This window comes from Corvus moneduloides, chromosome Z (assembly GCF_009650955.1).
Source record: "Corvus moneduloides isolate bCorMon1 chromosome Z, bCorMon1.pri, whole genome shotgun sequence".
Taxonomy (NCBI): Eukaryota; Metazoa; Chordata; class Aves; order Passeriformes; family Corvidae; genus Corvus; species Corvus moneduloides.
The window spans coordinates 66,175,008-66,319,186 of record NC_045511.1 but is presented as its reverse complement, the minus strand read 5'-3'; the positions used below and the strand labels follow the sequence as shown (position 1 = coordinate 66,319,186).

Genomic DNA, 144,179 nt, shown 5'->3' with positions numbered 1-144,179 from the left:
CTGTAACCACAAACTGGTTCACATCTGTGTGCAAGGCATGCACATGCTCCTGTGGTCCCTCCCCATTTGTGGCAGGAGGGATCAAGGAAAAAGCTGTAAAGAAGAAAGCCTTTACAACATTCACCACCAGCTTTTCAAAGTAACAGTTTGGACCTGATTCCTGTCTCACCACCATAAGCAAGTAAGATGGGAGCACTGGGAAATGGTAGCCCTCCATTTTTAAGCTCAAAAGCATTGAGAGGAGTACGGCACTGAAATTAAAAATAATATGTGATTTCTGCCCCCAGGAGATGCATACTTTCCTACCAGGGAGATCAGATTTGAACAGGCTCAAAGAAACATTTACTAACAACAAAGTGTGCTGCTTCTTACAAGACTGTAAGAAACAGCATACTGTGAAAGGGATCTGTAGGTCAGAGCTGAAGTGGCATTGATTATTCTGGTGATAACAATACTCAAGCAAATAAACCACAGGGCTTTGAGAGCACATCCGAGTTACGAGATACACATTACTGCTTAAAGCATTTAGATGAGATGAGAAATGAGCGTGCTGGAGCTATTCCACATCTGAACAAGATGCAAAGTAGTGGAGTTTGCAAGACGCTTGTGTGCACAGTGCTAACAAACACAATCAGGAAGCAGGAGGCTCAATTACGTGTTTTCACAATACATGTCATACATATTGCTCTCTATCATGATGTGATAACTGTTTGTATCCACAGATTCACACACTGTAAAACAAACAGCAAAGGACTGCATTGCAAAGCGGTTTGTCACTGCTGATTCTCTAAGCTTTCAGTGACCTCTGTTTTGACCATATTGTTGGTGTTTGTCCTTCTAAAAAACATGTAGCAATAACACAAGCATCAGAACAGGAAGAAAGAAACATCGCTAAAGCAGAAGTTTAGCTGTGTCAATCCTTGCTCAAAGCAGAGCAAGTATTAGGCATCTGCAGCCTGGACATTGAAGCACTGCACCTTTCCCCTTCCTCTCTTAACATCATGCAACTCGCAGTGTTACAGAGTGGCCTTGCACTCTTCTGCAGCCTAAGATCCCTTGTTGTGTCTCTGATTGTTTAAAGCAAACAGAATATATGTAGAGTTTCTCTGAGCCTATTCCTATAATTAAAAAATACCAGGTCACAAGTCAATTTTATTTTGCCTTTTATCCAAATTTCACTCAACTTCGCAGACAATTGTTAAACCTCACAAACCTCATACAAGAAAATGTGTCTGTGCATTTTGTCAAGATGAAAACACAAGAACACAGAGGTTAAATGACCAAATGAAAAACATACCCGACAATTAGTGGCAGCACCAAGAGTTAAACAAAAATAAAGAAGTCCTTTCTCAGCAGCCATCTTGTACCAGCCATGGTACTATAGAGTCTTCATTGTCCTTAAATGCAGTGCATAGAAGCGTATAACTACTTCCAGTGGTGCTCTACCATTAATAATATTTTTCCATGCAGATGGGAATACAATTTTTCAATGTAGATTATTCCCTGTCTGTAACAACTGTCTCTAAAATCCTTAAGTGATTCTCCAGTGTTTTGTGCTTTGAAAGCACATCTTCGACAAATTTTACTTTTTGATCAGCAATAATTTAGGTTTTTCTTTTTCAAGTAAGATATTGGGATAACCAGAAAAGATGACCCTCTTCTTTAGGGAAGTCTAGTAAGGACAATAATTTTCTTAAATTACTTCCATGCAAGTTGAACACTAGGGGTCATATTTAGATAACCACTGACATACTGCAGAGCACATCCAGGAGAAAGACAGCCACTCACTCACCAATGACCCATGAATGTTAAACAGTTTGCTGAGGAACAGCAATTATTTTCGTGGTATACATTGCTGGTTTGCTGTAAGTGCTAGGTTGACTCCTATATTTCTGTGTTTTTGACAGGAGCTGGGAAACAAAATGAGAAGGCTTACAACATGCTCACAGCAACAGACAAGCTCTATCTTTCTCTTGATGGGGACTGCCCCCATCCAGTTATTTCAGTCTTGTCCTTTTGTATTTTCAGAACCACAATAGTTACAGTTTAGGAAAAGGGGGGAAAAAATTTCTATTGTTGAAACAAAGTGCTCTGGAGAAAGCTGAAAAGTTCATTTAGGAGTCAGAATCAGAGGCAGCAGTTTTCATCAGTTCTACTAAGCTTTTGTACACTTACACATTTCCTGTTAACTTTCACCACCTATAATCCCCACAGAGAATAGAACTGTCTCCAAGCAAAGTACCTTGACCTTACGTTTCCACCATTCCTACAGTAGTAGGTAGAGACAGCAAGGAGATACACACATTTATGGAAGTGAAGCTCTACCAGTGTTGAGACATAGAGGTGTTCCCCTCCATCAAGCAAGAAACGTGAGGAGTGGCCTGGTGGGTGTCTTTGCATTCCCAATGTCCCCAGCTGTGCTATGGTTCCCTGATGGCTTCAGAAGGCTTGTGTGCTCACGCTGTTATGGGTTGTCATAATTCTGGGTAGACTTCAGCTTGCAGCATGGCCCTGCTGCAGTTCCATGCAATGAAATGCAGATGTAGAGTACAAGAGTTAGCTCAGGCATAACACCTTTCTGCCCACATGGCTTGCTTGCTTCCTGTGTTATAATTTCCACTACATAGTTGTCCAGTCACCTTAAAAGTCCTAAATACTGGAGTTTCCAGCTTTTCCTTTAGAAGACTATTCCATAACTTGAAATGTCTTGCTGTCACAGAGGTTTTCCTTCCTAAAATTTCCTTCTCTTAATTTCATCTCACTATTCGTAATTAAACACCCAGGTAAAAAATTCCTTCCCTCAACTAGAGCCATATTATGGCTGATTTTTCAAGCTCATGCAAGCTGAAGAAGAATCAGAGAAACTGGATTTCCCTTTGCCTGTGAGGTAAATGCAAAAATAGCATCAAGATAGTCTCTAAAGGATATTCTTCCAAATTTGAAGTGATGAGGGTGTTAATATATACAGTTAGTTTGAACTCAGATGCTGAGGAAAGTGTCAAACAGAACTGAAAATAAAGAAGCAGTTCAAGACAAATAGAAGGTCTAAAGGTTCTTTAAAAGCCTTTATCACTCTTTCATATTAAACATATTGTGTCACAAATATGTCTTTCAATCTCGTCTTCGAAAATGTATTGCCACACTTAAATATCCCCACTGTTTTGTGGATCTTCTTGTGAAACTCCCTGACCAGTGCAACAACTTTCCGAAGTGGTTAACAAGTTATTCCAAAATCTTATTGCTGATAACTTAGTAGTAACAGATTATTGGTTGAAGCAAGGATTTGTGCTCAGGCAAGGTGATAAGAAATCCTGGATTCATAACTTTGACTAAAACTCATCAGCACTTTGCGCAATAATAAGAGAATGCTCCGTGTTGGCTTTGTTAAATTGATTTACCTCTATTGTGTTTACCTTCAATTTTCCTGTAGTTTCAAATTGAAAGGGCTGTTTTTTAATACCCTTTGGTTTGTTTATATGTATCACAGACACTGAGCCTTGACACTGAACCTCAACACTGTGTGAAAAAACTGATGAGATACTTCAACCTCTAAACAGGAAATCAAAAAATTCTATTCATATAGAAATTTAGCAGTATAGACACTTCTCGTTAAAACACAAAGTTCACAAAATTTGCTCATCAGAAACCCATATTATTCCATTTATCTCAGGTTTGATTGCAGAAAAGTCAGAACAGTGTCAACTGAGACTCAAAAGGACTAAACTAACATTTCACAGTCAAAACCCTACAGAATGAAAAAGAACCTTTAAAAAATGCTGCAATTGCAAACATTCAAAACAGCCTTGTTTTCTTTAAGATCTCTGGGGAGAGATCATCCTTAAAAAACTGATTGATTTTTAAAAGCACACCAAATACCGCCTGTTGAGTCTTAGGTCTATTAACTGGGATACAAAAAAATTACGTTATTTTTGTTATTTTTTGCTGCTTGGGACAGAGAAGCTCCACAAAACTAATTGCTGAAACATGATTTTTCCTATGTCATGCATGGCTGAATTTGTGGATTTGTTTCCAACCCTAAGGCATGCCAAAGAGTGTTGGGTAACTGTCCCACCCCCCAGTTCATCTTGACAGGGTAGATTTTATCTGGGGACAGTCAGTAACACGATGCTGACCCTGATTTCAGGGTGGATGAGGAGAACACATGTCTGGATCACGGCCACTAGGGATGGGCACTCCTGTGGATTTCAGGTGGAAAGCCTGCTCTCTGCTCTGCCAATTGGAAAGGGCCTTGTCTGGAGAAAAGCCAAGCAGGCAGTCAAATGGAAAAAAATCTGTTTTCTTAGATGCCCACAGACAGTTTGTGTGCAAAACAGGTGTAGTAATAGCATAATTATGTATTAGTATAATTTTTCTTCCTTGGGTATGATGTGACAAGGGAAGCATGTAAGGCTGAGGCTGGTAGCTGAAATGGTCTTCTTGTGAGTTATCACAAAGCTTAACTGGTAGTATTTTCATGCTGATAGGTTTTAAACAATTTGTTGCAATCTATCATTGTGACCCATTTCAAATCACAAGGAGTTCCCTATTAATTCTGGAAAACGTCATTTCAAAAAGGGGAAGGTTTTACAGACTGTTGTAAGCTCTGTGTTTTTAGCTACATCTCAAAACTTTAAACAGTAGGATCCCCACCCCATATATACATACATATGTATACATACATAGAAAATCATTTTATTGAGCATTTATGTTTACTTTATCATAATCGATTCCTATAATCAGATTAAAACTAGAAGAGGAGGATAAATATTAAAGTAGCAAGTTTCTATTCAACAGCAATAGAGCACTATTTTTATCAAATGACTTTTGGACAAAATAAACACCTGGTGTACAAAAGTAAGGCAGACGGCGCAATTCATCTACGGCGGGTCAGAGGCTGGAAGAATTAGCGCAGGACTCTAATACAGATCACCTCTACTTGATATGTTTTTGAATTCCAATAGGAAACCACATAAACAAAACCTGTACACTTAAATATTGAAGTTAGCATTTCAAATCACAAGTTGGACACCTTTTAAAAGCTAGTGAGAAGACTTATCATGGGAACAGATTATGCAAAACACTGAAGCATGGACATTTGCTGTGACAATGAAGAGAATGACTCATCTTTGGAGTACTAGCTTCGCTATTTGACTCTTCAAATCACAGTTTCCCTGCTTGGGAATAGAAGAGGCCCGTACAAGGCACGGGGCTGAACATCCTCACTTCTTCTTTTTAATGAGGATCGGTGAATTCAGCACCTTGCAAGAACTGGATTATGTTTGAGGAACTAAGTGCTGTGTTTTGTTGTAATTTGCTGCAAATCTGAGAAAATGTTCCCTCAGTAAATTTGTGGTTGGAGAATTATTTTCACCCTGAAAGTCAAATTTTCGATACTGTAAGAACCAGGATTATATGCTGCAATCTACTTATCTGGGGTTTTATCCAAAACACATAAATAAAATCAACTGATTCAATAGGGAATACCCCATAAGTACATCTAGACCAAATATTATTGTTCTGCTGTAGCAAAAAAGGATATAAAAATAGGAAGTCTATTTCTATGGGCTGTCCCAAGACGCACAGCAGCAAACCAGCAGCAGCAAACAGCAGCAAACCAGCAGCAAACAGCTCAAGAATGCGAGAACTAAAGACCACTTGACTCTAGCCTTCCCTAAGGGAAACAGAGGGTGGGAGTCCCTGGCTGTCCCAGGAGCTCTCTTTGCTGCAGATGCGGAGTTGTTGATCCAAGAGCTCTGTGGAACTCCCAGGTCGCCTTGGGATGAGGGGCTAAAACATCACCTCTGCCCTTTCTTTCCATACACCTTTCAGAAGGTGGCTGATTGATGAATCTGTGGGTTCATGACATGACATTTTGGTGACAGAACCTGCTCAAGACGTTGGAGCCCTGATTTCTCCACCCTATATGCATCCTGTGTGGTAGTGCTGCAGTTTCTAAGAGACCTGGCAAACAGAGACTATTCCTTTACTTCGGGATGGATGAATCATTGTACCAGGTGTGACTTTTAACCACGAAGTCTCTGCACCTCAGCACTTTCTGCCCAAAGCATTGCAGGTCTGTCTTAACTTTTCATTTCCTCTGTCACCAGTAGCTCATTCCTGCCCCACTGCAGCCCAGCTGGAAGAAAAATGACTGCCAGCACTGGGGAGCCTGCTAGGGAAGTCACAGCCATACAGCAGGTTCTCTCATGCTCTTCCTTGTATTCCAAGGGGTCCCAGGGCATAGAGACATTTTAGGGCCAGATGGAGAGGGAAGTGAGACAGCCATGAGACAAGTGAGGGTTTTTGCAGATTCAGTTTCTCCTTTGAGCTGTGATCATCTCCTAGGATGCTTCATAGGACAAGTAGAGCTTATCTAAGGCAACATAAGCTCCCTAGAGGTGTGTTCACACTGTCAAATTTTAGACATCTAATGTGTGTGCTCTGACTAGTTTTCTGAACAGCCCTGTCTCTCTCTCCATTAACTCTGTGGGAGCTCAGGCATCCAGGGTCTCTCCAAGTTCTTCTGCACTGTCTCCTGCAGTTGTAAGTCCAAAGTGGTCTAAAATATTGAGGCCATACATTTGCAGAAGCTCCACTCTCTTGAACTCCAGCAGCAGGAGCTGCTAGCTGGTGCAGGAAGAAAAACTCCCGCAGCATTTCTTCTCCTGATGGACCACCCCTGCTGGGGGTGGCATCTGGGGCATGAGGTGGTCTCCCTGTCAGCAAGCACTGCTGTGTGTTTGCACCCACAAGTTCCTTGTGGTACTCATCTGAAGAGACCCCTTTGACATGAACAACCATGCTTGAGCTTCCTCTGTCTTCCAAGGGAATGGCAAAGGGACCCATGAGGCTAGGATTGTTATATCAAAGATACATAGGATGAAATAAAAAGCCTACAAAATGAATATTTTTTTGTCTTTTCCAAGAACAGCTGATACTTTTATGAAGTGTTTATCTCCCACTTTATTCCCGCATAGGTTGTGATCTGTTTTGTAATTGCAAAGTGCTTCAAATCTTACATTCAGTGACATTGTGTTGATGTGAGAATGTGACGCACCAGAGACTGAAGACTGTTTTCTTAGTAGGTTATAGAAGCAAATTGTTATTGATAACACACAGCTGATCTCTGTGTGATTATCTCTCCATGTATCTGGTTCAGTGACAGCTGTTGCCAAGGAAGATAAAAAGGGGATCTATATTTCAAGCAGACATGGGAGAATTAGAAGGAAAGGAAGGAAAAAAATCTTCATAATCTATGAGGTGTTTTTTTTTTTTTTTTTTTTTAATCATTGCATTAAAGAAGTTTTAGGACAAAGACAGCTTCTTCAGAAATATTCGGGAACCCTGCAACACTGTTGCAGGAGTGATAACTTCCCAGAAGGGGTATTCTGTCAGTATGCTGATACAGAATGATCACCAGCAGAGTTGTATCAGAGTATGCTTATGGTGTATCAATCAAAGCAAGCAGCTCTGAATAACCAAAAGTGAGTGTAGAGCTGAAGAAATTCTAGTGACAAGAATTCTAGTGTAGTCAGAGTTTTTTACTGTGTGTTTTTCCCCTGTGCTTTAAATCATAACTAAATGCTTTTCTGCAAAACAATAGCAGTCTTAGCAAAAGTGTTCTGTTAAAATAAAGAGTAAGGTCTGAAAACAAAACCCATTTAAACTTTTGGAAGAAGAGAGGAAATCTAACAAACCTAAGAGGTCTGCTTTTCTTTTCCCCTAATTATTCTTGTTTACATATATTAACACTCACTTTCTATTTATTAATAACAGCTTTGAAGTACTGTAAGCTCATGTGTCAATCCATATGCCCTGTCACTTACAGTCAATCAGTTTGCATTGTGACTACTGGCTGTAGTTTTTAGTACATGTATGGGGCCTAACACAATTATCTCCAGTTATGGGGAAGTCTTGCAGCAGTCAATAGGAGCATCAAATGAATGAGGACTTCAGGAGTGTTTGCTCTGCCTAATATTCTGAGGAAAAAAACAAACCTCAAGAGAGTCCAACCCCAAACCCAAAATAAGGAAACAAACAACCCCAAACTCCAACTAGAAGTTCCTTCCTTCTGTCCTTCCTTCCTTCTTCCTTTCTTCCGCCCGAATTCCTTCCAGATTCCTACCTTCCTTCCAAATTCCTTCCAGATTCCTACCTTCCTTCCAAATTCCTTCCTTCTGAATTTCTTTCAAATTCCTACCTTCTTTTGGTTCTCCCATTCTCTCTCTCCTTCTCTCACCCTCCCACACTCATGCTACAAAAAAGCTGTAGGGACACAATCTATCAGCATTCACGCTGGTATGGCGTACATTATTTCCCAAGAGTTTTTCTTTCTCTACAGTCTAGCAGCTATAAATCAGTGGTGCACCACTAGGTAGCACTTCATTCTTTTCCTCTCAGAAAGGACCTTTGTACAGTGCCCACAGGATTTCAGCTGTAGCACAATCACTGGATACTTTGAAAAAGTATCAGAAACTAAAGCTCAAAAAGCAGTACTGCCATTCATTTCATATAAGACAGAGTCTACATTAGCTAAGAGACTAAAATATTTAAAATGAAAATGACAGCAGCTGGAGACTGATTGAAAAAAGAGATAAATTCATACTCTTTTCAAATTAATTTTGAGATAGAATATCAGGCTTCTAGAACAAGTAGTTATATTATCAGACCTAACAAGGTAAGAAGCATCACTATACAGGGAAGAATACGCAGACAAGCCTTTTCTTCATATTTTGTGAAGCCTTACACACTTTACAACATTAGATGCCCAGCCTTCACCCATAAACATATTAAGTAATTTCAGGTGCTACAGTATGTTAATTGGACATCAGAGTCCATGAGCATACTTAATTGAGCAACATAACCAAGAAAGACAGGAACAAATGCTGGATTTATTTTCCAGTCTAAGTAGAGGTAAAACTGCAGGTAAAACTGCTGTCAAATGGCTGGTTTGAGAAACCACCAAAAGACTTGGTGGATACTTTGTCAACTTTCCACATGTTACAGATCTTCAAAGTGACACCAAATTCAAACATACTGACCAAAGCCAAGTTCATGTCCACCTCTGACCTGAATAAGGCTCACAATCCTGCTCTCATAACTTCATGCATGTTAAAAGATGAAAACACATCCTCTTAATCAGACCATCATATTTTAAAATAGCTTTTGATCGTATTGTTTTAGTAAAGGTAGTTGTGATGATTGCATACAGAGTACAGGAAAAGCATGTCTTTAAAAGACTGCAGCCAATGTCATTTACCAGAAATGAGCTTGGCCCAGGATAAGTTGTAAAGGCCACTTTAAATTATAATAAAGTGTTTATTGTCAGGAACACTACTCTCTTTGGTACAAATTTCCACATTTCTCTCCCCAAAACAATTGACGTATGTGGTTGGTCCAAAAGTTATAGTCTGCAAATGTTAATTGTTCTTTAAAGTGGCGATTAGGCATTACCTGTCTCAAAAGTAAGAAATACATTGATAAAACAGTAGTAAATTTGGCTGTACAAACACGTACTCATGAGAATACTCTGGTCATACTATAGTCATGAAACCACAGGCAGTAGAGTAAAACCTTTGGAATATCTCCTAGCCTTTTAATATTTTATAAGCTGAGAAACTAAATGAAACACAGAGTATGCAGGCTTATTGTGTCACAATATAATAAATTGCAAAACATAACCTCATATTGGTAACTAGAGCTATATCCTCCACATGCTGCAGCACAGGAGTTCTCTAGATTCAGCCTGTACCTGTCTCTGGTCCCATTAGCCTTCTGCCAGCTTGTTCCTGAACAATCTATGTTAAATATGCAACGCAGAAAAGAGATCAGGAAAGCACAGAAGAGAGCGATTTATGCAAAACTGTTAGGTCTTTCAGTTTTTTTGTCTCTGAATGTGAACTGTATCATTTTTACTCAGCTAAAATGCCACAGGTGTGCTGTAGACCTGGAGGAAGTTATTAATCTTATTTTTTGACAGGCAGTTCAGATATATACGATTATAAAGCAATGAAGAAAACCAATAAATGTTCCTGGGTTTCGCCTCTGGTTTCATTTTCTCAGGATGAAATGGGATACTATTGCTGGTGCAGTTACCTCTGTGTTGTCTTCTATTGTGCTGGGTAGAGGCTGAGCTTGTTTATTCCATTCTTATTTTGAACATATAGGAAAGTATCCCTGCTTTCATTGGAAGGAGACTGTGAAACAAAATTTATTCCTCAATGAAGCAAAAAAGAAAAAATAAATAAGGGTCTTAATTTAATATATCCTAATCTAATTAAAGCTCTAGTCTAAACATGTGTTAGAGGAATTTTCTTGGTCTTCAGAACTTACCTTGACCGTGAACACAATAATGGCTTTTTCATGACCTGTCCATACAGAACATTATGTACTGAACGCAGGAACTACTTACACTTAATGTTGTTCCTCTAACTGCATTGAAGCAGACACTGAATCTCTCTGAATTTGTATCAGTGCCTTCATTTTGGTAACAGTAGAGTGAGAAAAGGTAAAAAAAGAAACAACAGAAAACCAGGCAAACACTTCTTCCAGAAATGTTCTGAAAAACACATCAACTTGTCCCTTCAAACTTGGGTAAATGTCATAGTATCATGCCTTGTTACTTGGTTTGCACGACTCTAGATACCAAAGATTTTGTACATGCTTTTTTTTTTCTCCACGGTCATTAATTGCACATTGACTTGACATGCAAAAGACATGCATTGCAAAAGACATGACCTTGCAAGGTATTTTTCTGGCACGAAAATCACAGTTTTAGTGCCTTGTTCTCATTGGGTTGTGATTTTCTGTCAGCAGTTGGGAGAAATCAGCAAAAGTAAGAACAGGTCAAGTACTTCAGTGGCTGCATCCTAGGAAGCAAGATTACTCTACCTGGACTTGTCTGGGGCAACTAAGTCCTGACCTCTTGGGTGGTAGAAAGGCTGCTGACAGTGGAACCTGAGGTAGGATTAAGTGAAGGAAGACCTCCCATCTCCTGCTGTCCTTGCTGAAGTAGGGCCTCTCACAGTCCCCTTCAATCAGGATAGAAAAGTCTTACAACCTATTGAAGGCATTTCATAGATATTTGTGTCCAGCTCCTTAGCTTTGCCGTCCTCAAGGAAAGAGAAGAACAAGTATAGGACTGTGACAATTAAGTCCTTCACAGAGGACTATGCAGACTATCACATACCCTCAGAGAGTTACTTAAGAATGATCCTAACTTAATCAGCATAGGTTTTCAAATATGCTTCTGTATTGGGTTCCCAGTGGAGAGAAACAAAACCCTGCATAATGGCAGCCTACAGGGTCTCATTAGCCTGTTGTGCCTGGCAAATAAATAAATTAAACTGTCTGGAGTGGCCTGGAAGTTTCTACTATCTTCAAGATCATGAAAAACAATTTTGAAACAAAATTAATGGTTTTGTGCTATTAGGCTGACCCTGCAGGACAATACATTACTTCAGTGGCCTTCCATACCTCTTTCCTTCCCTTGTGCTCAGTATGCACAGGAGATATATTTGATTAGGACCTCCATTCCCAAGGGAGAATTAAGGACTTCATTTGCAGTATATAATCTAAGTGCATTGTATTCTTTTGCTTTTAAAATTCACCCTCCTGTTATGGTTTTGTCCATTGCAGAAAATCCTGGAGATGTTGTAAGGCCAGAGATCACTCACAGCACCTGCACCACTCTGTCAAATACTGATGTCCCTTATCAAAGATTTCAGTTTCTAAATATTAAGATAGAAGCCTTTCCAACAAAATAATTGCTAGATATCTTCAGGAAATAGCACCAGGAATCGCATAAAGAAACACAGGTGCTAAAGAGCTACTTCCTATGTTGGTTTAGAGCCTATCTATTCTTATTATTGTACAATAAATGAAATAGTAATCTTTATGGGATAACATACCAACTTGTCCTTCCATTAAAACTGGATTTACAGCAGTAATACAATTATTTCAGCAGCATTGATCTAGATATTGCTTCCAGAGCAACTTCTGGATGCAGAGGGTGTAGGAGAAGGCCTCTTGAAAAGGCTTTTTAAAAAGTCTTTCACAGAAATCAACCTGAATTGCTTGTTGAGAAGCAGCTCCAAATTCACTCCTGCATTACCAGACAAACTAAAAACATAGCTCCCGTGACAGTGTGAAGGTGTTTACTGGCAAGTATGTTAGGATGAAAAAAATTTATGGGGAAAGAAAGGGAGCATCTAATCACTATAAATGACCTTCAGATGATAGATAAAGTTAGGGGAAAAGATACAAGCAAACAAAAACACAGTGGAGCACAATGGGCTAAACTTATCCCAAGTATAACTTCAGCCAGCTGGCCAGTATCTGGTTGTGAAAATATGTTTGATGGGGAAAGAAAGAAAGAAACGAATAAAGTATAAAATCTGTTCTAGAACATAGCACATTGGTTTTGTTTGGATAAATCAGTATGCCTTCTATGCTGCCATTCTTTGAAATTAATTATTCGTTATTGCACTGCCAGTATCAGGCTAGGATCCTTGCCACTTTTCTGACCCCTTTTATCCCCCTTTTTTTCCCCCACAGTGTTCTATAAATAGCCAATGTGCTATTTTCCTGTGATCAGAGTAAAGAGGGGGTTTAGGCGTTTTTTTACCTATATCACCATGGAAACAAGATCCGTGTATACATCTATGATTAGTCTTTCTCTAGAGTAAAAGCCTTCATTATCTATGCAAGCTTACGGCTAATTGTTCTGCGTAAGATATGGGTGTCTTATTCCTACCCACTACTTAGGAAATTCATTTCATGTAGTTGCACATAACAAGCTGTAAAGAAGGTTTTATGAAGCCATTAATGCAGATATAATACTTGAGGAATTCCTTTTGGATTGGATATATTTATTTTTCCAAACATTTTGTTTGAGAGAAAACGAGATTGCTATCTGCTGTTTCCTTATTTTTTTGCAGGAAAGCAAAGGGTTGTTGACTTCCTCTCCCCTCCCTTCCTTCCTTCTTTCTGAAGGTACTGTACTCATCTGAAAAAAAAAAAGAGAACGAAATGACTGTTCCTGTTCTCCTTCTTAAGTCATTTGAAACATTGTCCCTGCTAGTTTTCTAAGTTTACTGCAATCTCTGCACGGGGGGGAGGGAGACAGCGGGAGAGAGAGACAGATATTACAAACATGAGAGCAGGTAGAGTTTAGGGCAAGACTCCTTCCAGCTTCAACAACTGGTAAGTTAAGTAAAATGCTTTTATGGTTAACTCTTTAGAACTGCAATATATATATCTGCTTTTGTATTAAGAAAAGGTGTTAATCAGATACACATTTAACTGATAAAAGAATAATAACCATATGCATTAACAAGAAGTCTATTTACGCTAGAGATACCTGCAGTCTGGTTTTTAGATACTGGTGCTATTACCATATGGTTTAACCTATGCAGATAGGAAAGTATTTTCCAACAAGGATGATAATAGTCATAATATAACCTGCTGTGAATTTTGCATATGTAAGTTCTGCTACCAGAATCTTCTTACAGGCTTCACTAACTTTATCCCAACAGTTTCAGCAAGATTCAATGGGCCATTTGTAAAATATAGAGAGGAGCTGTCATAGAGAAATCAATGTATTTCATTTATCATCTGCCAGTACTGAAGTCTGCTCCAACATGCCAACCTGTGCTATACTGGGAGAAGAATTACTGGGGCTGTTTTTGTTCCCTTCAAACTGCATTGTGTTTAGGATTACACATGTTTATCTCTACTCATCTGTGTATATGATTAGTCTAGGAACAGTGACATTTAAGAGGTGGTAAGATAGTTCCTGGCTCTCACTTGAAATACAACAAAACAAAAGAAAAAGTTCATGTTGCGTAGTACATAACAACACTGAGGCTGATCATCCACATCAGTAGTAGGATGGACTCAATTTTGTATCTCTTGTTTGCATTTTTGTAGACATCAATAATGTTTTTCACGCTGTTCATAAGTGCATCAGAATGATCAGAATTGCCATGTAAAATGAGTGATTGAATGCAAGCGTATGTTTCAAATATGGCATGAGAAAAATCCCCCCCTGCACACTTTTATAGAAGCAGAATGCAGAAGTGGGGCACATATAGGGCAGGTGTCCATTTCTTTGCAGAAGGAGAACTTGTTCACCTTATGATTCAGTATTTCTTCAAGCTGCTGCTCTCTGAAGTGCAGGGTCCTCTGCAGGATGCCCAGAGCCCAGACAGAGAGGCTACAAGTGGTGGGCAGATATTGCAGAGGGCTGGCAGGCAGGTCCAGCTGCCCTGCTCCAGCTCCTGTTCCCGCCAGGGTACCTGGGCTGCGCTTCCGCCCTGGGACAGCCTTCTGCTCCCACTCCTCACTGAAACAACTAGTGGAAAGGACTTTTTGCCTCCCTCTATCCGGTGTCTTTCTGCAAGTTTTTCCCCTAAGAAGGCATGATCTACCACAAGTTCAGCCCAGTTTCTGGGTAAGTTGTAAATTCCTTTTGCTTTGGGAGCAGCCAGAGGGGGTTCTGCCAAAGGAGATGGAATAACTTGTTTCTTGAACTCCTTAGCTTAATGTTGCTGCTCAGTCTAGTTTGCTACCAGTCAATAGTTTATTTGGTTTCTACACAACCCACAAACAATTTGTTATCTGCTAATAACAAACGTATGCCACTTCTTGCCATGAAAACCATTTGCCACATCTTCCACTCGGGATATCTGGGTTTATTTTTATGTGACTAAATACTGATTCAAATTAAAGAGATGATTTGGACAGCTATTTTGACAGTTACATGTCAAACACCTGGAATACCAGTTTTTACATCAAGTGAGACGTATAGGAGTCTTCCAAACACACACAAAAAATTACACAAGCTCTGTGTTTTTAGTGGTATTTTGTTCAAACTGCAGGGTATTAGTCTGGATTGCACTCACTTGTAAGTTTTGGTCTGGTTAGCTCAGAAGTTTAGTTTATCATGTAGGTAAGAGCAAGCTGCAGCCTTTAGGTACAGATTTTGTTTCTGAACATGATAAACATTTGTGTATTCTTGATTTAGATCATGTAAACAATAAATTCTTTCTCTGAGACACTGTCTGAAATACATAAATAAGAACAAGTTTGTTCAAATCCTGCTAGGTGAAAAAAACTAGTATATACTGTTTTCAAACCCAGTTCCCAATAATGAGCACAGAGAAAGAGGTTTTTTAAAGGAACACTTAGTAATTTGACAGCTAAAAACAGACCTTGAAGTTTGAACGTCATTTGTAGATTTTACCTATTAGGTTTACTTTCCTTCAAAAAATACATCTTTGCAATCTTCTGGAGTTTATTTGTTTTCGCCTCTATAATTTATTGCCAGAACTATTGTAAGATGATTTAATACAACAGGAGCCTGTAACAGAACTAATATCTTTCTTGAGGTGTCAGGATGATGATTTTTGTTTTGCTGACATGTTTTTCCTACATCACTGAGATATTTACAAGCAGAGAAAGCTATAGTCTGATTTTGGATTGGGTACAGATTTACTACTGCAGTTCACAGCACAAATTAAATGTTTGTGAAATGAATTTTCAGTTATTCACCCCAATATTTGTGAGAAACTGGACTGTTAATAGTTAATGACTCAAATCTTAAAATGATAACAATTATTCACACAACAAACCAAGAATAAAAAGAGACAGGTTGTGTTTATTTTGCTTGAAGTCTTACTGCTTCTACTGCTTATAGCCACAGTTATGTATATAACATAAATAAGTAAATGGTCAGTCAGTGTATATATTTCCTCAGAGAATTATTTAAAACCATTATTTCCATTTGATTTGTTCTCAATTATAATGAAATAAAATATAGAAGAATATTGCTTTTGTTTGGAAATAGAAAAACAAAACTATACCAGGAATGGCAGAGAAGTTACAGAAAGAATTTGTAGCCCGTGGAAATCCCAAGTTAATAGATCTGGTTCAAAAAGCATAGAAATTAAGAGAAGTTATTCTGTAAATGTCAATTACCTTTTTATATTTAGGACCAGCCTCTTTAATGGTGTAAACTATTGACACTTTTCAGATACAGAATAGTAGCACTGAGTTACACTCCTACTAACATTTTGGCATGTCTAAAGTATATTTTTGACCAGGAGATAATTTGAATATTTGAATCTCAAGGAGGTTTTTTTCACTTGTTTTTCAGTCTTACAAACAAGCTTATCAACCAGAGCCTGTTTTAGGACTATCTGGGTGCAGAGCAGTGGTAGTCTGAAAGACATGATGTGCATTTCATGGATAAATGTAGAGTCGTATCTTTAAGTGCTGTTCCTAGTAGTGCCAGAGAGATATACACAATTTAGAGTAGGATACACATGAGGGGATGCAAATCATGGAAGCAACCCAAGACAAGCCCCATATACTGAGACAGAAGAGTATGGATCTCAGACAGCACTTATGTTGTTTCCAGTCTTTGAAACTGCAGACTCAATGGTGCAGAAAGATTTCTGAGTGGACTGCTCCACTCTTCTGTATGTGTCAGCAGAATGGCACCATAATAATCAAAAGCAGTAAAGGCTGCAGAAGGTAATGGGTTTTCCTGTGGCTGTGGTTAAAGGACACAAATCAACAGTGTGTAAGGCAACATCTTACTTACTAGTTGATAAAAAATGATCCATAGTTTCTGAGCATCAACGCACGTTCTTCAGTAGCAACTGATCCAATCAAACTACTCCTTCAAACAGACCTTATAAATGCTGTGAGACTGCTACAGATTGTTGTCAAATTACTCATTTGTTTGATGAACTACTTTTATAACCCAACCAATTTTTAAAAATAAACCACCTATGAAAACCAAATAGTTACTTTCTTCTTAAGTGCAGTAGTTTTCCATGACCTAGTTTACGATCTCAGAAGACCACTGAAAAGGAAGGAATGTCATCTTGGAGGTGAAAGAATTACAGAGACACAAATAATGCAAAGCCTTTAAAAAGAAAGAAACAAATCTGGTGTTGGGGGTGGGGAAAGAGACAAAAGTTTAGTTGGGAATATTCTTTTTTTCTGAAAATCTGATATTCTGAAATTGGGACTGCAGCTTTCCATTGCTGTAAAAATGCAGGGTCACTTTATAAATGATATTGAGATTTTTATCCAATGAAGAGGCCTAAGTTAATCCTCAGCAGTTACTTAAAACACACATAGAGTTGCATGCTGGATGTGTATATTTTGTTTATATCTATCTGGCAGGGACTACTCCTTCTTGCTTGACTTCTAAAATACTAATGATCCAGTGAAAAATATTACTTAATGTTTGGTTAATTCCTTCCAAACTTTAAAACTTTTTGACTTGCTTCTGTAAAGCGAATGATTTTATACATGTTACTCTGCTCTTGATAAGCAAAACACAGCATTTTCTTTCTCAACCAACAATTCTTAATGTACTGTAAAAACTTGTAATGTCACTGGTAGTAATTAAGCTAAGTAATCGTGTAGTAAAAGAAAATATTTTTGTGCTCTGGGGGTTATGGGAAGAAATTATGTGAATAATTGCCTTTTTTAAACTTTCATTTTTTATTTCCTGCTTTTTATGTTAGAAAAAACCCATTATTAATTATTTAAATGTAGGATGAAAATACCACCCTGTTTTTAATTTCTCTTCCCTTCCTCCCTCTTCTACCATGACAGCTAAAACACTAACACATTTTCCTTCTACTTTGCGGATATGCAGGAATTAATTTGATTTAAAGGAAAAATCTTAGGGTAAAGAGCATGTTTCCTGAAAACCTATTTTTCCCTTGTGAATCTTCGAAAAAGCAAACCTGGAAACATGCAATTTTTCATCTGCATATGCTCATTAGAAGTACTAGAATTCAGAGAACACTGAAAAATACAAAATTGAAGAATGGTTTAATTGCTAAAAGCTACAAGGTAAAGTGAGCTTCCTACACTGATAACATCTTTACCAATTTGAGATTGAAATCAAGGCCATGAGAAGCAGCATACATTTTTAGCTTAGTTTTTCTTGGATGATGTTGTAGTAGAAGGGATACTAGTGCACAACAAGTAGGCACCACCCACGCAGTCCTCTGATGAAGGCCTGACGAAGAATAGACACCACCTAATTTCCCTACACGGAAGAATCTTAAAGCTTGGTCTTCCCACAGTGGAGGACCAGATGTGGTGGGTCTGGGAGAGAAGCATGTGGCTTCGCTCCTTCTTGTTCTGACACCAGCCACTCTGATAAGCCGCAAGTGTGTTGCCTGGGAAGGACAAGATCTCTTCAAGTCTTCTTTTCATTCAATTGCTGCTATTCCTGGCTCCGAAAGAGCCACTTCAGTCTTCTGTGTTCAGGGTTGCAATGTAACTATTAGACTCTTTTTGCAGTGATGAAAGACCTTCTGTTTTATGGTGGGCTCTAAGCTGGACCTGCCACTAAAGTCTTTTAAATTGGAAGGAGTATGTGCTCTTACCAGCATGCAGTACACTGGATTTAAACCAAACTTGTACTTTAAAGTTGTCCAGGATGGATGTATCAGAAAGTAGTGACTCTTTCTGGTTTAGTTGTTTCTCTGAGTTGCTTTTTAAGCCATGTAGTATTTCAGCTTGGTGCTTCAGCTCCAGGTAAAAATTATTAGAGAGCATTACTTGAAAATGGAGTGTCTATTATACAATACTTCCAGTTAGCATAATATTTTTCTACTAGTCTGCTTTTTCTTAAAATTATTTAGAGTATGTGTGTAATGAAAACAATATCAGGAGGTGGAAAGGGAACGATGACCTGTTTTTAGAGCATCTGTCAGCTTCTAAGGAACAGCAGAAGTTGTTTGAACTATCTGGTAGGCACCAGCCCACACTGGGTCAGTTTCTTAGTGCAGATTTCTGAAGCTATGAAGATCACCCTGTATTTGTCCAAAACCATTGTCCTGTGATAGGAATTCCAGAAAACTGTAGAGGACTTCCTGGAAGAGTAAGCTGACAACAATTTGTTCATAGATTCACCAGAAATTAAACCCATCCATTTGTAAATGTGCAGGAAAATATTTTTTCTATAGAACCACAGCAAGGAATCGCACCAGCATGAATGCTATATCCAACAGTTTTCCTGCGTAATGCTGCACTCACAATATGAAGTCATCAAGATTTCCAGAAGAATTTTGTATGTCTGTAGGCAGCATTTTGTTGGGATGTCACAGAAAGAGTCACATACATCAGAGAAATGGTGCTCATCAACTCCTCTTTCTTCTGCCAGAAAAATGGAAACACCAATCTTTCATTCCAAACACATTAACTGATTTTTTCGCATCCCACAGAAAGTGAATCCCACCTAAACTTCAGCCACAGGTAAAGAAAGCAGTTGAATGGCTATCACTGGATTCTGCAGGAAAATGATCAGGACTCAGGAGTCACCCTAATTACTTGCTGTAAGGATTTTGACTAGTTTGTTTCCTGCTAAAAAACCATGATCAGGCTCCCACCGGAAGGCACTGAATGTGGTTAGGACAGTAAGTCATGACAGAATTCACTGGATAATGTTCCCATGCTCAGACCAGACCCTTACCTACTATTCTTTATAAAAGACAGCAATAATTCCTATTAAATTTTCCAGGTTTTTGTATGTGATACTTGTTTTTTTTCCCAGGGAAAAAGTCCTGGATAGAATGATCGGGGGTAGGGTTATGGAGATGTGGGCAGGGATTGATAAGATAGTTATATTAATATATATGGTGATTCCTCGCAAAACTTCATTTTATAATGCTGGTTGGCCATTCATGCAGTCATGCTGTAGAGTCACAGTGGTTTGATGGGGTTTTTTGGTTTCCTTTTCTTTGTGATGAAAATCTGAACTGAGTTAGTATCCAGAACAAGCCTTTGTCATCACTCACGGTGAAGGATTAGTACTAGAGTGGTTTGGGAAATGTTCAGAACTTCAGGTTTTGAGCTATATTGATTTTCTTCTCACTATTTTTTCTTTTTTCTTTCTTTTCTTTTCTTCCCCCCCCCCCCCCCAATAATTGCTTGCTTATTTGTGATTTTAGTCTCTGTTCCAGTATCTCCTGGTGATACTCGGCTAAGTGTGAGCTGTCTTTCCCACTCCATATGTTAGTTTATTGAATTCAGTAAAACTAGCATTTTAAATCTGTTTCAGTTTAAAATAATTAACCTCAAGTATTTCCCCCCATATTTACCATAGGAATTTCTTTTCCAATTGATGAAAATTACAGAAGCAAGATAAAATTTGTTTCAAATTTCAGATTTTCTGTAGTTTTGGCAACAAACTTGTGGTTCTTTTTAAGACTTTCTAGAAGTTAACAAAATAATTAAGAGCAATACGTAGAATGTGTTTTGGGCATCAGACAGGGAAAGTATTTTGTTCAGCCAAGGACAAGATTCAAGTCTGGCACCACAAGTGAAGGGAAAAGGCAGTGAGCAAGGTGTCTTAAATTATTTCTTGCAGGTACTTCATATGATCAGATGAAAATACCATTCTCTGCTGGAACTGAGGAAGTAAACACATTTCTCTTCAAACTAAATAAACTGATTTTTAAAAAATGAACCCTCATTGAATGAAATTGTGAGATGTATATGCAAGTGATATTTTTTCTGGACAATAAAGGCATATTCAGCACAGTTTCAATGCTTTAACAGAGGTTTTATGCTCAGGCAGTTTGGAAGGCAGAATCAAATTGCAGATAAATCAAATGAAGTTCCTTCCAATGCCTCAGCAATTTGCCTTAAGAGCCTTTTAAAACTCTGTCTTATTGATATGATTCTTAATTTTCTTTCTTGTTGGGCCTCAACAAAATAAACACAGTCGTGTCCTAAGAATAGCATTGATATGTTTAATTCCTTTACTGTTTTCTCTTGTACTTAGGTTCAGAGGGAAATATCTAAGTCACTACTAAGCCAGCTTAATTACAAGTGAGTAATGGAGGCTAATGAGGATTAATCAGTCTTTATAGCCAAGCAGCTTTTCCAGCAAGAAATCTGCTCAGACTTCAACTGAAATAAATTTTATTCATCTTTCCTAAACAAATAGGAAAGAATTATCTGGTAATTACTTTTAATAACTGGACACCAAGAGAAGTGTTTGGTAGCAGATATATTTTTATAAACACACACACACATTTTTATATATACACTTCTGTCACTCTGTGGGTGAAATCCTCTTCTTTCAGTTCTTATAGGATATAATATGTCTTCCTGAAACACACTTTATGAAATACCTACCACTTTAGCGACCTTCAGTTTCACTATGAGTTTTGAATGTGTGAAACAAGGAAATGAGCACAAAAGAAATACAAAAAGCAATGGTCCTTCTGAGGACTAATAATCCTCTTCCACGTTTAAGAAAACCTAGCCTTTCATTAAAACTTAATCTGTTTTGGAAACCTTTTATGAAATTTCTTCCATACAACCCTCTTCTCACTTGGCCCTTCTCCAGCCATGTGTACACATTTTATCTGGTCCTCTTTTTTGAGGTGCATGTGATGCCCAGAAGGTGCCATTAACTGCTGATGGAGGGAGCCAGTGGGCTGGCTTGAAGAACCAAGTTGAAGGTGGCCCTTAGCTACCCTTTAAGATAACAAAGACATGGGAGGAGAACAGACCATCTCTCTGGCCTCCATATAGGTGATAAGGACACTGGGATTACAGTAGGAAGGAAAGCTCAGTGTATTTCCTTTTTAAAGGTCATGAATGCCAGTGAAAGGTTTGCTTTCAAAATAACAGCTCAAGCAGGACAGCATGAGGGTTATGGAAGGGCATGCTTTTTTGATCATTCTAATTTTGGATGTTCTGCATACTCTTTTTTTTTTTTTTTCTTAAAATAATAGCTCAAACACTCTCCATTCTGCTTATAGTGTTTAATGATTGTGCATCGTAGGTGGAAAGATTATACCCAATCTCCTCAAGGACTCCACACTCTATCAAACATCGGTATTTTACTACAAAATCCTTCCTAATATTTATATCATTCATTTGTTCTTCTGTTCACCCTGTCTTTTATAATATCTGTATGGAGAGAAAAAAAAATTCCTAAAGCTTCATGGACGCTATTTGATAATTTTCCAGAGGAAAAACTATTTAACACATAGGATTCCTACAGTGCCAAAAATGTATTATTTTAATTTGCTGTGGCAGATATGGGATAGACAGGAAACAGGGATGGAGTGATAGGACTTCTATAAACAGTGTTTAAAGTGACTCCACATGCTTTATAAAGGCAGGGACATATCCATGGTTCCAGTCTATGACATGAGATCTCCTTATCTGCTTAAGAAAAGGAAGAAATTTGTCTAATTGTCATCACCTCACTGCAGTCTAATCCCAAATCTTGTTCTCAGCTACACCCCAGATATTCCATAATTATTTCAGTACAAAAAAGGTGATGTCAGGGAGAGAATTAAGTCGTCTGCTTAGGATGAGAGTTGTTTAACTGAGTAACTGATAAAGCTGGCCAATCCATCATTAATTCCAATGCCTAGTGAGGGCAGGATAAAACTGCATTTCCACCCTGTCTGCTGGCACCAATTACACTTTGCATATTTGAAAGTCTTCTACTACATGTGCTGTAAATGTCACTGTTATGGCCAACTTGATCTTGTCAGCCCTGAGCTTTGGGCAGGGTCTGAAAACTCAGGATACCTATACCCAAATGCTCTTGGGAACCCAGTCCTGTAAGTTTACATGCAGCTGAATATACACTGACAGCATCAAATTTGGGGCAAAATACAACAGGCACAAGATGGTAGGCTGATTCATTTCCTTCTCAAGGAGTTTGGACTCACACCTCTAACCTCTTAGGGGAGTGCCCCAGCTAAAGCCTGTGCTGGTGACTCTGGTCTCCTTTGGCTGGAGCTGGACCTTTAGACAAACAGAAGTGCAAGTGCCAAGGGGCAGGGAGCAGAGAGAAGTCAGATGTGATTGTTAGGGGCTGCAGACTCCAGCCCTCTAGAATCTGGATTCCTCCCAGGTGTAACTTCAGGCTACCATCTGTTTGTGGGAAGTTTTTTAAGATGCCTGAAGATCAGGCTGGAAAGTTGACATAATACGCCTTCCTGTTTCTTGTACTCTTCACAAGACCAGTGTCTTGGGTTAGCTACACTGCTAGCCTGAGCTGACATGCCTGGTTTTACATCCTCCTGTGCCTCACCAGAGGCTCTGTTTCCTCTAAGCTATGCTTAACAGGTTTTTTTGGAGGAACAGAGAAAGGCAAGAGGTTAGGCCAGAGCCACCCTGCTGTGGGCAGAGATGGGGCAGGGCTGCACTCTGGACCCAGAGGTCTGCTAGCAAACAGCTGTTCCCTCTCCCCTTCCTTCCCACTCCAAAGCAGCCTTGAATTCCATGTTTGTACCAGCAATTCAGGCAGATGGAGGTACTCAGCTGAGAACATAGTGTCTTGGCCCCCTTACACACTTTTAGACCAGATAATTTGCTGTGCCTTGCAGGCTCCCATTATATGTAGCTGTGGTTTGGGGTGACTTTGTGTAAACAGCTAACTTTGAATTCAGAGTCTGCGATGTAACATTTGTTTCATTATGCAGGTTTTCTCTGTGTTGCTGATCATTTTAGCAAACAGAATAGAGAAGTAGAGAGGGAGTGAACAACAGATGGAGCACAGAAGTGAAGAGGGAAGAACATATAAGAGAAGAACTAAGAAAACTCATAAAGAGGAAGAAAAAACAGAAAAAAGGAGAAAGGAGGATAAGGAAAAGAAAAATAAACCAGCAGCCTAAAGTACACTTGAAAACTACTTTGTACATACCCTGAAATGACTAGAGGTCCACAGGGCTCAAGTACTGCTAGGGGCATTGCTAGTAAGGCCCTAGGGCAGGTGATCTGTGGGGAACCCAGCCATACTTCTCTGTCACCCTCACCAGAGAGGAGAGTGGAGAGAATGACAGCAAAGGTGTCCCTAGAGCAAGGACAGAGCACACATAAAAGTAACAAAGGGATAGCAAACCATTTTGCTAAACTGACAACATAGCACTCATACTGGAAAGCAGAAATATATCTGCAACTGCCTCACTACAGCACCCGCCAACTTCTTTATTTTTGGTTTAAGTCTAATCAATGCAAACATAGAAAAGCAAATTATGCCATAATAATTTAAACACTTCTGATGCCACAAACAGTGCACAGCTTTGGCAGTGTGCATGGTGGGACTGCTCCAGACATTCAGCAGAGGAAATCTGAAAACCTACTTTAATGCTTTCAGTAATTATCAAAATAAAAATATCTGTAAGTTATGGAAATATGAATGTGCATAATTTTGATACTATTTTAAGGCATTTTCTCTATTATAATGAATACCAAAGAAACTATACTCTGTGAAAGTGCTCATAGTGTCTTGCTTTCTAAAAATGAATACAAACGATGAAACGAATACAAGCTACACACAAATACAAGATTATTTCAAAAGACTAGTCTATAGTCAGTGGAGGCAAATGGGTATGTTAAAATTCTGTATTTCCCAGCTAACATACAACAAAATTTTGCAAGTTAAAATGCTAAAATTTGTGAAAAGCAAAGACAATGCAGGGACACTATTTCTACTGCTGAGTTTTCTGTGAGAAGTCCCATTTCTTTGTATTGGTGCCACCTCCCAGACAATATTAATGCAGCTATGCTGGATAGGAAGCCCTTAGACCAGAAGGAATATCTAAAGTAACCAAACTTCAAACATGAAGCTGGGATGATGCCAAAATAGCAAATGAAGGGGAAAAAAATTATTTAATAAATAAGATATCCTTGAAAGTTCATTGCTTGTTGCATCTGTTTACTCTGTCATGTCAAGCTGTCATATTTTTTTAATCAACTAACTTTCTTTGATTTTCATTAAGCTTGTCTGCAGAGGTTGCCGCCTGCTGACATACTTTCTGAAGATGTAAGTATTTTTTTCAGTTGGTTGTGGAATAGATGGGTTCCTATCTCATTGGGAAACAGAATGTATAACAAATAGTAAGGCAAACTGTGAGAAGTACTTTCAGACTTCATTGGAAGTCTTCCCACAAGCCTTAGTGAGCTCTGATTATGTCCTATGAAAAATTATCAAGGTTATCACTTTTCTTTTACCAAGCATTTACTGTGAAAAAACCCCCGCATTTCTTGATGGAAAGAAGAAGTTTTTTCCTGAAGCCTGCTACCAGCAGATGATGGTAATTTCCCAGGGAGAAGTGAAAAGACAGTGAGCTTCTTAGTACTATCATACTAATGTAGGAAGAAAAAACCTGATCTGGCTCACTTCTCATTTTCAGTCATGCCAGGTCATGTTCATGAACAATTGTTTATTTATTACCAGTTCCGGTTCTATTAGTGATGGTAATCCAAAATGAGAAGAGAAATATTTAGGGCAATATCTTTATCTTGATAGTGTTCTCCATTTAAGCAGACATATGCCTCATAAAAGGCATGGGACAAGAAGCCTTATCTCCATAGACAGTTAAGTTAATGACTGAATCATGGACTTCATTTGTACACTGGGTCTACATGCATGTGAGAGTGAGGAAACAAGTGTTTGTAGAAGTGGTATTGAAAAAGATTTTACTAAACTCAATGACTATTATTCCCAGATCAGGTCTGTTTTTCTAAAAGCTTCCATTATATTTGTGTTGCCTCATCAGCATCTGCACTCATTGATTTTGGATACTTTCTGTAAATCCATATTTATTTTTACAAGGTAGTCCAAATTTCACAAGGTAGTCCAAATTTTTCTCTTCTCCCAGCTCCAAACTGTGGCAGAAGTAATCTCTTCATTTAAAATGTAAATAATCTTTTAGGTTAGCTTTGGATATTGTAGCATAGAAACATGACGGCTGATTTGGGTGTCTTAACATATACTTAGTTTATATATAATATGCACACGGTGTATATACTCAGATTGAATTTATTAACATACACTTTGTATGTTTTAATGGAGCCCGTTTTTCAAAATGTTCTGCTTGAAATGTGGATGTTTATTCCTGGAGAACATGGATGGAACACACATCTTGCCCAGACTTCTCTAAAGAATAGGATAGTAGGTTTGACACTGATTTTAGAGGAAGTCTGATGTGAGCTTGGATGTGATTTTTTACCTTCTGCCTAGAAAGATTCATGCTGCCACTGAAGGAAAATAGCAGGGAAAACTGTAAGGAGGGATCAGATATGTACTACCTGAAAATACTTGTTTACCAGTAATGGACATATTCACCTTTGCACAGGTGTTCTTGTCATTTTCAAAGTTTGACAAATAGCTTAAAGTAGTGTAGATTCAGTTTGGAGCACTTCACTATATAAATGAAATGAATTCATTATAATAAAATCCCTTGGTCAGATCCTGAGACAGATGCAAGGTTTGCATAAATAGCAAATGAGAGAAAACTGTGTAAATAATTAGCTGCTTAGTTCAACAGCTGTATAACCGAATACATTTAAAACCAAAACATATTTGGAAGAGCAGACCGAGAGTTCATTAAACCTATTAAGAAAATGATAATTATCCCCATAATAACTGTTGACAAGAATCAGTGATTGAAAAAACCCAGCTGCTTGTTCAATAAAGCTGAAGCTCAGCAACTGCTCAAGTTTAGCTCAAGAAATGTATTAGTGTTATATTCATCACTAATCCTTACCACATCCAACAGAAACAGCTGTTAGTTTTCATTCTTTGTTTGTAGATGGCCATATTTCAGGGCCTCAAATTGCACTCTTACAGGGCATGGTTTCTACAGTCCTATGTGTTCAATTAAACATGGAATTTCTCTTCCAGAGAAGAGAAGCTCTTTGGCCAATTTGGCCCCCTTTAGACTTCCTCCACTTTTATCTGTTTCATCTTCTTCTGAAAGAGCAAACATAAGTGCAAACCTCCTAATAAAGTAACCCATTTCCCTTTGTCATATCACTTTCACTCAGCCTTATTTCTGGCTTTGTGATTGTGTTGCCCAGGAGAAAAATCAGAACTGTAGTAGTCAGTGTTTAAATTTGAGAAACTTCATAACCTCACTTTTTATGGCTGGACATATTATTAGTCTATAGACAGAAAGATTAATCCAGGAAGCAGAATCTTGATTCTACTGAATTCTTAAGAAAATTTGCTTTGACTCCAGTACCAGGTATTAACTGGAGCCTGTAACAACATATTTGCTTGTAGAGCGAATAGCATCGTTTACATACTTTCTTGAATTGTTTGTCTTAGAAATGAGTGGACATGAGAAGGTAAATGGTAATTCATATTCTGCATTAAGCTCTCTTCCTCTTTCATGGATGTTAACAAGATTATTAGCCGCTGCATAGATATTCTATTTTGGAAATTCCTCAACAACTATCTCAAATCACTGTAACATTTCTTTTCTTGTTTTGAAAGGGCAATAAGAGCTAATTTTTGGTTTTATTTTTTCAAAATATTGTATTTCCATGTGCATAAAGAAATAAAATTTGGGGATGCTTGTCTCTTCTACAGAAACTGACTTTTTAATAAGTTCTGGAGTGCTCAGTTTAGTGGAGGGTGCTATGTTTAAGGGCCAATACAGCATGGAAATCTCCATCTCAGTGAGTTTCCAGACCAATTTTTCAAAACCAAGTAGCTGATATATTACTGATAAAAGCTAGAATTTGCAATGACCATCCAATGTTTAGAATCACACTACATAGCACTACATTTTAAATAATAAATTCTGCAGAAAGAAAAAACTTTTAAAGTACTTATATAAGAAACACAAAGGGTTCTTAGGTGATAATTTGAATACAAAAAAAATTAAATAAAAATATATTAAAATAATGCAAAAAAATTTAAATTCAAACTCCCTTCCCGCCTTATTTGTTGCTGAGTATTAAAATGACATCTGCTACTCCAGAGCCAGAGAGTAGAAAGAGTGTACTATGGACCTGTACTAAAACTTTGAAGTACTCTGCTGAAGTTATTTAAAGAACAAGGGACTGTTCCCTAACTATATTTTGTATTTTCACCAAGAGACAAATCTGTTTTCTCTTCTGTGGTTTCCTCAGAACTCATGTTTTTGTGGAATTAGGTTCTGGACATAGTTAAGATCATGCCTCCATTCAATTTAGCAAGGCTTTGCTACCAGAATGGAAGAAGAAATAATTAATGTATATATTACAGCAATTTAAGGGGGAGAAAAACCAACAAGGTGATCCATATTTAGACTTCTCCTTTTCTTTTAAGTCCTCTATGTGTTGGATTATACAGCACGTCTCTGATTGTGCTGGTCACTGACTTAAACACTTTCCCTTGTAGGATTGGTCCTGTGATGCCTGTAGCTGTGGCCAGTGGAATAAGCCCATATGCTCGTTGAAAGCAGTCAAAGGTTAGTAGCACAAGGAAATAGTTTCTTTCTTATTTCAAGGAGTTCTTCATCTCTGTGTTCCATAAAGAGTGAAACTTTGCACAAAACTCTGTGTGGAAGAAGGGAGTAACTGGAAGCCAAGAAAAGAGAGAGCAATTAGACACAACTCACTGTAATTTCTGTGTATTTTTGGCAGCATTTCAATAATCCAACAAGAGCAGTAAATAACATAGCTGGGTCCTCAATTGCTTTGGGCTTTCTAAAGAATTTTATACACTTATTGCTGGGAAAAAAGTGAGATACAAAGTTGAAAGATGTTTGAGGCACATACTTTATAGGGAAAATCTTGATCTAAAAGCACATCCCTTTATAGAGAAAATCTTGATCTAAAAGCATTATGTTCAAATTGTGTGAGTTCACTCTGCTAAAAAGGATTTTTTAAAGCAGATTTTTTTCTTTGGGAAAGAAGTTGAGAAGTTTTCAATATTCTTGGGATTCCCTTCCCCTTCTCCCTTTTTAATAAGTCAAACCTTTGTACCCAAAGAGTTTTCAAGATCTAACTGTTGTTATTTTCACCAGGGAGTTAGGGTGACAAGGAAACAGTAGGATGAATACCATATGTATATATATATATGCATACATGCAGACATAGTGTGCAATTTAGGGTACCACATTATATGAATGATATAAATCTGTTACAGGGTATCCTAGGGAGGGCAATGGAGGGCCGTGAGGGGAAGCCATATGAGGAGCAGCTGAGTTAATTTGTCCTATTCAGCTTGCAGAAGAGGAGACTGAGGGGAAATCTCATTGCAGTCTACAACTCCCTCATGAGGGGAACAGGCAGGGCAGGTACCAATCTCTTCACTCTGGTGACCAGTGGCAGGAATTGATGAAACAGCCTGAAGCAGAGTGAAGGGAGGTTTGGTTTGAATATCAAGAAAAGGTGTTTCACTCAGATGGTGGTTGGGCACTGGAACAGGCTTCCCAGGGAAGTGGTCACAGCACCAGCCTTACAGTGTTCAAGGAGCATTTGGACAATGTTCTCAGGCACATGGTGTGATGCTTGAGGGTGTCCTGTGCAGGGCCAGGAATTGGACTTGGATGATCCTTGTGGGTCCCTCCCTTCCAAATCAGGATGTTCCATAATTACATGAATTGATATTGTGTATATATAGGTACACTAGTTCCAGTCAGTGCACTATCAACTGAAAGTAATATTGTGGTGTAATTTTTAAATACTTGTCCAACTTGTAAGCAATTATTTTATCTTTTACCTCTATCCAATGTGGTTTTTGAGTTGTAAGTTCAGATAGCATTCAGTTTTTCCTTCAGTTAGTCCTTCTTCGTGCATTGTTTGATCCCATTGTCTAAGCTTTCCATCTTAAGAGTTTTGTCGCTGAGCCTTTAGCTTCACTTTTTTATCTCAAAGATAATTATTCAGTCTACACTATTAGAAAGAAGCAATCTCTTTGCAGGAAGTTTTTTAAGATGCCTTCTCTTGTCCATGGCCTAACTAGGTCACAGAGATGTGCTTTTATCTATCTTTAGAAGAAGGTTTATCCAGCATGTAGCTTCCTGAAATAGAAATAGGAGTGTATTTAGTGCTCCACTCACCTTCATGCTCTCCACCCAGCATTTCCAAGAATGATGGTATAAATAGCATCAACATGTCACAGGTGATAGAGGGAAAATGTGTCTAGTTTTCCAACCTAACCTTTGCCTGGTTGGCTAGATACATGCACACAAACACACACATTCATATAAGTGCGTCCCTCAGGAGGGCCACAAGGATGTCACAAGCTTAGGCAGAGAGAAAACTGGAATGGCCAAAGCCCAGCTGGAGCTTAATCCAGCTGCTGCCACAAAAAATAACACAAGAAGCATCTATATGTACATTCACATCAAAAAAGCAGGCCAAGGAGAATCTTCATTCTTTGTTGGATGTGGGGTGAAACTTAGCATTGAACGATGAAGAAAAGGCTGAGATACTTTGTGCCTTCTTTGCTTCAGTCTGACATAGTCAGACCAGTTGTTCTCAGACTGCCCAGGCCTCTGAGCTGGGAGACAGGGAACAAAATGAAGCCCCCATAATCCAAGGGGAAATGGTCATCAACATGGTACAATGCTTAGACGTGCACAAGTCTGTGGGACTTAAGGGATCCGCCCAAGGGTACCAAGGGAGCTGGTGAAAGTGCTTGCCGAGCTACTTTCCATCATTTACCATCACCCCAGGTTGTTTGAGGAGGTCCCAGCTGACTGGAGGTTGGCAAATATGATTCCCACCTACAAGAAGGTTTGGAAGGAGGGTTGTAGAGCAGCTCATCCTGAGTGCCATCACACAGCACATACAGAACAACCAAGGGATCAGGCTCAGGCAACACGGGTTCATGAAAGGCAAGTCCTACTTCACCAACAGGAACTCCTTCTATGACTCGCATAGTGGAAGAGGGAATGTATTCTGTGTTCTAGGACTTCAGCAAAGCTTCTGACACCATTTCTCACAGCATTCTCCTGGAGAAACAGACAGCTCATGGCTTCTTGGGTGCACTGTTTAGCATGTAAAAAATGTCAGGATGCCCTGGCCCAGAGAGTGGTCGTGGATGGAGTTATATCCAGCTGGCAGACAGTCACCAGTGCTGTTCCCCTGGGCTAAGTACTGGGGCCAGTTCTGTTTAATATCTTCACTGATCTGAATGTGGGGATCAAGAGCAGCCCTGCTAAGTTTGTGGACGACTCCAAGTGGGGTGGGGGTGTTGATCTGCTGGAGGGATGGAAGGCTCTGCAGAGGGATCTGAACAGGCTGGATCATGGGCTGAGGGCAGTGATGTGAGGTTCAACAAGGCCCAGTGCCGGGTCCTGCCCTTGGGTCACAACAACCCCAGGCAGTGCCACAGGCTGGGGCAGAGTGGCTGCAAAGCTGCCCACAGGAAAAGGACCTGGGGGTGCTGGTGCCAGCAGCTGAACATGAGCCAGGGTGTGCCCAGGTGGCCAAGAAGGCCAATGGCATCCTGGCCTATACCAGCAACAGTGTGGCCAGCAGGACCAGGGGAGGGATTGTCCCCCTGTACTCAGCACTGGTGAGGCCACACTTCAAATCCTGTGTTCAGTTTTGGGCCCCTCAGTTTAGGAAGGACATTGAGGTTCTGGAGCATGTCCAGAGAAGGGCAGTGGAGCTGGGGAAGGGTCTGGAGCACAAGTTCTGTAAAGAGTGGTTGAAGAAGTTGGAATTTTTTAGCCTGGAGAAAAGGAGACTCAGGGGAATATTATCCCTTTCTACAACTGCCTGAAAGAAGGTTGTAGCCAGGTGGGTATTTGCCTCTTCTCCCAGGTAACCAGTGACAGGACAAGAGAAAATGGCCTCAAGCTGTTCCAGGGAAAAAACCTCTTACAGAAAAGGTGGTCCAGGAGTGAACCAGGCTGCCCACAGAAGTGACTGAGTTACCATCCTTGGAGGTATTTAAAAGATGTGTAGATGTGGGGCTTACAGACATGTTTTTGTGGTGGACTTGACAGTTAATGGCTGGACTTGATGATCTTAAAAGTCTTTTCTGACATGAATGTTTTCTGATTCTATGACTCTAGAAGGACAAGGGAAAAGGTAGCAGCCTTATTTAAGATGAACCAAAATTTAAAATCAATGCTTTAGATGAACCACAAATTCAGATGAAGCTCCCCATATGATCAGTGGAACATAAAATTTTGCTAGGCGAAAATTATTAATCTGCTTTATCACATTGTTCATCAGATATGCTCAGAGCATTTTTAGGCGTCAGTTACTCTGGAGTCCCAAGGGTTCTGTTGACATCAGCTCTGTATTTAGTTTTATGGTGATGATTTTGCCCACCTGTTTAGAAACAAACAAACAAACAAATCGTAGATAAAACCTACTAAACTGAATTTAATTTGGAGAGTTGTCAAATGTCTTTCCTCCCCCAGATCTGCCAGGCAAATATCTCTGGGATTAAAACAAAGAAAATAAATTTATCTCCGCCTTCTTATTACAATACAAAGTGAGAGTAGCCAGGAAACATGGCGCAAAACCTGATGGTACACAGTGTCCTTAGATCACTTGGCCATTGTTTTCTCTCACAGCAGCACATGTTAATGATACAAAGAAGTTTAACATTTTTTGGCTTTGGCTTTTCATGTCACAGCCATAATAAATGTGCATATTATTGTTTGTATTGCCATATCCTTTAGATGCACCGCCAATTTCTAGAGCCTGTGGATGTGCAGCCAAGGACAGAATTTTGCCCACAAACAGACTGACTGAATTAAATTAAGCAGAAACATTGCCATACAGATTCAGCTGTGAAGTAATGTGTCATGGTACAGAATGTTTATGTTGTAAAAATGTTGTGTGGGCCAAATTTGCTGCATGAAGACCAAGGCTTTTTTGCTTTTCACTTAACAATTTAATTCTGCTTTAAAAGGCCTTTGTCTTATATAGATTAAAGACGTCCTTAATTGTATTTAGTTAAAAAACCCAACAACCTTCAAAACAATAAAATAGTCAATAGAATGTTAAATCCAGAAGAACAGGAAGAAATAAAGACATTTGGGTTTTCTTTTGCTTATTTTAAGGAATTTGGGTCACGGAGAAAAAAATCGAATATGATGAAGAATGAAGAAACAAGTTTTAACATGGACAATACCCGAGCCTCTCCCTTCTCCCGCTGCCTGCAGCCACTCAGCCCTGTTACAAAGCCACACAGAACAACTCCGTTTGATGAAGAATTCAGAACACACCTCTCACATTTCTGCTATGGTCCTCCTCCTCTTGAAAACATGGAAACATTCCAGGGGTCCTTGGAAGGAGGGTCTCGTAAACGCAAGAGCATGCCAACAAAAATGCCTCCTCCCATCACGCTTGAGGATTCCTCATCACCACCAGACAGACCTGAAGATCACAATGACATAGGCCCTTCCAGTCTCCCTTTGGTGTTCCAACAGCCAGCTCAGCCCAAGTACAGTTCCCAGATGATTGACCTCTGCAACTTTGGTTTTCAATTCTACAGAACTCTGGAGCATTTTGGAGCCAAGCCCATTAAGAAAGAACCAGTGAAGCCTAACATGGCATGGCCCAATAGCCCAGCATTCATGCAGGCTCCTTACCCTTATTATCCTAAAGTCCACCCTGGCTTAATGTTTCCTTTCATTGTGCCACCAAACTTTCATTTCAGGAACCCTTTTCAAATGAAAAGACCTCCAGAACCACCCTTCAGGAGGGCTGAAGTAAGAGAAAGTGGTGAAAACAAACAGAAGGTGGAAAGAGTAGATGTCAACCTTCAGATAGATGACAGCTACTATGTTGATGTGGGGGGTGAACAGAAACGCTGGCAGTGTCCCATGTGTGAGAAGTCCTATACATCCAAGTACAATTTGGTGACCCATATCTTGGGGCACAGTGGCATTAAGCCACATGCTTGCACCCGGTGTGGCAAGCTTTTCAAGCAGCTGAGCCACTTGCACACACATATGTTGACACATCAGGGCACTCGGCCACATAAGTGTCAGGTGTGCCACAAGGCTTTCACCCAAACTAGTCACCTTAAGAGACACATGATGCAGCACAGTGACATCAAGCCTTACAACTGCAGGATCTGTGGCAGGGGATTTGCCTACCCCAGTGAGCTGAAAGCACATGAGTCTAAGCACGAGAGTGGACGAGAGAACATTTGTGTGGAGTGTGGTCTGGACTTTCCAACTCTGGCCCAACTGAAGAGACACCTAACCACCCACCGTGGCCCTATACAGTACAACTGCACCGAATGTGATAAGACCTTCCAGTACCCGAGTCAGCTGCAAAACCACATGATGAAGCACAAAGACATCCGCCCATACATCTGCACTGAATGCGGCATGGAGTTTGTGCAGCCCCACCACCTGAAGCAACACTCCCTGACTCACAAGGTAAGCCTTGCATCTGAAGGTAGCATGAGGATTACAGGCTACTAAACACAAATATACCCACCTCCTCAGAAACATGGCCTCTTGCCACCTGCAGAGGCTTACGAAGAAACCTCAGCATTGCTGGCAGTAGTATAAGCCAGATGTCTTTGTCAGTCTTAAGAATGAACACACACAGCCCAACTGTGTTACAAGCAGGAGTTCAATTAAACCACCTGTATTACTTCCCCAAACTGGATTCACATCTCTCTGTTTCTTGGGGATTTTTTCAGAATGACCTTCTGTAAAATAACATAATTTTGCAGAGGTGTATAACCACTCCCCAACCCCAAAATTTAAATTTTTTTTTTTACTGAAAATAAGTTCTCCTACTTTGTTTCCTTAATTAGGTAGTAGATGAGTTTGTAGCGGACCGCAGCCAAAAAAAAAAAAGTTATTACTCATCAGGTTTTGAAGAATCATTATAATGAGACATTTAAAAACCAAAAAACCCTAAGAAAAATTCCCCTTTGTGTGTATATTATCCAGAATGCCGATTAATAGAAATGGACAAGCAGGATCATAATCACAGCCAATTCATATCAAGTGGAAGTCTTGCCACTGCTGAGAGCGGTAACAGCAGAGTCAGCTTGGGGTAGAAGCAAGCTCTGGAACATTTCCAAAAAAGATTGCTTTCAAAAATAGGAAAAATGTAATTGTTCTATTCAAGAACATCTGAAATTGACTGTCCACTTTTACAAAAATAGTAAGACAATAATAACACTTTCCACTTTAATAAAAATTTTCTTCCAGGTTTGCATATTTTTCCTTTAACATTTGAATTTTGGCTTTTACATGAAAAGCATTAAAAATACAGAAAGCTAGAGCACTTGAGTCTTATAGTCACATATTCTTTGAAAACCCGACAACCTCTACTTCCACATTTACTTTTTCTTTTCTGCTTCAAGATTATAATTTCTCTTCTTCCTGGAGATTCCCTGGTCTTTGAATTTACCATGCAAGATTCCACTAATTGAAGACTTGGTCGTTTTTTTGTCACAGTAAACAAAATGCCCCTGAGCCCTTAGAGAGCTTCTGCTTATTTGTCCACAGCGGCAGGTGGATTCAGCTGTGAATATAGTTCACAGTACTTAGCTGACTAAAGGCAGCATCATATCAGATGAGCAGACACTTGAAGCTGCTGTTGACATTCAGTTTTAGCTTTGTAATTAACTGTGAAAACTTCCACTGACAGTCATTTCACATGTTTTTAAAGAAGGCCTGTGAAGGAGTAATTGCTCTCACCTAGTAAACCCTTATTACCTTCTGCAAGTTAAACTCTTAGGCTGTTTAGTAGCAAATTCTTTGGTTTTCATAGTATCTAAATCACTCTTTGAGAAGCTGACGGACCACACAGGTGTGAGTAAGAATATTGAATTATGCAGTAGTAAATTGAGTGGTTAACAAAAAAGGTGATAAAAATGTTCTATAAATCTCATCTAAAATGAGATCATTCCATTAGGGTTACTAAAAATCCCACTAAGAATAAACAGATTTTTCTCTCTTCAATAAATGCAAGATGTATAATCTTATTTGGTGGTATTGCTTGACTACTCTCAATTACTTCAGATTATTTTCTCTAGCTTTCTTCAAAATAGGGCTGTGTCTTTTTCATAATCCTGTAATATTCAATTATTAAAGGCAAGCACTACTTTAGTCTTTTAACTGGTGGGCTTTTATTTTGGTCAATACGTGTATATGTTTGATCAATACTTTACTTAAGCAGCAGAGCAGGACAGGGAAGCTCTGACACTGTGTCACATTGATTTGTAAACAAACTTCATTATTTCATTAAGCTTACATTTTGTTTTACTTCTCTGCTTCTCAGAAGCTTGTAAGAGTTAGTCAGGAAAAAATACACAGGTACCTATTACTTGAAAAAATATTAAAAGTGAAATAATTTATTATCAGCTTTGCCAATACAGAATGAATAATTCATACATTGCTGTACTGAAGATTAAATTATCTAGAAAATTTTCCGTCTACAGAATTTTTCTTTTCTTTCAGGGTGTGAAAGAGCACAAATGTGGAATTTGTGGTCGGGAATTTACCCTGCTGGCCAACATGAAGCGACATGTCTTGATCCACACCAATATCAGAGCCTATCAATGCCATTTGTGCTTCAAGAGCTTTGTGCAAAAGCAGACTCTCAAGGCCCACATGATTGTTCACTCTGATGTCAAACCCTTCAAATGCAAGGTAAGTGCATTTGGTGGCAGAGGCATTAACCTACAGTATATAGCATTTTATTATATGGTAGAATTAGAAAAACAAAACATGCCAACACATACTGCAGTTGCACTTAAACTAGCATAAACCAGTCTGGTTTTCTTTTTTTTATCCAGGTTCTGCTTATGTAGCACAAAATAACGGAGGTAAATACCTGTGGTTTACTCCCTTTCCCTTCAATATCAGTAACTTTCATCCTCACATAGTTTTGGGGGTTTTTTGCCTTGTGAGAATTTAACTGCCACAGATGTTTGAGGACAATAAACATATCTGACATTTGCTTTGTACAACCACCCAAATGAAGTCTAAGTGCTTAATAGCTTGAAACACTTACAAAAAGCATTAATCAAGTCATGCACCCTGCAGAGGATCATGGAAAAGCAGCAGCTACAACTTCCCACAGTGATGCTATGCAACAGTTCAAGAAAGCAGTCAGAAAAAGCCACAGCAAAATACAACTACAGGAGGGATTTGAAAGGGCCAAGTGTAATTACCAGACTGAAATTCAGGGCAGGACATCGGTATGCTAACAAAACAGCCTCTGAGACCATCTGGCCTTTCTTACAATCCTGTGCAAATTCCAGTTTGCTCCTTCCCCCCAGCACTGGAGGCTGACATACCCTTTCCATCCTCTCTTCTCCTCCCTCCCCATAAAACATTAAGGCTTTCTTGACCCTGTTCAACTCTAATATATTCCTTATGAATTATTCATGTCTATATTCTTACTCAGTATTGGATGCTACATAAGTTCTTTTGCTGCCAGTCTGGTTCATTACTGTAGTCATACCTTGTGAAGTCAAAGGTCATAGATTTTTTCCCCACTTTAATTTGCTCTAAGAAGACTCTAAATACAGAGTGGAGCATTACCCAGCTTGTGCATAAGTAACTGAAGACTGATTTGGAAGCAATTTCTAGAACTCCTTCATCCTACATCTTTATGGTATTGAACATTTTCTTTAAAGGAATATTTCATGAAGAAGCAGAGATGGATGAAAAATTTAAAGGGAATTATTTTCTCTTGAAAAAATGTAGAAATTCAAAATGTCATAGGAATATATGATATTCAGTGCTAGTTTTAGTAAGAAAATGTCAAAATGAATCTTTCTGACTTCATAATTTTTCTCTGTTAAATTCAAAAAATTTTCCTTTGTAAAAACTAGCAGCAAATTCTACCGACTTCAGTATTTTGTTTTATTTTAATTTATGTCCTATTAAAATATTATTTTGTATAGTAGGGCTTCCATTATTCCATGTTGATAAAAGAATTTCTTTTACTGAAATTCTTAGGCTGTAACATGTCAGGTCTGCTGGAGATTTTCATTCTTTGAGAACATCTGCAAACCTCCTTCTTGCTTCTATTTGGTTGAAGTCCTCATCTGACTCCTCAAAGTTCAGAAAAGAAACTCAGTTTTTGGATCAGATTTTGTGGGTGCAGTATGTGGATACACATGACTTTTTAGGTACGTGCAGATAAGCTGGAAGGTTGTGCTCAGCTCAGTGTTTGATGATGACAGATTATTGAAACTTGGAGAGGGCAGTAGTTGGAACTGGGAAACAGAGTATCACCAGTATGTTTTCCAGCCAGTAACAAAAGCTCTACAGGAACACCTGTTTTTCTTATTTTTTTACTTTTCTGTCCCCACCCAGTGTCCCTAGGAGGAAAGAAACAAGTAAGCACAGCGAATCTGTTTCTCGTATGGCTGAAGCAGTGTGAACCAACATCAGTGCCCCTGACAGAGACGATTGCAACAATAAGCAAAGGCAGAATCAGGAATTACTCTTTTGTATTAGGAACATCTTAACATTAACTCTCTGACAGAGCCCTCAAAAGACTCTTGAAAGCAAATATTTCTGGCTGGTACTCGGAGGGTTAAGGCAATGACCAGATAGCAGCCTTTTGGCACCAAGCTCCTCCTCAGCAGAAGGAAGGATATAGCTTTATGAACAGCCTGCTTAACAATGGCTCACATGTCCCCGGGGAACCGCCTGCAAATAGATTTCATCTTGCTTTCTCTTGTACTTTTCAAAGCTTCCTGTTTTCTCACGGTCCTTTTGGACAGTTTACAGTCATTCTCCCTCTCCTTCTTTCTTTGAGGAAAGGAACACCCTTCTTATGAAGAAAAAAAAAAAAAGAAGAAGAATGCAAGGGAAAGAGAGCACAGCAGTAGCCTTTATACTTCACCACATGCAATGGTTTTCTTTACCTTTTTCTCACAGCAAAGGAAAACATGAGTTTTCCTATGTGTCTAATCACAACTAAGCACAGACTATCAAAAGTGAGGGAGTAGCAAATAGTTGTCCCTTCTGTTTCCTCATCCAGCTGCAGCCTGGATCTCTGTTTAATTTTCCTCTGAAGAGTGAACTTGTCTGTAGAATTTAAAGGCCTGAGCCCATGTTGCCTTGTTTATTTCTGTTTAAGAAAAAAAAAAGACTAAAGAGTTATGAAGGTTTTACACCAATTGGTGCAACAGTACTAATTCTGATCTGTAGAGAAAGATCCCATGGAATTTACTGTTGCTTTTAGTGCTGAAGTAATCAGTGTTTCAGACCTCCAATAAGGGATTCAACGGATTTTTCTTCAGCCCAGACAAACACACACGGCAGCAGATATTTTGAACTCCACCTTTTTCCCTATCTAAAAATGTGTGTTTTAAACAGGAGCCAAAACCAAAGAAAATGTGAGAGAGAAGTACTTTGAGAAGAAACAAAACAGGCTGACAAATCTAGAAGGATGATACTTCACGTGATGGCTTAGGAGGAGAAAATCTAGGGTTGAACTAACAGAGTTTTCTAGCAAACTATACTGAAGTCCGTTTCATCAGCCAGTGCAACAAAGTCTCTTCAGCAGACTTGCAGCTGAGGTATTTCTCTTCAAGATGTTATTTTTGTTTTGTCTCAAGTAGACAGCCTAACAGAAAGTCCACAAGTAAACCATGTTGTTCCTGATATTCCAAGTTCTCTTGCATAAACGTCTCATCTCCCTGAGCGCTATGGTGCACTGTAGAGAGTTCTGCTGGAGCTCCCCCCCCCATGCAGCTGCCTCAGGGTCATCTTTCACACTCTGCTTAGTCAGTGCTCACAAGCCTGTTATGTCACAGAGAAAGAAAATCTTGTACCATCTTCTAGTTTGATCTGCAGACTCAGGCTCTTCAATGAGCTTTACCTGTGTATTCCAGCTATATTTGAGTTGCAGTCTTCCAGCATGAGTGAGAAACCTACTTCCTTTTACCTCTGGATCATAGATATTCATCTGGAAGGTGTCTTCTGCCTTTTTAAAAGGACCAGTAAAACAGAAATTATGCCACAGAGACCCATCATTCCAAAAAACAATTTTCCTATCTGCATTACTTTAATTTTCCTGCCACACCTCTGCACTTTAGCATCATTTCCTCATGTCCCCAGAGAAGATTTCAGGACATGAACACATTACACATCTCTAAGATGTGCCTTTGGGACATGGAAAACCTGTCAACTTTATTGAGAAACACAGAACTCTGATGCTAAAGAACTATCCTTTACCAAGTCCCTGTCTTTTTAGTATGAAGAAAGAGAAACAAATATTGCCTTGATGGAAAGAAACCAAATGCTCCTCCTAGATCAGTTTTAATACTCAAGACCTTATACAGATACAGTTTTGCATGCAGTACTCTAGCCACTCATCTATTCAACATGATTTTCCTTGGTTACCAGTTCAGACAGAGAAGACCTGCTATAGGAAAGCAAGTCCTGGTGACAGCATAAGTCAGCCACAATACAAGCAGATAACCAGAAGCCTTCAGCAAAGAGGTGTTAGAGAGATACTATTGTTGACATTTTTGTAGGAAGAGTAATATTGATATATTACAGGTTGTTCCAGCAGCTGTCAAGATACAATCAGCTGCTGTTATTCCTTGCAAATTTTCTGTGCCCATCAGTACTTCTTCTCCTCTGTTTCCTTCCAGCACTTTCTGAGTTATTTTTTTGGTTCCAGCATTTTTCTGAGTATAAACAATCCTGCATGTTACCTTTGTTTGAATGTGAAGAAGCCAGTATTCTTTCCTCAGTGGATGGATGACCCTTGGAAACAGATACCTTACTTTGAAAAATTAATTTTCAGTGGCTATTCTTTTTTTTTCCACCAACTGTCTTGTCTAACACTTTGCTGATAAATTTATTTGCTAGAATTTTTATTTTAGCAAAATCACAAACAGAAAATCACAAAAGGGTACATAAGCAGGTGAAGCAAATAATTTTTTTAAAAGCAAGTGAATGTTTTCAGAGTCTTTCTTTTTGCTTTTTGACTCAGCTCTAGCTTTTATTTTAAAACAGTATACCTACTAAATTTTGTGTTAATGAACTGATTCATTAATTAACATTCATTGATTAACTCAAGAGAGGGTTTAAATCACAATACATACAGTACTGTTTCTCCAAGGACCCTTTTTTTATCTACATTTCATCCAGATATTCCAGGTGATGACTTTCTGAATTTTAATCTACAAGTTCTGAATCAGATCTTCTGTAATACCCAATAAATAAAATCAGAATTCAGATTATACAAAAATTCTGGTGGATTCTTAGTAATTTCTATTTAGTAATTGTCTGCCAGATGGTTGCTCTGCTAGATGGAGGTTTCAGTTACTCAGTAATGGTGATTCTGGCTCATATAGTAATAAAGAAAACCTTAAGAAATTAAAATCTTATGGTAAAACAAGTCAGGGGAAAAAAACCAAAAGAAGTAGAGAGCAAAGAGAGAAGTTTGCAGAGGATGGAAATAGCCACTTGAATGTGAATAAAATTATAAATCCTGATAAGGAAAGCCCAGAAGACGAGTAAGACTAGATGCCTGTAATAGTGATGTCAAACTCTCATGTCTTAAGAATGCGTAAGAGTCCAGACTACAAAAGGGCCCATCTAAATAAACAACAACAATGAATAAAACCCACCCTTATTGTTCCATCAAAGGGAAAATTGAATGATCAATGGCTTGAGCTGGCAGAAACATGCTTCAGGGAAAGCTGAGTCATTCTTGCAGGCTCAGGAGTGTTTAAATTGCAGCTTGCTCACCAGAGACACCAAAACATACCAGTTGATAAACAAAAGATAAAGCCATCAGGGAAAAAAAGGGTGAGCAAGAAACACAGAAAAACGAGGAATTGCTTTTTCTAACTTTTAGCAAAATGTGCAGCCATTTAATTTCCATTTAAAGAGAAGTAATATTCTGCTTGACTGTTTCACAGAAACCCTTAATTGGTTTTATTTTGTAATTCCATCTCTGCCTGACACTGTCCTTGATTAAAGGCTAGATGTATAAACGAATGGAGTGGTTCACCAGGGCAGAAACTTGTGCTTTGAATCTCATCCAGATTAAGAGCCTTGCAGATTACTCCCTTAAGTCTTTCCCCTCCTGACAACAACATGGACTGCTTTTGGGGAATCCTTGACTATGTGTCCTGGTCACCAATATTAAAAAATGTCAGCAGTTCAGAATGCCTTAGATAGTCAACCATATGTTTTTGTCTGTAGGACTTTTGCATGGAACTTTGAAAAAATATATTGCAGCCAAAAACTGTCAGGGTTTAAGTTGAGAATTGTAGGTTCTATTTCCTTTAAAAATGTTGTCCTTGAAAACACTGCTTCAAACTAATAATTTTCATTTTTACCATTTTTACAGCTGTGTGGAAAGGAGTTTAACAGAATGCACAATTTAATGGGACACATGCACTTGCACTCAGATAGTAAGCCATTTAAGTGCCTCTACTGTCCCAGCAAATTCACCTTGAAGGGGAACCTAACCAGGCACATGAAAGTCAAACATGGGGTCATGGAAAGAGGATTTCACTCTCAAGGTAATAATTTTCAGCAAGATTATTCTCTGTGGGATCTGAATATGTGTATCAGTAAACACAAATGGGCTTTGTACTACAGATCCACCAACTTGTGCCATAGATCCAATGTTATTGCAAGAGGTAAAATCCCATAAGCCTAGGAAGTTGCTATTAGCTATATTACTATAATGTTACATATCAGAGATCCCCAATAAATCCTAAATTAATCCTAAATTCACAGAAACAGAGAATCTAAAACACTTACGGTTCTTTCTGACTGCTTATTGGATTCCAGTCAAGAATGGGAATGGAATCCTCAGACCCCTCAGTGGGTCTACATCTAGGAGCCTTGGTCATTCTGTGCTGTATTGACATAGCTGGGGTCAGATAAAGGCCATAGGCTCAAGATCTCATTTACAAAGAAGCACGTGTACAGGAGGAGATATTCCTCCCCCATCTCAAAGTAAAAGGATTTTTGACTACCGAGGGTATCCTGCAAAATGTTTCCTGTCTGCCACCTACCACATATACTTCCTGAAGTCATCTTCATGTGTGTAAACATGTCAATGCTATCTAAAGAAGTGGGGCAATTAAGGATAATTTTTTTGAGGGTTTGGGTATGCAAGATATGTTTTTCAAGATTTTGCAGATAAATAATTCTTTAATGGGCAAGATTTCTTGTTGTCCCCCATATTGAAGCTTTAGGGCAGCCTAGCACATATGTAAAACGCTTCCTCTAATGACATTCAGTGTAAAATTTATGAAGATCTTAATGGCTAATGAAATAAGTGTTTTTTCTGTAAATCTCCTACAGCACCATGCTAGTTAGACAATTATTTGTAACTGGAGATTGCCTAAGAGCTTTTCATTGTACAGAGATTCTGCAGCCTTTGAGGCTTATCAGATACAAGACTATTTGTGAGGCCTGACACCTGTTTATGAACTCTTTTAACAAATAAGGCTTGTTGCAAAGTTACATCTGCTATCTAGTGAGACTGCATAGATCCTTCAGAAACTGGATTCAATTACTGAGGAGAAAATAGAAACCAAAGAAAGCAAAAGCGAGTAAAATATTGACTTTCATAGCTGTTTGCTATTGGGTGAAATCCTCACCCTGTATTTTCACTAGTCTTTACTGAAGCTGGACTCTGCCTGCAGTATCTGAATTCTTTTCTGTATATCCTGATGATGTTTGGGGCATATATGAGTCCACAGATGCCTCTTGGATAGTCTCTATTTACAGCAAAAGGGAAGACACTGACAAATACTAAGACAAACCAGATCCAGGACTAGATGCAGATTTATACTACACTGTTCAAAATCATCATTTGTTTGTAATGATTTCCTCAAGCTGAAGCACTGTCCAGTGCACAGAGCTTTTCAGTTGATTGGTTTCTCAGTGCATGAAAGAGGAAAAATTAAGGGGAGTCATAGGCTGCTGAGACTGTTGTCTTTTCATTTTTAAAGTATTAACTTTGAACCACAGTGTCCATAGAACAAACACATTAACATGTTTTTAGTGTCTTCCACTCCTCTGAAAAATAAGATACAAAACCTGGGACTTATATTATGGACTGTGATGCTTTAGATCCGAGTTTTCTTTTAAAAAAAGAATAGGAAGGAGGAAGTGAGTAGGTTGGTTGGCAAAATTCACTTTACAAAAGGCCAGACCACTTTACTTTATTCCCAGCTGCATCATCCAGAGTCTGGCATAAACAAAACAATGCTTTTTGTGTCCTAACCTGGCTGTGAAGTGTACACAATAGCACTTCTTTTTGCAGCATCTCAAAGGAGATGCCATGAGACATAAACAATGAAGTACTTGGAGATAGCTGGATGGAAGACAAAGGTAAAGTATGAAATTCAAAGCCACTTCAGATTTTGTTTTTTAGCCATGTTATCAAGTAGTAAAATTTCCTATATATAAATTTTTCCTTTTCTCCTCCCCTCAAACCACTACAAGGTTTTGGAAGAGGAAGGATTACTCTGTCCCAGACAAATGTCTTGAGAAGCTTGGAACAGGAAGAGCCATTTGATCTTTCCCAGAAAAGCCAAGGGAAGGGAATCTCATTTCATTCTGATGGTGAGAGTGCCAAGGGAAGCTCATGCCAGGAAGAAGAGGAAGACAACTGCTATGAGGCAGAGCGGTACAGCCCTGCTACATACCACCATGATGACAACAAGCTGTACATGGCTCAAGATCTCTCTGGCAAACCTGAGTGCATGATGAAGGACTTCAGAGAGTCCTACTGCAATGGGAAGGAAGAAGTCTTAAGTGAGGGAGGACTGGGGAAGAGAATAGGAAATTCCGACAAAGAGGAGAGATGTGGAGAGGGAGAGCTTGCAAACAACAAAGAACACCTCAGCTTTAGATCCTTTGAAAAGGCCAGACTTGGTCACTCTCTCTCTGATTACTTGTATTTCAAGCACAGGAACAAGAGTTTGAAAGAATTGCTGGAAAGAAAAATGGAAAAACAAACAATGCTGATAGGCATTTAAAATGGACATTTAAAAAAAGCTGGAAAATGGTAACCAGACAGATTTTAACATGAACTGTAAGCTACCAAAGCCTGGAAGTCTGTAGTAGTATTTAGAAATAAATAAGCCAAATTATTAAAAATAATTTAGGGTAAAACACATACATTACAAGAATAAAGCAGCTCGAGGTCAGCAAGAAATGCAATAGATATTGAAAAATAACACTTTTATCTTTATCTATTTGATGTATAACAGCCAATGGGTTGGGTACAGAAGTTTACTTCCTATTATATGGGGATAGATACTTACATGCAATTTTCTACTTAGCAGAAAGCAACATACTTCAGCATCTGATTTATTACCTGACTAAATATATATGAACACTTCTAACCATATGCCTCAAAAATATCTGAAAATACTAAGTATTTCACATTATAAGCCAGAGTACTATTAAACACAGCATGCATGAAAATGCCGTCAATATTCAGAACCAAATCCTTTGGTTTACTGAAGTGACTCTTACTTCAACTACTTACAAAGAGAAATGGGAAACAAATTAATACGAAATACTATTTCTTGGGAGGCAGTAAAGGACAGCTCAGTAATGCTTTGAAAGGACTGGAATTTTAAAAAAAATCTAGTCCTCTGGCACAAGAAACATTTGTGCTTTGCTGTGTGTCAGCCAGTATGGGAGTATTCAGAAATTTTTGAAGTGAAATAGCATAGATTGTGTTGACATTTTGCTCTAGTGCCTGCTTAGACCTATACATTTACTGGGCAGCATCAGCATGCAGCATTCGCAATCTTGCCGTAGTTACACGAGCGCAGTATGAGTCATTTCACTGAAAAAATTATGCAGTTTTGCCATTTATCTCTTCAGTTTATCACGACCAGTAAGAATAATTTTGAACTGCACGGATCTGATCAATTTTTGTTTCAGAAGGTAAAAATAACCCTTCTAGAACAAGCAGTACCTCACAGAGGAAAACCTTCCTCTTATTGGAGTCAGAAATTTTCTTGTATTACACACATCTTGAGCAGTAAGCTGCAGGCCTTTCAGATGAATTTCACTCATGATGTTTTTATGGAGTCAAACCCAGCTTTTCATCTTCTGATTCCCATACAATTATAGGTTTATAACAAACATGGAAAAAGCATTTTCCACTAAACTTTTCATTAATTGCATGAATACTTTGAACAGCATATTAGTTCCTGCATCTTCAAGAAAGGTGAAAAGCAGCCCTTCACCATCCTATTGCTTACATGGAAATAAAAATTTAATTAGTCATAAAATTTGTCCTAAGTCCTTCGGACACCCCAGGTCAAAAGGTTGAAATCCATATCTATGGTACATCTCTTCCAAATATTACTCCCTTCTTCACTTACCTGCCAAGTTCTTGATTTGAAATACATTCCAATCATGCTCTCTATATATAGCAAGTTAAAATTAAATATATCTTATGGTTTGCTAAGACAAGTCATGTAGCTGCAGCTCTCTGCCCCTATAAGAAAACATGTCTTTCAAACTAATGATCCTCATGCCTACAAGTTAATCAGGCAAAGTCCTTATTCCTCATATAAAACTGGGTTGTGTAGTTTGGCTGCAGATGGTGTTTTCTTTTCTCAAGGCTGAAACATGGCAGAACACATGCAGAAATTCATGCAGAGAGATCTGTTGATAAAAGAAACAGTAACATACAGGTGATTCTTCTAAATTAACTCTATGCCAGATGTGCATATTTTTTAAAATAGAAAGGTTATGGCAAATTGAACAGAAAGGCAGGTCACTTTAAACCTAGAATTTAAAATTCTTTGAAAGTGACGTGTATTTTAGAGGTACATAGTCATGTTTCTTCAGGGATGAAGAGATGTATCATAAACATTCCTCTTCCTTGCTTTAGCTGTAAGATGATGCCTATTGAAAAAGGAGCCATCTTTCTTCCAAGGAAGACATTGTGGTCAGGTAGGAAAATTTGAAAATTTCTAGAATAATGAGTGTAGCTGTAGTCTTTCTTAGACTATGGGGGAAATGATCAGGTAGAAATTCAGCATGGTCTAGTAGGTGGTCCCTCAGAAATGGGAGCAACTCTTTCAGTTAACTTGGCTCTAGATTGCCAGACAAAAGCTCCCATTTGAGTATATATACAGCCAAGAGCTGGGAGTCTCTAACTCCTAGAATTGTCTCCCTCTTGGTGGTGTAGTTTCCAGATGTGCATGGTTCCAGATCAGTCCACTCCACCTTTCCAGACACATTAGTTCTCATGATAAGAAGAACAACCAAGAATCAGGAATCTCTTCACAATTTCTGGAAAGGTGATCATGCAGATGGGTTGAATTTAGCAAGCCCTTCACTCCTGTAGTAAGCAAAGCAGGAAGGTACACAGCCCTTCCATTGTCTGTTCATTGGAGAGTGCTATGGGACAGCTAGACAGCCTTTACCAAGAAAGAAACAAAGTATTACATATCAATTGCAGTCCAGACAAATGGAGCAAAGGAGACACTTTCAGCAGAGTTCAGCTCCCAGCCACTAATATCAAAGAATGTATTCTACCTGGGCTTCAGCAAAGCCTTTGATACTGTCTCCCATGGCATTCTCCTGAAAAAGCTGGCAGCTCCTGGCTTGGGCAGATGAACTCTTCACTTGGGTAAAAACCTGGCTGTATGGCTGAGCCCAGAGAGTGATGGTTAAAGGAGTTAACTGCAGTTGGCAGATGTTCACCAGTGGTGTCCCCCAGAGGTCAGTAATGGGGCCAGCCCTGATTAATATCTTTATTAATCCTCTAGATGAGGAGACGGAGAGCCACTTCAGTCACTTTGCCACTGACACAATGCTGGGAGTGAGTGTTGATCTGCTGGGGGGAAGGAAGGCTTTGCGGAGGGGTCTGGATTGACAGGCTGAGGGCAGTGGTCAGGTTCAACAAGGTCCAGTGCTGGGCAACAACCCCAGGCAGTGCCACAGGCTGGGGCAGAGTGGCTGCAAAGCTGCCCACAGGAAAAGGACCTGGGCGTGCTGGTGCCAGCAGCTGAACATGAGCCAGGGTGTGCCCAGGTGGCCAAGAAGGCCAATGGCATCCTGGCCTGTACCAGCAACAGTGTGGCCAGCAGGACCAGGGCAGGGATTGTCCCCCTGTACTCAGCACTGGTGAGGCCACACCTCAAATCCTGTGTTCAGTTCTGGGCCCCTCACTCCAGGAAGGACATTGAGGTTCTGGAGCATGTCCAGCAAAGGGCAATGAAGCCAGACACCATCCCTGGAGGTGTTCAAGAAATGACTGGATGTGGCACTTTAGTGCCATGATCTATTTGACCAGATGGTGATTGGTCAAAGGTTGGACTTGATGATTTTAGAGGTCTTTTCTTACCTAAATGCTTCTGTGATTACATCATTCTGCAACTGCAAAAATTAGGTCTACTGGAAGCATGCAGTCCAGAGTTTCCTTGCAGACCTTGTAAGAGAATGTGTCAGATGTGTCCCTAGGAAAGGAAATAACTGCAGATAGTTCTGGGTTGTCTAAACGGTTAATCCAAACTCCTTCAACCATACTCACTGCATTCAATTTACTCACTTCTACAGTTGCAGTTCTCATTGGAGCAGAAGCACCTGACAACCACATACAGACAGATGGAAAGAAATCCCAGAATGGCAATACTATTTGCAAATAATTCATAATGTGAACTCCTTTTCACTGCATTTTTCTAGAAAGCAGAATATTTCTTCACAATGAGACTTTGAGATTCTGCCCGGTCACAAAGTCACACTAAGCTAATTCACAAACACCTAAGTCTAATTCATGATAGAATTCTAAAAAACTCATCTAAAACGGTAAATTATCAATAAGAGAAATTGCAAACAAAATTATTACTGAGGTAAGGAGACAGTGCCAAGTGACTCAAGTGAAGTGGTTAGGAGATGATAGACCTCCCTACCGTAGAACATAATGCAAATGGGTCTAAGACACTTGTTACAAAATGGCTTCAAGGGACAACTTAAAAGTGAAATAACAGCCTTCGTTGTGAAGCACCTTGCTTTTCAAACATAAGTTATTTTCACACTATTTACATTGGCACCGCTTTGGGAACAGACAGTAACAGCTTTTGCTTTTTAATAGCTTTGAAAATGCTTTATAGAAATTTGCTCTCATAATGAAGCTATTTCCCATTTGTAATTTTCAAGAGATTAGCTTCCTTATTTTGCCTTGTGTAGCGGCTCAGAAGTCCAGTGGAGACATTGCCTGTGTCCTGGACATTGGGGGATATATTTTCTTCTTTTTCTCATTCCTAATGTGAGTTCATCTACCTTCTTCTAGCTATGTTGTGGAAAAAAAGTATTTATCTTACTCTCTGTTATTTGGGTTTTCAGTTTATGGGGACACATGAAACTATAGCCCAGTCTCCACCACCTCTATGTAAAATCACATCTATACCAATTTCCTGCACTGTTATATGCAGTCTTGTTTCATTGTTTTGGAGAGCATTACAGCAAGTAAGAGTGGCTACAAACTTGTACAGCTGAGATGGCTGAGATGCTTCCAGAAGTCCTGCTGAGAAAAGGTAAATTTGCCCTACTATAATGTATCTGGGCAACTGAAGGCACATTGTTAAGTTAGAAGCTTTTCTGATGTTAAGGATAGCAGGGAGAGTTTTGCAAGACACTTTGGAGTACAGAGTAGGTGGAGGAAAAGCCAAAAGCTGGGCTAGTAAAGTTTAAGAGTGAAGATAGACAACATATTTACAGGGAAAGTGAAGTCGTATGTGACCTTGGAACAAGGTGTTTCAGTCTGGCCACAAGGACTCGGCCATCGCCTTGTGAAACTGAGTTTTCCTGGCTGCCAGACAGCCTTCAGTTTATGAGGGCAAAGATAGGTGCTCTGTATTCAGAAGCTCAAAGGGTAAAATACTTCATGATAATACCATAATTAAAGTTTATCCTATGCTGTTTCCTGTAGAACAAGTTACTGCACCCACCTTTTCACAACTCTGTGTTTGTCTACTACCTATTCTTTGACTTCTCTCTTCATATGGTGCTGCTGGACTCTGCTGTTTTGAGTGTACAGTTAAGAAGTAATATAAGTACTGTATTTATTATTCCTAGAAATTTTAATAATTATTAACACTTTTGAAAATGTCATGTCTGCTTAGCTGAACAAGATGTAATAGAGCTAACATTTTGTACTCCTAACAGATTTTGCAAATAATATGTTGCATATTTATTTCATGTAGAACATCAAGTTCCTATTTAAAGCCACAGCTCGTGAAGTGAACCAACTATATGTGAATCTTTAGTTTCTGGCTTTCTGTCTCAATAGTAAAAGCATGTATGATGTATTGTATTAATTTAAGCAAATAAATATGTACTGGAGAAGCTGCTGTACTTTGTATTGAAATGGATCTGGAGTTCTTGCTGTTCTAGGTATTTTATGTGGCAAATGCATGGGTCTGGTCTGACAATGTCATTCATCACTGAGCACCACTGAAGAGTGGTTCTTGTAAAGGGAAGGCTAAATCACTGATGGAGGACTAGTTAGACGACAAGAGCAGAAGAGCTGCCAGGTCCTCTAAGGAAGAGAGATCACTTTATTATTACAGACTACACAGAGGACGTAAAAAATGCTCTGGAGTGATTATGGTATTTGTCAGCATGGCTTCAGACAAGCTAAAAGAGAAAGATCTTTTTCTTAGAGATTTTTCAAAGAACTGCATCATGTAAAAAGAGAGGAAAAAACAACCAGATGTATTGTAAGATTGAAGTTAAGAAAATAGAAATACCATTATAGCTTAAGGAATAAGCAGAAGACTGAAATCAGACCTAATGTTACTTTTTCTAGAGGAAAGAATCACTTTTAAGTACTAATTAACCTCTTGAATTTGTTTGCTTTAATGAGATCCTGATTGAATTGGCATCATCAGACTTCAGAGAGAGCATTTCAAAGTGGTTTTGAGCATACAGAAAGCAACTGGAATATTTGCTATATGGTAACTCAAGTAATAACAAAATAGATGTTCTGTTTCTAATTCTTAGAGGTATATGCCTTAAAAAGTGGAAGAAGGCTTATGCAAACACTAGAAATACATGCCAGAGGCTAAAAGAACCCCAGAACTAAATCTTTATCTTCCTCCCCATTTTCTTTTGTTGTCCCTCATGCTTTGATTGTAGGATTACAAGCTACCTTTACATAAGGAGGCTGAGGATGTGTTGGAGATTGACCTAGCTCATTCCCGTGTGACTCGGTATCAGTGAATCTTGAAGTTTCTCCTTTGTCAGTCACAAAAATCTGATTTAGAAAAATATGTTTGGTATTTTTCACAAACTTCCTCTTCAACTTAGCTCAGTTCAAAACTGAGCTATGTTTGCTTTTGTTTTCATTTACATTTTCAAACTAGCTGAAATTAAGTACAAGAGAAAGAGAGCCTCTCAGATGTTCCCGGGGGGCATTTCTGTGCCTATAACGACATGCTGAAAGGCCCAGAGTATCTAAAGATATGGAGACAGCCAAATTAATACACAGCCTCTTACCAAAGTTGTGCCATTAATACACTCTTAGGCTCACGTAGCGTCATACAGCTAAATATATTTGCCCACTGGTTCATAAAGTGAAAATCTGATCTAAAAACACACGCAGGATGCCAGTAATTTCAGCATTTACAAATGATGAAACACACTGCTAATGCTGCTTCTATATATGATAATGTGTGATATGATGGTGTATGCTCTATGATGGATCATATAGCATAAATTTCCCTAATGATCACCTGTAATGAAAGTACAGCTGAACAGAGAACAGACACATTATGAATAAGTCTTCTGATGTCCTATCATTCTGATTACACTCTCTGAAAAAATACTTTACACCTATCCCATCACAGAAATTACTTAATTTGGATGAAGCCAGACTTTCCCTTTACTGAATTATTTCCTGTACTGAATTATTTCTTGTAGTGGGAACATTTTATTCAGAAGACCTCTGTCAATTTACATCAGTAGACAATGTTAGCCTGTGTTTTTGGAGTTGGGATTTTCTGATTGTACTGTGTTTTTTCAGTACTTCAATACCCTTACACTGCTGAATGGAAAATCGTTGAAGAATAAATGATGTTCAAGACACCAATTAGCCAACTAAAAAATGTGTTGCAGTAAAATGAAAATGATGGAGTTGTGTGAAAACCCGAAAGGTATTTCTACCTTGTGGGGAGGTGGAGATAGGAACTGTCTAAAAATGTCACATAAATGTCTAAAGGAAACACAATTATATAAGTGGCAGATATAAACTCAGAATAATATTTATTGATACAGAGTGATAAGTTGCAAAGGAATTCTGCAAATTGCTTTATTCTTTACAGAATTTCTACTACAAATTATAGGACCTTTCAAGAAACACTAAATCATGATCTTTTCTATTTGTTTCAAAGGCCAAGATGAGTTTTTAAAATCAGTTTATAAAGCCAGCCAGCAACATAAATATGATGATAACTGACAACAGTGGTGAAGTCTTGCTGTGAAGAAAGTTACACTAAAATTGAAACAGTATTGTGCTTAGTACAATCTATCCTGGAAGCATGTGAGAGAAGCATCAAGATCAGACAGGTCCAAAATTATATAGGTCTGATAAACATACTTGCAGACACTGCCGGGAAGCTTAGAAAGAAATACAATCTTAGGTGGAAAAAATTAGAAGTCATTCCCTAATGAGAGTTTTCATTAAAGCTACTACATAGCAAGTTCTAAAAGGATTGCATGAGGCAGACCTCACATGAACAGTCAAGACTAGACAACAGCAAAACTAATTCCACGGAAATATTTCCTACAGAAATGTCTGGGGTTGCTCACGACCACAGTGGCTCATACATGTTTGTTACCAGCTCTCTGTGGGAGAAACCACCCCCAGCCAGCTGGCAGAATGGATCATGAGGGAGAGTTGTGCAAATGTCACCCATTACACAGCAGCTAGTTCATTTTAAATATATTATCCCCTGGTTAAGCAAACCTGTCTAATTTCACTCTGAAGGGTATGAGGCATGCTTCTGCAGCCTGTCCAACCTACTCTTTTGTAACATGCAGCTGTGAGACAGAAATGTTTTAAATAGTTGCAGCCATTTCACTAATGAACATCTGATGAGGACATGCACTAGCATTCCTGATTTCAGCAGTGACATCAGCAGTCTTCCTACCTGACTTGTACTAGCAGATCCAATACCTGTACAGCATGAAACCACCCCACTACTCGTACCTGTTGGATAATGTAGAACCTTTGAATTTCCATTGTGCTAGTAGTCTCATTGTTAGGAGTCTAACCACATCACAGATATCTTGACCTATTTCCTCAGTTTCTTGCAACCCCATACTAACAGATTTATTTTATTCTAGGGCTTTAATTGTGCATTTTTAGGCTTTCATGTAGAGCCAATATTTGTGTAGATCCTATTATGCATATAGAGGAGAGTGAATGATTAATTGCATGTGTTTTTGACAGATAGTGGCCAAATAGCAAAATATATTTTCTTATTCTTCTGCTCTTTTTTTTTTTAAATTTTGTATTTAAAAATAAAAAGTTTCTTCTCTTTTCATTCTACTTGTTCTTATTAACTCCCAAGCCCTAGTGCTTAGACCACCAATAACCTTTCTACAGGGGATTCTAAGTGGTCAGGATGATCTCTGAGAGCACTGCTGCAGAGCCATTTCTGTCCTTTTCTTATGAAAAGCTTGAAAGTAAAAAGAACAACGTAGTGTGACAGATGAGCAGACAGAATGACAGACATGGGTGCACTTACCATTGTCAAGAGATTGTACTGTGAGTGCAGTACAACAGTCCTTGTTCTAAGCAAGATGAAGACTTAATAAATTTTAGATTAATTTTAAAAAACTCTTTCAGGGTTTACACTTTTCAGATTACAGAGTGAATATGTGAGTAATAGCACACAGTCAGAACACACAGATTTGCACAGAGTGGTCAAAATTTTTAATCTCACTTTTATTTTTAGATCTCATGAATTAACAGTCTAGTTAAACAGAGTATACTTCTGATGAGTCAATTTCCATATATGAGATTTTTCAAAGACAAATGAAAAAAAAAAATTGCTTTGGGTTGACAGCAACCATAAAATCCTGCAATCAGATTATGAAGAGTGGTTCCATCCTGTTCCTATCATCCCAACAGCTTTATAAAGCAACACAGCCAGCAAACCTACACTTGCTCTTGGGTCTGTGTGGGCTTGTTGCAAAGTTAAAGATCTGTTTGCCAAGAATTATCTGCCACCTTCTGTTTTCAGCTCAAGCACCTCAATTACAGTGTTGTCTAAAGGAAAGGAGCAATTTCTTGCACATCAGAAAATTTCCCTTTTCAATTTTTTGTTTTCAAGTGTCTTCAACTTTTCACCTTAAAATCTCATCCAAAACAGCCATGAGTCATGCAAAAAGAGTTAGGGAAGCAGGGAAAGACAGCATAATCCTTTTGGAGGTCTATTTGATTAATAAAATAGATAATCTTACTAATATTAAATGCCTTCCAAATTGTATAGTAAACATCCCTAAAATTCCTTTTGTTTTAGAGCTGCTTTATGTTGTTAACACACAGACAAGGCCTAGTTATCCAGTAAGTGGAAAGCTGTCCTACACTGTTCAAACCTGAAAGGCCTCCAAAACCATTTAATTAAACATTTAGCTTTTCAAGATTTACACTGCATTTTTTTCTTTGCTATGTTGTACTTTCCCAGTATTGTACTGACCCTCCCACCACTTTCTGATGCAGTTACACAGAAGGATGCCTGGAGGCAAGGCCACCAGAGGAACCACATCTCCCTCGCCCTGTAGCTCTATCCTCTCCAGCCAAGGAGTGTCCTGCATTTTACAAGCTGGTTAGGGAGAAAAAACTTTTCACCTTGGGATTATGGGGTATAAACCATTGCAGTCAGGTTTGTGGGAGAGACTTGAGGCTTTTCCCCACTACAACAGAGGGTCACAATCTTTCTCCCTGTGGCTCCCAGGGAGAAAGTGGTCAGGGTTTCCCTGTGGCACACAGCGAAATTGGGGTCAGCCTCGCACTAGGGAACAAAAGGGTTGAAAAGGTGTACAAAAGAGAACTACATCTGTATGCCACGACTACCATGAGTCAGCACTTACGATTTCTCCCATAAAGCACAGTCTCAGTGGATGCAAGAGATAGGGTCTTGATTAGACCTGCTCTGCACATTGGCTGGAATTATTTTAGGAAATAGTTTTGAAATCTGCCTTTCAGGAGAGCATGAATACACTGAGGAGCAGTCAATTATGTTGAAAACCAGCCCCATAGCTCAATCAAGGGAGAAAAATGCAGTCATAACTGAGATGCAGCTGTGTATTTCACTGCTTGTAGCTCCTCACTTAGCTCTACCTCCATTTTCTCAGGTCCTTCACCACTGCAGGCTACAAGCCATTCTCACAGCCAATCTCCAGCAAACATCTGACAAGGATATCCAGTCCTTGTGCTCCTTTCCTCATTTTACTGTTTCCAACCTCTGTAAAACAAACATACCAAACCCTCAGCTTTAGCTCCAAGCTCTGGGGAAACAGTACTCCTTCCCTTCAGCCCTCCTGAATGCCTCTCTCCATCTTGCTGCTCCCTCAGCAAGGTGACTGACCAATCTCCCTCACCGTGTGAGCTCTCTTGGTTTCCATGCTGATGGATACATTTGAACCAATTTCATGTCCATCTCCTCACACCTTCTTTATTTCTGCTAACCTTTGGGTGTTTGACTTTACAACCTGAATAATGTCCTTTTTGGGTATACATTTAGTTGTTATGGAGCTCTCCTTTGTGAGAGGAGGAATAGTGTCACTTGCCTCAAGTGCCATCAGCTGTCTTTTCTAGCAATCTTTTTTCCCCTTCTGCTCTATCTTCCTTTAGCTTATTCTTTCCTCTAGGCAGCTGCTACTGGCACATCCTCTTGACAAGTGGGAAGCTGTAGGCAGTTATGTTAGTCAGACAGTAAGACCAAATATAGAGCAAAACTGCATGCTGTTTCAAAGTGTGTTAAGGTTCACTGTGAGAGAAAGTAAGAGTAGCTCCATATTTGTGGAGGATTGGATTGCACTCTCCATGTCTAAATGCAATTTTTAATTCTCTTGTTCTCAGCCGTCCTATTAATGTTGCTTTTTAAAGGGTAAATTTTAAAACCATGATCTATGGGAAAGTTGAATTGACTTTCAGAACTGACTTTTTTTTTACCACAAGCCAGGTGTAACACATGTGAGAGTAAAGAGGGCTTCATGGAGACAGTTCAGCATGCTTGAACAGCATCTCAGGTTTGTCTCCTGTCTTTAATGGGCAGCAGCAGATTGGTTACTTCATCAAACGGCAATGATGATATCAACCTGAGCTGTTTGTCTTTAGGTAAGGCACGCAGGCAGAACTTACAGGACAGCATAGTCTACCTCACAGTTCAGATGGAAAGCAGCTTTAGCTCTCAGTTGAGGCTGCTGTCTGCAGTTTATGCTTTCAGCCCATTACTGAGGAAGGGTATGTTACTGTACCTAAAACAGGTGCCAGTAGACCTTTCAACTTTGAATGCCTGACCAGCTGCCAGTTTTGTATTTACAATAGAAGATAAAATAAGGTTTCTGACAGCCAAAATTCCTTTTCTCTCTCTTCCTCCTCCCATGGCTGAGCAGACTCTGATCTGCAAATGCTCCTGTGCTGGTGTCTGACTAGACAGTATTACCCTGGCAAAGTGTAAACCTGACCCAGTTTGACTTGGCTGTTCACTTTTTCGTGGCACACAGCCAACTTGCTACCAGTTGGGCTATTCATGCTGCAATAGGAAGCAATCTTCCTGACATGCAAACTTCCTTCTTCTTCTGCCTGAGCAGCATGCAGTCAAAGATGCTAAGCTAGATAAAGAACAATTTGACCCTATAAAATATGGGTCTTGACCCAAGGCTTTATTTCAGCTTTATTGTGCTAGCCAGCAGAAAAAACTATCATTACCCATGGCAAACCGGAAAAGGCAAAAATGAGTTCTTGCAATAGAGAATCACAGTTACAGCTCCTAGAGAAGCACTTACCCCATATTCAGCTGTAAATTTGTAACCTGCAAATCTCTGGGAAAAGTTGGACCATGAAAGGTGGTAATCAAAACAGGAATTCAAGGCACCACTGCAGAGTTTGATTAGCTTTATCTTGCTGGATAGGAATACTAATGCAGTAGGAAGGGCTTCATCACTTGTTGGTTAAATTGGTTATACAAGATCACTTTATTCCTCTTCTTTTCTGTCCTCATGGAAACTCCTAATCCTATTAAAGAAAAGCCTGAAATGGGTTTCACAAACGGGTTTCATAGTCTGGTCACTTAAACTGATACATAGTATTCTTCCTGGAGGACAGAAAGTTAGAAGAAACTTCTGTCTACGAACATCAAGACATCAATATAAGCCACAGGTTTGAATAAGGCTCTCCTTAGCTCCTTAGCTCAAGGGGAAGGAGAAGCTTGGACTAGCAGCAGGAAAGAAATGGGGAACCTTTATTTTTGTCTCAAACTGAAACAAAAAGCCTTGTTACAGCCTATACCCTAACACCCTTATAGTTTTGCTGTTTAATTGAGCAACTGGAAATTAAAGTCACTGATAAGAAAGTCTTTAAGGAAACTAGAATAATTTGAAGTTTTTAATATCCAGCCATATGGTCTGTATTGTATAGTCTATTTGACTGAGTCAGAAAGATAAAAAATCCACAACAGGAATAAAGTAAAGGTATTCATAGAAGAATATCATACTTCTGCCAGAATAACTTTCCCTCCAAGCTGCTTCATCATTGTGACCATGGCAAGTTTTTGAGTCAATACTTCATGAGAATCTTTTACCTCTTGCTGATCATTTCCACTAGTTTCCACCAGTTTTGCAGAAGACTGAGAGGTGTATTAAGGCAAGGGACATTCTCACAAAGTTGCAGAGTAGGATGTGGGTCCACATTGGCTTAGAACAGCCCAGGCCAGCATGCAGGGAGCTTCCCCAGGAATGAAGACTGTTAACCATCCCCTCAGTTGGTTTACAGATGATACTAAGTCAGGTGTGAGTTGATCTGCTGTAGGGAAGGAAGGTTCTGCAGAGGGATCTGGACAGGCTGGATCATGGGCCAGGGCCAGTGGTGTGAGGTTCAACAAGGCCCAGTGCCGGGTCCTGCCCTTGGGTCACAACAACCCCAGGCAGTGCCACAGGCTGGGGCAGAGTGGCTGCAAAGCTGCCCACAGGAAAAGGACCTGGGGGTGCTGGTGCCAGCAGCTGAACATGAGCCAGGGTGTGCCCAGGTGGCCAAGAAGGCCAATGGCATCCTGGCCTGTACCAGCAACAGTGTGGCCAGCAGGACCAGGGCAGGGATTGTCCCCCTGTACTCAGCACTCAGATCTTGTGTTCAGTTCTGGGCCCCTCATGACAAGAAAGACATTGAGGTGCTGGAGCGTGTCCAGAGAAGGACAACAAAGCTGTTGAAAGGTCTGGAGCACAAGTCCTGTAAAGAGTGGCTGAGGCAGCTGCGGCTGCGTTGCCTGGAGAAAAGGAGGCTCTGTAGAACATTATTACTCTCTGCAACTGCCTGAAAGGAGGTTGTAGCTTCTTCTTCCAAATAACAAGCAATAGAACAAGAGAAGAGGTACTCAGGTTGCTCCAGGGAAGGTTTAGATTGGATATTAGGAAAAATTTCTTCACAGAAAGGGTTGTCAAGTATGGACTATTCTGCACAGGAAGTGGTTGAGTCACTACTCCTGGAGGAGTTTAAAAGATATGTAGACATAGTACTGAGGGACATTTTTTAGCGGCGGACTTGGCAGTGTTATGACTTGATGATCTTAAAGGCCTTTTCAAATATAGATTCTATGATTCTATGCCTTTCTGGAGGCGCGCTTGACATCACTGGGCAGCAGCGCAGGGAGAGAAAGATACAGTGACTTGCTCTGCTATTTATGTCAATGCACAATATGCACAGAGAAAAAAACCAGTTTTGTTTAGATCTTTGAATTGCCTACTTTTTTCTGCGTAAGATAAATACTCACTTGTAATTGTAAAAAAGTTGAGGAGTAGAACTTGAAAAGGCAGTGGATTTGAATCAAGTATCAAGTACCCTGAGGTGTATATTTCTGCTCTCGGCCAAGAGCCTTTACACAAAACATGTTAAATCTGGAAAGTTTGCAATTTGGGGTGTGTGTTGCTCTCTGTTTACAAAGAAAGTACACAAAATTCTCTCTCTTTGAATACAGTAGGGACAAGCAACAGGAGGCAGTTTCTTTGTTCAGAAAACCAAATCTGTTTTAAGCCAGCATTCTGTCCAAAATTAGAACTTTCTCTCCCACTCTGGATCTTTTCCAGGACCATCCATGCTGCTGGTACTTCCTCGGCTGGTTCTGCCTCTTTTTTGACTGCATTTCTGTTAGATTCATGTCACACTCACACATATGCACCCTTATGATCTAGTTTCATAATCATCTGTGTTTGCAGAATACCCTAAAGAAAGCTTTTTTGACCGGTACAGACCAGGCTTTCCTTAGAACCTTGCTGGTCTGTGACTCGGATAGCAGTTTCTACCGTTTCATCTCTTACTAAATAAAAAGGTATCTAATAATTTTCTTAGTGAGATCTATATGAGAGTCTTCTAGCCAGCCATACTGAAGTTTGAGAACCACCAGTATGTCAAATTATGAACTCTGACAGCTACCAGCATCTTTTAGTCTAGAAGTGTTCTATTTGTTAAAAGAAAACAAATTTACGTATGCAGGAGTTCAACTGGCAGGTTGGGAATTAAGAAGATGAATATGAACTATATGAAAGTATGCATGTAAAGAGGAGCATTCTTACAGATTTAGATTATTTAGTGCTACAGTACTGTGAATAGGACTTGATTAAATTCCCTTTGAATATGAATTAAACTAGATAAAAATTTGATTCTTAAAAACAGTACTCAAAAAGGTTAAATGCAGCTTACCTTAGGTACTTTAAAATTAATTTCGTGTCACATCTTTGAGTGTCATCTTTTACGTCTAAACCTCTGACTCCTTCTGAAATGAAATATGTCTGTTCAGTGTAATATTAGTATGTACTGACATGCTTGAAGCAGTATGTAATAAGCATCCAGCATTGCTCTGAAAAATTACTCCAGCTAATGATATACAAGCCAGAAGGTATAACAATGCGACCCCAAAATTGCTCTTAGCAGCAGTGGCTATTAGCTGTGAGACAAAACTACTTCGATTTAGTAAATGCTTGGCTGCTTGGAAATGTGGCATATCCCTAGCTAGTCCATCTTAGGACTCAAATAGGAGAGTTAGTTAATTCTTCAGTGGGAAATGGGCATGAGCAAGCTGGTGGCTTGGTCCTAAAGCCAGCTGAATCCATATTAATTAGATGGCAATTTGATACTTGTTTTATTGTTAGTGTAGCTGAAGAGTAATTTGAAACATTGCCATAGAAAACTGCTTTCTGAGCTCAAGCTTTTCCAGGATTCCCTTTCAGCAAATGGAGGGCAGTAACTGTCAGCCTCCAAATCTACTCTCCCTGTTCTTGTGACTCATCCTCAGAGAAAACAGATACACACAGCACTTTCTCTGCTGGTTGTGCAAGGAGACTGTCTTCCTAGTGAATACCCAGCTTACCTGGATAAAAGTTTGTAGCATATATACCAACTTCTTGTCCACAAAAAGTTACAGTATAATGGAAATCTAACTCACATGTTACACTATAAAATAAAGAGCTAGTGATGTTTCTATTAGGTGCCCAGAAACATTTATAAGCACAACTCACGTTACTTATGTAATATCATTTAACGACATCAAGTAATAATTCTTTTTCAGAATAGATTCTAAAATGCAGTCTGAAGCTTTTCTGAATTAAAACCCTTCCTGACTGCAGAAATTTTCACTGAAACCAGTACAGCTTTGCAGGAGAGAAAACGGTTGATTTGAAACAACTTTTTCAGACAGAAGTTACTCAGAAAGCAATTTTCAGTTGTAACCACTCCTGACCTTATAAAAACTTCAACTGTTCTCTAAAAGTTGAAAGCTGTGATGGTTACATGTACAGTACTGTGTTCCTTTGACTTTTCCCCTTCCTTTAAAATGTAAACCCATGACAGATCCTTCTATTTGTTTATCTTTCACAGCACAGAGCCATGCACATTACTTGTCCTATACAAATGATTAATAATGTCATGACTTTTTAGCCACTGACTATGAAGAAAGACTTTGCTTTTTACCCTCTGCTTCATAATTTGGAGTCTCCCACCCCCATCCATGACACACAGGCCTGTCATTCTCTTTCACTGTCATTTCCTTCTATTTTATCTAAGTGTTTCAGAGTTTTCCCCAGGAAATTCTTTTCTATTCATTTTTAGTGCTTTTAAGGCAGCAAACAAGATGAAAGCTCAAGGAAAAAAGATGTTGTCTTTCTTGACATTGTAAATATAGCTGATGTTTCCCTTTTTGTAACTATGTGGGATGCAATCTGAGAACTATTAAGGTAAATAGCAATTAGCAAAGACTTCATGTTACAGGATCGCAGACACTGCTGAAATGTTTCTAAATCACTTAAAAAGCAACACAAAATTAGAGAAACAGAATAAGGGATTTCTGTGTATATATAAAGCCTAATTGCTCCTTTCCAAAGCAAGTCAAGTAAAACATTTAACTGTTTGTTGGTTCTTAATAATACCTTTAAACCCAGGAATATAACTTCATTGACTTTTTTATGGTATAAACCAGGAATAATAATTTAACGTTGAATTGTTCTTACATGAGAGGCTGTTAATGAAACTCTGGTAGAAGAGATAAGAGCAGTTTCCCTTTCTCTAGCTACTTCTGTGCAATAAGCAGATGGTAAAATGTCTCTCCACATGTTTTACTGTTACCAACAGTCTCATGCAGACAATTTACTGAACACTGTCTTCCATAATCCCCATCTGATAAAGAAACAGCGTAGTGAAAAAAAAGATAATCCTGCGGTAATCAGGAATTACTTCACCTTCACTGAGATCTTCCTAAAGTATGGTAATTAATCTAACAAGCAGGAAAAACTGAGATATAGGAATTCCCCTTGTTGCCATGAAAACTACCAGTCACCTGACTGACAAAGGAAAATAGATTTGTTGTCTTAATAACTTCAGCAGCTGAAGAGAACACAGTGTTTATAGAATTGAAGAATCACAGGATAAGTGAGGTTGGAAGGGACCTCTGGAGGTCATCTAGTCCAGCATCTTGTTCAAAATGGATCCAACTAGATCAGGTGGTTGAAGATGTCAGCTGAGTTTTGAATATATCACAGGGATGAAAACTTGACCATCTTTCAGGGAAATCTGTTCCAGTGCAGTGGAAATTCTCCAACGAAAATAGTTTCTTATTCCTGTGTTCTGATTTGTTCCTGTTCCCTCCAGTCCTGTCACTGGGCACTTCCATGAAGGGTTTGGCTTTGTCTCTATCTGCAACTGTCTCATGTCTTCCCATGAGGCAGTTGCAGATAGCACTAAAATACTCCTTGCAAAGTTAGCTTCCCATTCTCTGTAGTGTTGTACCAGGACTTTGGACTTGTACTTGTTAAACTCCCTGAGGCTTCTGACACTTCATTTCTACAGGTTCTCAAGAATTTCATCTTCCTCTCAGCATGCCCTCCAGCATACCTGCCATCCCCTGGCTTGATATCACTGGCAGGCTTGCTGTGGGTGAAGTTCCTATCATCCAGGTCATTAAGCAGAATGGGTCTTGTACTGGCTCCCTGGGGAGACACAGTGAGTAACCAGTGAAGACTCTCTGTACTCATGGTCACACAAACCCTTGAGTCCTGCAGTCACACCAGTTTTCCACGTATTTGACCGCCTGCATATCCAATCTCTAGCTCACCAGCCTGGGTACTAGGACACTACATTAGATCACTTCAAAAGCTTTGCAAAGTGTGGTACAGCCATCTCATAATAGGAGTCAGTAGGTTTAGGAGCACGGACTTTTGAGCTGCTAAGGATTTATTTTGATTTATTGAATTTTGCCTGCTTCTTTTAATTTCTTTTCTAGTTTTTATTCTGCTACTTATACACAGTTAAAACTTCGGGTTTCTGTTGTCCACTTGACACAGTACTGTCTGAAACCTCAAAAATCATGTGAAAAGGGTAAACAGAGGAACAGGAGACCATGAAAGGAGACCTGCACTGTCTTATGCCCCCGGCTAGTTGGCACAACATGCATATGAAACATTTTTTCCAGTCAGAATGCTACTTTTCTTTACTGACCATGTTTCCTGGCTGCCTGAAGCCTCTGGGAAGGCACTATGTGTTCTCCTGTTCTGAAAAGAAAGACTTCTTTTTCTGTGTGTGTGTGCTTGCAAAGCTAAGACATGTGATAGAAAATGTTGTTTAATCATTGCTGATAGACGACACTTTGCAAAGACACCATTCAGAGAAGAGGTCTTTAATTTCAGCTGAAATGTAATAAACTTCAACCACAAAGAAAACCTTTACTGAATTCTAGGAATTCCATTATTTGGCCAAAACAAGGGTTGATTTTTCTTCATGGAAGACAGAATATACTTGGGGAAAATGTTCATTAAAAAATATAGTTTTCTGTCAAAGAACAGTTCAGCCAGAAAATATTTTCAATCTGTTGGCTGAGGTTAGGTGTGGTGAGTCCCTAGAACCTAGATGAAAATTAAGTCATGTCCTTTAAAAGTAAAGATAGAACTAACGACACTCATGTAACCTGTGTGTAATGCCCCAAGTCACTACTAATAAAATGTCTGCTTGCAAACCACTATTGAAACTTTTGTTGCAGTTATTCAAATAAATATTTCAAGTATTTGTTTGAATATCCAATATTAAAAATAATAGCAACTAGTATCATTATTATTATTATTGTTATTATCATTGTTGTTGTTTTTGTTGTAAAACACATCAAACAGTGTGGCTGGTCCATTTATTTTCTTACAAATTCCTATAAAGAAGGAGAGCAATACAGATTTACAAAAGTTAACATTGTTGTGGGATGTGTCCAACATCCATGTGACCTCTTGAATGACTGATGTGCTCTAACAAATCTCCATTGCATTCTTTCTCAGGATGTTGTACTTACTTCCTTGAACTTCGCAGCAAAAGTATTAGAATTGTAGCTCCTGTGTCATTCTTGCATGACATCGGCTCTTGCAAACCCCTTATTAACATATATATAAGTAGTTCCCATTTGAATTTGTGTAAACATTTTGTGCTATTCTGCTAAAAATCACTTAATTTTGCACCTGTCCTTTCCTCAGTTAAATAACGTGCACATATTTCTCCTTCCTGCTATTGTTCTTCCATATAGGAAAAGTAAGAAGATCTACAGCGGGAAACTTGTAAAGGAAATTGCATTAATGTATACTGGAAAACTGCATTAATAATAAATGACGTAGCATGGAGAAATAGTCAGTCAACCTGTCTTGGTGTCAGTTCGCCTCTTAATTGGAAAAGGATGACTATTTCGCACAGCTGCTTCTTCTCAGGGAAACCACCTTCCCTCCAATCACATACAACACAGAAATTTAAGAGAACAAGTTCCAGAAACTTCATTTTCAAAGTATTAATAAAAAGTGATTGGAATGGTTAACCTTTTTTATTGTGGAGTCTAAAGCATCTCTAGTCATGCCCATAGCAAATATGCAGGAGAACATCAGTACCTGTCTGGACAAGCTGCAGATTCACATGACACCAGCCTTCATAGTTGAGCATCCTAAATCTGTTGGAAAAATACCATTTTCATACAATGACATAAAATCTTGGAGAGAGCATTAAGAACATAATTCCTTCAGTGATGAAACTTTTGTAACTATGGTGATGCATGAAGGTCTATTTTTAGTCCTGCTGCAGAGACAAGGTGCAAGAACAGGGAAATCTGAGTTTCTGTTTTTGCATTTAGTGAAGGTAAGTTTCAGTTTTATTCGGTGGAATATGTTTGTACAGCATGTGAGCATTTTTCAGACATTTCAGGAGATTTTCTAGGTACAGTATCGGTCAGGTAATACTTGACTTCTTGCTGCTGAGAACCAGGGACACAAAACTTGGGGCACCAACACAGAACAGTATAACATGTATTCAGAATAGAATATTCTGAAAGTCCATCATGTTTAGTATATATGATGGGATTTTTTTTTTAATTTAGAATTTTGGTAATGCGCATATTGTGAGTCAAGAGAAGTAAATATCTTTAACCACAGAATTCTTCTAATTGTTCTTTTATGTGTAGAGGTGGATGGATGAAGGTCACTGTAACCTCTGGGGCATCTTTAAAATACATACATAAAAAACTTCCAGCATTATTCTGTATTTCCATTACTGCCTGAATCTATTCCAAAAATGCAATCACTTTGATAGAATAACAGTTTATGAAGGTCTTAAGAGTTAACATCTCGTGCTCTAAATGATAGAGGGCATATTTTTATTTTATCAGTCTCACAGTAAGACAAATTTTAATTTTGTGAACAAAAGCTTTTACACAAGAATGTGTTTCCTCAATGTTCTGTCTTCTGATAGCTGAAACTAAGGTAATAGCCACACGAAGTTGCAAAAGCAGTAGGGAAGTTTAAGCAGAGCATCTTCTAGGTACTTACAAGTTTATTGTTGCCAGTAGATGCTTATTCTATCAGCAAGTGCAGTACAGAATTCAGCAAGTATGCAATACAAATCAAAGGTTGCATTTACTTGCAAAGAATCCATAACAGCAATATTTTTGTAAAGGTGTTGAACAGAGTGAAGAATCGTGTTGAAAATACCTGTTGTGGGTTGATGCTAGCACCCACCAAAGCCACTCACTCACTCCCCCCTGCAAACTGCACAGAAGAGAGAAAATTTAACCAAGGGTTAATGGGTTGAGATAAGGACTGGGAAAGATCCCCCACCAAATACCATTAGGGGCAAAACAGGCTCAACTTAGAGATACGAAGTGAATTTATCAGTAACAAAATCAGAGCAGGATAATGAGAAGTAAAATAAACCCTTAAAAACACCTTCCCTCCTTCCCAGCTCTGCCTCCTACCCCAGTGGCACAGGGACACAGGGAATGGGGGTTATGGTCAATTCATGACCTGTGGCTTCTCCCACTGCTCAGGGAGAGGAGTCCTTCCCCTGCTGCACTGTGGGCTCCCTCCCATGGGAGACAGTTCTCCATGAACTTCTCCAGCCTGAGTCCATCCCATGGTCAACAGCCCTCCCCAGACTGCTGCAGCGTGGGTCACTCTTGCACGGGGTGCAGTCCTTCAAGGACAGGCTGCTCAGCCTTGGAGCAGGGCCCCTCTCTCCACGCATCTCCCACTGGATCGCAGCCTCCTCTCAGACATCCACCTGCTCCTCTCTGAGTCTCCTCCACGGGCTGCGGGTGGATCTCTGCATTCCCCATGGATCTCCTTGGGCTGCAGGGGCACAGCTGCTGCACCATGGGCTCCAGGGGAATTGCTGCACCTGGAACATCTCCTGCCCCTTCCTCTTCACTGACCTCGGTGTCCACAGGGTTGTTCTTCTCACATGTTCTCACTCTGCTCTTCTCTGGCCGCAGTTACAACTGCCCCACAACTTTTGTTTTGATTTCTTTTTAAGTATGTTATCACAGAGAAGTTACCAACATCTCTAATTGACCCAGCCTTGGCCAGCAGCATGTCCATCTTCAGAGCCATCAGGGATTGGCTCTGCTGGACATGGTGGAAGCTTCCAGCAGCTTCTCACAGAAGCCATCTCTATGGCCTCCCTGCTACCAAAAACCAGGCTGTGCAAACCCAATACATTACCCAAAATATGGGTCCAACTAATTGGACTTAGGTAAACCGTGCTTTCTGGGTCAATGACAAACTTGCAGTTATCCTGCTAACACATCCGAAATGTTATCTACATTCCTCTTTACATCCACAGTATGTAAAGAATGAATATTATTTATATGTCACTCAACAGACGCAGTAAATTTTAGGTAACTATTGCCTAGATGAAACATTATTTCCTAGTTGTTTGGGCTTTGGTTGGTTGTTATTTAGTTGGGTTTTTGTTTTTTTTTTTGGGGGGGGGGTTGTTTAGTCTGTTTTTTGATTTGGCTTTTTTTTCGGGGGGGGGGGGGTGTTTTTTTGTTTTGTTTTTTCACTCTATGAATAGATTTTGTTCTGTGGAATATCCAGCATAACTAGCACTTTCTGCCTGGGTCCCCAGCTGAAGAAAGTTTCTCTTGTGTAGATAGAGTTTGCTCTAACTGGTCACTCTATATGTGACATAGAGAATTTTGAGATACAGCTCTTTTTGCATTGCCTGAAAAGTTCTTGCTTTGTCTTGCCTTCACTTGCCTTCTGCTGTTGCTGATTCAGCATGGTGATGTCTGTATTGCCAGGTCTGATTCCAGATGTAAATGCCTTGTAATACTGTGAGCTGATCTCACATTATTTCATTTACCATATTTCAAATTGCACATGCAATTACCCGGTCGCATGAAACAGCAAAACACCGTTCTGTGGATTTGCCCAGTTTCTGTCCATGCTGAAATTTATAGCCTACAACTACAATGTAAAGTTTATACGCACAAAAAGATGTTCTATGCCAGAAGAGCAGTATCACATTCATCATGAAGGAGAGGAAGTGCATGAAGCACCAGATGGCTTTCAGTGGAGTATGCAAGCAGAACATTTTTTTTTTCAGAAAGCCCTTTGGCCTTACTGGTTTTCAAACACTTGAATCCATCAGTAAACTTAATAACAGTCTCGTCCTAGCTTCGCAGAAAAAGAATTGATGGGTCCAGATGTAGCAGACACCTTTATCACTGTTTCATTGTAAAAATGGTGAATTCAGAATCTCAATTTAGTCTATATATGTAAAGGAACAAGAAACAATTAAGAATGGGTGCAGCTACAAGCAGCAGCAGTGCAGTTGCGAAATGCACAAAGAAAGATTCCTCTATAGCAAAGGCCTCTGCCTCCTCTCTTACCTGGCAGAGCATGAGGCATGTGCTGAGCAGTAATACTGCCCCCACAGAGACAAAACTATGTGCACAGATAAAGATCAATACAGGGAGAACTGCTTCCTTGAAGGTCAGGGCATACCAAAATAACTTTGCCAGTGATGAGGCATAAATCTTAAAAAAAAATGTGGCATTTATTGACTCATACAATGACGAAAATAAGTTAGATTAGACCAGGCCAAAATTAGCTTTGTGCAATAAATTGCAAATCTGCTGTGGATCTTTCTGTGCTTCTGAACTGAATTTTTCCCTATTACTCAAAAAGGCAGTTTTAAGAAATGTCTGATATTCTCAGTTTTATACTTTCATTTTTCTCCTTAAGGTCAGTTAGAGAAACAGGAAGTATTTTAATGTATTAAGTTTCTGCTTATTGTTTAAACAATAGCATTTGCTGAGCTGGGCTTTTGAATGCATTTACAAGGTCTACAGACTGGGTGCTTGGTGTTGGAACGCAGTGAAAAACTCTCTTACAGCAGAAGTAATCAGAGCTGAGATGAAGCTAAGTGACATATCAAAACTTATACTAATGGGTCTGGCTTCTATATTTTCTTGATTTCTAGAGAAGTCCAGGCGGTTCATGTATCTGAATGAAGTTGTCTGAGATATTGTAATACAAAATTAGTTCTATTTCAAGATAAGGTATGTTTTTATGGAAGTTTTCAGATTAATTTTCAATATTTCAGAATCTTTGGATTTACAAGGCATGTAGGAAAAATACAAGATCACATTGCTTCCCATCATCCTTCTACACATCTATTTCTGGCACAAGGAAGGGCCTGTGAAGTAAACCACCCTGGTTAAGAACATTTACAGTGACTTGACTGTGACTTGACTGACAAGAGCTATTAACTAATTTCACAGCAGGAAGTCACCAAGATACCACATAGCTGCCAGCCAAAACTGCCAACAACACTTTTAAGGAAGGCATCCAGTCTGAGGTGCCTCATTCCTGGGACACCTAATATTGTTCAATTTTCTGAGCTGCCATGTGAAACAGTACCTGAAATTCTGTCCCTAAATTTCCAGAAACAGTCTCTTTAAAATGGAGGGAAATATCAACATTTTGGCTGTAAGTACATATTTGTCTATAAAATACATGGAATAATCCCATCACACGGATATTACTTCTTAGACCCTTGGTGTTTCTGGCTAGAAGCTGAGGAATCACGACAGCTAAATTATCTCACATGTTTCCAAGGAACAGATTTCAGTTCTCACATGAGTTTTTTGGTTATGGGCACAGCAGCATATTGAGATTATACCTCTACTTCACTCAGAATCAGAGAGAGATGGCAGTCTCTCATGCTATTCACAGGAACTTTTCTAAGGTATTGCATAGTGGACCTGATTGAATTATTCAGCATTACAAGAATTTTTTATGTGTTTCCTTTTAAATGTGTACATTTATTGGAAGCATACTGGGCTATTTAATAGGGTATCATGGGTGTTGAAGGAAACGGGAAACATTCTTGGCATAAATATCAACCAGATGATTTATTAACTACCCTTCCTCATTTCTTCTATTTGCCCTGATTCACACCAGGAATTGTGACTGCAGCCAGGATAGGAAATCAGCTCTGATGAAGTAAACACACAGTGATGTATTTTTCTTCTGCCATGGAGAAGCAGGTCTTGTTTCCTCTTCCCCAACACCCTGTTTTCATGGTCTCCTTTCTGAGTGTGCAAGTTTAAGAATAGAAATACTAAGAAACCAAACAGAAGAACAGAACAGTATGACTCTAACTTGCAGCTCCCAGGCTGTCTGCATGAATGTCTAGACTAATTACAGGAGCAGTCTTGCTCGAAACACACACTAACGATTGGCCTGAGTCACTGTTTATAGAAATTACCTTGAATATTTGAAAGACAAACCCCACATGTGTAAATTAGTCCCTGTAGCTAACAGGAAAACTTTCAGCACGTAAACATTTAGGCAAACAATGTTATAACAACATGTGGGATAATTGGCAAATTTAACACAGTTTTAGACCTCTTGCTAAATTATAGGGAAGGAATAGGACCAAGCACAACACAATGGAGGAACAAAATCACACCTGGCTTCATATGTGAACACAAGAGCAAAGAAACACACTGACATGTCACCTTGGGACCAGAGCAAATATCTGACTGCTCAGATTTGGAGAGAAAGCAGCTCTTTGGGCATTCAAACCTGAGTGAAGGAGAAGAGACAGCACAGCAAGTCCATATTACTTATAAGCCTTAGACACAACATAGTCTCACACAGGAATAATCAGAGCTGTACTGGGATATTGCTTCTTATTGCTGCTATTTTGGCAGCGTGAAAAGTCTTTTCTTGATCTGGACATTTCTAGATATGTCATCAGGATCTGGAAGAATCTCACTAGGCAAATATCCTTGGGAAAAACATCACAAATGCTCCAACCCCTAGGATTTAAAGGGAAAAAAATGGCTAACTATATAAGTACTCCATTAGATAAGTGGCATGGGAGGTATTGACTTGGTTCAGGAAGTTGTACATATACTCTGACCCTAAGGAAAAGATATTTAAAAGAATAGTGTAAAAACAAAAAGAACATTAATGAAGTATATGGGACTTCAAATTGTGTACTATTTATTGTAGAGATTCACCTGTAGCAGAAGGTGACTGATTATATTTACCTAGCAGGTAAGAAATAGTCTGTGGGCAGAACAGAATGGAGCAGCAGTGAGTTACTTAAAATGACCTCTCAGTGCAAGAACAGCTCTTCACTCCACTCTCTGGAGATCACAGGATACTTTTAGGCAACTTAGGGACAAAACAATAAAATCTAGTTACTACTGCAAGCCCTAATTTGGAGTGGTTCTCAGCCCATGCTTAAAACACTCACAGTCATTTTAGGAGTAGGCAAGAACAGGAGCTACCTGTAACCATGTGCAAAGCAAGAGAGTTAACTGAAAATACATGTTTCCTAAAAGGAATAAAAAGTGAAAGAACAAGGTTGATTTCACTGGTAGAAAAGCAAGCTACACCCACATGCTACAATTGCACAGGCAAGGCTTTTAATCTCCTTTATCTGATGATGTTTCATGCTATTCTCTGCTGATACATAATAGGGGGTGGGACAAGATGAGCTCCAGAAATCTCTTCCATTTTAAGTTACTCTATAGTTCAGTGCTCAGTTTGTAGGAAATAAAAAAAATCAACCCAAAATAGAGGTGTCACTAAGGTGGTTACAAATACATGTGAAAAAAAGAAAAATCTAACGCTGTCTTTGGTAATGTGAATATTACAAGGCACCACACTTTTCCCATCACATTTTTCAAGGTAGGAATCTGCTTTGTCTGGAAATGCAGAGAAGATAAAGATACGTGACAACTCAAGGGAGAAATGCCTTGCAGTCCGACCAGTTGAGCCCATGCAAAGGTGCATGTGGTGTAAACTCTCAGGCTGGAAATTTGACATGCTGAGGTTTTCATCTGTGTGACTGTCCATAAAGAGCTGCATTAGGGTAACAGACACTGCAGGTTCTTTCCTAAATTCAAGCATACACTTTTCTTTGCACTTTGTGAGAAATTTTTCAAAGCTTTAACTTGCCAATGCTTACAAATCTTAAACCCTTCCAAAGGGTAGTAAAAGTGGAGCAGAACAAATTTTGTGGTCTGAATTTCCCCTGAAAGTACTTAACCACTACGGCAATTCTGTAGATGTATCATCCTTTCTCCATCACAGTTCTCTTTTTCTGTCGTTCTGATGTGAGAACTGATAAAGCTTCAAACATAAAGAAGAAGTTCTCAACAATGTCTCTGCCTTTTATTTCTCCTTTTTATTCCTCCCTTCCCTTTACCCTTCCCCAAGTAATGGTATTATAGAGAAGGAAGATGAGAAGTTTCCCAAACTATTTTGCTCATGTTTAAGTATACATGTACCACTTTTTAAATTATGTAAAGTGAATTTGTGAACTGATTCTCTTTCCTGTTCTAACACATTATGCTCGACTCTCTGTCTCCAGTTATGCAGCACATGGTGGCTGAAAGGAGTGCAGGACTACTCTTTCTAACAGTTAAGTCAGAAACAAAAAAAACTGTCATTAAAATTTTGCCATCTAGAGCAAGGTTCATTTACTGTCATAATGCTGAAAGAAGTGTTAGAGCACTTTTAAGTACTTACAGATGGAATAATTGAAAGGGAGTTGTTATTTGGTGTGCTGGTTTGGGCTGAGGGAGAATTAATTTTCATCTCAGTGGCTGGCATGGGGCTGCGTTTTGGATTTGTGCTGAACTCAGGGCTGATAATACAGAGATGTTTTTGCTGTTGCTGAGCAGGGCTTGCACAGAGCCGAGGCTGTTTCTGCTTTTGGTACTGCCACACTGGGGAGGGGACTGGGGGTGCTTAGGAGACTGGGAGGAGACAGAGCCTGGACAGGTGACCCCAACTGACCAAAGGGATATTCCAGACCCTGTGGCACCATGCTCAGTGCTTAAAGTGGGGGATGAAGGAGGAGTAGGGGCACACCTGGAGTGATGGCGTTTGTCTTCCCCAGTAACCATTTTACATGATGGGGCCCTGCTCTCCTGGAGAACTGCCATGGCATTGCATGCCCATGGGGAGCAGTGAAGGGATTCCTTGTTTTGATTTGCTTGCATATGCAGCTTTTGCTTTCCCTATAAAACTGTATTTATCTCAGCCCATGTGTTCTCCAGCTCTCACCCTTCCAATTCTCTCCTTAATCCCTCTGGTGAGGGAGTGAGTGAGCAGCTGCACAGGGCTTGGCTACTGGCTGGGGTTAAACCACAACACTTGGGGATTCTCACTCAGCTGTTTCAAATGTTACTATTAAGTTATCTTTTCCAATACTCTTTTCTAAAATTTTCCATCAAGATTGGTGCTGCCAAGTCTTTGGCTACAAGACATGTCCAATTCCTAAAGTAAATGTGATAATTTGCTAGCCTGAATTGCCTAGCAGACACAAGACTGGTAATTTCCTATTTTATTTTGATGTTGTGGTTCCTGCTGGATATGGGTGAGGCCCTAATCTCTCTTTAAGCACCTCACACAGGTCAGTGGGAGCAAGAGTCCACAAACTTCCCTTAAGTGCATAGAAACTGAAAACAAGGACTAGCTTACCACTTAGGAAACTGGACATAAAAAGCTCATCTTACATCTATCTAGAATACAAAACCTTGAAAAAACCACCTTCATGTAATCTAAGATAGCAATTTATTTTCTGGACCAGGTGCTGGAGGGGATGCAGGGGCTGGCTGCTGCAAGCATACATCCTCTTGTGATGGAATTAGCCAGACTAGCTATCATCATACTGTTTGTAGAGCACATGGTCCTCATATGATTTGGGAATTTGCACTGCTATATTCTGGGTAGAAAAGGGGCAGTAGAGAGGCCAGGTTTGAGTCAAGAACTTTCATTGTAACTCATAATGACGACACCTCAAGTGAGAATAAGGGCCAGGATGGATAAGCACCAGCCTCAGTATTGAAGAGACTAAAAAGAGAACATTTTCTATATAATTGTGTAGAAGACAGCTACATCATGGTGTTCTGGGAATATGAAATTTTCATTTGTTTCTCACAAGACAGGATAGTCAGTAGGTCATCCAGATGTGTAACAGAACAATTTAGTTTGAAATGGACCTCCAAACCCGAGCTCGGTGCAGGTCTACTCAGGTCAAGTTTCTTAGGGTGATGTCCAAGTTCCAGGTGAGTCTTGAAGGCCTTCAGGAACAGAGATTTTACATCCTTTTTGGGTAAACTCTTTCAGTATTTGATCTACCTCATCACAACTTCTTTTATCCCAGTACCTAATCAGGACGTCCCATGTTTCCATTTGTGGCCATTGTGCCCAATCCTATCATCATGCATTTCTGAGAATAGTCTAGCTCCACCATCTGTTTGTCATCTGATCAGGATGCTGAATAGACAGGAATCTAGTTTTCTAGACAGGAAAAAGGTTTTCTCTAAGCCTTCTCTTCTTAAGGCTGAGCAAACCCATTTCTCCCAGCCTCTTTTCCTCTGACCAGCTTGGTAGCAAAAAGCAGAGTGCCTCAGTCTTCTCCCTGTCATTTGTCACTAGTTCCCCTGTTCCACTGACCAGTAGGGCCATATTCTCCCTAACCTTTCTTTTGGTGCCAATATCCACAGAAAAGACCTTTCTTGCCATCCTTCACATTCTTTGCTAGTTTCACTTGCAGCTAAGCTTTGGTTTTCCTGACTTCATTTCTGCATGCAGGGGCAATGTCTTTGCATTCCTCCTGGGTAGCCTACCCTCCTTGCACCTTCTGTGTGCATCTCTTTTGTTTCTGAGCTCAGTCAGGAGCTCTGTATTCATTTTGGCTCTTTGCCAGCTTGCTTTACACACATTGAGACAGATCATTCCAGTGCTCTGAGAATGTTGCCTCTGAAGATCAACTAGATCACCCCATACTTTTTCCTTCTGGGGTAGTTTCCTCCAGGATCCTGGAGGCAGGTCCCTGAACATGCCAAAAACTACTTTTCTGGAGTTCTGATCTAGATTACTCCTCTCAGGATCTTAAACTTCACACTCTTTACTCCACAAGAATCATTGTTGCTGCAGCAAATGTTGCCCTCGCCCTTTAAACTATCCAGCAATTGCTTTGCATTTGTGCGTCACAGGTCCAAGAGAGCATCTTCCCTTACCAGATCCTCTGTCACATGCACCAAGAGATTGTCCTCAGAACACTCCAGAAATCTCCTAGACTGATTGTCTATGCTGTCTTTCCAGCTGGCTGACTAAGGCCCAGATAGGAACTAGGGTCTGTGACTGAGACTTTCTCCAGCTGCCAAAAGAATGCTTCACCTGTGTCTGTGTGTGTGTCTCTGTGTGTGTGCACCTTCTTTATCAGGTAGGATGTAGCAGACACCCACTGAAGCATCCCTGTGTTGATATGTCCTCTGATCCTTACCCACAAGTTCACTACTCACTCATCATCTGTCCAAAGGCAAAGTCCATGCACCTACTCTATACAGAGCTCAATCTCTCCTCTCTGCCATCCTTGCTTAAATTTACCATTCAGATGAAAATGAAATTGCTTAAAAAGTAGTCTGTGAGTAGGCAATCAGACATTTGCTGAGTTCAAAATGCTGTTCATAAGAAGCAGGTTAAAAGAAACAGAAGATGAAGGTGGTGAATGACATCTTCTTTTAAAAACTTATTCTAAGGAGAATGTGACAGTGGAAGGGCTGTCAAGCAGCCACAACAGATGTACTTTAAAAACGAACAAGTCTCTTATTTAGCAATAAAAAATTTTTAGAAGAATGCAAACCTGAAGCAACCCTGAAAAAAAGCCTGAAAGGAAAACAAAGTTGAGTATCTTTAGAGCTATGCATGGTAGGTGTCTCTCCTTTCTACTCTGCTGCAAACTTCTAACAAATCTTTGTTTCATGTTATTTAAACTTGTTCAGAAAGTACATTAAATATGAGAAAGCTCTTCTTGAGGCCTGAAAGCATTCCTGAACTCTCCTGCAACGACTAAGCCTTTCACACTCATTTTTATTGTGTTGGAGCAGAGAATTAACTTGGGAGAAGCACAAAAAATGTGCACCTTCCACACCAAGACTCAGGATGTTTGTGGAAAGAAATATTAAAAACAACAAAGTATTAACTCATGGAGAAAAGCAGAACCATCTATGGCAGAGGAATGTCAGTCCTTTGAAGACTGCACATAATCCAGATCCGCTCTGAATGTTAAGAATGAAGGCTTCTAAAATTCAAGTCAGAAAAGGGGTCCAACATTCTCCTAAAGGTACAGCAACGTAAGCATTTATAATTGTCATTGGTGTACAAGAAGCAACATCAACAGCCTGGCATCTAGTTAATTGACTAGGATTTCCACAGAATACTGTAAACACTGTACTGTGATCATTGACAAAGATGAGTTGTTTCAATAAATGCTGTAAGTTTCAAAGTAAGTGCTGTAAATCTCTAGCTTTGCAGTCATCACCAACCATTACCAACAATGCAAGGCAGCTTTCCATTGCCTGGTTTTCCATTTTAAGATGGCACACGGGCAAATCATTCATGCCCTGTCCTTACATAAGTGACACTGCAGGCCATCCCTGGAAATAATGTTTGCAGGAGAGTATGGTCAAGAAACGCCACCTGCTGTCTCCTGGATCACTGTTCCAAAAAGCTGCTGCAGTGCAAGGACATGCACAAAACTCACGTTTCATTTTACTGGAGGACAAACATTTGAATATGATAAAGAGTAATTCTTTTCCACACAAGAATACCCCAAAGAGCCCTCGGATCCTCATCTAAGCTACTTACTACACATAACCTTTTAAGCAGTACTTCCTACACAATATTTTGCTGTGAAACCTAGAGAAAAAAATGCAGCAATTCACTTTGAAATGTAAATGCCTTCGGTTTCTTTCAGATTGTTAAAGAAAAGTAATTGATTTTAAGAATGTTGACTTCTCTTTAAGTTCAAGGTTCATCATTGATAAAAACTTAGTATCGGCTGCAGTAACAGTGCACATCCTATTCTCTGAGGCTGTCTCCATGAGAGCTGCTTAGTGACTCAGCCCTTGACAATCCAGCCACTCTAATCCAGCAAAACCCCTACATCTGGGTTCCTGGTCTTGGGTGCTGGGATACCAGGAGTCAACACCACCTAAGTACACTCAACTAAGCACAAGAGTGAAGACTCATCAACACAAAAGCCAGTGCGCTTACAATCTTGATGCACCAGAAGATGAATCCATAAATTATCACCCAAATCCAAGATTACCCAAATAACAGCCTCTGGGACTTGCATGACACACATTAGACTTCATTGGAAATCAGCTGCATAAATATTAGAACTTGCTTATTTCTCCCAGCTTTTTTCCTAGGAGTAAATGTTACCAGTCTTCTAGAACACTTCTAGAGCAACACCCAATATTCTAATTTTAATTGTCTAAATTTTGTGTGTGCTTCTTTGAACCTCTTAATCTTGAGTCCCTGCTTTCCTCTTCTACTGAAGTACTGTTAGATATTTAAGTGCATCTCCTTTCCCTCTCAAGACAAAGATGTTATTTCTTTTAAAAAAATCAACTTAGTATTGTTACCTTGAGTAAATAAACCCCAAGAAAACAAGCAGTCAAGAGAACAAAGAATGGAAAACATCAGGTATATTGACAATTTTAATATAACTTATGATTACTTCAGTTGCAGGTAGGATACAGCCTTAGTCAGGAACCTAAACAATTCTGATTAGAATGAACAAGCAAACATGCACAGTCCTAGGATGCAACAGCTTCTTGCAATTAACACAAATTCTAAAGTGCCAAGTAAGGAAATGAAACAGAACTGACTTCATGTATTTGCTATGTAAGGCTAAATCAGTCAAACTGTCTCTGATGGCCTTTAAAAATGTGGCATTTATACACTTTTAACACCAAACAGCTGTCCTGATTCTACCAGATGATATCAGACAGTTCTCTTGTCCATACAAACAGAGTGAACTGAATTCCTTAAAATTTTTTGCCACTAATCCTTGCCACACTGCAAACAGCCTTTACAAATCTCGTATCAAATTTATTTGTGGAGGAAAGATTGGGAACTTCTCAAGAGTCCACATACTACTGGAAATGTTGAAAGAATTTTCAACTAAGGGAAAATTATGTGTGGAATTACATACGACACAATATTACAGAAAAAGTAATAGCTGTGTTCTCAGACCAATGTATGTAATACTTTAGTCTATGCTACCAATCATAAAAAGGGTACATACGATGCACAAAAGTGTGATACACACTTCAAATTATTCTTCACTTACACTTGCATGAAATTCCATCTACTTTGTAACAGTGTTTGTACCTTTTACATATTAACAGAAATTGCGACAGAAATAAGTTATAGAGTTAGAGCTTCAGAAGGAAACATCCCACAGGCTGTAATCACATTTGTTTTGAAGCTGTGCTTCCCCATGGATGGGTTCTTGTTTCTTCAGTGTCTCACTGGCTTCAGTGATATAGATGCAGAGATTTATTCACAGAAAATATATTCTGAGTTCTGAAATTTGCTTGAGTGGGGCAGAGACAAAATAAAAGAAACAGAAGGCAAAAGAGAAATAATGCAGCCCAACTTACAGAGTACCAAGCTGAGTTCCACCTAGTCTTGTGCTCACAAGACCACCAAGTTCTCTTATCAACATGTTCATCACTTCACCTGCAAAGGCACCAAAGGCACAGGAATGCTAGTTAAGGTATACCTGTTTCCAATTCCTTCTATTTTGGATGCTGAATGAGTTCAGATTCTTGGGTATACAGGACTCACAGATACAAACAGCTTTTTATTGCTAGAACTAAGTACATTTGATCTAGAGTCATTAAAGCTGGGACAAAATGAAGCTTCTTTGTGGTTTTTTTCAATCAAAAAATACGGTCAACTATGCAGATGATGTAATTATAGCTAAAAACGTGATCATACTTGCTCTAAGAAACTTTGTAAGACTTAGTTGCAAATTTGCATCAAGATTTGCTTATCCTAGGAATCTTAATATTAGAAAATTAGAAGGAAGCAATTTGTGAAGTCACTCACTCTGAGACTGACTTTCGATCAGGAATCTCCTTCAACTGAGAAAGCAACCACTTGGTTACCATGCTAATTCCCACAGCATTTCCATGATCCCAGTTGATATGAAAAAAACCCCACTAATATATTTCTTTAGAAGAAAAAGATGTTACAGTGAACACAATATGCTTACTTCCCTCTGATTCTCTTGAGATCTACAGACTTTGAACTAACAGTTCAAGCACTTCCATACTCTTTTATTTGGACTCTTGCCTGCCTCTATCCTTTCAGTCAGAACATTACATCTGATGAAGACCAAATTTTCTTCTCATGAACCACAGAAGTCAGGTCAGATACTCATACCACTTTGTTCACTTCCATCCATTCACTTCCAGAACATTTTGCACAGGAAAATCCTGATACAAGAGCCTAAGGAAAAAGTCAAACCTTCTATCACTCCAATTTCTGAACAACACACAAATACCCACTGTCACAGTTTGTTTTTAGCATCAAAAATGTAACACAGAAGCTTCATGATCAGTATTTAAAATGAAATTTTATACAAATAACTTAAAATTGCTCACTGTGGAAAAGGGGAAAAGACATTTCATTTGAACCTGGATTATAAAAGATGCTATCAGCAGTTCAGTTTGGCATCAAATACTGAACTATTCTAACAATAGATTTGACCAAAGTGGATTAGCAGCCTGATAGCCCAATTGTTTATGCTTTAAAAGCTTTGCAGTGGTCTTCTTTGAACTAGGAATCTGGAAAAGCATGTCTTCCAGTGTGCACATGGTTATCTGTCCCGAAGCTTGTAGTTTCGTATAAATATTTCCTAATTTGACAGAAAGGTCAGGGTTCTCTTCCATCTTTTCCCTGACTGTAGCCAGCTAAGGAAGAGAAAATGACAGATTGTTACAGTTCAGCAAGTGGAGATCTCATTCTACCACCACACTGAAGAAAAACAATAACTCATAGTAAAAAAAAAAAGTACACAGTGTAAGATAGGTGGCTAAGGCAATGACTCATGAGGATTTTGTGCAGAGTACATTATGCATCACCACAGAATGGTGGAAATGCACTGGTTATCTATTAGAGAGAGTTTATTGGATTTAAAACTTCCTCAAAGTTGTACAATCCTATTTTAAGTCCTAGTGCAAACAAACACATTTATTTTCTATTTAAATCCAGGAAATGTGATTGCTTCCTGGAATCCACTTTCCAGATCAGCAAAATTTGTATTATTATTAAATATCTTTGCAAATGTACAGTACAAATCAGTAAAATTCAGGCTATAGAAGACTGAGAAGTTCTGTATGCCAAACATAAGAGTATGAGCTGAAGTGTTAGGTAAATCCCTTAAAAAATATTATTATCAATAAAATTCTGTGGAAGCGGACTGTTAGGACTAATGCTTAATCATCTTTTGGTAGCTAAAAATTTCCCAAAGTCAAAATACAACACTAACACATGCAACATTTATTGCAATGACTTTACAAAACTAAAGGCTGCTTAAACAATTTCTTTTCGACATAGCAGCTAATATATATGGGCTATGTTTTGAAAACTTGGCTCCCCCCTTCTCCTAATGTTTATTATTTTGCATAACAGTTATTAATTTTGTTTACAAAAATTAAAAGCAGCAGGGAAAGACTAAGTATTTATTTAATAACACAGTCTTAAATGTCTTATTCTGTAGGCACATCCAAAATGAATATGCTAAATAAGCTTCAGGAAAAGCAGCAGCAATGCTGACAAACTGAGAGGGGCTACATATGTGCTCTGAAGGAAGCCTTCTTATTGATCAAGACGTAAAAGCTAGTTTTCACAGTAAAATATAGTTAAATAGCAAAAGCTGCAATTTGCTATATCACTCTTCCCCATATAGCATCATAGGTCTTTCATATATTACCAACTTAAAAATATCACTGTTACCAGAAACTTTATTCTCATTTCATATGAAATGAAAATAGCATAGGAGGCAAGGGATTAAATTATTTAATGCCAATAGGGAAAGTGTCATCTACATTCAGATGAAATAAGAGCTTCTAGAAGCAAGATCCACAATAAAAAATGAAGCGAACAGCTAAGTGTTTCGTTCAACAGCAGAGGAAGCCAGCCAGCTGCTTTGGCATCGGAATGCATCAGAACCCAAAAAACTACAGCACAGTGAAGTTAGGCACCTGAAGTTCTGAAGGTTAACCATCATTATCATGGCTCAGCCCAGTACCATGAACATTCTCATCACTGCATACTTACCACCTGCTCAGAAAACTCAGTTTTTTTCACAAAGGGAGGAGTATCTACTTCCACTGCTGCCTCTAACGTATTTACTACTTCTTTTAGCAAACCAGATCTGAGCTGGACAAGAACCTTAAAAATAAAATAAAAACACACCACACAAATAGCACGTATCATAAGAATGCAATTTTTTTTTTTTAATGGTTGAGGAAGACAGGAAGCAAAGCAAGACAAAATACATATCCAGACGGTGCACTGAGAAAAATCCATTCATTGCAAAGAAAGTGACAGAATAATCAATTTCCTCAAATATTTCAGGTTTTTTAACAGCTGGGACCTGGAAACGAAGGGTGAGGCTTGAGGCAGAGCTCCTCTGACGAAGCTGCATTACCTGCTCTTGAATAAAGTGCATTTTACCATAGTTTAGAGAGGTCACTTACATGGCACATGCAGACTTTCTCTCGGATTGTAGACTGTGCAAGTGAACAAAAAAATTGTTGTACGTACATGTGTGGATAATGTTTGTAGGGCTGAAGGAGGTCTGAAGTGGGCAGAGCATTTACTTGGAGCTGGGTTTTTTAAATATTTTGGAGCTAGAAAGAACAAATCATAACTAGAAATTGTTTAGGGGTCTATGCTCACAGATGTAGGATTTGTCTACTTTACATTCCCACCTATGGTAGGAAGTGATTTTAAAAAATGGGTGGAGGTTGTTAACTGTTCAGAATGTAAGTCATCCAACTGACAGAAATTGTCTGTTGGCTCAAAAAAAATCTCAGCAACACCACCAACACAGGCCTCTGCTAGTAACAGGCTGGTCTGTTACTTTGCACTTGGAGTTTTTGGCCAGTATAGCATACTCTGCAAGATTTTAATACAAGGTAAGCATACTTACTTTAAGATTATTGTATAGTTTGTTCTCTGTTCTCATTATCTGGGAACAATAAAATTTGGCTTGTGGTACATCATTCTGGGAAGGAATAATAAATAACAATAAAAAAGTCATACACATGCCAAAACCTTGCACAATAAAAGTTCAAGAAAAACGAAAGTCCTTCACAATTTTTCAATAAATCACAAAGCATCATCTAGAACCCCTTTACCAAGACCCATAGACACCAAACAGCACCCAGCCTGAAAAAAGAATACCCCATGCTGGAGTTCCCATGTCATCTGGCTCTTTAGTACAGTGTGTCTGTCACATGTAACCAACATTGAGTACGAGATCACCTAAAAGATGGAAGGTCTACACACATGCTGAGTTCAACACATGTCAGAGTAATGAAGTGCAGCATACGTTACTGTGGATATTTATCCTGCCTGGCCCCTCTAACCTTTTGGACATACACATTTACAGTACTGTATCTATGTCATCAATTGATTTGTATAGACAGTAAATGTTACACTGACATTTACTAGACCAAGCAATGTTACTTGCGATTAAGAAACACCTTACAGCAAGAAGTACTGTCAAAAAGTATTCTGCTTAAGGAACAATTAAAGGTAATGTGGAGCATTACTCCATTTGCAAAAAAAGAATTTCACCATGCCATTGTGCACATGAATAAATTTATTTCAATGATGCTATTGTTCAGTGTCTCCATTCACAGAGACAGAGCAAAAAAGACCACACAGTGCATAAGAAACTTTTAACGATTCTACTCCATTCATTCAAATTTGTGAATAAGATCAAATCTACAGCCCTTCCAGTGTCGCTGACCTCTGTTTTAACATGAAACAGAGAAGGTTCAGGACATACTCAACCTGTACACACAAATTAATGGCAGAAGAAATGCAAACTTTATTCCAAACTTTAGAATTTCCTAATTATTATTCTCCTGCTCCATTTTTCACCCTGTGCTGCCTCAGAGCCTTTTCATATCAGTACTTAGGCATATGAGGTATAGGAAAACCTCCACAGGCAGAAGGAGACAGTCCACCTCCCAGGCAGTAGGGAAATACACATCAAAGCCTTTGAGACTGCCTCCTAAGACAAACATTTTAAAGAGATGATTGTGCAAATATTTTAGATCATAATTTTAATTCTATTTAAAGGAAATCACCACTAAATAGCAGTATCTGCAGGATACTAGATGTTGACATCTAACCTGTTGACCTAACTCTGTAATTTTTTAATATTCTAGATGGTACTGTCACCAGCACAAAATATGTGTGCATTAGACTCAAGACACATGTTTAGATTTAAGAACTTCCATATTCAATTTGTGTGAGCATTGTCTATAATCCTATTGTTCCAATAATCCCTAAAAGTTCCAATACTTGAAGTTATTACATTGTGCCTCCTCCAGGTTAGCTTCCTTTCACTATCTGTCTATAAAAAAAGTAAAGAGTATCTCTCTCCCTATAGAGACCCAGGCACAACCGAAAACAAAAGAGACTGCACCTGCTTGAGAGCAGTTGCCATCGCAAAGCAGTATGCTCTCAGTGGTAACGTGTCACCTTTTAGCTGTGCTTCTTCAAGCAGTCTCATAGAGATTTTGGAAGACTCCAGGTTGCCCTGCACAGAAATATCAGAGGAAGTTGTGCTTGTTATTCTGGTTACCTGAAAGGACTGTAAGCACCTGCAATCACATTCAGAAGGTATTCAGAAGTCAACACACTGTGCTATCACAAAGGCAATATGTATCTGAACCCAGATATAAGCAGATTCTGAGCAGCACTTTTTGAGAAACACAACATCAAAATATGGTATTTAAAGTGACAGAGGTCACAGGAGGGTAAAAATAACTTCTATTACTTTAACAACTACACCTCACCCTAACTACTTGGGCTACTGCAACTGATGAAACAGCCCCAGCAGTATCCTAAACAAACAGACATTTTCATTTTCACTTTCAAATAATTTCCAAATCAGGAAGGAAGATTAATTTTTGTCATTACTTTATTCTGAAAGCTACATTAGATAGTTACTGAAAATCAACATTTTCTAAGCACTGAACTATTCAGTACCACTAACTAAAGAAATCTGGGTATGTGTGAATTTGAACATTTAGCCATTTTTAGCCTCTCTTAAGGATTAATTTTTGAAAAATGCTGAAAAAAGTATATATTCTAATATGACAGCTTAGACATTCACCTTTTTCCAACACAGAAAGCTTTCATTATTGTTGGGAATTTTCAACAGTGGATAGTAAAAGGCAATGAATTTATCGGTGTGCTAACTCTCAAACCATCAACTCTCCAAACCAGTGCTGCTCATACTGGAAATTATGAGTGGAACTGGCTGGACCCCAAACAAAATAGTATCTGCCAAACTTAAAAGCTGGCAGCAGGAAGGTTTTGTAACAACTGGTACCACCAATGTGTGTAAGAGTCCTCAGACCTGGTGTTGATTTCTGTTCCTATTCAAAGTGTCAGTCCTGCAAAATATTGTTTAAAATACATTCCTTAAAAATTTAGAAATATTTCGACCACCAGAATATTGATTATTATTACATGAATACTTTTTTTATCATCAAAAGGCCTATAGCTCTTTCCTGCACCAAAAGAAAGACAATCTGTTACCTCTGAGTATGGCAGTGCATCAGTGATTTAAACCACCCCAGAAGTGTTTTAGAGTTGACCTTAAAAATACCTCTGTACAAAGATTAAACATTAATTCCTTTGTTTATCTACTGGAAATAATCTGAGCTTTAAGCCTTGTACTTTTTTTTTTACTTGGTCTCTGGCAAGGTTATTCTAAAGAACCAAGAACGGTAAAAATCCAGCAAAGCTTTTAATGATACCAGTACCATTATTTCTAGTATTTGAGTAGTGCATCTTGAAGATACTTCAAGATTTTTTGCTGACATTTCTTATCTTGCATCATGAGAAAAAGAAAATTTGAGCTTCATGTTTTCTCCTCCTCCTAACAGATGAATCAACAGATTAAGCTTTTAAAAGAGCTCCACCTAATCCTCTTTAGTGCATAAAGGGTTCCTACAGCTTATTTGCTCATTGACAGTATTTTATCCACAAATTTATTGTGACTATTCAACCAACCAGGTGACAGTGCAGAACCATTTCCCCTCTCTTTTTATCAATAATAATAATGGGCTGGACTGTCTATTGAAAATATATGTAGGGACAGAAGTAACAGATGCCTCAGGAAACTATTCCTGTTGCATGTGCCTTGGATCCCAGCCTTCTAACTGCAGGCCATGTTAAAAAAACTTGAAAAAATTTTAGAAAAGAAGCTACAGCAGACCTAAAGGCAGCTTAATTCATTAGAACTGAGAATTTTAGAAAAACCACGCAAACTACTGCTGAGGTACCATTTTAGGCTAGCTCCTTTTTATCACATAAACACTCAGTTTCATTGTATGTTAACTGAGAAACCTGAGGAAGTTTAGTCCAGTGGTACAATTTTTTCCTCAGCTAGTGGAAAAGATGATGACATGGAAGAAGACTTTCCAAATGAGTTTGGGAAGGGTTCATGTTCAAACTTCAGATTGCGGAACTGACTCAAATCTGGAGAGGAAGATCAAAATAAAAGTTTTGGGATCTCACTTTGCTATGGAAGGGAAACAGTTCTAAGGAAACACTCATAGAACTGATGTATTCTGGTTTCTTACCATGCTCGTGCTCCTTTTCTTTCAGCTAAAAATACAGGTAAGCTCAAGGGGCTGCCTGTCTATCTGAAGGCATTCATTTATGTTTCTTTTCTCCCCCCAGCTGTCCAGTTTCATCAGACATGTAGGGAACAATTACCATTGACAACCCTATTCCTTGTCAAATTTGTGTACAATTAAAATGGTTCAAGACTGCTTGTTGCGGGAGGGGAGAAATGGATAGGGGATGTCTGGCAAACAGAAAATATCATGTATATGCCTTAAAGAAATGAGACTATAAAACCAATACTGAGGCTGAAGCACAGAGTATTGTCTGAAGAGATGCAAAAATCACACAGAAAGAATACTCTGAGGTAATCAAAGGCTGTACTAAAAGAATTTGCTCCTTCATGCTTATGTCCATGCAACATTTTGGAGATTTGCTTTCTGACATTAGTTTATATGGGAAACTATATATGTGCACCATATCACATATCATGAAGCACCTCAGGACTCAAATACATTTAAAATACTTGCACGAGATACGAAAGCATGATAGGGAACATACAGAAATTTTAAAATCAAAAAAAAGCAAGAGATAGAAAAGGCATTTCAAAAACTTTTTCATTCATAATACTTACCAGTTTATAGCATATTGCAAATGCAAGAAGATAGGTTTCTTTGTTGAAAGGTATACCTTGATTTTTCATTTCTACCAGAACTTCCAAAGCACCTATCAAAAATATATTACTGTTACTCACTTCATAAATTTAAGACTCAAAATTGAAAAGAAGAAACAATTCAATGAGATATGAGTTCGATAAGTTTATTTGAAAATACGAATGTAAACTGAAATCTGTTATTCGAAAAATTCAAAAAGAGTAACTCAGGGTCAGTTGGATCTTTCAATTTAGCAAGGAGGTTTTCAGTTTACACTAGCACATGGCCTTACTCTTCTATTATTCTTATATGAAAATCTAAAACTAAATTCTGTATACTTGACAAAGACACCCTCATTCTTCCTAACTGCCCAGAAAACTTCCACCACTGTAAGTAAACTACGTAGCATCTCCTCATTAACTCACATGGTCCATTTCACAATGCTGCATTTAGGTGCTGATCTAGGTTTTTCTTACAGTGGCTTGGTCTCAACTTTTAGGACAACTGCTGAACTTAAATTTGCCAAATGTCAAGAGACCAACCACTATGAGTTCAACAAATATCAAAAAGGATTTGCTTGAAAAGCTTTAAGGTTTTCTCATGGAAAGTCTTTTAAATTAGGTCAGATTATTCCTCCTTTAAGTTAGGTCAGATTATCTTCACAAAGGGCCAAACTGATTTGAAGCATTGGACTTCTACATTGCAGTAGCCACTCTGCATGAGGACACAAGTAAATCAAACCAAGAGAAGAATATGGTCTGGTTTTGGACAAAAGGTACACTTCCTTGCTCTGACACAAATGCAGAATGGCGAAAAAACTGTTCAGAAACTTACCATTCCAAAACAAAATGCTATGGGAAATTACAAAGCAAAGAGAAGTAACACTTCAGCGAAGCGGGTTTGGGGAACAAGCAGGTTTGGGGAACAAGCTCTCTGAGATAACAACAGTTCTGTGCAACTTGAATGACAAAAAGTCTGTGGGAAGTATGAAAAATAGACCCTTCCATTTTTATTACACACTATAGTGCAACTCCTTCACACCTACAGCTATTTACATGATGTTTGGCTATCTAAAATCATAGCCATACAGCAAATATATACATATACATATACACCCCCCCAACCACACACCCACCACTTACAGTGAGAAGCATCCTCCCCAAAATTTATTTGCCTTAGCAAATATAGTACTTACTTTCAAAATGGCCCTTTTTAAACAACATAGTCATCAAAATATGGAATGATGTACTGTCTGAGAAAAAACCATGCAAATTCTGGAGAGGAAATAGAACAAGCATTAAAAAAGTCAGGAAAGTGAACAATCTTACTGTGCACGGTATTTAGCAGGTCTTCCTACTGGAATAAGTCTCATCTTTACAAGTTCAACATTCAACTCTCTGGGCTCCCTGACTGACTGTCCCTCTGTCAAATGATGTCTAAAATACCAGTGGCTCATTATGGTTGAAAGCTCACTAAAATGAAACACAAATTTCCCAAAGAGTCCCGCTACCATTTTTTTTTAATGACCTCTAAGTCAGTGCAAGCAGAAGTCACTGACAGCTTGTAGCTGATGAACAGTATCTTTGGCCTAAAGTACCACCACCATGAAATTGAACACGTTTTTTGCTATTCACTATATCACATGATCAGCACAAGACCTTGAGTGATGATGGCAAGAGTAGCAGGAGAGAGAGGAACTAAATTTTATGTTTCACTTCAACTACACTGTATGTTGGGAATAGACCAGTAAAATGTCAGAGGTATTGTGCTTCTGCAGCAGAATCTGGAGAAGTGTTACTGTACCTTACTATCCACCATTTACTATGGTCCTATAAGTACAGCAGTTCCTGTCTTAATGACACAGACCTCAATCTAAAAAAAAACAAACCAAAATAGAAACTACATAGGCTCTTTCTTACACACGCCTAACTTAAGAATAGTAGCAAGACTTCTCCCGTTTCTGGCTAGACATATCTCATGCCTTACTGAATTAATATTAGCAAGATTTTCACTGGCTGCCAGAGATTTTTGAAGTCACAACATTATTGCACACACTGGACCTGATTATTATCTTGCCATAATAGCAGACACAGAATTTTAGAGATGTTCAGAAACAAGTCCTTTAGTTTCTTCAGCGCTAAAATGGCCAAGTTCCTGAGCTGATGAGTATCATACCACCCCTACAGGGTTCAGAGAGAGACTGAAGTACAGAGCAACACAGTGAATCTGTGGGTGCAAGTGACCCAAGGGATTTCAGAGGACTACTACAGAAAAACTCACAAGTGATCATTTCCAAGAATGATTTAATGCAACATAAGATGCAGGAAAACATGCACTAGCTGTTTTCATTTAAGCAATTATTTCTTCATCAATACTTTTTATTCAATTTTTATTTAAATTATGAAATCATACAGGAATAAAATAAAGTTACCAGTCAAACTAAGATCTAATTTCCTTTTAATTACTGTTTTAAAATAAAAGCCACGTAATCTGCATATCTACATTAATGTCATAGACATCCTTGTTAAGGCAACACACCTTCAAATCTATGAGCGCATGCAAGGCTCATGTGTAGCATACCATTACTCATAATTGACTAATAATAGTAACAACAATATTTTCAGTATATATAGGGGAATTACCTGATCTTTGATAAGTTCTACTGCAGGTCTTTCAAGGTCTAGCTCATAACACAGCCTCATAAAGAGTGGCCCAAATTTAAAATTATGTAAGGTAGTGATTCCATTCTGTTCATGGTACCTATGGGAAAGATTAAAAAGTTAATCACACAGGGCATGGAATTTGCCAAGGGAGAACAGCTTTAAATAGAGAGCAAGATCTGTAGGTGCAATGACAGAAGCACACTTTCCTATCTGCACCACCCAAAGATATATAGATAACAGGAAATTAATTCTAAGGAAAATTACTGTTTTGATCAAACTAATAAATTAACTAGTAATAAATAATCTCTTCTATTACCAATAAAGTAACCTTCATTGGATAAATAATAGAATGGGTCTCTGCCTTGAAAATTCCAAGCTGCTTTACCTTCTATTCATGGAACAATAGCAAAGGAAGTTGCAGCAGTTTATTTTAGCAGCAGCAGCTGCTAAAACACCTCAACAAAAAGATAAAGCATTTCACTTTTTTCTTTATAGGCCCTGTATTGTACTTGCTGGGAAAGTTTTCACTCACAAAACCTCCTGCTATTGAGTACTGGCTGCAGGACAGTTTATGACCAGGTGTGTCTTGGCTGGAAATGCCTCTGAACACCTCTGCCTTGCAGCTGTGGGATAATTTTTCTCTGTGGTTCACCACACAGTAGGACACCACTTTGCTCCCATAGCTTAACTCTCCTTTGACTTCAGAGTCTAGAGGGTTGGAAGATCCAAAGTATTTAAATAAAAATACAGCCTTAAAGGATTAACTATGCATGTTGCAACTGAATTAGGGCAAGACCTCAACTGCAGATATAACCTGGGATGATCTAATAAAAGCAAAATAAAGACAGAAAAGAGTGTTACCTGGATTGTTAAAAATACCTGTAAATAACTTTTCTGGCTAGTTCCACATCAGATGAAGTCTGACATAAATGCAGCAAATTTTTTAATTCATTTCTGAGAATTATTCCATTTTTGTTTAGTTTTTCTTTAATATTTTTAAAATATTGATCTGAAAATAAAACGCATTACAGCATCAGTCTATAGACAATTCCATTACCTGAGTTACATACTTGATACCTGAAACATGGAGACTCAATGAAGCAGAACTCTCGTTTTTTCACCAAGAAAACTGCATAAAACTTCTTACAGACCAGCATGTCATTGTGTCCCCATAAAGACATGTCAGAAAACCAAGAAGATGCTTACTGTGAATTTAATTTCACCGTGTTATGGAGCATATCAGGGTAATGCAAAAGTTTTAACAAGTAACAAAGTTTTGTGACATTTTATGTTCTTTTTCTAAAAAGCAAGCAAACAAACAAAACCATTTCCACTCAGCATTCAAATGACTGTAAGAACTTCTGCTCAATACTGTTCATACAGAAGACTTAAATTCCTTTACAGGTGATGAACGCATAAAGACTTTCATACATAATCTACGTATTTCTTTAAATAGCTATAAACTTAGAGTTGCTACCCTTCTGCCCCAAAAAAGAGGGTTCTCTATCCAGCACAGCACATTTTCCTGTGACAAAGCAAGCACAAAGACCAGTCCTTCAGTTGGTAATTTCAAGCCTCTGACTCAGACATACGCAAGGTTAAAATCACATATACTACCTGGCAGCTCCATTCCTCTCATGGTGCTGCCCCCATCTTGGGCAGGGAAGTGAACTTTTTTGTAGCAGTTGCTGGGTCACTGCTGTTCCCAAGCTAGTAACCTACACAAGAGGTGCAAAGTAGGCATCCCAGAGAACAATGTGTGCAGTTACTTAATACAAATCTGTCACTACATGCAAATACAAGTCCTTACTCAAGACTGAGGCGCAGAGTTGAACCCTGCGAAGTCAGAAGAATGCATACAAGTACGCATATATAATGGCTGGGATGTGTTCGAAGGTGTGCAGAAATTTCAAAAATATTTGGGATCTGAACTGTATTTACATTATTCTAGCTAAATGTATAAGTGCTGTAGCTAATAGTATAACTATTGTAGTTAATATTTACCTTATAACAATAATAAATAATAGCTATTATATATTCTGTGTAACAGTTATTGCTGCTTTTCCCACTTCTAAATCAAGTTTATTACTAGCCCTAATTATTTCTTTTCATTTTTCAGGTATAACATTAAACACTCAATACAAAAACCACACACACATATGCACAAATAGGTGCTTGGAACAATGTTTTCATTAGTTTTCAGAGGATCCAGTCTGCATGAAACCAGAAGGTCAACTGTGAACTATAAAGCAAAATATTTGGCTTCTACTAACCTGCTTTAGCAAGAATGATTGACCCACAGCAGTAAATTCAACGTTTCTCAAGTACAGGATGAATAAAATACAATGTATCATCATCACAGCAAAATGTAACGATATTATGACTTACAACTGCACAATTTAAATTCTACTTAATATAGAAAAACCATCAGGATGACTTTACTTCCTTCTCTGTCCCAGAAGAGTAGTTAATATAAAACTAGGTTTGATTATTTGTCTCTTCTTGCCTTAAAATTAACTACAACCTTTGCAACCGTTGTCAATTTGTATCACCAGCACATCCACACATGATAAACCAGGAGTTTTACCTAGCTTTTCTGAAATAATAAGGGCGGCTTTATGTTTATGATTCCTAAAGAAAGGAATTTGTATACATGTAAAGTAGCTTGACAAAATCAGAAAAAATCCACTGATCCTGCACCTACATGAATTTGGAAAACCTGAATTTGTTTTCCATATTCTGAGTATCATATATCATCTGGAATCGGGTGTACAACTGAGAACTCCCATTAGGCAAAAGAAAAAAATCTAAAAAAAATGCTAACAAAATGTATGGAGCAAATTAAAAAAAAAAAATACTGTGATAGCCCTTTTCTGAATAGTTGAGCAACTATTTAGCTTTGTCTTAACAGTTTTCTGTGATGATATTATAATTGAAGCAAGATTTGTAGACAGAAACAGTTCTTTTTATAAGACTATCTAAAAAAGTTGGGAAAGAGAGGGCACAAACATTTCAGAACTTACGTGAACACCTTGCATACATCAAAGCATGTCTACACGTATTCTCAACACAGCATAACTAATACAGTTTCATTCTAAAAAGCCTCAGATCTTCCAAAAATGTTAACTACAAAAAATTTGCAAGAGGAAGACATAAATTGTTTCTTTGAATGGGGTCAGTTGTGTCATATTTTTATGACTTTGACTGTTTCTTTCCTAAGACTCATGCTAAAATGGTGACTATGAATTAAATGCTATACCTTTATTGCCATGAAGTTCATTTCTAATTTCCACTTTCATCTGCTGAAATTCTTGTAACTTTATATCTTCTTCTGTTAGCAGATACCGTTTCCCTGCCATAAGAAAAAAAGAGGAAGGCTCAGTTTTATGTTGCACTGTGATTTAATAATACTGAACCTTGCATTTATGAATTACAATTGTGTGATGACAGACCATTGAGATATGACACTAAAAAGCAGACTGCAAAAACTGCAGTTGCTCACATCACTGACAAAAGAACCCAAATAATACGTCACAGCTTTCCAGAGCTTATGTGTACAGGAATGAAGAAGTATCTAGTTATTGGATGTGCAAAAGAAAAACTAGAGGCTACATTCCTCTCCACTGAGCCAAGGTACAAGAGGATTCTGCACAAGATTCCTGCCCCTGCCTCCCCCCAGACCCCTTTATCCTTTTATAACGATTTGCCTTGTTTTCCTCTGTTTTCCACAATTCACTACCGGCACAACTTGCTCACCCCACAAGTGCTGTCCTTGCTACTATAAAAGGAATCATTCTGGAAGCTCCAAATGCAGTAGGAAGACACAAACAGCCTATTTTTAAAAAACAACAAGCCTGTTACTTGGATTGTAGTACCACTTGGGAGACCTAGTGAAGTTCTGCTGCAGTACAGACATCAGAGGTTAAGACAGTCACTGAGTCTAGAGCGTCAAAATTAACTTTGGGTGCTAACCTTAACTGTACTGTGTTGCAAGCTGCTTTAAAACAAGAATCATGCAAAAGCTATTTGACAAGTTTTTGCTGTCACAAAACCAGGTGTCCAGTAGATTTTTATTTGCAACTACAGACTTTGTAACAGAGAGCCACAGTAACAGCTGACACTGTTACAATCTAATATTTTAAGGTTTTGGCTTATAAAGACTATTCTAACCACTAAAGGACAAGAGCAAGTATTGACCTGAGTTATGTTGTTTATTCTCATTCTGCATATGCCTAGGAAAACGTAACTGGCCATTTAAATAAAAACACTTGTTTGCTATGCAAGTGAAGCATGATAATGACACACTTCATAAAAACAGAAGAAAAAAATCCATTAAACGGCACATTTATCCATTAAATTTAATTGAAGCCGTTCCAATGGGTAAGCAAATACATTTTATTCAGCATGAAATTGACCTGTATTACACTGCCACTTCCTTTCCACCGACCTCTGCTGGTCTAGCAGTGAAAGACCATCCCTGTCTTGGGCCTCTCCAAAGCTGGTGCAGGAATCATGCTGGCCTGGGGTGGGGATAGCGCACCACACATCATGGACACTCAGTGGTCACACAGTGTCAACAGAGAGAGTGGGGCAGCAGAATGTTATCCTTCTAAAATTCAATTTCCTGAATTGTACTGCTTCCTTAGATTCACACTTTACAGGGTTACAGAAACAGTTCAAAACCAAAGGCACCACCAAGGAAAAAGGAGGGAGATGGATATGAGGGCTGGCATGTGCAGGTGGTGCAGGCTATCCCAGAGAATTCAACCAACCAACCTGCTTAGCCTCAAGCATACTGCAACCCTCTATATGGCCAGCCAGTGAAGAGGATCACAGAGCACCACTCCGAGAGAGGGGGTTCCATGTCTCTGAGGAGTATAACAGAGGTGTAACCTGAGCAAAACTTTCACCACTGCTGGCACAGTGGGCCAGGAGCCCAGCCAGGACCTAGGCTGGAGAGCCCTCTGCCATATGCCGCTTTTCCATGTGCCCCCATTTATCCCCGAATCCCAGGGTCTGGATAACGCCGTCATCCTCCCAGAATAAATACACATTTACAAAGCCGCATGTTTATTTGTTTGGTTGTTTCCTTTTAAATGTCATATCCTGACAGCAGCAAGCAGGGGATACACTAACACTGACCTCTGAGGTGACCTTACTGCGGCCTTTCAGTGGGGCCTACAAGAGAGCTGGAGTGGAACATGCACAAGGGCAGGTAGTGCTAGGACACACGGGAATGGCTTTCAGCTAGTTAAAGGCTTTGATTATAGAATAGGTTTAGGTAAGATATGAGGCAGAAATTCTTTACTGGGAGGGTGGTGAGACAGTGGAGTAGGTTGCTCAGAGAAGCTGTGGATCTAGCATCCCTGGACATGCTCAGGGCCAGGCTGGATGGGGCTCTGAGCAATGTGGTCTAGTGGAAGGTGTCCCCATGGCACGGGGTTCGCATTGGATGATACTTAAAGTCTCCTCCAACCCAGGCCATTACGTGATTGCTTCTCCGATTCTGTGACGACGCCGACTCTCCCCATGGGGTACCTCTGTCGCGTCAGCTCGGCCTGCACACCGCAGCGCAAACGGCGGCGCTCCGGGCACCCCGCGCCGGGAGACGCATCCGCGCTGGAACTACAGCTCCCGTCAGGCCCACAGCTGGTAGCGGCTGGCGGGCCTGCCGGGAGCTGCAGTACTCCGGTAGCTCCCCAGCCGGCGGGCTGCCCCGCGCCCCGCCGGCCATCCCGGCGCCCACCCCCGCCGCGTACCCCGCGATACCTCCGGGCGCGCAGCCCCAGCCGCCTGGGCCGGGCGGGCGGACAGCCGAACGCCGCGCCGCCTCCCGCACCACCCGCCCGGAGCCGCCCGCCAGCACCGCCGCCATCTCCCGGCCGGGCCCGCGGGGCGGGGCGCTCATAGCCTTCCCCGCGCTCCCGCCCGCCTCCTCCGGCCTCGGCGCCATGGCCGCCCCCGTGCTCCGGCGCGCCGTACTCTGCAGCGGGAGCGCACTCGGTGCGGCCCCAGGTCGGTGCGCTGCTGGCGGGGCGGGGGGCGCGGCGCTGGTTGTCGTGGTTGCCGCAGGCTGCGGTGAGGGAGCGTGAGCAGGGACGGGGTGCTGCGCAGCGACTTCATTCACCTTTCCCCCTTTCTCTGTGTGCATGTGTGGCATTGGAGACAGCTCAGAAGACGTTTTATGGCTAGTATGTAGTGCAGGAGAGTGTTCGCAATTTGTTTTTTAGTAGATAATCCCCCGTGCCTGTGCCGATTTCATAACTCGACACGGTAGGACCTGCCTTTTTGGGTGAGGGGAAGCCACGCGGAATTGCACAGGAGGCCGCCAAACCCGCGGCAGTGCGCGTTCAGCAAAACTGGTACCGGCGGTGACAGAGGCGCCAGCAAGGCTGATGTTTTGGAAAAGCTAAAGATCTGACCTTTGGGAAGAACTGAGCCCAGTAACGTTTGGGTAGTGGTGGTGATGGGTGGCTGCCGCCCTCGCCGAGCACGCGTTTCTCTGTGCTGCTTGCTGGTAGCTGCGGACGCGCGGCCCCACCGCGCCGCCCCGGCCTCGGCGCTCACACACACAGGGCCTGTGCTGCGGAAAATAGGCCCTGGAAGCCTCGTGCTTGCTAGTGGCCTCCTTAGCTGTGAATGAATGGACGACTTTTCCTTTATGCTAAAGAAAAAAACCAACAAAAAAAGACCCAAAAGCCGCCACACCAACCCCCCCCCCCGATCTTTTGTGTGCCTCTTTTATCAGCATAACGAAAAAGAGTGCTAAAGGAAATGCCGGCCAACCAACCAGAAATATCTTATTTTTTTATTTTCTAACTGTTTGGTGAAGTGTTGTACATATTTTTGAAGTCTGCCTGTGGAATTCTGTGTTCCGGGTCTTTTTGCCAGTAGTTTTCTGAGGTGTTCAGTGCTGGATGCGTGTGTATAATTGTGTGTCAGAAGGATGATAAAAAGGGAAAATAGTTTCACAACCAAAACAAAACTTTTAGTGGTAGCAGACAGATATTTAGATAAAGACTTGGAAGTAATTGCTAAGACTTCTGTGTAGCATTGTAGTGTCTATTTTAAAAATATTCTTATTTCATAACATTACTTCCTGCAACCTTCTACATGTATTTCTGTATCTTCCTTCAACGAATTTTATCTAGGTGTTCCTCATGCATTTTCAAGACCTCATCATCTGTGACTGATATACCAATTCTTCCAGCTGAAGCATTTTGTTTTGTTTCAAAAGCTAGCACAGCATGTTGAGCAGTTTTGGTGGTACAAAGAGTACTTGGAAAAAGCTTTCAAGAATATTTTAGCGAGTCTGCAGTTCACCGGAGATGGAAGAATGGAGATTATAAAAATGAAAGTATTTTCAGTGAGACACACTTTTATAGGGAGAAAAAATAACCATTCAGCAACAACAGAAAAGTGTGTTTATGTATAGCCATGCTTATGCTTTGAATCTACATTCAGCTAATTATTAACATTTGATGAAAAAAAAAATTGAACTAATTATAACTATTTGTGCACAAAGAAGTTGCTTTTGTTGTTGTTTGAGGGTTTTTTCTACCTTTACAAATTTGTCATTTTCTTAATACAGAGTTAGGGTTTGGAAGTACTTGTTTCATGCTGAAAAAAAACTTTCGGGGAAAGCTTTTCAGTTTTAAATATTACATTGTAATGACTCATCCACATATAAAGAATCTGAATTGTTACATTAATAGCTACTGACATAAAGACAGTTTAATGCATCCCACTTGGTAAATGTGACAGAAAGAGGTGGTACCTAATAAAATGTTTGTTTAGAGTTGTGTAAGAAACCTAGCTTACATAGTGATTTCTCTCTTCAGTAGGTCGAAGATCTCTTCTTTCTTCAGCCTATGTGGATAGCTCAAAATGGGAAAAGAGAAAGAAAGAGGAACATAGCCTAGGTGAGAAAAGTTTGTTTCGTGTCTCCACTTTGTCCTGAGCTCATTTTTTGCTGTTTTGTCATCTGTAAATCCTTCAAAATAAAAAAGTGTGTGAAACAATATGCTTCTGAGCTTCTATGTCAAAAAGCGCTCAACATGTTAAAAATTTGACATATGTATTCAAAGCTATAGTGCTTTAGTTAGAATTTGCCTGTTTACTTAATGTTTGGTTTCTACAAGCTGATTTTTTTCTTTTACAACTTCCAAAGCGTATGACTCTCTCTGGCTGATGTCTTCATTGACATTGTTTTAACAGTACTGCAGTGTGAAAAAAAGCTATTCTATAAGTATTACAGTATAATCATATTTAAAGACATTTTTTAAAAGGGGAAATTTTTGTCAGGGTTTTGCAGTTTCTTCTTGAATTATGGATTTTTTTAGGAGGGGATGGGGAATGGAACTAAACTTTTCAAGAAGTTATATGTTAAACTGTATCTGCACATGGTACTGAGATCTGTGGAAATTTTATAGATATGTTATTTGTCTAGATTACATTTGAAATTACATTCCCCTGTCTTTTTGGTGGCTATGTTAAATAGAAGGCATCTTGCAAAGCATTTTTCCATGCTAAAGATAGATTTTCATTATTTTGTACCAAAGTGTTTTGGAGACTCCTTAATTCATAGTCTGTTTTCATTCCTGGGCCCCTGAGCTGTGGTTGTTATTTGCCTTAGAGATTGTGAGGCCGAAAGAAGAATCAGCAGGTGAAATTCAGGGACTTTTGTCAGGCAGGAGGACAGACAAAATGATCACACTGATGTTTTTTATGCACTAAGTTGTTTCTTTTATGAATGAGCATCTAGGTGGGTATTGTCAACATGTTGTATTGTGCATGAACCAGAAACAGCCAGTGGATCCTCATAACTGTAGCTTGGAACCTGCAGAGACTGTTAATACCTTGTTACACTTTGCTGTCAGTAGGACTGCTCATGCAGTGTATTTTGGGCTGGAGCCACAGATTTGTGCCCTGGGATACATTTGAACTAGTCACCTCCAGGTGAAAACGGGTTCTTATTTTGACAAATGTCATAGCCAGTAGAAGTCCACTGTAGAAGAAAACGTTGTGCTGGTGCTCGTACAGTCCATGTTTGGCTTTCTTCAGGCCTGGCGAGACCTTCTGTGGCTGTTTGGCAGGCACAGTTCTTTCCACTCCTCCGCTGATGATCTTGAGCCAAAGCAGATGTCTATTCCATGATTTTCAAAGAGCTGCTTTGCATTTTCATTTTGTGTTCACAGAAAAGAGAAAACAAGTTAACACGGTGTCAGCTGTATTAGCATTTTCAGAAAGGAGACAGCCATGCAGACGTCTGCTCTGTAGCTGTCAGGTGTATGGTTGCACATACAATCTTGTCTGTACTAACTGGTGATTACAGCCAGAGTGAGTTCCTTGTGTTGAGGACATGCTGTTTTATTTGTGTCTTTCAAACGTTGTTTCAGAACTATTGTTATGCAAAACTGTGTTGTGAGGATACTTTTAAAGGAAAAAGAAGTATTTTTTGATTTCAAGTCAGTTTCATTTCTCTGCTGCAATGATGTGCTATCCCAGACACAAACTCATTTACTTGTGTCTATGTAAGACATGCTTTATTGTCTTCTCTGCAACCTCAGTTTAGAATCCAGGCATGAATGAGTTTAGCAAACTTCAGTACTGAAAAATGTATGGGAAAGAGCAAAACTGTATTTTGTGTACCAAAGCACTTTTGATCAAGAATTGAAAATGTATTAATTTGGAATTTGCAAACTGCTTGCTGGTTGGAAGATACCTCCTTAGAAGTAATTTGAATTCCAGTTATTAAAAATGAAGTACCAAGGAAACCAGAATCCCAGGGGATGGCAGAATCCAAGTGAGATAGGAAATTTGGGGTTTTTGTTAGAAAGATTCACAGTACCTAAATTGGTTCATCTGCAACACCAGATGGCGGTGCTGCCCTTACAGACATGAATGATTTCCATTCAAAGCCTTGTTCAGTACAAAGCTGTTGTTCTTTCCAGTTATCGGGAAATAGAGATAAATGTGGAACATACAAATTTTTAGGGCAAAATATTTGCCTTGGCCTTTATATTTTAATTGGTTCTTTAAAATAAAACAAGGCTTTCTTTATAGCGCTGGTTAGCCTTTGAATTAAGGTGTTAGCTCTGCCCATCACTGCCAGGACAGCTAAGCTTTCCATCTCAGTTATATCGTCATTCCCCACCACTGGATCAGAACTCTGTCTTGAGCGAACCACTTCTAAGAATACAAGGGTATAAATATTGTAAAAGTGACTTTACATGGTGGCCAAATGTGCCACTTATTGATAATGTGCTACTTGCTGATGTGGCTACAATCTGTGGATAGGTACACCCTGTAAATCAAACTGAAACTATGATAATTTCCGAGGCCACCAAACTAGTATTAGAAGTTATAACCACTGACTTGGAAGGTGAGGGTCAGTATTTCCCCAGTCATTGTCCTGAGCCACCCTGTTGCAGGCAAAAAGATGTTGAGTTTCTATGAACAAATGAAAAAAGAGTGAACGTGGTATCTCATATACCAGTGTTCTAGAGACCACTCTGAAGTCATGGCCTGAAATTAAGTTACCTAAGCTTCTATTTATGGTTTGTTTTGTTAATTTAAATCCATTGGATTCTTGAATATGCAGTAATACATTTTTAGAGAAGTTAAATTTATGGAGTTAATCTTGTAGAAGTGTGTTTTTAGGCAGCATATATGAGAGATTGTAGAGACTAGTGGTTTTTTTGATGAGTCAGATAAAAGCATTTGCAACATGTATCTGTTAAAATGTACTTAGAATTTTGATTTGGCCGTTAAAACTCTAGTTTGGTTTATACACCAGCATAAGCACTCAGGTTTTACCACCAACAATGCCAGGAGGCTTGGGCATTCACATGCTTGGGTTCTAGTACTGCTGTCAGGATCTTTTAACTAAGAAAAAGCTTTAATCTTGATTATTGAATAGCAACTTATGGAGCAGACTTGATTTAAAGAAGGTGGCTGAGTTATTTCAAATTATGAATATGAGGAAAAAAAAGTCTGGTTTTAGGTGCTCTTCACAGAAAACAAGCTAGGAAATAATTACTCATTGCTAATAATTCCTGTAATACTACTAGTGCAGAAGCAGCAATTTATCTGAAAACAAAGCTAAATTTCCCATTATCTTCATTTGTCTGCTATTCTTTTAGATTTAATCAGCCCTCATTTTATTGTTACTCTTACACTGGAGATGATAGATAAGTGTTTCACATTTATATGGAGTTCATAGATATGTGCTTTCCGTACTGTAGATCTGATGGAGAGTTTCAGCTTTGTAGACAGCATTAAAGGTCAGTCATTAAAATTCTATGTGTGAACTCTCCTAGAGGATGCTGTTGTATAATGGCTAACAGTCTTGTGATCTTGTATTCATGGCATTGTATCAATTTGGCTTATATTCTACTAAAGTAGTCAGTGTTTTCTAAAGTGGGCTCTACATCTTCATGAGCACCTAGACAAAAGAAATGCCAAGCTCAGGGCTTGAGCATGGCCCAAAAAAATGCTCATAGGGATCACCTTGTAGTTTTGTGAGAGTGGTGCATAAGAAAAACAGTTCGGGATTAGGTAAATGAACTCTGAGTCTCAGGTCCACGTTGCTGTGTCATCAACCATACCAGATTTTGGAGCAAACACTTCTTTCCAGCGGTCTCAAAATGGAGATTAAGAATGGTGGATGACAGTTGACTTCATTCAGTTAGGCAAGGACCTACCCAGTGCTTTGATCTAGATAAGCTGAGTTGGTTGCAGCACCCCTTCTTTTTAACTTCTAGCGCTATTGGGAATGCTCCCTCTGTCTCTTCCCATGGGCTTCATTATGTCTTTTGTGAGTTCTGGAGAGATGGGTGATAAAGAGTCAAATACAGACACTTCTTGTAAGGATATTCCCATATAAGTTTCTTTACCATTAAAAAATTCTATCTGGTTTTTTAGTGGTTATCTTGTATAGCATGGCTTTGATAACCCATGTCACCTGAGCATCTTGCACTGTCTTTTGTGCGAGCAGGTACTGGCCTTACTAACTTTGCCACAAATTTCCCTTTGCTTTCATAGTCATGAAAAGTTTGCCTTCCCTCAGCCGGAAGATAAATGCCCATTTTGTGTTTTGAAGAACTCCTCAGGAAGAAAGTTGTTATGTAAACAAGGAATACTGCTATGTGGCAGACAGCAGCATTGTACAGACTAGGAGTCAACTCTTCTATTGCAAGTCAGGGCTCTGTCATTTTACTGAAGAGAAAACTTCATCCATGTGCTGTAATTTGACAGATTACCTGTAAAGTCAGAGTAGCAATGAATGTCATTTGTACTGTTAAAACTGTACCCTCCAGTGTTCGCTGCAGTACAGGTGTGTTTTTAAAGTAAAAAATAGTGAGTACCACTTGTTTTGTGGACAGCATCCCTCAGAGACACAGCATGTTACTGGTGTGGTGCTGTTTCCTGCCCCTGACGTCTTTGCAAGAGTAGAAGGTTTAGTCAGTTCTGATGTGGTGCTGCAATTTCTGCTTACCTCACATTTCATTGACAGGTGTGGAGGCAGGATGACCTTTTGGGAAATTAATTGGAAAAAGAGCCAACCCATCAGCTCATCAAGGATGGCCAGCGGTCATTTGAGCCATCATCATTACTGAGAGGTCTCAAAGGAGTGACTCACTTAGTAACAGTTGCAAAGGGTGAAGCAAGTTCCAAATGTTGCAGAGGGAATATGTTGGGTTCCTGGTCCTCAAGATGGGGGAGGATAGCAAAAAGGAGTACAATTGAAGTCTCTACAGCTTATGGATTTGATATCATCAGTTCATGGTCAAACAGATGACATTCAGCATATGTTGAACAGTTTACTCTTTATGAGTCACGTTTATTTTCCAGGAGCAGTACAAAACTAAACCTTCAAATTAAATTAATTTAACTTCCAATTAAGTTCATCAAATGCAATGGCTGGCTACCTGTTCAACAGTCAGAAGTTTAAGTTCCTGCATGGTCAGATTAATATTGTTGTATGACTGCTGAAGCAGAATGCTATAAAGTTACTTAGCTACTGGCACAGTGCCCCATTTGATTAACAGGATTTCTTTGGATTGCTGTTCATGACTGTAAGGTTTATCAGTATGGTATTACATGTTTCTGTGTCTCATTGTTTTACCATAAAATAAAAGTCCATGCATAAAGCACTGTCCAGCATGTGCTAGGCTTGAAAGCAAGTGGGAATTTTAAGGACATCTGCTAAGTTTTTGTTTTAGATTACTTACGTTCGTTGTACTAATTTCATCCAGCACATTATATATAGAGTAGTTTGCTTTTTTCCCCTCCTTTTCTAATAAGTTAGGATCATCACGTTGAGAACTTTTTAATGTATTATTTTCTGTTAAAGTGTTCCACAGTAATGGAAAGTACTGTTTTCATAAAATTTCAAAATGAGACCTTAAGAACCCAGAATTTGATTTCATGGACACAGGTTCTATTCTAGGTTATATAATGGCTCTGCAGATTTTCCTGTTGTCCCAGTTGATTAAACACACTCTTTTTCTGCTTTCTCCAGCTGACTTAGCCCACTTAATGGACAGAACCTATGAAAGAAAACTGCCTGTCAGCTCTTTGACAGTAGCCCGGGTAAGGAAATAAATCCCAATCATAAAGTGGTAGAAGGGACTGTGGAATGCTTGTGTAATCAAGTGAGCTGAGAGGTGATAAATGATATCACCTCTTTTGAGAGTTCTGGGATCATAAATGTCTTGTTATACTGTTAAATTGCTGTATAAAGCTGTTTTATTGATACTTTGTACTCGCTAGTTAGTACCCAGACCATAGGGTCTTCAAAACAGAATTTTTTTTTTTCTCGGTAAAATCAGGCCTCACTGTTACTGGGTTATGTGTTTCCTGCCTTCCTGCCATTCTGTCTTTGTGAGAGCTTTAAAGCTTCCTGAGGCACTGGTATAAGAACCCAGGCAGCTAAGGGAATGCATTGAATTAGTACGCTGCATTGTCTGTCTTCCTCCACTTCCAGGCTCCTTTCAGAGTGAGGCGGAGGTGGACATATTTTGCTTTTATAGTTTTCTTTCATTGCAGCAGACTGAGGCAGAACAGATGCTGACATGGGTTAAGCAAAGCCACTGCTTTTACTGAAATTAGTAACCAGTTCCATCCTCTGGATGGGTTAATCTGGAAAGGGGGGAGGAAAAGCAGAGATACAGGATCTGTTTTTAAATTCCCTGTGTAAATGAGTGTTTGTAATGAACAGGAAAATAAATATGTCACTTTTTTAAAAAACAAAACAGCAAACTAATTTCAGTCTTCAAAATTACCCAGAGAAGCTGAGTTACCTCAGTAAATATCCCTAATTAGTAATATCACTGATTCGGATAATTTGCGCCACTAACTGAGGTGTCACAGAAGGCTTTGTTCAGTTACAAGAGCAAGCATTTATACAGATCAAGCATTCTTGACGATTGCTTCTGAGACAGTGTCCATGAGGGATATGGGTGTTCCTTTCCTTTTTATGAAGATTTATTCCTTTCTTGCTTTGGGCTGACCTCCCTGGAGAAATGGCATTTTCAGATTGTCAAACAGCACCACTTTCCAATACCTGGAGCTAACATCATATTCTTTTTTTCTGAAATGTAGGGAAAGCACACAGGCATGGTATTGCCATGCTCAGAAGTTGAGATCTCTATGTATACTGCATGGAAAGAGAATTAAGAAATGGGAGACCAAATACCAGGCAGCTGAAGTTACTGTTTTTAGCTTAGGCTTAGGGTAAAGAGAAGTACTGACCTTGAGAACATGTTTGTATATTCTGAACTGAAGGTATTATATTATGAAGATGCTGTAGAGTTCCAGCATCTTTATGCTTATGTTAGTAAAACTTACAGGAAAACAGGATTCACTGTTAACATAAGACAAAATCTGGTTGAAAACTTGGCTTGTATTTAAGTAATTGATAGAACTGGGAGTTTTGTAAGAAGACAGGATTGTAAATGAGAGGACAATTGTGCTTTACAGCATGGGGGTTGATTTTTTTCTTACCATTATTTATAAGTATAGTGAAATACAAAATGTTGCTGTCCCTATGCTTCAGAATATGTAGTATGAATAGGCACAACTGGCAAACTATAGGGAAAAGAATATTTTTTGGAAAAAGAAATGAGGCATGTCAAGACTCACTCAAAATTCTGGCAAAAATGTAAGGATCTGAATGTACGCTTAAAATAAAGGGTGTGATTAAAGAGCAAAAGATTTGGAGGAACAGCAGAATTACAGGGCTGTAGGTATTTAATCATCAGATGGCCTTCAAGGTGCATAAAGTTTTTCAGAATTAAGGAAGGGAGTTGTCTCAGTTTAAAAAGGTTTGAGTTTTAGCAGTCTAGAAGAAACCAGAGTTAGGAGCAAGCAAAGATGTGAAGAATTCCAGTACTGTCAGACAGCTAAATATGCCAAACAAACGTGTCTTGTTATTGCACTTTGTTCTAATATGCTTTGTGTGAGTGCTCCCCTTTTAAGCTTTTATTTCTTATTTTTTAATCAGTTTGTTGACAACATTTCTTCACGAGAAGAAGTGGATCAAGCCGAATACTACCTTTACAAGTAAGCATCTTTTCTCCCCAGCATGAACTTTGAGTTGTACAAGTAAATACCATGAAGTCTTGTCCTTTGCAGACTGACCGTTTCCAGCTTCTTGGCTTTGATTTCTGTCTTGCAAAATCTGCACATCTACTTGTCTTGCACCTCACAGCCAAGGGCTTTCTTGGCAGCCTCTCCATGGCTATGGCTGCCCTTCTCTGGACCTCTGGCATGTCTCCTGTCATGCACGTTAATCTGCGATACTGAACTAGCAGCTAATGCAACCTCCAGCTGTGGTTTACATTAGAGATGCTGAAATTACAAGGAATCATGTTTTTTACAGTTTTTCCTTCTGAAACTCTTTTTTGTTCTCTGAGTCTATATTTATCTAGATTGGCTGTATGATATTTACGTGTCTTAAGTGGAGGACTCTAGGAAGCATGTTGCCTTACAACACCAAAAAATGAAAATGGTCATCTTGTGGTAATGATCAAGTTGTGCTGGTTTGGGCAAATTTAGAAATATAACCTCTGAGAGAAGGCAGGTCACCACCCCTCCCCCACCAGGTTCGGGAAAAATAAATTTTCCTCGAAGGAAAGTGAAGGAGATAAAAACTATTTATTTAACAACCACACGGGAAAAGGAAAATAATGCTAAATAATAAAATTTTGCTGTGGAGAAAAAAGCCTGGGAAAGCGTTTGAGTCCTCCCTTTGGTCTCCTTGGAGCTGGGGCTTGGCCCAGGGCCAGGCCCTCTGTGCCTGGTGGCAAGTCCTCCAGATGTGCTCTGAAGTTGAAGCAGTCCAGCAGAAAAGGGAAAAAAATCTGGAATTCCAGGGCGGGGAAAAAAAACTTCAACTCTCAGTCTCTCTCCGGAGAAAAAGAAACTGAGCAACTGGCCAAAAACTGACCCGGGAGCAGCAAGCCGGGTGCTTCCTCGCCCCGCTGCCGCAGCTGGGAAAAAAAGAGTTGCCATCTCTGTGTGACCTTGAACAAGCTGCAAACTGCTTTGAAGAAGTTTTGCTCAGTTTTTCCTTCTCCCTCTCAGGCTCAGCTTAGAGGCACGGAAAGGCACAAGAATTAATTTCTGGGCATAGGGCAGCGATATGGGATACACATCACAAAGTCACCCCAAGACACAAGTCAAGGCTGAATGAAATGCATTATCCCCTTAGTACTTCTGTGTTTCCCAGATAAGCTGTATAGTTCACTTTATGCATGGGTTGTTAGGGTTTTCAGTGACTATTTTTGTGTTGATTGAAGTGTACAGGGTACCTTTTCTGGTAGTGTCAGGTTGAATGCTTGCTTGCTTCGTGTCAATACCTCTTAATATTGACTTTAAGAGGGTAGCAATTCTTGCTGATCACTAGAATAAATTAGTTCTTTTATGGTGGTTGCAGACATGTTTTGAGAACTAAGTTTTGTGAAGGAGAAAGTAACGCATCCTGTCAAAGCACATGAGAGAGCATCCTTACAAATAATGTCAGGTTGTTATTTGTAAATAATAATGATCGGGTTTTTTTAGTTACGGTGTTTTCTGGATAGCTGGTTTATGTATATGCACAGTTTTAAGTACGTGACTGCGTTAGACTTCTGATGTCCCTGATTCTGTGGTACTGTTGGGACAGTATCTGAACCTCGGAACTTCAAGATGGAAACAGTAGAAACCCAGCTGGTTAATACTAGCAGTATCCTGTAGTTTAAGAATAAAAGTAGGAAGAAGAATCTTTTACAGAGGGGAGGTTAGTGGAGTTTTCATTCCTTTTGACCAAGATTTCATTAGTCATATCAGAATCTGTGATCAGAAATCAGTTCTCCATCCTGCAACAGCAGACATGGAAGCAGGAGAAGGTAAAGCCAGTTTAATGCAAGCCCTCTAGTACCTTTTAGTGACATTCTTGAATGCATTATATTATGCCACATGTACTTAGGTCCTCTCTGATGGAGTCAGGCACTCTAGGGTCAGGGATTCCAAGAGACCTTTGACTTCCCTGACATGCAAAGGAAAGTGTGGTAGTTTTAATTGCTAAGTCTCAAAATGGTACAGATAAAATCCAGATAGTGAGGTGTCTATAATGTATCTTACAGATTCTTTCTTCTTGAAAAAAGAAGTTCAGAAAGAGTGACAAAAAATTAGAAGCATAAAAAATGGTCCATAGTAAGAGGGAGAGAATATTGTGGGAATCTCTTAACATGTAAAAATATCCTTCTTAGTCTTAATCTGTGCCTGGTTAAGTACATCAGGTAAAAATACAGGATTTCTATCTTTAAGTACACATTCTAATGGAGAGAGTTACAATTCAAAAACAGTTACGGTTATTTACTATTTTCCTAAGATAAAATTTTCCTGTGTCTAGTGAGAGTACAGTTAGGTGCATATTAAATATAATCATTTGCCATTGGTACAGATTTTAGTAGTCTGTATGGAGAAAATAGAAAAGTATTGACTTGTTACATGGCCCATCAGACATGCTCTGGCTGGAATTTTTCTTCTGTGTGTCCCTGTAATGCTGCTTTGTTTTGGTGTTGCAAAATGGTTAGTCTTTTGGTGATGTTAGCATCAATTTTCAAGGAGACTTCATTCCAGCATTGATCCATGAAACTATTCTCAAAATGGATGTGTATGCAGGTAGTGAAACAGCGTAGAGAGGTCTGTAATTAATGTAAAAATCCTAATAATAATAGCATTTTCTCTGTCAAGTGAAAATAAATGTTCTGGCTTCAGGATATAGGAGATCTGGTGGGTATTTGCAAGACCCTTTAGTTGGTCTTTACATTTTGCGCTTAGGCTGGAGGTTAAATGAAAGACATTTTTATAAAGATAGGTCTTTGCAGCTGGGAGGATGTTTGACACTGAGAAGTGTCCTGTGTAAATGGCTACACCATGAAACATAGATGAGGGGGGTAGAGAGGGAAAGTTAAGAAGCAGCAAAGCTTTGACAAGGACGAGAAATCTCTTTTTCTGCCTTAGCGAGAAGGTTCCAAGCACAATTTTTCTTTTTATTTAAGAATAAACTTCTAAACAGGAGAAAGGCAGTATCAAAGTAAAACTGGTTTCATGTCTGTTTTTTATGTTTTACGTCTTCTGAGGTATACAAATGCATTGCAAACAAGTGTCATGTATGTGGCCTGGTAAGTTGACTGTATGTGCATTTGCTTGAACATAAATAATCAGAATGCTCCCAGAGTCCTTTGGTTTTTCCCATAGCTGCTTGTAGAATAATAGAGAGGGGAACTTGGTATCTCTCCCCAGTGTTTGGTGCCTCTGGCAATCTGAGGGGAAGGGTAAACAGTTGCAAGGCCCCTATACGATTGGAAGATGTTCCTGATACAGAAGGCAAACTACCTGTGGGAAGAATCAGAGGGAAGTAATGGCACTTCCATGCTTGCAGTGTGGGGTTTTCTTGAAGACTGGAGTGACAGAACTTGTAATTGTTAGCTTCGTAGACTGGAGACTTCTATTATGTGAGGCGCAGAACATATTTTCAAAAAGTGTATTCTGGAGCATTAGCATAATGCATTTACGAAGCCAAAATAAGATATATGTATTATATTTAGACCTGTTTCTATTTTCTATCCATTTGAAGCAGTGGATTTCCAGCCATACTGCCTCCACAGAGGATCTTGAGCTCTCAAGAATAGCTGTGTGGAAACTGCTATGCTACATTGTGGAACATGTCAGTAAGATGGTAAAGGCCAGTTTGAGGCATGGTGTCATCTGCTTTCAGTGCTCCTCTTTTTGTTCTTCTCTGAATAACTCCCCCCCTCTGTTAACTGTCAGGCTTTAAAAAAATCCTTTCATCTCCTAGGATCCCAACAAAAATTCTCATCAGAATGCAGAGCACTTTCAGCCAGATCAAAGATCTGCAGTTCGCCTTACTTTGTCCTGTCTCACTGAGATGTCACTATTTCACACATCAGGGTGTTTTTCATTTGATTGAAACATTAGCATAATGAAGAGAGGTTTTGTGATGAGGTAACTGCTGATTTTGTATGTAGGTTTTATGCCAACAAAGATTTTTCAATGTGTGTGAAAAGAATTGGTGAAGTTTTTATGTTGAGATTCCTCAAGAGAATTTTTAATTGCATTAAACCCATGACCCACCATGTAGAAAAAAGTATGCACGCTGTCTGCAGAATGTGTTTATATGTGCATGTGCTCTGCAAATTCTTGCACAATCTGCCTAAATCTTTTTATTACCTTCCTGTGATTGGTAATTGTTTTTTTTGAAAACAGACCTGTTTCTGCAGACTTCAGGATTTATTACCTGGGGTCCATGCTTGATTGTAATCACAAAATGGGACAATAGCAAATGATTAGAAATTATTCTTAAATGTAATGTCTTTTATAGAATCATAGAATTGTTTAGGTTGGATGGTAGTAAGTTACAGTTTTGAGGCCTGATTTCAGCCTTTAAATCATTTTGGGACTGTGATCTCTGTACATATCAAATTGTGCTTTTTCCTAGTAATACCTGTGTATCACTGCTTAAGGCAACATTACATGCAAAATAAGTTTCACCTGCACTCTTCTATGCATGTCTGTTCTGTGGGTGCAGAAGTTTTGCTTTCATACCAGTCAAGCAGTTCTAAAAATGTTGTTACTCTAAAGTATTGTTTGTAATAAATTATCACAATGGACCAAAAAAAGTGTATTCCTGAATGATATTTACATGGCATTCATTCTCTTTGTTTCTGTATATAAATCTACAGTACATAATGACTACCATTAACCTGTTCCAGCACAAATAAAAGAGATGTAGACACAGTCCTGTAACGTATTTAATTCTTCCTTTGAGATGTTCTCATTCTCTTAAGACTGTAGGTGAAATAGACTTCATTAACTGATCAGGTCTTGGTTTTCAATGCCTCTAGAGAAATATTTGGGTTAATAAAAAGGTATAAAAATAAATGAGTCAGAAGTATCTGCATGCTATTCAAGTTATGCTGCAGTTATATTTTGAAATGATACTGAGAAGTGGTGGAAGCATCTGTAGGGAAAAATACACCTTGTAGGCCGAATGGTATGTTTTACCAGTTTGGATGCCCCTCTAGGTGGAGTGTTCTAAAATAAGTTCATTTGCAAAAGATTTGGGCAGTTCTTCAGCAGGTAGGCAGGCACAAGGAAGGGAAACACCAGAGACATTTACCTCATTGGAATATTTACTTATTTTCATGTGAATGACAGAAATACTAGTGTTTAGTGCTGTTCCACTATGGTTGCCAGTGTGCGATGCTGCTTTATGTGAAGAAATATTGGTAGCTATCCAAGCCAGTGCTGTCAGATATAAGTGTTCTGGCTGTACAGACTGCACTGTGCTCCTGGCTCCAGCATTCACTCATTTCTGCACTGAGGGGCACATGTTCTTACTCTCCCTGTCATCTTTCACAGTTTCTTTGTTGTCGTCGTCTGTCTGTGGTTTGTCACAGTCTGAACTGTCGGAATCTTTGGAAAAAACAATTAGTAGCTATGTTTCAGAACTCAGAGCCGAATTTCAGCAAACCTTTTCCTGTAACCGCATCAGATTTCTGTGTGCTCAGCGTAACATGCTGTGAAGTGCAGGAGAACGATCAATAAAGATAGCACACTGAAGAGCGTTCAGAAAGATCTTTCCCTGTAATACATGCCTTTTCAGTCATCTGCTTTTCATCGTTCATCTGTCCTTTTGAATACACTTTTCTGTAAACTTGGCGGAAACTGGACAAGAACTTTCTAGGCACTGCATATAAAAGCACAAAAAGTTGGAAGGCTTTCCATCAACACTAATTTTTTTTTTTTTTTTTTGTGTGTTGCTGACACTAGAAGGGTAAGCATTTGGATTTTAAAGCTTCATATTTAAAACGAGGAAAAAAAGGATTCTTCTACAAACAGAATGCAATATCAGTGTTGGGGGTAATCTCTCCTTCTCCTCCACAATATTTCAATGTCAATAGAAAGACAAAGCCAGTCAGATTCAGAAATTGACAGAAGTGACTTGGTCCACCATATGGATACATTTTTCATTTAGTATTGGAAGACAGGCTTTCATTACAATTCTTGGAGGAAAAGAATATTAGCAGGACTTCCCTATTTTTCACCCAGCATCTTTCTTGCCAGCAGCTCAAAGCTTTCTGTCTAGTAGCTTCTACTGGAAATAGTCTGAAGTACAATGTGACCAGATCTCAACTGTTGAACTCGTATATTGAAGGAGAAAGGGCAATTTTATCTGAGTTTGACCCATACTCATCCTTAAAGGTCAATTTTGCTATATCCAGTGGCATTCTAGAAGTTGTACAGTAAACCCCTGCATCAGCAAACAGCCTGTCTGGAGGCAGATCTTGCATTATGTTTTAGAAATACTGAAAGTCCCAGACAGAGGTTAAATGCAGCCAAAAATGTAGAGAGTGAGCTGTTCGTATGAATACAAATGACCTGGACAGACTAAAACCTTTTACAAGTTTTGGAATTTAAAACAAGTACAAGCAAAGATCTGCTGCTTTGCTAGCTTTAGTTAATGACTAATGCAACTAATAATTGTAAAGATATACTGGAGAATTAACTCCATCTGGCTTCCTCTGCAAGGAATTTCAGGTTCCACTACAGCCCCTGAGCTGTCTCCAATCCCATGTAAATAGAAGAAAAAGTATATGAAGTTAATGTTTCTGTTGAGCTCCCTGTCTTTTAGCTTTCCCGAATAGTGTTAAACAGTACAGCAATCTTTCCTCTTTCAGTTATGTTGATAGTGGCAGCCACCAGCTGCCCATTTATTAGGCCTACAAACATAACGAGGGCTACCACGGACCTTTCCTTAGGAACTGTTAACTTTGTGATTATTGTATCCATCCACCTAAATCATTCTTTTGTGTGGTGCAAGTATGTATTTCCTTTTTGAATCAAAATAAATACAGTAGAAAAAATAACTATGAACTACTTGTTACTATCAACTTTTTATGGAATAATCTTGACATGCTGTAGACCAGAGCTGTCTTTTTGCAGGTAGGCTGATCAGAATTAGAATTATTTGAATTGTTGATCTCAGTTTAGATCGGCAAGCAAGAAACTTTAATTCAAATAAAATATTTTAATAATGTTTCTTGTTTATAATTTAGATTGCTTTCTAAAGAAAGCCTTATTGGTGTTTTCTGGCAGCAGAAAACAAGTTCTTCAAAGCAGTTTCATTTCTTTGGAAGGATTGTACTCAATTTGGAACCATTTTCTTACTGAACAAAGAGACACTCTTGTGTAGATAGTTTCAAGGTTAACAGGTATTTCTTTACAGGTTTATTTTATATATCTGATTTTATTCTAAAAAAAAAAGAGAAATGTTTACCAGAGTGGTATTTTTCCTGGTGTGGACAGCCACCTTTGAGAAAGAACCTTAAATTAAAGTATTACTTTTCTGCAGATGTTCACATTTTAATGAGTGTGTAAACATTCATGATATTAAATACAGCATGGAAAGTGTTTAGAACATATTTTGTATTTAAAATTTAACAATACAAGGAAATCTTGTTTTTATTTGGTGAAATAGCAGATTCTCAATATGTCAGGATTTTTTAGTTGTAGGTGCTAGTTTTTATTCCTGTTTTATTTTAGATGTGGTAAGCATGCATTCCTGCTGTTTTGAGTCACATATTACTCATTATTGAGCTAAACTAAACATAACAAAGAAGAGGGAAGAGTGTATTATGTTTGCAGCTGTAAAAGGGGCAACAGTTATTAAAAATTCTGTTTTCTGTTGCTTAACTAGTAGCCTTCTCTAGTTTGTGTTATCCTGCTTGTAAAGCTAGTGGCACAGTATATGTTTCTTGGGGAAATGAATACATCTAATAGAGATTTTTATTTGTGGGGCTTGTGAGCTGGTTTATTTTTTTCAAATAGGAATTCTGTTGATTTTTTTTTTAGCTCTAGTTTACAGAATCGTAGTGCTGAGTAGCACTGGGTTGTGGGGTAGGCATTCAAATGAAAATACTAGGCCATTTTAACTTCATCTATTATTACACAGCACATACGAAATAATAAAATAGGCTAAAAATGGGAGAGCATTTATCCTATACTTTGGGAGATTCAAGTTTTTGTCCTACTGCAACCAGCCTACTCAAAATGCTGAACAATTTAAATGTCACAAACAGGGGGCTAAGTACTAAGTCAAAAGGCTTCCAGACCAGGCTTTAGGAATGTCAGTGATCAAGATTCTTTTACTGTAATCAGTAGTAAAAGAAAGAATAAATGTAGTTTTTGAGGTAAGTTGAGATTGTTATTTTGTTGCCAATAAAGGTGGTTTTCCAAGGGATGAATCAGAGTGTTTCTGGCTTAAATGGACTCTGCAAGCAGCTGCGGATGAGAACAAGAGTTTTATTGAAAATGGATTTTAAGAACAGGATGAGTATTTAGAGCCTGTATTGTGTTAAGTTTATTATGGAAAAAATTAAGTTAGGAGCTGGAGAGTAAAGATACGCAGTAAATAGTGTCGGGTTTCACATGTCCTCAATCTGGGAAATAGGAGTTGCATAGCTTGCCACAGCTGTTATGTTGAAAATACATCTTGGGTTAAATGTACATGCTGTAGAGTTGATCCACTTACCAGGATTTACTTTGTATTTTTTCTTATAATTGTTTTCTCTTACTTGTAACTAAAGGAAGGCTTGTAAGAAAGTGGGACTGGACATCCACTAAGAATGTGAAATGTTTTGGAACAGTCCAGGACATATCACATGGTAATTTAACATGGAAAGGGATGTCTATCTGTTTTTCTTTTTTTTTTTTTTTCTTTACAATGTTTGAAGAAAAATTTTGCCAGGAGACTAATGTGAGTGCTAGTAAGACTTATACAAGCAGTTTCATGATATTTTTGGTTTTCTTCAATGCAAATAATGTATGCTCTTGCAGGTTGCATGGAACCAGGGCTGGCACCAAAGCATCTCTAACATTCCACTGCCTGAGAATTCCTATTCTACATCACACTTACTAAGAAAACTGCCAGTATGGTTGAATAATGGCAAGTCATGTGCTAGTTTGTAGGGTAGACTGATGGAGAGAAGGACAAAGGCATTAAAATATGTTTTCCTGTTGTACCTCAGCCAACATATGAAATACAAGGCTTATGCACTATTTCAGTGAGGACATCCCTTAGTTTTACTATATGTAATGAAAAGTCCATATGATTTTAAATCATTGTTACCTTAAATCTTGGTTTATTTCACAGGCTTCTAAGACGAACATGGTCTGATCAAGCGCATAAAAAATGGACTACACCATCTTACTGTACTTCGTAGTAATGAAGAAAAGTGTTCCATGCTTTGTTGGTAACAGTGAAGATGTTCAGCTTAGTAACATGATCCAGTAGAGTGGATCCAGTCTAATCTATTGCACTCTGAGAATATCTTTGGTTTTGATGCATGTTACTGCACAGTATGTAGTAACAGTTAGCAGGTGTGATACAAATTCCAGAAGGTGAAAGCCTTTGGAAATGGAAAGAACATTTAAGATAACCATGTTAAGAGATGGAGTAATGCACCACAGTTATAGATCTGATCTTACTTTGTTCTGTTATACTCCATTTTAGACAAAATGGTTTTATAACCAAAGCAAAAGTATTATGACGGGGAGGAGGTAGATTTACATTAGCATGCATCTTTCTTTAGTTTCTAAAAGATTTGGCATGTTAATTTTCAAGTAGCTGCCTTTTTATTTAAAAAAAAATTGATGTTTATACTTCTGTAGGACTGAAAATGTTACGTCAAGATTCAGTTATCAAGAAATTTAGAAAATTACCTGATTATATCCAACAGACTGTACATTCCTTTTTGCCCCAGTAATAAAGAAATTTGAAAAGTTAATAGTAAAAGCTCTATTCCAATTGTTCCATTTTTTCCTAAATAATTCCGTCTTCAGAAATGTCCAAAAATATTAGAGTGCAGAAGAAAAATGAAAATAAGTAGGTACATTTATTCAGCTTGTATATCTGCTTATTTCTGTATATACATTCGTGCCTGTGGAAGAGTGTTCTCCCTAAGGGCAGAAACTTGATTGCAGATGGACCCACAAAACAATGCTTTGCTGTAATTGAATAGAGGAATATTGAATCAGTAGATAAGCAAAGATCATGGTGTAGCATTTTCCTGGGGTGATTTCTGTGGTTATTACTCTTTCCAGAAAAGGGAAATTAAGGCACAAATTTCTGAATATAAGGTGCTATGTAGCAAAATGAAAAAAACAAAAAAACCAAACCAAACCGGTCATTCGGGGTGCTTAGTTTTTCGTTGGTTGGTTGCTATGTTGTTTGCTTGGTCGGTTGTTTGCTTGGTTGGTTGGGGAGTTTTTTTTGTTGTTTAAATGCTGCTTTAATAGTGAGCTATTTTTAAAGCTGCATGCTCCAGATAAAATGTCTGTATTGTCTGCGGGAATGCGTCCAGTTGAATTTTCTGTGCTTCTGTGTACCAAGCACTCTGCTCAGCTACCTGCAACTGTTCCTTCTGCCATAGTCCCTGTTATGTCTGTTTCTGACATTTACTTGGTAAATCCTTGGTTCCTAATTAGGTTGACTAATCCCTGAATAAACCATTCCGTACCTTTCTTTGGGGTTTTTTGTGGAGGGCATTGTGGGGTGGAAGAATGGTATGGGTTTGGGAAAAGCTTAGATAGAAGTCCAAGCCACTCTTGTCAGCTGATTATATCCACTTACCTATTTCCTAAAATCCTGACGTGCCTCTGTCCCTGAAGGAGAATGTCTCCAGGCTTTTCGGCTGCCTCTCTGTCTCCCCTTTGCTACATCAGTTTTAAAGCCTGAGGGACTCAATTAAATGTGGAGTTGGTAATTTCAGAAATAACACTGTGGTTGCTTTCGGCAGTTGGTTTCCGCCTTTACCACTGATGTGTCTCTGTGGGATGTGAGACTGCATATCCTAGAAAGGTGCTGGGGTTGTCCTTGCCTCCCAACTTTCATCTAATTAATGATCATGTGCATGTGTGTTGTGCCAGGTCCTCAGCTGATTGAGGCAGGTCCCTGGAAGCTTGTGTGTTTTGGACCAGGTGAGGATTAGACCCAGGATCTAGTTTAGGGAGCATTTAAGCAGCAACAAAGAATGCTTTCTTGGGTTTGTTGTTAAAATTGAAGAGGGATATACAAGAGAGCAGCTGATAGAAATGCCTGTTTGCTCAGCTGTGAATGTAGACACAATGAACGTTCCTTTCTCTTGCTGAAAAGTGAACAGGGATTTTGGTTATTTTCCCCATAACCCCACTCCCTTCAGTCTAGAACTTGCCAGGCTGAAAGCATACAGATTTTGGCAACTCGATTTGCAAGCAGATTTCCCCCTTTATGACTAATATATTTTTTTCAAGAATTGGTGTGGATATAAAGCTGCCTTTAGTCTCTAAAGTCAACTTTGTGATAATCCTCTTTATGTTGTCATTTATTTAATTCTGATCTCTCCTCTGTAACTACTGTTTTCATTTTTAAAAGGGGAAAAATACTCCTTTCTTCAGAGTTCCACTAGGGATTGAGCAGAGCTGAACTAAATTGAGCTGCAAGCTAAATAGATGGCCTCTGGCAGCAGACAGCTGGGTGTAAAATGGACACCATCTCCCTCCCCCTTGTCTACACTGCCTGCGCCAAAGTTGACAAACCAGACTGGCTGTGTCTCTGACTGGGGTGGACAAGGTACAGCAGCTACTGTAAGAGCGTGAAAGCAGAGCATGTGCAGCAGGAGCAGTACAGTCCACTTTACTAGCAAAAGGATTTCTTTTTTTCTCTTCATTGAAGTTACTGTCCTGCAGTGATCACTTACTTTTGCAGTTTTCCTTGCCCAGATTAAGTCATGAAGCAGCAGGTTCATTTTACATAAGATACTATTGTGTTGTTTTGAAAGTTGTGATTCATTGGAGAAATAAAGCCAGACTGAAATGCATGCAGTACATAAATGCACACAGTTGTAGTGTTTCTCCTGCTCTTCTGTCTGCTCTGTTCTCCTGTGCAGTGGGTAAAATGACATGTCTAAGGGCTCTATACCATGCCTTGGAGAACTGGTGCTTGTAAATGTCAGTTTGGAGCCTGAATACAAGGTCTGAGTAGGCCACTGTAACAGGGCAAAGTAGCAGGTCATCCTGGCCTTGCATTGTGGACCAATCATTAGCAGAACCAAAAGCATTAGTGAGTTATCATGGAATATGCTGAGTTGGAAGGGATCAATCAGACTCTTCGAGCCCTACTCCTGGCTCTGCACAAGACTCTCCAAGAATCACACCATGTGCCTGAGAGCATTGTCTGAATGCTTATTGGACTCTGGCAGGCTTGGTGCTGTGACCCCTAAATTTATAAATAGCAGTCTTAGATGTGTTCCTGTCTCAAAAGGGGAGAAACTACAAAGAAACCTTTTTGCATTATGAAATCCTCTGCCTCTTTTGGGTAGCACGACCTCATTTTACTGTGCAGCTTGTAGCTACCTACACAAGGGAACATTTGTCCTACAGTACATGCAGTACTTAAAGAGAGGTACCTGCTGTCTCTCTCTTTAAATAACAGATCTGACGGCACAGTCTTTTTCCAAAAAGAATTAAGAGTAAAACAATCATATAGCTGGTAAGAGCCCACAAATTTCAAACTGCCTTACAAAATGCTTGAGTCAGGTTTGCCATGTTTATCCTTGATTTACTTGCTGTTTCTTGGGATTGACGTATGCAGTGCGGTAAAGGACATTTTTGTCTCACTAGTCTCAGAAGTTAGATACACTAAGGGATATGCTAACTAGATGCCTCAGAAGTACTGTGGTTAGGGAACAGTTAAAAATCTCTAAAGGACTTGAGCATTTTTTGTTACTCATTGCTAAAAGTATTTTTATTAGGAAAATGCATGGCTGGAAGAAAAAAGAAATACCAATAAGCATTGCTCATTGAGACATGACATGAAAAATAAACTGCCTGGTAGCCAAGATCTGCCTGTGCGCCAATGGTCAACCTTTTTGAAATGCTTGCCTTTTTGACAGTGGCTGTGGTTGAAACTACAGGTATCAGGGGTTTTGTCCTCTTTGTAGGTGTTTACATTTAATATAAAAACCTTACTTGTTTAACTTGGCAGCTTAGGTAGCTTTGCCTCCCCTTCACTCGTGGGGTGCAGAAGGAGAGCAATACACAAGGACATTGGACTGTAGCAGTGAAGAATGGAAAGAGCCCAGGTATTAGGTCAAAATAAGACTAACTTGAACTGTGTGCCTGTGGCAGCAAATCTGAAAAGGTGAAACCTGAACTGTGCAAATCCAGTTTGTAAAGTGTTTGGCAGCAAATGCATAGTTTGGCTCTTCTTTTGCTTAAGTTGGTTACTAAGATCCATTCAATATTTGTATTCCTGAAGCACTGTCTTCCCAGCATCTCTTTTTTGCTCTGGTCGCATGTGGTATGAAACTGAGTAACTCTGCAGAATAAACAGTTTGGCTTGTACACTTCTGTATTGCAGCCTTTGAGATACTCGAGATAGAAGTACATTGTTTATGATCTGTGCAAGTTCAACTGTGATCAAACTGAAAAGTGTCAAGGGTTATGTCAGTGGGTGTAATGTTACAGTAGTTTGAAGCTAATGTGTGATGTACTTCTGGGAGCTATTTTGTGAACCATAAAGAATTTGAGTCAAATAAATGGAAAATGCAACATGTTTACAATGTGGACTGCAGCTGAATTAGATCTCTAACAAAACTACGTTAATTTTGGCCCAGGTTAAATTTACGCTGAATGTTGGGCATTATTAAAAAGTTGCTGTTTGCAAATACAGTAATAGCAATGTCAAAGGCTGAGGGTTTTTCCTGCCATAAAAAAAGGAAGTCCTTATTTGCTCTTCTTGATAGAGCAGTTTTTATGCATATGCCTGAAGTATGCCTGTTTAATATAATGTGAAAGGGGTGTTCTATCATAGTTTAAGCTTAGTGCTAAAAGGCAGAAACACCTTAATGTGTGGTGCAGTTCCCTCTGACACTCTTTGAACTATCATAGAACTCAGAGCCACTGTTTTGTATGGAAAGCCCTTGGTGCTACATCTCTGTGCAGCTTGGTTAATGGTTGCTGGAAAGCAAGCTTCGCTGTGACGTCTCTGCAGTAGTTTATAGCTAAGAGATGAGGTTTTCTAAAACATCTGTTGTAATTTATTTTTAAAAAATTAAACACATAATGAGCTTTGAAGCAATTTAGTCCCTCATATGACGTAAAATTATAGTTATCTGTGGTTATAGAAAGTCCATGATGTAAGTACTTTTTGGTACACAAAAGATTTTAAACTTACTTCCGAAATACAGCTAGCGGGAGCTGCTTTTCTGCTGGAAACTGACTTTCTGGCAGTCTTTAGTGGGCAATCATTTGGCAAAGTGAACAGGGTAAAAAGGTGATAACAGCAACTAGAAATTGCAAGTCGGCTTTCACAAACATTTCTTCTTCATTTTGAGAAATAAGTTGATAACTTGTGTACTAGCTTTCAGATGAGGTTGAGTTTGTTGAAGTAATGACAGGCATAGCTGAGTTAGTAAAATGGTAACAATCAAATCGGTGCTTTACTCATATGTACCTTTTTTTACAGCCTTGTATTAATCAGTTTTCAGGGATCCAAGTAAAAGAATCCAGCAGAACTGTCCCTTTGTTGAGCTTTGAAACAGCAAGTTTTATCCTGATGCACTTAGAAATTGCTTAGATTAAAAAGATTTCCCTGAAGCAATAAATGTAGTATCTTGTATGGTTCTTAATGTGTCTCTTTTTGTATGCCAGCATACTAGAAAAACATATAATTAATGGAAGAGTTGGTTTTAAATTAGGCTTTATTATGATTGCATGGGGACAAGCAGAGGCGCTTGAGAGTATCTTATCAGAATCACTATAGCAACAGCTCACTTCATCATTCCCCATGTGTTTTCTCAGCCTGTGATGCTTTCTATAGAGTATTACTTACATTTATATTCAAACCAAATCATTTTAACCTTAAGTCCAGAAGTATTTGTCACAGAGAGCTGTGTCCTTTACAGTCAATAGTTTGGGAAGATGTTGGGCTTTTTATTATTGTTACTGTTGTGACATGACCTTTTCTTCTTAACTGTTGCTCTTTGAGTGAATTCCAGCTTTATGGTGAAAATAGTATGGATTCTTCATGTATGTGAGAAGAAAATTGGATTCTTCCTGACTGTCTTTTTTTAAAAGGAGTGGGAGAGGTGAAGGGTGGTGGGTGACTATTACCCTGGGAAGAGCAGAAAAATACAAGTATTGTATTCAAAAATCTGTTTTCCGTCCTTGCAGTTTACCTCATCATTCTGTTAAGTCAAAAAGGGGGATTGCTTTATTCATAGTTTGCATTTGAAATAAAACTGAATGTGATATATTTACTTTCTTCATGAAACTAAAGCAGGCATCACCACCTTTTCTTGGTAGCAATGTTCTTTCACCTACAGGTCATGCTGAGGATCCCCAAGTGTCCATTTCTAGTGAGCTAGCTGGTGACCTTCCCTTTAATGTAGAACAAGGAATCATGTTGATACTGTATTTTTAAATGTTAAGATCTTTAGTTTGTAGCTAGATAAGGCCTGTGACTGATGTCATCTTATTTCAGGTTAGGCACACAGAGCATGTTCAACCAAGCTGACACAGAGTAATCCTGATTCGTGTTCTTCTGAGAAGTGAACTTCCATTGGAGTTCTGCCAGAGAGTGCATAGTTCTGAAGTACTTTGAATCTACATCACTAGAGAAGCTTTTTAAGAAACACATTTAACAGCCTCGAAGAGTTTTCCTAGGGACAAAGAGTGTATCGAGTGTATGTTGTTTGAGCCTTGGCTTTGGTTTTTCAGTTTGGTTACGAACTAATTAGAATAAGGGTTTGAGACATTTAAGGTGAGCCTGTGAGATACTAAATTAATCCAGTTGTCTGAAGGATTCCTGCTTTGTGCTTTGCAAATGTTTCCAGAGAGGTTCAAGGCTGCTTGGTGTAACCTGGTGGCAAAAGGTTGGAAGAGCAGCTCCACTGCAGTTCTGTTATGCTTACTGCCTCTGGATGGAAGGACTGATAAATAGTTCAGGTATTTTTCAGGAGTGCCAGTAGCTATAGCAATACTGCAAATACCAATTGCTTCAAACTTTGCCATAGGCTTTCTTTTGTGATGGCTCTTACATCTATTTGTGTATAAGCAAAGCATTTCTTTCATGTTGTGATAAACTGCTTGTCTATTCATACATTATTTTGAAATTTATAAAATTTATCTAGGATTTTGCAACTCTTTGATAGAACTGTTTTTGCTTTCAATGTAGTAAGGCTTGTTCCTTATGTGTTGCTCTCAAAGTTGCCTTAAATTCATCAAAAGGGGGAAGAGCATTTAGTGATTAAAGACAGCAATGGGCAGAAATGCTTGTTGTGTCAGAAATTCAGCTTGTCATTTGTTACTCAACACTAAAAACTGTCAAAATAGATAGGTCAGTAAAGGATAAACTACATCCTAGCTGCTATATGGTGAATGCTATGTGATGTTGTTAGAAAGAGACTTTGTGAAGCTGAGTGAATGTTGTTTTAAGCAATGCAGTAGCTACCCTGAAACTACTGAATAGTGAATTTTCTCCCTTCAGTTATTGGAAGAGGGAAGTTACCCAGGTGATGTCCTCAGTCTTCCTAAATAACTGTAGTATATAATTCTATCCAAAATTTCTCCTCTTCCAGATCTAGTCTTATTACTAAGCTTAAGGGTTAAAAAAAAGGTGAACCTGTAACATTGGAGTGAACAGAAATAAAAGCTGAATATGGTATAACATGAAACAAGACCTGATACTAAAAATATCCTTTAAGTCTCCTGTTCAGCCTTAATGTTTGACTGTGGTACTGCACTGCAGTTTCTCCGTATCTGATCATTTAGGTCTGTTTTGGAGCCATCATCAGACATGCACCAGTGGTGTAAGAGCTCTGTGCAAATCTTGGACAAAAAATGGTGGCATGAAATACGAGTTTATGTGGAGGTGAAGAGACCTTAATTTAGAAGAATTAATTTTAGCATCAAAGCAATCAAGGTAAATTAGTTCAAAATAAAAGATGGGGGAAAGTCAATAAAAATTAAAATAGAAGAGGGGCTGAATGTGGGGTTTTTTTCAGGGAGTCTGCAAACCAATTTTCTGCTTGTGTAAGATTCTGCCTCAGCCTTAGACTGTGCTCTGTTACAGCTGTCGTGTCTAATTTTTTAACCTGTCCTATTACTGCTTTTGTTAATTGATTTCTTATTGTACACATACTTACTTGAGTTTTTTATTTCAATGCAAAAGCAATGTGTTCTCTCTGTTATTTGAGTGTAGGCCGTTAATGCATGAGGTATTTACTATAGGACTGGTAGGTTTACACATGACATTTTTAAAGGATTTACACAAAAAAAAGGTGAAGGCTAAAATGGCAGCAAAGAAGAGATGGAAAAATAAAGTTCTGTTAGTGTTTAAAAGGAAATTTCTGTCAATAACGATTGCTTTTCCAAGACTGTTTTCTTTGACACTGTTGTATGAGCAATGCCTCTGGGTCCATTTAAAATGTAGATGATTTTCCCCAAGGCCTGTGGCTTGAAATGACAAACAAAGGGAGAGTTTTCGATGACAGGCTTCTGGTTTCTAAGCTAAGCTTGCCTGGAATCCATTTGATCATTATGCACTGTAGCTGAAAAAATATGCCTGGGAAGAAAAAAACATGGCAATGGTAAGATGCTTCTCGGCCCTGTATGACTCGTGTAGAATGTGGAGTTGCTCTGGATTCATTCCGTTGAGAGAGCTTCTTCCTGGTTTACAGAGATATTTCATACTATATTTAGAATTTTAAGTGGATGAGAAGAAATCTGGCACTCTTGCTTCCTGATGAAAGCATATGAACATGCAGGCCCATATTTCTCTCTGGTTCTAAAAGAAGAGAGATGGAAGTGTAGGATGTATGATGATTACAAGGTGCTTTCTCATTAGGTCAGGTAAAGGTGGAAAAAGGAAGGGTCTCTTCTTTCTGTTTCACGGGGAGGAGAAAAAATAGTGTCTTGCATAAGGATAGCTTCTGGGAGTACCAGGAATTGGACTGGCCCTTAAGAAAGCCATAGAGTACAAAATGGAACTTGTGATCAGCAAAGAATTGGAACTGATCTGCTGAGCTGGCTTTCCCTCTATACTACCAGGAAGAGCAGAGCAGAGCTCTTCCTCATGGTATGTTATTTCTACAGCGCTTTCTCTTCTGTAATCCAGCAGATTTTCCTTCACCATCTTCCTTATTTGTGACTGTCCCCAAAGCAATGAACTCCCCTCTACCAAACCTAGGGGAAAAAATGCAGACCAGCAAGGGGTTCTGTTTGCTCTCAGGTCTGCTGTATTACTTCCCTTGAGAAGACAGGGTGTGTGAAAGCAGCCCTGGAGTGCATCACCACTTGATGGCACCAAAGAAAGTTGGAAGACTGAAATAAATGAATAGGGCGGGAATTCAGCTTTTCTGCGGTATGTGGGGGCGCCAATATAAATAAGTTACACTTGCTGTAGTAGTACAGCACATCATGAAACACTCTCAGCATCTGTTAAACTTTTTTATTGTTTGGTTTCTTTCACACAGCATGAGCACCCCAGCACTGTTGTAAATAATGAGCAGTGGGGCTTTATGCAGTAACTTAGTAAACTGACAATGTATTCTTAACCCAATGTGCTGGCCTCTTTGTGAGCAAGAGAGTGTACTTGCTTGGCTAGAAATATTCTGGTTGCCTTGTACTGAGGCTGTACACTCCTTGTATCTGTTCCAAGTTATAATCATTTTGCAAGTACAAAGCAACTGTTAGTGAAAATCAAGTTTCTGGAATGCATCATTCGAACGACTTTTCAAAATAAAGAGAATTCTAGAGTAATGCACTGTGTGCTGTTAGATTCACAATGACCTTGGTATTTCAGGATCTCCTTGTATTACAGATATTTCTCTTTTTATTCCCCGCAGAGGCAGATGTTCTCAGTTCAGTGACTGGAAGGATGACCATATTGATTCTTTAGCCATTAACGTTAAAATGTACCAACAGAGAGCTTCCCTAATACTGTTGCAGTTGCTTCTTGTCTTTGCTGAACACATTATAAGAATCTTGGGCATCTCAGGTTTTTATTAGTTCTCAGAAAAATGAGTTTCAGCACCAGGCATCTGCAAGATAACCTTCTGGTCTTTCCATTAAACACACAGCAGTTGCTAGAGGTTTCCTTTATTTAAATCATTCTCAATCCTCTTTTTTCTTTAGTTTTAACTTCCTTCTGTCTTTTCATCTGTCCCTGAACGTATTGCCTTGCTTAATTATATCCTGTTTGCTGAACAAAGAGAAGGAGGAAGATGTTAATGCTTGTCAAAATGATGAGCAACCTCCTCTTTTTCCTGATTCAGTTTCAAATACAAGTGCCTGCCACAATGTTTGGTTGGTTTGTCTAGTTTTAAAAAAAACCCAGATACTCTGTTGGTTTCTCTTCTCGGCTAGTACTATGGAGACAGAGCTTATTCCAGCATTATATGGATCAGAAACAATTAAAGATTGCAGTGTAGTTGCTTCCCTCTCACTTCCAATTCTCCCACCACATAATGGATTAATGGAAGTGTCTAATGCTGAGGGATCTTGTACATACATATATATTGCATTTGTGCACCAGTCCCTTCTCTTCATTCCTGTGCAACTGATTTGTAATTAATTGTTAGAATTAACTAGAAAATTACTTGGTTGAGAAGCTGTTCTGCTTTTCATTTGCATAGCACCTAGGGCAGGTGAAACCTGATCTGAGCATAAAGATCAGCATAAAGATCTTAATAGTAACATACATACAGTAATTAGATCTGAAAGATCCTGTGGTTGTCATACAGACACACACAAAAAAATCAGTCCTGGCCCTATAAAAGCTGATGTGCAGATTTTTATAACATGCCTCTGGATTTTGTGTATATTGGTTCCAGCAATGAGTATTGTTTGAGGATCAGCTTCATTCTGTTTCTAGACCATATTGCATCCCTGCTAGGCCTTTTGCTGTCCAACTTTACTTTGAAACCTAGAAGCTTTCATTACAGTAAGCTGTAGCAATCCAAGGTGCAGGAGGTATTGGAGTGCTCTCTCTCTCTCACTATGATGTACTCAAGAGAATAAATAGAGCTCTGGAAAAAGCTGAATATTCAAATGCATTAAAAACAGCTGGTTGGGGGTTTTTTTTAATTGTTTTTTGAATACTTGCTTTTCATTTGAAAAGACTGTGTCAATAGAAAGCCTAAGTATTTGAGAGCATCAGTGTCATGTTTTTTGAAAGACAAGTCTGTTGTTTTCCACCTGTGAAACAATATTAACCATTTATTGAAACTTTAAAAAATGTTGGCAGCTTTATTGCTGAGTGCTAGTGTTCCAGCTTGACCTTTCTTAAATGGCTGGTGAAAGAATCTGTAGCAATTAGATAATTTTTTAATCAAAATATGATTAAATCCAAATTCCTGTAATTGATACTTCCTGAAAGCATTTGTCCATGATACAGGACTTTAATGGAAGCAAACTTGAACTCCAGTATCTGAGTTCAAAAACTCCCCAGTATTTGAACTCCAGAGGGAAGAAAATGGAATGCGATTACAGCAACAGAATGGATGCTTGTAATTTAATATTCAAAGCATGCTTTTCATTTTCTGTTAAATCCTAATTTAATGGCGTGATTTCATATGCCACTTACAAACACATGTATTTAGACTCTGTAGTTGTTCAGCTTCACTTTTGGCATGGCTGTCTTCTTCATTCTGAAGGCTCTTTAGGCTGTAGTACTTCTCCAGGCTTGGTCATCTGTGTAGCCCTCGGTGATAGACGAGATTTACTGAGGGGGGAAAGAGGGTTGGTGGCCACGTTAATCTGATAAACGTTCTGGAAAGCATGCTCGCTCAGACGGAAGAGTCAACCCTGCCCCTAAATGGTGCTGCAGCTTGGCTTAGGGCTGCAAGCATCTGCACATGAGCCCAGCTCAGTCATCAGTGTTCTTTACAGAAAGTGGCAGTCACTTCTGTGCTGGGGACTGAGATCAGTTTTCATTTGAATTGAGAAAGATTGCATGCATCTCTTCAGAAGGGGTTGTGAAAATCAGCTCAAGACCAAGGCAGCAGGTCCCACCACTGAACTTGTAACTGGTGTTTGAGTGTTTGCCAAAACTAAAGCTCCATGTGCTCTTTGCCACCATTTCTTCCAATACAGTGCAAAGCCCATATATCTGAATAAGGACAAAATGGAAGCAAAAGTATTCAATTTTACAAATTGTTTGAGCACTGGAGTGGGTTGCCTTGGAAGACTGTTGAAGCCATGGCATGAGGTGTCTCAGAATATGTTAAACCAGTGCAGAGGGTCAGGGAAGGGCTCTCCAGCAGAGATTCCCTGTGCATGAGGTATGCCTCACTGATGAAGCATTTCTAAGGCAAATGGAGCATGCAGCAGCCCAGGGATGACCTGTGCTGAGGCATAATGAATTCTTAAGTGGTGAAGTGAGGCATGATTCAGAGAGGGTGGGAGACACCAGATTATACAAGCTCCGAAGTTTCAGATGCAGTTATATTTTTGTGTAATTCTGATACTTGCTGATGTCATCAGTCATATCTCTTTGACAAGATCAGCAATATTATACATCAAAATGTTATACTATACAATCTTACACAATCACAAGCACGAAGTTAAAAAATACTGCAGCGTTCATACCAGTCTCAGTTGGCCTTCATAAATATACCGAACTGGGTTTTTTTGGTATTTATTTCTTCAGGAGAAAAGCAGTAGGCTTTTCTTCTAAAGTGAGAAGTTTAAATATTATGCATCTGTGAAAAGGTCAGATTCCCCTTTGTACATACTATTAATGTATCAAAATTTTCTTTCTCTTACTTGAAAGGGCTATCTGGAGCTCTTTAGAGAGCAGTGATTGACTGCAAAGTCAAACATGGAGAAATTTATGTCTGAGTTCATGATTGGTGTGGTTTTGAAATTCAAAGTTTGTTGATTACAGAATTGGTTTATGTGGTAGCAGAGTCATATTGTCACCCAAACCATTTTGTCATCTTTAGGTTTCGGCATAGCCCAAATTCCTGGTACTTGAGAGACTGGACCATTCACAGCTGGATCAGACAGTGCTTAAAATATGGCGCTCAAGATAAAGCCTTATACACAATAAAAAATAAGGTAAGTTTTACCAAGGAAAAGACACGAATATATTTGATTGGCTTTTTGATTCAAATGTGGCTTGACAGGAATTCCTGTTGCAGCCAGGTCCTGTAGACTGTGGTTTTAAGTTCAGGTTTCTTCGTCAAAATAAAAATTGCTGTTGCACTTGAATTTTAGCTACAGCCTTTCACAGCTTTTAAATACTCTTTTTTCTCAGAAAGCTTTTTGTTTTTAAATAGCGTTGGTGTCCAAAACATGCTAGGTGCGGGGGAGGCATAATAACATGATATGCAATCCCATTCCTGGTCCCAAAGGCTCAGGTAAAATGCCAAAACAAATGCAGTGCATCAGAAGTTGGAGGACCTACATCACAGGTGCCATGCTGATCTCTTGTGTTGCTTGACTGTACGTTGCATCAGTGTGCAGTGCCATGGTTCTGCTCTTTCTGGTGTCTACAGCACTGTGCTTGAGGAGATTTGAACAGCACGTTTGCACACTGAACTTTTTTCCTTCTTTCCTTCAGGTTCACTATGGAATTTTTCCAGATAATTTTACATTTAATATTTTGTTGGATTGCTTTATAAAGCAGAAGAAATATGAAGGTAAGAAAATACATACCAATACTTCATCCTTAGATGTATGCTCTTATATTTACAGAGCTTTTCTTCGAACTAAAAACTTGTAGCCATATTTTTTCTGAATTCATCATGAAACATGACTTCACCTTCCTTTGAAGTATTTTTCTGCATGTTTATTTCTCATTTTTGTTGGGATTTTATTCATTTTGTAGTTTTGAAACTTGTGTGATTCATAGTTTCTGCTGTTAATAATCCTATTCCAAGTGTAAACCATCTTCTTCAGTTACAAGTCTGATGTATGTGCTAATGATATCATAGGAGTTATTAGTGACAATTAAAGTGTTACCAGAATCTAAATATGTGTTGGTATTCATCTTCCATACATTTAGCTGTTCAAAAAGCTATGTATCTAAACTGTGTAGGCTTTCTGTCTGTCACTGGAGCAAGCCAGCTATGCTGAATTGCCATATTGGGGCTACCTTTCATTATTGACTGTTTAAGTGTTTGGATGAGTAATCCTCACATGTTTGATGACAGATATTTAAGATTTTAATTTCACTTCGAGTTTTCTAGTACTGTAGACTTGCAGTAAGCTTTCCTTTGCATAAAGCTCATATAAAACAGATAATTGAGAGGAACTGAAAGATTTTGCTAAATGACAAATTAATACATGTATTTATTTATTTTGAGACACACCCCCATCTTTTAATTCCTCCTTATTTTATCCATATTTCTTTTGTATGTGAAGCTGAAGGCCTTTTTAACAAACTGTCCTTTCTGACGGGGGGTGTCACTGGAGCTCCCTGTAGAGCTCCTCCAGAGCATTGTTTGCTGAGTATAGAGACCACTGTGGGTGATCTGTGACAACATTTCTGCTCCTTTGTACTCTCCTGTCACCCTAAGGCTAGTGAAATTAAGCTGGTCTTCTCTTGTTTGTAATCAAAACACAAGAACAAAGAAATAATTTAAAATTTTTTTTTTTAATCTTAATGACTGAAGAGCTGAGGAAAGAAGAACCAAGTGAAGTGTGTAGAGCTAAGATGATTTTGAGAGCTCCTTGGCTGTATGCTGCTCAACCCATTCTTCCTTCTTGCAGTGTTTGAACAAGCCAAATGAATAAGGCTAATTCTATAGGTGTATTCTAGTTGTAAGAAATGTTTAACTTTCTCCCTAACTATTTCAAAGCATACTACAGCAATAAAATGTCAGTGAACATGGGTGGGTGCAAAAGGGAGATACGTATTGGGAGCTATGCTGATTATGTATTGTTTTCCTCCATAGATGCTATGTCAATAGTAACAGAGATCATGCTCCAAGAAAGTTTTGATGAATTATCAACACAGCTTCTTTCTCTCTATGTTTTATACCAATACCTGGCAACCAAGTCTGGACATACGGTAAACTGACCACACTCAAAATGTGCCTCTGCTTCCAAGTGTTGTGGTGCAGTCAGTTAGACATTCAATCATGAATGTATTTTATTTCCCCTAAGTTTACCTGGGGGGAAAAATACTCCATTTTCCCATTATTTTTGCAACTGCAGAAGAAAGAAAGGAAAGAAGAAATAACAAAGTATGAAACACCCCTTTTGCTCCTTTCTTTGAAAAGGAGGGTGTGTTGGGATTTTTAGATACAATGTATGCCCATTTGAAGGATGTGAATTGATACTTCAGTTCAAAGCAGACTCTATGAATTACCACCAAAAAAACTGTGTCACCTATTGTGTAGGACCCTGTTACGCTGAGTATTGCTCACCCTTAGAGCTTGATAATGGTGATGTTGCAGAATTATAAAGCATTTTTACTAGGTTTTTTAGTACCCCATTTGGCTTTGGGTCTATTGTTTCTTACACATATTTGTTTTAAAATTAAATTTGTTACATTTCTCCTGTCTCCAAGGATTATGGGTTTGTTATTTACAGCTTGCTTGCTTGAGGCCAAAATGACAGTTCAGGGTCTTGGAAGTGGCATTATTCTTCTACCTTTTCAGAAGGGGCTCAGTCAGTAAAGGGCTCTGCCATGATTTCTGTAGGAAGCTATTTTTCATATAGTTTAGCACAAGCCTTCAATAGCATGTTGTCATCTCTAAGGGAAATGCTTGAAGCCTCTGTGTTACATGAAGCATCTTCCAAAATGCATTTTACAGATGCCTTCAGGTTTTATCCAGCTGGGTTGTAATTTCAGTTTTCACCATAGAAGAGAAAAGTGCATTTACCGTATTGGAGTCTCTTCATTCCCTAGAAATCAAGTATGCTTAGTCACTTGTATGTGAAAAGCAAAGGGATGAAAATCTCATTTTTCCATTGTGTTTGTCCATGTTTGCATATCCTTACTGCAGAGATAAACATTTGTCAGTATGTGTAGTGTTTTGTGAAAGCTGAATGTGCAAGCAAGGGTGGTGTGAACATAAGACATGTTTAAGGCAAGCTTATTTGTATAGCTGTGACTTATTTAATATGCATTTTGGAGTAATCCCATCCAAATACAGCAATGAAATAATATTTTTATTTGTATACACCATTGAAAGTACCATTCAATGCCTCATAATGCTCAGCACTAGTTTTCTGTGTTTGATTTAAGAGGTAGGGGTAGACATAGTAAGGAAAACTTCCGTGCAACATTTCAACCACTCACATTTTACAGTCCTCTGGAAAGAGGGTTGTTCCTCAGTACAATTTGTACTGTTCCTCAGGACAGAGATACTGTAACTGAACACTGGACATGTTTAATGATTCTTTATTGCTAAGATGTGATGAAAGTTTGCATGCTGTCTTTGCTGCCATTTAGTGTTTGTGTTTGTTAAGGAGCACATACTTAGTTTATACATTATTTGCAGTGGGAAGAAGAGAGAAATCTTGGAGCATCGCTGTTGCTTACGGGTCTAAAGCAAAGTAACACTGTGGGTTTTAGTTCCCAGCTCTATGGCTATGCATTCCTTGGTAAGTTTTACCTCCCTCATTGTCAGCTGTTCCCTCTTGTCTTCAGTGGCTGAATTAGATTGGCATCTTTGCTTTATTAAAATGTAATCAAGGAGAAGGCAAAGGGAAAAAAAAGAGATAGTGGAAGGACAGTTTCAGAGTTACAAGTGAACCTGTTTGGTAAGCGTGGAGGGTAGAACTGATTTTAATTTGATTCATCAGTCAGCTTCAGAACCAACTTTAGGGCTGCCTGCAGGCTTGGGTTAGATTCTGAAAGGGAGACAATATTCTTAAATAACAGTGGGATTGGTTTGTTGGTTGACCAACAGATTTTTTAAAAATACCCTAAAGTACAGATTTCCATGACACAAATTTAAGGTTATGGACAATAGACTCTTTTTTCTGGTTAGTGAGTGTCTTAAAATAATCTTTAAACCTTAGGAAGATGGAAGAGCACAGCTTGGAAAACACTATGTTTAGAACTTTTACTAGTCACTGTAAAGTGAATGTTTGGGTTGTGAACAGCAGATAGCAGTGCCTTTATCCTGTATCTGTTAAGAAGTCTTCACTGTAGATAATTTGCTATATAGTATTAAAGAGAAGTTAGAACAGAGTATATTCAGAATCGAAGGGAAGGGAAATGGGCAAACAATTACTGAATTTCCTCTGAATATTTATTGGAATATAGTACAGATAGGTTTTGTTCTTCTTTACAAAATGATTATTTACTAGAAAGTAAGTAATCAACTATATATTGTTAATTTTTGTTTCATTACTGCATTATTGAGGGTAATAAAAAGTGAATTTGTTCTTAAAATGTCCCCTCAAAATATGATGTGTGGTGGCAGAATTAGGATGCTGATTTGCATTTATCATGACTGTAAACCAAAAATCTCATTTTCAGTCAAAAAGGGGGATAAATGTGAAAACTAATTTGAAAGCAGGTTTTTTCATAGTGCTGTAATTTGTAATCCAGTGGAGATACTGATACGAGTGGGGACTTTGCCATCCAGTTGGCATTCAGTTTGGAGAGTTTTAAATGTCATATAGATTGGTGGAGTAGTGGCTGTACTTCAAAAATGCACTTCACTCTTGTCTGAAAGCAATAGTGCTTGTTCCATGACATTGACATTCAGTGGATCAAAAGCTATTTACTGTTATGTCACATATTCCAAAGCCTTGCCAACACTAATGGAACTGACCTCTGAGAGAGTAAAAGATGTCTATGGGTACAGAGTGGCCTCAAGCACCTCAGCTGTTTTAATTTAGCCATGGTCCATAGGCTTTGTCTGTGCACTTATTACCTTGCTTTTCCTAAACTATTCTCTTCCATATAAAGAAGGTGTCTTTCATAGTTTTGTGTCATTATAGCCAGAGTGCAAATTGGATTGAGAGCTTGGACACAACTCCTGTAAGCTGCACTTGAAGAAGTATTATCTGTTATGCTGACAATAGCAAAATCAAAGCCTAAGAGTGACAATCATTGTAAATTGCACCAACTACAATGTTACGTGCATTTCCTCTATTATGTCATGGAGTTGCATGTTCTCAAGTAATTACTATCAGAAGAAAAGCCACATTGTAAGTGGTGCAGTACATCACAGGTCCTGCTAAAATCAATGAACACCTTGTTCACAGATTGTCTTAAATCAAGAATCCTTTTTGGCAGGTGTCCCATATTTTCTCTTAGGAAGCCTCAGCAGAAACTAAGCGTAGCCATAACATGTGCTATTATGGGTGAGTAAACCCTAGAGGCCACAGAGGTAAATCCAGAGAATCAGATTTAGTGCACACATGCTCCACAGTTAGCTGAAAGCTAAGGAGACATTTGTCTGAGATCTTCAGACATCCTTTTACAAGCTGCTGTTACAAAGCCAGACAACCAGAAAACCTGGCCACTTACTCTCATTTCCATCTCGGCAAAATTTATGGGTGAGGGGGAATGGGGAGGTACTAGAAACATGCACATAATTATGTGAAGTTGAGCAAAAAGAAGGCACCTTAATAAAATAAGGCAGTGGAAATTCTACCAGAGCAACTCTGTAGAATTGTGTTGTTTTTACAACAGAAGCCAAGACACTTGCTGTCACTTCTAGAAACCAGAGCCAACTGATACTGGTTTGTTTAAGACTCAGATGTTGAAGCACTAATGGTAAAGTGTGTTTTTTTCACAGGGAAGGTGGAGTTGACCAAAGGATTAAGAGCTGTATACAATCTAATGCCGCTGATGTGGACACCTGGATATTTGAATAGAGCCTTGCAAGTGATGGAGAATGTGGCTTCGTTGTCAGGGGACATCAAAGTCTGTAAAGAGGCTGTAAGTATAAAGGCTATAACCCACTGAACAAGTGGAATTTCATATAAAACAAACTTCAGTAAAACCTGTGAATTCTGTGCCTTGTTAATGAAAAGATGCCCTGCAAACTTCAGAGGCCTTTACAAGACAGGAGAAGTAATGTTCAGAACAGAACCACTGCTTCAGGTGATGAGCCAGTGATAATGTCTACTGGCATGTCCTTGGTGATAAAGGACACTTGGTGATGAGTGTGTGTGTTATTGCCACAGACCATTTAAGTATGTTTTCTAAGCCTTGCCCTCTCTTTAGAGACACCTGGGTCTGTGTCACAAGAATCACGTGCCTGTGGGTATGGGAAGACACCTTTGTTTCTCAAGTTTTTGAAACCACTCAGAGACATATTTCTTAGCAGTAAGGATGAACTATCATGTCATCTTACTCTCATGGCTGATTGTATGTGTTCTGTGCCCTCAGATGATGTCCTGAGTGGTACTGGTCCAAAAAGCCAACAGAGTGATTTCTAGAAGGTTTGTACTGCCCTCAGTCAGGGAGGATGGATAGATTCAGTCCATTTATAAGGTCAGCACTAACTAATGGACTTGGGGCTTAGGAGTGCTGTGGGGAATCAGGCTGATCCTGGAATCAGACAGCTTAGGAGTGACTTAGGATGTCACTACGACATGGGCTGGAGCATAGAAACATCACTGAAGCCTCTCCTTTTCTTGGTACTTTTTCCTGAAGGTGTCTCTGGTGATGGGAGCCTCCCTTTTGCTCATGTCACTACTAAGCTTGCAGTCTCCCCTGACAGACAAAAGTCCAGGGTACTGCTCAGCAGGTACTCCTACCTATTGCTCTGTTTTTTGAAGCTTCTCAGTGTAATATTGGACAGTACAAGACAGGTCACATCTGCAACTTCTACCATTTTAAGTTACCACTTTGGGTGTGTGGTTTTGGAGATATCTTTCTTACTCTTTAAGTCTGAAGAACTTAGCTTAATACACTGGTGATTTTTTCTGCTTACAAACCCTAGAAAACTTAAGGAACTCCTCATCTTGTTCTGGGTTGTAGATGAACATCCCGGTGTTGAAACAAGGCTGTATCTGTCTGTGATGCAACAGGTCCATAGAAGATCCTATCCATCTGCATACTGATACTCTAAAAATAGTAAATACTAGTAATACCTAGAAATGCTATCTATATAGGGTATGTTTTACTTTGTTCCGGGAACAACTAAGAACTTGTAAAAGAAAGTTCTTGCTGATTCTTTACTAATGCTGCGTCTCGATACATATCCAGTAGTAGAGCCCAAAAAAGCAATGGAATGACTGTGAGAGCCACACACTTCAAGATCAAAAGCACAGTACAAAATTCTTCCAAGATTGTCTCATTTCCTTTTAGAATTTGGTTTTCTGTTTCACATATACAGAAGTAATCTCAAATTATAAGGTAATTCATGAAGTTTTTGAATACATGACAGTTGTGTTACTTAAATTGTATTTCCAAACTCTTTTTTCTAACCATGACAAATGTGATTGTTCAGCTTGATGCCCTGGAGACCATTTTACAGTCTGTCCTTGAAGCCAAATCTGATCCAGAATCTGCTGAACAAGCCAAGAAATTAGAGCAGAAGTCACAATGTGCAGAGTCAGAAGAAACAGAGCAGTCTAAAGTACCTGAGTACTACAGCCGATTCAAGGTAAGACAGTTTAATTTATCTGAATATTCTAAGCTGTGGTAGATCTCTGTGATACATACTAGAAAATATAAATGCTGATTTACTATGGCTAGTAGACTGGCACCCCTTCAGTGCATCAGGAGTTCTGTTTGGCATTTTTGAAACTGATGTCACCTTGCATTTTCACTTCTCCAAACAGGAAACAGTAGCCTACAAAGACATAAAAGCTCAAGGCCACTTGTATTTAGTCTGTCTGCTGGAATTTTATCTTCACTTTTCATACATCAAGATGATAACTCCAGTCTTATTTGCAAAAGTGATATGTCATTAGAGACCCATTATTTGACGTTGTGTGGGGTCTTGCTCATTAAAATAAACTGTAATAGGTGTGAGACTACCCTGAATTTATTGTCCATTTGTGTACATTATAATTATGTATAACAGTAAGAAACACAAAAAGCTGTTCATTAGAGCACATCTATATAATGAGTGCATTTTATTTGATCATGTCGTAGCTATAAATTAGCTAAATGAGCTAATTTTTTTAATCATCTCTGATTTGTGCTGTGGTAAAAATCGAGTACTTCAGGTTGAAACTCATCTGGCTTATAGTTCCAGGAGCAGTACTCTTTCCATAGCCCATCAGTTTCCATTGTTGCTATCACCTGGATGGCTGCGACCTTGAACAGTTGTGCTGGATACAGACTGTTCTAAAGAAATTTCAAAAGTTTAAAGACTAGTAGCCTGTGGTTTCAACTCACACACACACACTTCTTGCTTTAATTTTTACTTATATAACTTTGCTACTTATCTTTAGATATTAAGATTTTGTTGCAGGCAGTTAAAACTTTTTAATTGAGGTGTTTGGGAATCAGTGGGTGCTCAGCATATGGTAATTAATGCCTGGATGAATTACAGTGAATTAGGTAAACACAAGTGTCCTTTGAAGGAGGGAGTGAGACATTTTATGTGTCTCATTGTCTATGCATTATCTAGCCTTGGGGAAAATAATGCAGTGTGTTCAAAATGAGGTCTGAATATCAAATTGGGGACTAGTGCCAAGAGTGTGGTTTTCTTCTCAGCTCAACCTTTCCACAAATTCCATAATTAGCCCAATTCAGACATTCCCTGGTGTGGCAGTGAGTGACTTTTGGCCAAAAAACTAGTCCCAGTGTTTAAGATCTGACCAGGAAAGTCTGAATATGAGAAAGACGTAGCCCCTATGTGGCATCTAGGCATCCAACAGTAATTGTATGTCATTAAGCCAAAATTCCTGGTTGTCTGAATGAGAAAAGGAGCTCTTGAGTCAGGATGCCATTTCAGCTAAGCCTGAAGGAGTTCCTAGATTGTTCTCTCAAATCCATTAGGCCAGCAATAGCCACTCTTCCCAGTTGAGCCCTGGGACACCTACAGGTGTAGTTCACAGGGCAGAGTAGCACACTAGAAATCCATACAAGTGTGAGGGAAGGTGGCAGCTCTGAATCAACCTGATTATGTGTGCCTTCCCAGCTGCTGTCCCAGCACAGATGATCTCCCTCTTCTGTGTAACCCCAGCACAGGGTTTGCACTTCTGCTGCTAAAAACAATTCAGTTGCGCTTTGTCCAGCCCTGCATTAATTAGCCAGTACATCCAAGTCTTTCTGCTTGAGCTCAAAACCAATTGCTTCTTCCTTCTGCACTCCCAGTTCTGTTTCACAAATCATACACCACAATACAAGGAAAAGCATATGGATTTGCTCCAGATATACACGTGCTCCTCCATGGTACTCCATGGAATGGCTTCTGTGTCTGATACCAACCTTCAGAACAACCGTTTGTGGAAGTACCTGAAAAAGGCATGGAAGTCTAACAGATGTGGATACTTGTCCTTTACTTCCACTAAAACAAACAGGACTTGAGGGCATTTGGCTCTTTCCAGAAAAACCCGTTAGAGTTGTAATCTAGACTCTTGACACTCATTTGTATTGTAATTACCTGTTTTCAGATCCTGTATGCTGGGGCTTACTGCTCAGTATAGCATTCCTCAGGCAATTCTTTCCATCTGTGTCAATGATCAGTAGGCAGCAAACATTTTATCACATAAATGCTGGGAACACCTTCTCTAAAAGCAGTGCACCTTCCCTAACTTGTCTGCATGCAGAGCCCTGGAGACTGCTTATGAAAATCATGATTTAGCCATTTAAGAATGTGCCCTTTTGGTACCTGCGGGACATAAAACCTGCTGCTTTCCTAAATCAGTATTACTAATGTATAAGAGAAGAGCAGGAAGTATTCCAGGATACCACTGATACCAGTAAATGGCTTGGGAGACAAGACCTGCTAGTTTACAGTTTATTGCCTTTCTGTAGTTCAATTTCCTGTTTTTATGTTCAGCCCCTTTTCACCACATTCTTGGTAGAGTTTAATGGGAAGTGTGTGAATGATCTAAACTAGTTACATTTAAACTATGTATCTAATCTGTAACATGAGCATAGCCGTCAAGTTTCTTCCCCAAACGTAAGTTGTACAGTCTCTTCAGTTTTCTCACTGATGCCTTTTGTACTTACTGATCTCAAATACAATGGAGACTAATACACCTAAATAAGTTTATTGAGTTTGGTTTTAGTCCATTAGCCTTGAAGACATTGACTTTGTTTTCATTCTTTATCATAAAATCAAAAAGCAGACAGAACCAAACACCCAAGCCCCTCAGACCTGCATGTCTAGCATTTTAAAGAGTCTTTAATCTGCTGTCTGTCCAGTTTAGACCTCCAAAGTAAAACACAACAAAGCCTGCAGTTGTGTTGGCTAAGGGAGGGAGAAGAGTAGAGGCCTCAGAGGGGACATAATAGCTTCCTGCCTAAGAACAAGTCAGAGCCTCCAGATGGGAGCTGAGTGGAAGTGCCCATGCAGATTATTGCTGGCATGAGCTCGGGTAAGAAGAACACTGCGGACCAGCTGCACAGTGCATAAACTTCCAGTGATAACTGGAAGTCTGGGTATCTGCATGGCTCTAGAACTGCATTTTGTTGGGAGGAGAACAATCCACACATCTTCTTTCCATTATCCTGCAATGCAAAACAAGAAGTTCAATCATTCAAATGAAAAACGTATGGATGTACCTTTCATTAGAACACATACTTATTTTAAATATTTTTGCAAATGCTGGGCTGAGTAAAATGTTTTATTTAAAAGAAGTTGGGAAAATGTGTTTTTATCTAGTGAGTGAACAAGGGATAAAGAATTTTCCAGTGCTGTATCATCTCCTTGGTTGTGTATCTGCACTTTCAAGGCAATTAATCAGACTGTTAGGGAGCCATCAGGCTAAAGATTACAGAAAGCCAGAAATAGGATCGCTGGGTGATTCATCATCTTAAGTGAATTAACATTTTTATGCTGCAGGAAATCCAGATAAGTAAAGCTCAAGAAAGAAAACCGGAGTTTCTTACTGAAGCTTTGCTCTTAGTTTTAGTGTAGAATATCCCTGAAAAAATATCCCTTGCTGTAACAGTGTTGCATAATCTATGCAAGTGTAGTCACACCTCAGACACAGGAAGAAAAACTATGGGAGCTACTTACTTTGCTGTTAGAAAGAGAACATGTGAAATGAGTGAACCTGTTGGGAGGGATGCTGATGCAGGCAGTGTGGATGAAATCGTGCAACTGGTTTTGAGGCAAGACACAAAGCCAAAGTTTTTTGTTTCTATTCATTGTGGTTGACTAGTCAGCTGATCTTTGTTAATACCAGATAACTGAACTTGGAAAAAGAAGAGAACTCGAGTAGTTAACGAAAATGAAATTTCATTGGTTCGGTTTTATTGCTAAGAAGAAGAATGGTCTAGAGGTTAGCATTTCAAGAAATGGTAGCAGCTACCACAGCTGAAACACTTTCCTGTGAGTTACCTGGCCTGTGCAGCAGCAGCAGCAGCAGCAATAATAATAATAATAATAATAATAATAATAATTCAATCAGTGATATGTTGGTTATAGAGAAGTATTTTGTGTCTGATTGTTTCGTGATTGACTGGCTTTCTCCTTGACACTCCCTACCAAATCTCTTTTTTTCTGACAGGAGCTGTACTCCAAGCTGCATTCACTTGGCAAGGTTGAATCTGAAAGCCTGTTAACCCTGACCACCCAACTTGTCAAGGAAAAACTGCCAGAATGTGAAGCAGAAGACATTGCAAAACATGAGCAGAACCTGAAGAAGTGGGAAGAACTACAAGTACTTCTCATTGAGAGAGAAAGAGAGATGAGAGAACAGGCTAAGCAGGAAATGGAAGCTAGGAAGCTAGCTAAAGCATCTTAAAGCATCTGCGTAGTACTGGAACTAGGAATGCAGTGGTATGCATTCCTCTGTCAGTGAACTGAAGTGCTCACCATTATTAATATTTCACTTCAATCATGCTGCAGGTGTGACTGCTGTATGGAAATTAAGCATCCCACTTTGCCTGTTTCCTGAAGTAAAGCACATGTGATTCAGAAATCTTCATCCTGTATATGATGTATTTTCCTTCTACCACCAGCTGGGCAAGAGATGGGATAGGGACAATACAAAGAAACAAAGCCATAAGGGGTAGCTTGCCTGTTATGAAAGGTCTAGAGGGTGGAAGGAACAAAAGAAAAGGGAAGAATTTCAAATGCAAGTTGTTTCAGTAGGAGTTTCTCACAGGAAAGAATGTCTTTGCTACTCTGAACTTCAGACACTTAAGAGGATTAACATATGTTGATTGGGTTTTTTTCTTTTTCCTAACCCATTTGGAAAATTCAGGCTACTATGCATGGAGTTGAAAGCCTAACTTTAGGTCATTTTTAAAACTACTGAAGAGTTTCAGCCTAGTGAGTTAGCACTTGTACATTCAGTCAGATGTGTCTTTACTGTAAGGATGTTAGAAATTTCTGAATTTACTGGTGCTGTTTCGCTCCTTTTCTAAAGTCACTAGAGAAACATGTGCAATTACCTCGGCACACACCAAGGAGCCTCATACTGCAGTGCACTTTCCTTTTATATTCTAGGCACTGTTTCATGGAGTTTTTGACCTAATTCCCTTCACGGTCCCATGCCCCGTTCTTCAGATCACTGAAACAATGTAGCTATTCACAGGAGCACAAGGAAATGGCAAGGGAGGAAAGAATCATAGTGCATTGATTATGGTTGTGATGCATCATCATCCTTCCCTTCATACATTCCCACTGAATCTTGTCAGCTACAGCTAGCAGCTTTTTGCAGTGTTTAGTGGGACAAGGTCCTTTAAAACAGGGAGACCTGAGCAACAGCCCTGCTGTAATTGCAGTTTGTTAGGGCACCGGCACTATTGTCTCTGTGCTTTACCACAGGGTCTAAATAAGCATTTTGAGTTTTATTGTGCATCTATCTAGTTTTGCAGTGATAAAACTCAAATCACAAACCAACTGTAAATCCAGTGAGAACATGCTGCAGACATGTGAACTTGTTTTAAGTGTAGGAAAGCATACATGAAATACACCAGATGCCTTTCTTAGAATTCCCAGCAAACACAATCAGAGCCTGACTGCTCTTTCATGTCCAAGAAACTTTACCCCATCTTGTCAGCAAGTCCCACAGTTTCTCCCATAGACCAATAAGAGAGTGCTGTTTCCAGCCAGGTAAGTGGATGATTTTGTGGCTTGTCTAGCAGTGGACTTTCCTGGACAACTTCTGAGGAAAGGCTCCTGAATTTTTTTTTCTCTTTCTTGGTCTAAATGCTTTCTGATTACTAGGAGAAGTTAGAGAGCCTTGAGGAAGAGTAGAAGGCCAAATACACTCTTAAGAACAATTTCCTTAAAACTGGTGGTTTTAAAGAGGTCACAGTCACTCCTGATTGAGACACAGGAGAATGTAGTGTCCCTTCCCTGCCCACATATTTCAGTTCTTTAGTTTCAGAACATGGGTTGTAGCTACAGAGGTTCATGATCACTCCTGCATCCAAAGTCCTGAATGGTCTTCTCTCTACAGGCATCAGGTGTTGGGATCTTCACTGCACTATAATTTTACACATTTCTCCTTGGTTGTTGTTGGCCTCTTGGCAGCACAAGGAGCCTGTTTCTGGCTGCATCTCCACTCTCCCTCCCTCAGCCTGCTGGTAGATACACTAGGCTGCTAATGCTAATTGAGCTCCAGCAAGCTGCCAGCTGCTATGTCCCCGCTGTCTCACAGGCTTGGCTTCACTTCCCCCACAACGACCCCCCTTTCCATTTATTTAGACTTAACTATTACAGCAACAGGAGAAAAAAAAATCGTCCTGTGAGCTCTTGAGTAGCCTGCTTGTGAATATTGTAGGTTCCCTCTTTGTTTTACTCCAGGCATGTGGATTGGAATCCTCTGACCGCAGTTCAAGGCGTAAACTTAAACCAGTAGATACAACCTTTCTCTGCCTTTTCCCCAGTCTCCTCCCATATTGCCCTCTGCCCTTGGCAGAAGGGGGTTTCTTTGCCACATGCTTTGCAGGCAAATCAGATGCGTGGGGCCAGATGAAGGACACCAAACCCAAGACCTGCAGCAGGGGATCCAGATTATTTGTGACATAAGCCAAATTTTTTGACAAGCCCTCTCATTTATCTGTCCCTTTGGTATCACCCTGAGTGAGAAGGCACTTTTGACACTTGCACCAGCTGGACCAGCTGCACACGAGGGACCTTCTTCCCCTTAGGCCCCGGCTAAGTATTTCTCCATGGTTCAGTAGCTACTGTCTTGCTCCGCCCCACCCCAGGTTTCACTGTGGTCTCAACAGCAACCAGTTTCTAAAGTTTTGTGTAGCCAAACTGTTTTCACACCTAGCAAATCCTCACGTTTCCAATACACATACATGCACCCTCCTGAATTCTCCAGAAATCCTCTCTGCTGCTTCGTTTTTGATCTCAGCTGTGATCCTCTTCAAGTTCCTCCGATGTACCAGCTCACATTTATTTGTTCCCCTTCTCCGAGGAAGCTAGCCATGTCTCTGCCCTGCATCCAGATCTCAGTGGTGCAAGCAGCTTGGGCTGCTCAGGCACCCTGAGGTTTGAGGACCCTGGATAGAGCTGAATCTCAAGAGATTCAAATCATGTATTAGCAAATGAAGCTTGAGCAGAGGGAGGAAGGTACTCTCCTCCTTGGTGCTCTCTCGTACCTGCTGGCTTTGAGCAAGGTCAGCAGTAAGGTGGACAAATTGTGAGACAGGATAATTCAGAGACCTGTTCAGGCAGGTGCTCATCTTCCTCAGGAGGACACATGCAGTAGCTGTGTACCAAATGCAACAGCATGAAAAATCAACAGAATGTCAACTAACCTGGCTTAATTTACCTGCTTTTCTCCTTCCCACTCCAGGAAAACTCACACTTGATTATTTGCCCCCTTGCATAAATCATGTTGCACACAGCACCTGTTTTTTACCTGCTTGCTGGTAACTCTTAAATAAGAAGTTTGAAGAACCCTTGTAGCTGCACCTAGGAGTGAAACTGGGCCCCAAGTAGTCAAAAGCCCAGCTGCCTGAGGCCGTGTGTGCTCTGCTGTGTTTGCCATCGCCTGCTGTGATGCAGCTGTCCACATTTAGAAGGAGGAGGGGCGGGGAAGTCGTACACCCGCTTTTGATCTGTTGCTGTTTAAATGTGAGCTCTGATGCTAAGGGAAGAATGTGGATGTGTATATATATATGCATATAAAAAAATAGCTTTGTGCTCTACAAACACAAAAAGCTCTGAGTTCATCCAGCCTTGCTCCCTGGTACTTGATTTGGCATTTGATGCAAGCTCACAACCCAATAAGCACTTTCTCACTAGGAAGCTCTCAAGCTTTTTGAAGCATTTCTGGTTCTTGCTGTTCTGTTTCAGACAGCTGTCTAGACCTTTCTGTATGTGAATAGGGCTGGCTAAATATTTCCTGGAGGGGACAGACCAAAGTCTTTCTTAGTAGTAACACTAGCTCATATTTTTGAACACTCTCCTAGAAATGTTCCTTCACATCCTGTTTTCGTTTGACTACAGCTGTGATTAGGATTAAAGCTATTGCAGTTTCTCCCTTGTCAGTATATTTCTAGATCACAGGAGTGCATCTTTCTTCATGCAAGTTTTTGAATAATTTCCCTACTCATTTTCCTGGTGTTTTTATAGCTCGGGGAAAATCTCCCGTTGCTATAAGCAGTACATTGGCATGCATAGTCACTGAGCTGTGACAAGCAGCCCAAATAATACCTGACTGTGGTAGTGTGTATGGTACAGCACTGCCAGACTTACACATGCCAGACACGGTTAACAGCTCTCCCGTGTTTTCCTAAGTGTGGGAAAGACCTTTCAACAATACTAGCCAAAAGAAACAGAAGCCGATACAAATGCAAAGCCCTGCTTGGTACGTTGGTAAGAATTTGGCTGCTCTTAAGAGAAAAAAAGTGGCATCCCAATTCAAACCTATGGCAGACACCAAATTTACTGCTGCTGAGGCAAGCAAATATGTAACTCTTCCTCCCATGAGTGTTACTGGCAGAACAGTTCCAGCAAAGCACTGAAGGTCATTATCCATTATTCACAAGAAGAAAATTACATATTTATACCCTTGCAGCTCAAATGAATTTGCCAGAAGCCTTGTACAGATGGGCCCTATTTATGGTAGCACCTGACCTTGCCAAGATAAGGTTACAAGATGATTTCAGACCTGGTCATATGCTGTGTCCTACACACAGCGCTGGTGTCAAGCACTTGCTCCCTCCCTAAGTGGCCTGTCCCAGCTGCTTTCCTGCCCATCCCAGGGTTCTCTGGTCACTCTAAAACTGTAGGACTAGGATGATGATGCCTGCCAGCTTTAGGTGAAGGTTGGCTGGTACTAGGGTGTTTCTGACCTGAGCAGTCATCAACTGTGCTGTTGAGACAGACAGAAGACAGCCTGGGGCACAGTTTAGCAAGCATCCTCTCTTCCCCTGCCTCCAAAGGAAGCTGGAGTTAACAGTTACAGAAGGGAATTGCACCACTGATTTACAGGGATGCAAGGTGTGGTCTGCTGAACAGCATCCACTTTTGCTGAGTTTCCTGTTAAATGTACAAACTACAGTTTGGCCCTACAAAGTGTATTTGAATATTTTGAGCTCATCTGTGGAGAGTAAAGCTAAATTTACCTTTCCAGAAATTTAATGATAGGAAATGTTGAGATGAGATGAGGAAAAGGCTTTTCAACTGTAGAAGAGGAACTACTGCTGTACTGTGACAACCTGAATTTGGGACAGTGACTCTTCCAAAATGAAACTGGGGAACGAAGTGTAGGTCAAAAATTAGTGACAAAACATTAAATCAGAAGTAACGTTAGATGCTAAACATGGTAGAAAACTGTGCCACCTACTCTAGATAGCCTCCCCACAGAAATCAAAGTTGTCACTGAACTCAGCTAGCAATTGCACAGTACTGAGTCTTTCTACTCTTAAACCTTTCTGATGAACTCAAGTCCACTCTACCCATTCCAAATTGCAAATGCTCCAGGCACAGAAATAACATTAGAATTAGAGCCCCATTGACAAGCACAGGACAAAATTCAGCTTTCAGTATATCTTGCTTATTGTGAGTGTTGACAATTCCTCCCTTAAGTGATTTGGGCAAAGAAACTTTCAAGCCTGCTCTGATCCTTACGCAGGGTAACTGCTGCTATTATTTCATGTTCGGAAACTGGAAACTGTTTCTGGGTATACTCACTTGCACTCTGGAGGAGGGTTCATATTAAGTATTTAGGTGGCTCAGTGGTTCAGTTTACCTTCAGCTGTTAAGAAAGTAACACAGGTGAGCTGAGGTAAAATAACATCAGGTTTGTAAAAGCTCAACCAAAATTAATTTCTGGACCTTAACGGTTAACTTTAACTTGTAACTTTAGTGCATGTGGGGATTTAGCTTTGTATATTTAGCTTTGTTTGTATTAGGGCGTAAGTTCCAGATATTTCAGTTGTCTTTTCCATGGAATTCACAAGCACAGGTGATGGACCAATCTGCAGTATGATGTGTAAATCATGGCATGCAATTGTTTTGGTAGTGAAGCTGGCATCAGATGCACAGTCAACCTCCACCTTGCCAGCAATTCATACTGGGGCTGGTAATGCTGGAGTTGTTGAAGAGCAGAGAAGCAGCTATCTCGGGTGGTAAGGATCCGTGAGGACCAGCAAAAAGCGCTCCTGCAGACTACAGTGCCTGCTGATTTAGTTCGGTGGTTTGCCTCTGGATTTCACTTCTGGTGGAAATGGTGCTGAACATAACAGTTAAAAACCAGCGAATCTCTTGGTATCGTAAGGGCACTCAGCATTATGCAGCCTCTGGTAGTTTTGGGCTGAATTTGAATGAGAGAATCACAGAATTAACTAGACTGGAAATGACCTTTAAGATTATCAAGTCCAACTATGACCGAACATGACCTTGTGCACTAGAGAATGTCACTAAGTGCCACATCCAGTCTTTTTTTAAACACATCCAGGGTAGTTACTCCACCCCCTCCCTAGGTATTCCAATGCCCAATCACCCCTTCTGTGAAGAAATACCTCCTAATGTCCAATCTGAACCTCCCCTGGTGCAGCTTGAGACTGTGTCCTCTTGTCCTGTCACTGGTTGCCTGGAAAAAGAGCCCAACCCCCATCTGGATACACCCTCCTTTTGGGGAGCTGTAGAGAGTGATAAGGTCACACCTGAGCCTCCTCTTCTCCAGGCTGAACAACCTCAACTCCATCAGCTGCTCCTCACAGGACTGGTGTTCCAGACCCTTAACCAGCCTTGCTGCCCTTCTCTGGACACGCTCCAGCAGCTCAATGTCCTTCCTAAACTGAGGGGCCCAGAATGTGCCCTCACCAGTGCTGAGTACAGGGAGACAAT

General features: G+C 39.2%; 3 protein-coding genes across 14 annotated transcripts; 2 read left to right on the top strand and 1 right to left on the bottom strand.

Annotated features, from left to right (window-relative positions):
- Nucleotides 1–13,083: 13,083 nt before the first annotated feature.
- Nucleotides 13,084–47,136, top strand: ZNF366 (zinc finger protein 366). Of its 10 annotated transcripts, XM_032096114.1 has the most exons (8): nt 13,084–13,203; nt 24,792–24,835; nt 28,184–28,253; nt 31,564–31,688; nt 32,820–34,148; nt 36,192–36,383; nt 42,067–42,241; nt 44,184–44,719. In XM_032096114.1, exons 5-8 carry the CDS (start codon nt 32,850–32,852, stop codon nt 44,717–44,719), a joined length of 2,202 nt encoding a protein of 733 aa, XP_031952005.1. In that variant the 5' UTR covers nt 13,084–13,203; nt 24,792–24,835; nt 28,184–28,253; nt 31,564–31,688; nt 32,820–32,849. The 10 variants fall into 10 exon arrangements, with proteins under 10 accessions (XP_031952005.1, XP_031952011.1, XP_031952003.1 ...); XM_032096120.1 differs by lacking the exon at nt 24,792–24,835; XM_032096112.1 differs by lacking the exon at nt 31,564–31,688.
- A 29,608-nt stretch (nt 47,137–76,744) lies between these two features.
- Nucleotides 76,745–91,587, bottom strand: PTCD2 (pentatricopeptide repeat domain 2). The gene is made up of 10 exons (XM_032095487.1): nt 91,511–91,587; nt 89,869–89,969; nt 89,131–89,260; nt 88,231–88,348; nt 86,784–86,862; nt 85,570–85,661; nt 82,783–82,896; nt 81,274–81,348; nt 80,397–80,510; nt 76,745–79,027 (listed from the first exon to the last, which is right to left on the bottom strand). The coding sequence occupies exons 2-10, from the start codon at nt 89,888–89,890 to the stop codon at nt 78,803–78,805; spliced, it is 969 nt and encodes a 322-aa protein (XP_031951378.1). The 5' UTR covers nt 89,891–89,969; nt 91,511–91,587; the 3' UTR covers nt 76,745–78,802.
- A 2,573-nt stretch (nt 91,588–94,160) lies between these two features.
- On the top strand, nt 94,161–137,844 carry MRPS27 (mitochondrial ribosomal protein S27). Of its 3 annotated transcripts, none has more exons than XM_032095484.1 (11): nt 94,161–94,266; nt 96,093–96,173; nt 101,777–101,847; nt 103,760–103,818; nt 125,811–125,925; nt 126,431–126,509; nt 127,767–127,882; nt 129,321–129,423; nt 131,577–131,719; nt 133,239–133,394; nt 137,425–137,844. In XM_032095484.1, the coding sequence occupies exons 1-11, from the start codon at nt 94,203–94,205 to the stop codon at nt 137,659–137,661; spliced, it is 1,224 nt and encodes a 407-aa protein (XP_031951375.1). In that variant the 5' UTR covers nt 94,161–94,202; the 3' UTR covers nt 137,662–137,844. The 3 variants fall into 3 exon arrangements, with proteins under 3 accessions (XP_031951375.1, XP_031951376.1, XP_031951377.1); XM_032095485.1 differs by having other exon boundaries at nt 94,165–94,266; nt 96,096–96,173; XM_032095486.1 differs by lacking the exons at nt 94,161–94,266; nt 101,777–101,847 and adding an exon at nt 112,979–113,115 and having other exon boundaries at nt 96,155–96,173.
- The last annotated feature ends 6,335 nt before the right edge of the window (nt 137,845–144,179 follow it).

Coding starts and splice junctions, on each gene's coding strand:
- PTCD2 (XM_032095487.1), bottom strand. CDS start 89,890: ATGAGAGGAATGGAGCTGCCAG. Junction 82,897..85,569: donor TTGCAATATGCTATAAACTG/GTAAGTATTATG, acceptor ATTTCTGTGCAG/GGCAACCTGGAGTCTTCCAA. Junction 81,349..82,782: donor TGGCAACTGCTCTCAAGCAG/GTGCAGTCTCTT, acceptor ATTCCTTCCCAG/AATGATGTACCACAAGCCAA.
- ZNF366 (XM_032096111.1), top strand. CDS start 14,192: ATGCCCAGAGCCCAGACAGAGAGGCTACAAGTGGTGGGCAGATATTGC. Junction 34,149..36,191: donor AACACTCCCTGACTCACAAG/GTAAGCCTTGCA, acceptor CTTTTCTTTCAG/GGTGTGAAAGAGCACAAATG. Junction 36,384..42,066: donor TCAAACCCTTCAAATGCAAG/GTAAGTGCATTT, acceptor CCATTTTTACAG/CTGTGTGGAAAGGAGTTTAA.
- MRPS27 (XM_032095484.1), top strand. CDS start 94,203: ATGGCCGCCCCCGTGCTCCGGCGCGCCGTACTCTGCAGCGGGAGCGCA. Junction 127,883..129,320: donor CAACCAAGTCTGGACATACG/GTAAACTGACCA, acceptor CATTATTTGCAG/TGGGAAGAAGAGAGAAATCT. Junction 133,395..137,424: donor AGTACTACAGCCGATTCAAG/GTAAGACAGTTT, acceptor TTTTTCTGACAG/GAGCTGTACTCCAAGCTGCA.